The sequence below is a fragment of the Vombatus ursinus genome, unplaced genomic scaffold (genome assembly GCF_900497805.2).
Source record: "Vombatus ursinus unplaced genomic scaffold, bare-nosed wombat genome assembly UNPS02009173.1, whole genome shotgun sequence".
NCBI classification, from domain to species: domain Eukaryota; kingdom Metazoa; phylum Chordata; class Mammalia; order Diprotodontia; family Vombatidae; genus Vombatus; species Vombatus ursinus.
In genome coordinates, this window is record NW_020948951.1 from 3,497,373 (window position 1) to 3,639,823 (window position 142,451).

The 142,451-nt window shown below is 45.6% G+C and overlaps 5 protein-coding genes across 12 annotated transcripts in view; 2 read left to right on the forward strand and 3 right to left on the reverse strand.

Annotated features, from left to right (window-relative positions):
- Positions 1-5,287, reverse strand: part of ADGRE1 (adhesion G protein-coupled receptor E1) — a 57,641-nt gene extending 52,354 nt beyond the window's left edge. The window contains exon 1 of one of the 2 annotated variants that reach the window (XM_027851165.1): positions 5,193-5,287. In XM_027851165.1, coding sequence (XP_027706966.1) covers positions 5,193-5,223 — 31 coding nt within the window. In that variant the 5' untranslated portion in view covers positions 5,224-5,287. The remainder of the gene's footprint in view (positions 1-5,192) is intronic. The other variant, XM_027851164.1, reaches the window with a different exon arrangement.
- A 55,663-nt stretch (positions 5,288-60,950) lies between these two features.
- VAV1 (vav guanine nucleotide exchange factor 1) lies at positions 60,951-100,600 on the reverse strand. Its single transcript, XM_027850968.1, has 27 exons — positions 100,290-100,600; positions 87,763-87,879; positions 86,717-86,775; positions 86,301-86,369; positions 85,925-86,033; positions 85,729-85,824; positions 85,577-85,645; positions 81,455-81,558; positions 80,817-80,916; positions 74,746-74,841; positions 74,393-74,461; positions 73,908-73,994; positions 73,699-73,784; positions 72,750-72,882; positions 72,370-72,479; positions 71,858-71,959; positions 71,356-71,453; positions 71,108-71,130; positions 70,521-70,566; positions 70,183-70,319; positions 69,116-69,181; positions 68,898-68,929; positions 65,670-65,786; positions 64,119-64,206; positions 63,621-63,735; positions 62,176-62,330; positions 60,951-61,645 (listed from the first exon to the last, which is right to left on the reverse strand). The coding sequence occupies exons 1-27, from the start codon at positions 100,491-100,493 to the stop codon at positions 61,592-61,594; spliced, it is 2,541 nt and encodes an 846-aa protein (XP_027706769.1). The 5' UTR covers positions 100,494-100,600; the 3' UTR covers positions 60,951-61,591.
- A 1,444-nt stretch (positions 100,601-102,044) lies between these two features.
- On the forward strand, positions 102,045-108,580 carry SH2D3A (SH2 domain containing 3A). 6 transcript variants are annotated; one of them, XM_027850833.1, is made up of 12 exons: positions 102,045-102,137; positions 102,485-102,500; positions 103,242-103,284; positions 103,382-103,481; positions 103,925-104,325; positions 105,100-105,182; positions 105,303-105,928; positions 106,015-106,130; positions 106,737-106,914; positions 106,986-107,097; positions 107,300-107,485; positions 107,589-108,580. In XM_027850833.1, the coding sequence occupies exons 4-12, from the start codon at positions 103,401-103,403 to the stop codon at positions 107,747-107,749; spliced, it is 1,944 nt and encodes a 647-aa protein (XP_027706634.1). In that variant the 5' UTR covers positions 102,045-102,137; positions 102,485-102,500; positions 103,242-103,284; positions 103,382-103,400; the 3' UTR covers positions 107,750-108,580. The 6 variants fall into 6 exon arrangements, with proteins under 6 accessions (XP_027706634.1, XP_027706637.1, XP_027706635.1 ...); XM_027850836.1 differs by lacking the exon at positions 103,242-103,284; XM_027850834.1 differs by lacking the exon at positions 102,485-102,500.
- TRIP10 (thyroid hormone receptor interactor 10) lies at positions 108,556-119,813 on the reverse strand. Of its 2 annotated transcripts, XM_027850840.1 has the most exons (16): positions 119,740-119,813; positions 115,288-115,403; positions 114,968-115,024; positions 114,681-114,828; positions 114,442-114,504; positions 113,938-114,042; positions 113,726-113,854; positions 113,375-113,521; positions 112,789-112,983; positions 111,881-111,885; positions 111,504-111,663; positions 111,068-111,177; positions 110,443-110,575; positions 110,074-110,204; positions 109,553-109,674; positions 108,556-109,127 (listed from the first exon to the last, which is right to left on the reverse strand). In XM_027850840.1, the coding sequence occupies exons 1-16, from the start codon at positions 119,761-119,763 to the stop codon at positions 108,979-108,981; spliced, it is 1,794 nt and encodes a 597-aa protein (XP_027706641.1). In that variant the 5' UTR covers positions 119,764-119,813; the 3' UTR covers positions 108,556-108,978. The 2 variants fall into 2 exon arrangements, with proteins under 2 accessions (XP_027706641.1, XP_027706640.1); XM_027850839.1 differs by lacking the exons at positions 111,504-111,663; positions 111,881-111,885.
- A 19,845-nt stretch (positions 119,814-139,658) lies between these two features.
- GPR108 (G protein-coupled receptor 108) overlaps positions 139,659-142,451 on the forward strand; it is a 7,882-nt gene continuing 5,089 nt past the window's right edge. Inside the window, exons 1-4 of the mRNA XM_027851285.1 lie at positions 139,659-139,820; positions 141,493-141,612; positions 141,832-141,882; positions 142,276-142,358. Coding sequence (XP_027707086.1) covers positions 139,677-139,820; positions 141,493-141,612; positions 141,832-141,882; positions 142,276-142,358 — 398 coding nt within the window. The 5' untranslated portion in view covers positions 139,659-139,676. The remainder of the gene's footprint in view (positions 139,821-141,492; positions 141,613-141,831; positions 141,883-142,275; positions 142,359-142,451) is intronic.

Here is a 142,451-nt window from a genome sequence, read left to right on the forward strand (position 1 = left end):
GGATCTTCATGACTCCAAGTCCGACAGTCTAACCACAATAGTGCATAAAAATATCCCCCAAAAATATTTTAAAGAGAGAGATAAACAATGAAAAAAGAAAACGAGGTCCCTTTCAGATCTGAGATTCAAAGACTATGATATCAGAGACCATCATTAAAGCATTAAATTCACATAATCACAGAGCTGGAAAAGCTCACAAGCAATCTAATCCAATCCATAAGTGAACAATAATGTCATCTACAGAACAGACAGCAAATGGTTGTCAACTGGTAAGTCCCCCAGGGAGAGGGAGTCCGCTGCCTCCAGAGGCAGCCTATTACACTTTGGAGAACTCCAGTTGTTAAGATATTCACTTTTTTTTTCTTTTTATTAAGCCTAAATCTACCTCTTGGTACCTTCTCCCCACAGCCCTTCTTTCTATCCCTTGGGACCAAGTAGAGCCTGCCTTTCAAATACCTGGCTCCCTGAGCCTTCTCTTCTCTAAGCTAACCACTCCAAGTTCTTTCAACTGATCCTTATATGGAATGATATTGGGGCCCATTTCCATGGCAGCTGCCTTTCTCTGAATACTCTGCAGATTATCCGTGTCCTTCCAAAAATCTACCTCCCAGAACTGACTGCAATGCTCCAGGTATTGTTTGACCAAGGAAGACCCGTGGTACTTTCAGTAGCTAGGTGGAACCAGAGAGTGTTAGGCCTGGAGTCAGGAAGACTTGAGTTAAAATCTAGCCTCAAACACTCGCTAACTATGTAACCTTGGACAAGTCACTTAACCTCTCTTTGTCCCGGTTTCCTCAACAGTAAAATGAAGATAAAAATGGCACCTACCCACCAAGGTGAGAGGAGCAATTGAAATGTTTGGAAAACAGTTGGCACAATGCTTTTTCTATGCTTCGCATTGTTAAGCCCAAGTCGACCTTTAATAAATCCTTCCTTCCTTCCCTAGTCCTAGACCATGTGACTCTCTTAATGCAACCTAAAAATCACATTATCCCTTGACTAGTTCCATCTTCAGCTAGCTTTGGATGACTGCTGAGCCTGGTCTAGGGGGAAAAGAAGCTCATGAAAAGTGGGAGCTGGCCTAGACAGAAATAAAAAACCTCCTAACTTGGATTCAGAAGACCCGGGTTGAAACTTGGGCTTTGTTACTAACTATATGGTATGGTGGATAGAGTAGCAGGCCTAGAGTCAAGAAGAATTGAATTCAAATCTGGCTTTAGACACCTAATTAGCTATGTGGTGCTGGGCAAGTCACTTAACCCTGTTTGCCTCAGTTTCCACATTTGTAAAATGAGTTAGAGAAGGAAATGGCAAACCCCTCCAATGTCTTTGCCAAGAAAACCCCAAATGGGCTAACAAAGAAGATGAGATTGAAACAACTGAACAACAACAAACTAACTATATATGGCCTTAGACATCAACCTGGGTCTCCATCTTCTCATCTGTAAAATCAAGAGGTTTGGCCCAATGATCTCTAAGTCCATTCCTCTTCTAAATCCTGAGATCTTATACATTTTCATTGAATCAAAATACATCTAACTCCAACCAGACTTCATGTTTCACCTTGTTCTAATCCTTGACATTCAGTGCAATTAAAAAAGCCTTCCCTGGAAATCCCTGCCATCTAATGCCATCTGCATTAGATGGCAGAAATAACATTGGACTCACAGTCAGAAGACCTCAGCTTGAATCCTGGCTCTTTTCCTTACTAGCCTCATAACCTTGAGGGAATCCCTTTCCTTTTCTGGGCCTTAGGGAGTTGGCTAGCTCTGAAAGCCCATGGTTCAATGGCTCCCAGAAGATGTGACCATGCACAAGGGAATCAGCACCCCAGCAGGATGAGCATTCAGATCCCCTGCCTCCAGATCAGGGCCTTCTCTTTTGCTCTGAAGCCATCTACCTTCCCACCACCACCTTCGAAGTTCCCCACCATACTCTAACCAGGCATCAGAGTCACAGAATATCTGACCCAAAGAGACCATCTGGACCCCTTTGGATCACGCAACAAAGGAAGGTACAAACCATAGATTTCAATTGCCTGACCATTAGACCTAACCAAAAATGAAACGAACTGACTGCTTCAGAAGGTCATGAGATTCATGTAATCAGAGGCTAGATAGCCACAGAATTCCTGCTCAAAAATAGGTTGGACTAGATGCACTTTGAGGGCCATTCAAATTTAAAGTTCCTAATCCAATTCATTCTTCAATTGTAGGGGAGTCAAAATGGTGTAGGAGAAAGCATTCTGGCTGAGGAGTCAAAGGACCTAGATTCAAATTCTGCCTCTGATTCTTACTAGCTGTGTGACGTTGGATTAGTCATTTAACCAATCAATCAACAAGCATTTATCAAATGTTTACTATGCATGTGGCAATTGTTAAGTGCTGGAGATATGAAGACAAAAGTGAAAAAGAGCTTGCATTCTTTTTTTTTAAATAGTTTATTTTCAAGTTACAAACATCTGTTTTTTAAGTAACAAGTCTCTTTTTATTAATCTGTTCTTCCAACTACTCCCTCCTCATTAAGCAAATTTTAAAAATAAAAATAAATCCCTCAATACATAGCTGCATAGTCTGGCAAAACAAATCCCCACATAAACCATGTCTAAAAAACATATGTCTCTTTTGACATTATAAGTAAGGATTCTATATTATTATAAGAAAAGATTCTAATGAAAGCAATATAATCATTCAGTACATACAAAACATATACTAAATGTATACAGTTTATTTTGGGAGATGAAGCTTCTAGAAACTGGAGGAATCTGGAAAGGTGTCCAGAGGTGGAGAACCTGTGGCCCTCTAAGTCTTCAAGTGTGGCCCTTTGACTGAATCCAAACTTCACAGAACAAATCCCCTTAATTTGTTCTAGATTTATTCTGCAAAATTTGGACTCAGTCAAAAGGCCACACCCAAGGACCTAGAAGACCACATGTGGCCTCAAGGCCGTAGGTTCCCCACCCCTGTGTAGGTGACCTTTGAACTGAATCTAGAAAACAAACAGGGTTTCCAAGAGGTGGCAGAGAAGAGGGAATGTATTCCAGCATTGGTGTAGAGGCAATGCAAAGGCACAGAGATGAGAGATGGGTGTAAGGTTATCAACCAGTATGGCTGGATTTCAGAGGGCAAGAAGGGACTGGAAAGGTAAGAAAGGGCCAGGTGATGAATCAAATATCAAGTGATCCTTGGGGTAATAAGGAGCCAATGGAGTTTATTAAGCGATGTGGGGGGGGGGGGGGGGGGGCAGGATGAAGCCAGAGTGAAGGAAACTCTTTGGAGGCTTTTGGGAGGATGAAATGAAGTAGAGGCAAGCTTGAGGCAGGGAGACCAGATAAAAGACTTTTGCAAGAGTCTATTCCAGAGGTGATGAGGGCCTGAACTAAGGGGGTGGCTGTGTGAGAGGAGAGGACCAAGGGGATATATGTGAGAGATGCTATAATGAGAGAAACAATAAAGTTTAACAACAGACTGGATATGTGGGGTGAGAGAGAGTAAGGAGGATGATACCTGGGTTTGCAAACCTGGGCTACTGGGAAGATGGTAGTGACCTTGACAGTAATAGGTAAATTAGGGTGATGGGTTTGGGGAAAATATAATGAGTTCTGTTTTGGGCATGTTGAGTTTGAAAAATCTCTGAGAGATTCAGTTATTCAGTTGGAAATATTTAAAAGGTAATTTGCAATGCAAGACTGTCACTCAGGAGAGAGATTAGGGCTGGATATATAAATCTGGAAGTCATCTGAATAGAAATGTTAATTGAATCTATGGAAGAAAGGAAACAAGCATTTATTAAACACCTACTATGCACCAAGCACTGTACTAATTTATAAATAATTTCTCATTTGATCTTCACAGCAACCCTGGGATCCATACATACATATATGGAGATAGATATATATATATATATATATATATATATACACACACACACACACACATACATGCACATACATATATACACATGTATACATATGTATACATACATATCCCTATTTTTATAGTTTAGGAAGCTGAAGTTAAGTGACTTTACCCAGGGTCACACAGCTAGCAAGTACTTGAGGTTAGATTTTAACTCAGATCTTTCTGACTTTAAGTCCAGTGTTCTATCCACTGTGCCATCATGGGAGCTGATGAAGTCACCAAGAGATAAAATATAGAAAGAAAAGATAAAGATGGTTCAGGACAGATCTTTGGGGTTCATCCACCATTAGTGGATATTACATGAATGAAAAACTAGCAAAGGAATCTGAAATGGAAACATAAAGCAGATAGGAGAATAACCAGGAAAGAGTGATGTCCTAAAATCCCAGAGTGGAGAGAGGATCCAAGGAGAAATGGTCAACAGTATCAAATGATGCACAGAGTCCAAGGAAGAAGATTGGGAAGAAGCTATTAGATTTAATTAAGAAAATGTCAGCGGGGCAGCAAATCACTTAACCCTGATTGCCAAAAAGAGAGAGAGGAGAAAGAAAGGAGAGAGAGAGAGGGAGGGAGGGAAGGAGGGAGAATGAGAGAGCTGGAGAACTGGATTGAGAGAGGAGAGGAGAGGAGAGGAGAGGAGAGGAAAGGAGATGAGAGAGAAAGAGAGAGAGAGAGAGAGAGAGAGAGAGAGAGACAGAGACAGAGACAGAGAGAGAGAGAGAGACTGTTGTTTACTCCAGAGAGAACAATTTCAATTGAGTGATGAGGTCAGAAGACAAATTTCAAGGAGTTAAGAAGACAGAAAATGGAGGTACTAAATGTAGACAGCTTTTTTTCCAAAGAGTTTGGTTGAGAAAGGGAGGAGAGAATGGGATGGTGGTTAGTGGAACTGATAAGCTCTAGTGAAGATTTTTTAAGGATGGGAGAGACATGGGCATGTTTGTAGGTAACAGGGAAGGTACCAGTAGAGAGGAAAGAATGAAGATCCAAGAATGAGGAAGAAGATGATAGTGAGGACAATCTGGAGAAGACAGGAGGGGGTGGGATCAAAAGTGTACGTAGAGAAGTTGGCCCTGTTTATTCCTCTATAAAATGAAGGAATGTCCTTCCAACTCTGAATGTATAACCCTATGACCCTCTGTTACCAAGGCTGGGGAAACTCAGGCCCGGAGAAAGGAAAAGAGCTTTGTCCTAGGTCATATAGTGAATGAGTGGCTCATTCCTTAGCCCTGGGCCTGCCAGAACCAAGTCAGCAAGCTGACTCACACTCACCCAGAAGAAGAGCGATTCCTCTGCCTTGCATGGTGCTCGTGCCTCCCTGTCTTCAAAGAGGAACCTCTCCTTCTCTAGCCTGCTTTTGAGTGATAAGTGAGAGGGGGGAAAAGGGTTACCCAACTCTTGACGCCCAAGAAGGGCCTACTAGCGGAAGAGTCTTATTTTGCTGAGTGTTCATTCGTCTCTAAAAGTTTTCTATTGCAAAACAGTCATTTACAGTCAATTCTCTAATTTTCCTCCTTGAAAAAATGGCTGAAGGCCCAAGGGAAGTGGTTCTTTGAGCATAATGTGACTGCTGAGACAAAGTCTTCTTTGGTCTAAGGCACTAGAGCCCAGGTAAGAGAGTGTGGCTCTCTTGGGGCACTAGGGAGGTAAGCCTCTGAAATGCCACCCCACCCCCTGGTAATGGAAGTAGAGTGAGTTCTAATCCTACCTCTGTATCAAATTTGCTGTGAGCTTTCTTTTCTTCATTCATCTTCACAGACATTTATGAAACACTGACTACAAGCCCAATACCATGCTTGGCTCTTGGAATTTAGGTGCAAAGAGGCATGGTCCATGCTCTCAAAAAGCTTAAATTCTCACAGGAGACATCAGCCATGTTCACAAACATACACCTTGTCTTCCAGGGAATCTGGCCTACTAGCTGTTCCTCACACAAGGCACTCCACTTCCTGACTCTGGCCATTTTCTCTGGCTATCCCCCATGCCTGGAACGCTCTACCTCCTTGTCGCCTCCTGGCTTTCCTGCTTCTTTCAAGTCCTGGGAAAATCCCATCTTCTACAAGAAGCCTTTCCTTATCCCTCTTCATGTTAATGCCTTTCCTCCACTGATTATTTCCAATTCATCCTACATATGGCTTGTTTGGACATAATTGCTTCATGTTGTCTCACATTAGATGGTGAACTACTCGGGAACAGGGACAGTCTCTTACCTTTCTATCCCTAGAGTTCAGCACAGTTCCTGACTTATAGCAGGCGCTTAATAAATGTAGACTGACAGAGGGCCAGGCAAAATGGCCAAATACATAAAGCCAGCATAGTAAAGGAGGACATAGGGGAATTGTTCAAAGACCAGTTTGAATGGAATGTAGAATAAATTAAGGGGAAATAATAATAATAATAACATCAATTAGCATTTATAAGGCACTTTAAAGTTCACTTTACATATAGTATCTCATTTGATCCTTACAATAATTCTGTAAGGTAGGTGCTATTATTATCTCCATTTTACAGATGCAGAAACTGAGGCTTAGAAAGGTCAAATAACATCTCTAGGGTCACATTGCTAGTGTTTTAAGGCAGGATTTGAAATGAGGTCCAACATTCTATGCACTCTGTTAGTCTATAGAGTGAAATAAGGCTGGAGAAGGACCTCAAATGCCAAGCTAAATATTCTGTTTTTCATTCTAGAGACAAAAAATGGCCACTGAATATCATATTGTGTGTGGTTTGTCCTTCATTCTCAAAGAGAATCATGACATCAGGGAGATGATGGCATGATTTGCAACTGAATTTGATTTGAGTGAGGGAGAGCTGTGAAAAGTCACCAGTCTTACTTTCTCCTCCAGAGTCATCCGGGTCCAGTGGCCAGATATCAATCAGGACAACTGGAGATGGCCCATGAGGAAAACACAAAGATTCTATGTAGTAGATGAGAGGGCTTTTGTGTCAATAACATGGATGATGGGCAGGCAGAATGGGATCCCTGATTCCATTCTATAACCCTTATGGTATGGGGTGATGTCCTTTGATTCATGCATAAATTGGATTTAAGCGAAGCAGAGTTGCACAAAGTCGTCAGCCTCACTCTCTCCTCCAGAGTCATCACAATCCAGTGACAGGACAGAGTCAAGACAACTGGTGATAGCACGAGATGCAGTGGATGACCTTGGTGTCCTCAACATCTAACCAAGCTCTAAGTGCTCCACAGCGCCTGCTCCAGGTGCCTTCATGGCCATTAGAACAAATTGTTCTCATCCACCCTTTCCACCAGGGGAAGTCTTCACATGCTTAGGGCAGACACCCTGCTAACTCACCAATGGGTGTGAGACCCCATGGTTACCCTCGACCTGGTTTAACATGTCTGCCAAAATGGTTTACCAGGGTGTGGCCACCATGCATGCTGCAGCTTCTTGGAGCCACAGGTGAGAGTTAGGTGGAACAGGTAGGCACCAAAGATGGAAAGTAGGCCTGAAAAGGGCTAGGCAACCCTCACCCCAGAGTTATTAGTCCTCCCTGAACACACCCTACGCCCCATAACCCCTATACTTGCTTTAAGTACCAACAACTGCCCTGGTCAGACAGTCATTTAAATGTCCTATAGGCCCTGGGATCCTTTCAACATCCAGGTAGAGTCAACGTATAGAGAGTCTTAAATGCCAAGCTAAAGAGTATGGCCTGTATCATCCAGGGGCCATGAGGAGCAGAGCAGGCCATGATGCTATGATCCAAACCTAGGAGACAAAGTTAACTCCCCCATAGGTGGATTGGCCTGAAGTCCAGGGGTGGACTGCCCTCCTCTTGGGCTGTGGCTTCTCAGACTGATAGGACCTCCCTTGGGGCTGCTTTTACACAGAGGAACTCTGAGCAAGTGTTCATGAAAGTCTAAAGGAAACACTGTTCACTATGTACCTTTGCTTAGCAAAAATAATGGTTTAGGGTGGTTCAGGTGGTACAGTAGTGGTACAGTGGATAGATCATGGGCCATGGAGTCAGGAGGACCTGAATTCAAATCCAACATCACTTACTAGCTGTGTGACCCTTCCAAGTGACTTCACCCCAATTGCCTCCAAAATAGTAATAATAATAATAGTTTAACTGAACCCTTGGACTTAGAGTAGGCCATTGTGTCAGTTAAGGAACCTCTCAGGGACAGGGAGCTGCAAGAGGTTTTGAACAAAGAAGGATATGAGGAGAACTAAAGATTAGGAAGGTCATCCTAGCAGCCTGTTCAGAATGGATTGTAGCTGAGAGACTGGAGCGGGGAAAACCAAGGATGTTCAGCCTGAAGAAGAAATGGCTGGGGGCTGGGGAAGGGGTGATAGATCTTCAAGTAGTTCAAGGGCAAACATGTGGAAGAGAGATTAGATTTGTTCTGATTGGCGCCAGAGAGTGAGGGTACCTAGGAGCAGCGGAGTGGAAGCAAAGAGCCTAGAAGTTTAGCATAGAGGTCAAGAAAAACTTCCCAACCATTAGGGAAAATCCTAAGCATTACCAAGTGTGTAGTAGTCTGCCTAGGAAGGCAATGAACCTCTCCTCCATGACTTCATCTCACCCAAGGCTGGCTACAGGCTCACTCTATAGGAATTCATCATCTGGTACATGCTTGGTTTGTGGGCCATTTCCACTTTCAAGAGATAGAGAAAGCAATGAGGGAAAGCGCTTCTCTGGTCTTTTCCGACCATCAGCAATAGATTAGAGATGTGGAAGTAAAGACGTGCTGGGAGAGGAGTAGCTTCTCCTAGGACAAGGGAGAAGAGGAAACATGCAACAGTGATTGGTATGAACTTGAGATCAAGAAGCCCTGGGTTTGAATCCTATTTCAGAAACTGACTAGCTGTGTGACTGTAATCACCATCACCCCAGCCTCTACTTCCTCATCTATAAAATGGGGGTGATAATAATAGCAGCTACTTCACAGAACTGTGGGGATTAAACAAGATAATTTCTGAATAACCCTTCATAAATTTTAAAGCACTAAATAAATCTGAGCTGTTATGTGTTGTTATTGTTATTATGAAGACCTCAGGGTAGTTGTAAAAATAAAATGCTTTGTAAACTTTAAAGACTTACAAATGTGTTAATTATAATTATTATTTTATTTCAAAAAGCAGGTTTCTAAAAGTCCAGAGGAAAAGAAATATGTTTAAACTCTTCATAGAATGTCAGACTTGGTTGACATTATTTTTGGCTAGTTTTGCCCAAATATGGGAGTTTTTTTCTCTTTTTTATACTTTATTGTAAGGTGTGACTCTCTGGAAAGAGGGAAAGGGATATATTGGGAAATATAGGCAACAGAGATAGAAAATACATTGATAACAATTCTTAAAAATCAAGAGATAAGATGACACCACGAGCAGAGCTTTATCATTCAATTCAATCCAATAAACACTTATTAAATGCCTAGTATATACTTGTATAACTGGAGATACAAGTAAGAAAAAGAAAGACAGTCTTTATCTTTAAGAAGCTTACTATTTAGTGGGAGAAGAAAATACACAAAAAGAAGTTTTTAAAATGGCTCAAAAGATGTTGTTGTTGTTGTTCAGTCATTTTTCAGTCATGTCCCGACTCTTCATGACCCCATTTGGATTTTCTTGGCAAAGATACTGAAGTGGTTTGCCATTTCCTTCTCCAGCTCATTTTACAGTTGAAAAAACTGAGACAAGCAGGATTAAGTGACTTGCCCAGGGTCACACAGCTAGTAAGTGTCTGAAGCCAGATTTGAACTCACAAAAATGAGTCTTCCTGACTCAAGGACCCTGTCCACTGCACCACCTAGCTGCCCTAGAGGGCAATGCCCAAGAGAGATGGGAGTCTTAAAAATCGAGAGCATCTCTCCCTTCTCTGTGTAATACAACTATATATGATCCCAATGAGGAAGAAAAGAGAGAGGTATCTAAAGACATGGGTGTGTCTATACGGGTTGCTCTCTGAGCTCAGATTTTGAAAGAACATATATAAAAGATGGAGAAGGACCCATAGAAGAGGAGGAATACAAAAGAGTGCCATGATTCTATAAGACTAGTATCACCAAGGCCAAAGTTTAGGATGAACTGAAACTTGACAAAAATGCTAAGGACCAGAAAGAAGGTCTTGAGCTATTTTGGAGACAAGAAGAGGAACAGAAAAAAGGATAGGCTCTCTGCTGGAGGGTGATAGCATAATATTTATATACAACAGAGAGATAACAATTACACAATCCTGTTTTGGTTGCATGTTCTTTATCAAGGAAAATGATCTTGAGACTAGAAAGGGAAGAGTCAACATGGTGAAGGGAGTGTTAAGGTCAAAGTAGGGCAAGTATAAATCTGACCACATCATTCCCCTACTCAGTCAACTCCCCTGGGTCCCCAACACCTCCAGGATCAAATGCAAGCTCCTCTGTTTGGCTTTTAAAGCCTTTCGCAATATTATTAGGAAATGATGAAAGAAAAGAGTTCAGAAGAACCTGGCTAGATTTGTACGAACTTATGCAGAGAGAAAAGAAGTAGAAGGATGATTTCTGCAGTAACAGCTATACTGTAAAGGCAAAGAACTTTGAAAGAGTTAAGATCTCTGAGCGACATGATGATCAACCATAATTCCAGAGGACAGATGATAATTTGTGCCACCTACCAGAAGGAGGGGATGGATTCATGATGCAGAATAAGACAGATTTTGGGGCATAGCAAATGTGGAATTTATTTCACTTGAGTAGACACATTTGTTAGAAGGTTTGGTTTGTTTTTTTTTTTTTCCTTTTAAGTGAGGAAGAGGAATTTAGAGGAGAAAATAAATACTTGTTCATTTGAAAATAAAATAAATTTTTTAAAAATTTCAAAACCTAGCCCTAAACTACCATTTCATCCTTATCACACATTACTCTCCTCTACGCACTTACGGTTCAGCCAAATAGGCCTTCTTATGCTTTCAATTTTTGAAAATCTTTGAGAAAGGGTCAAGATTAAAATTTTTCTTCCCTTCATCACCGTGAAAGATGCTTAACCTAGTTTTCTTCTCATTTTTTATGATATGACCTTTTACATACAAATTGGGTATCAATTTTGAGTTTATTGTGGTTTAACTAGGTCCCAATTAGTGAGAATAATGAATCCCATGAAGTGTTCACATTTTTCTAATTCAAAGTGCATATTTCCATTGGGCTGGAACCAATTAACATATTTTACATAATTATAACTCTCAATAGTCCAAATTTGAATGCATGCTACCACTTCACAAGATTCATTATTCACACTGTTTATAGCATGAGATGTTGGCCTCATCCAGTTTTCCTTGACCTTCTTGTCAAATATGGAATTCTTCTCTCAGCAATTTAGGTTCTTGGGTTTATCAAATGCTGATTACTGTTTTTACCTGCTTTTTATTTCTTACTTTTAAATATTAAAGTCCTCATCTTTTTTCTGGGATTTTTAAACCAGTATCGAATAGTTTTGATAATTTTGCTGTTATTGTTCAGTTGTTTCAATCATGTCTGACTCTCTGTGACCTCATTTTGGGGTTTTCTTGGCAAAGGTGCTGGAATGATTTGCCATTTCTTTCTCCAGTTCATTTTACAAATGAGAAAACTGAGGTAAACAAGGTTAAGTAACTTGCCCAGAATCACATACTAGTAAGTGTCTGAAGCCAGATTTGAACTTAGGAAAAAGAGTTTTCCTATCCAGCTCTAGTACTCTATCCACTGTACCACTTAGGGGACCCCAGTTTTGATAATTATGGCCTTATAAAATAGTTTGAAGTCTGTTAATGATGCAGGAGCACAAAGTCCTTTTATTTGTATTTTTTCCTCATAATTTCCATGGAGACTAAACCTTTTTTATTTTAAGTAATACGTATTGTTATTATTTTGTCTAGTTTTAAAGAGTAGCTAGCTCCTTAGTCATTTGACTAACTTAGGTAGTATTTTCATTTTTCTTTTTTGGGTTATTATTTCTATTCTGCATACATGCAAGAAATTGTGACTCTGAGAGGTTAAGTGACTTCTCTACAGTCACAACAGCTAGTAATAATCAGACCCAGGATTTGTACCCAGGCCTCTAGAGGACACTACACACACCATACCATACTTTCTCTCTGTTTTTCCAGTTGGGTAGGGCCTACCAGAGTCTTCTGAGAGCCCAGGGTCACCTTTCCACCAAAAGGCAACATCAGAAGAACATTGGTGTAGAAATGCCAACTTAATCTACTAGCATTTATTAAGCACATACTCTATGCTAAGCATTGTGCTAGGCACTGGTAATAAGCATACAACATATGAAAAATCCTTACTGGCAAAGAGCTTACATTCTAATGGAAAAGATGACAAGTACATAGAAAACACATACAGCATAAGTAGAAAGTAAATAAATAACTACAAGGACACCTAGGTCACACAATGGATAGAGTGCCTGCCCTGGAGTCAGGACACCTGAGTTCAAATCCAGTTTCACACATATAGTAGTTGTGTGACCCTGGGCAAGTCACTTAACCCTGTTTGCCTCAGTTTCCTAATCTGTAAAAATGAGCTGGAGAAGGAAATGGCAAACCGCTCCAGAATCTCTGCCAAAAAACCCCAAATGGAGTCACATCAAGTTAGACAAAGACTCAACAACAACAAAATACAAATCAGTTAAGTACAAGGTAATTTGAGGAAGAAGCTACTAGGAGTTGGGGGGGGTCAGAAAAGTTTTCACATAGAAGGTGGAGCTTGAGCTTCATCTTAAAAAAAACCAGGGAGATTTTATGAAGTCCAGGTAAAGAGGGCATGCATGCCAGGCATAGGGGACAGACAGAGCGAAAGCAAAGAGGCAGGAGATAGGGTGTCAAGTGAATGCAGAGAAGGCCAGTCTGGCTGAGTTGCAGAGTGCAGTGGTTGGAGTAATACCCACTGAGCTTAGAAGAATAGGTTGGGACCAGGCTGTCTAGGGCTTTAAAAGCTAAGAGGTAATGGGGAGACACGGAAGCTGATTAGTCGGAGAATCACTGGGTCATTCATTTCATAGAAGGTCAATGTCTAGGTCACAGAGGTGGGGAACCTTCTGCCTCGAGGCCACCTGTGACCAAATCTGTCAAAGGGCAGCACTTGAGGACCTAGAGGGCCACACATGGCCTCAAGGCTGCAGGTAATAGGGAGGTAATAGTCCTTCTGTCTTCTCTATTCAAGGACACCTTGGGTGGCGTATTCCATTTGGGGAGTCATATTTCAATAGGGATTCTGGCAAGCTAAAGAACAACCAGGGGAGGGCCCCCCAGGATGGTGAGGATACTGGGGGCCCTGTCCTATATGAGAATCAGTTGAAGGAACTGGGGCTGTTTAGCCTGGAAAAGAGAAGACTTGGAGGAGGACAAGATAGCTGACTTAAAGTATCTAAATGGCTGTCATGGAGGTGGGGGGGGGGGGCGAGTATTAGCTTTCATCTGCTTAGTCCTAAGAGGCAAAACTGGGTACAGTTGGGTTCTGTCCTTCATTCTTGAAGAGGACCAAAATGACATCACTTATGTTAGAGTCAAGTTACGGTGTGTCTGACAGTGGCTGATCAGAGCAATATGAGCTCGAAATATTCTACCACAAGTTGGCCACAAAGAGTCCGTGTGAACCTTTGGGATAAATTCTCTTAATGTGCACATCTTGAGTTTCTTTCGAGCTACTTCAATTGTGCTTTGCTCGTAGAGCACAGTGGCCTCTCTGATGAGGGCACGCCATGCTGGGTAGTCCTGTGCCATTGCCTCCTTTGTAGTACAATCAATTCCAAAGATCTTAAGAGGACCTTGAGAAGGTCCTTGTAGCACTTCTTCTGACCACCATATGAGTGTTTGTTCTTTGTGAGTTCTCCGTAAAATAGTCTTTTAGGCAAGCATAGGTTTGGCATTCTAACAACATGGCCAGACCATCAGAGTTGCGCTCTAAACTGGGACCCATCCAACGAAGCAACAAAAGGCGTATTCCGAATCAGTACAAGAGCCTGGTATACAGAATCGGAAGAAGATGTCGGAATGGAAGTGAATTGCCCAGCAGGGGAGATATCACTTTCTGAGAGAAACAGAGGGGAATTCCCAGCACTATATAACTTGAACTATATTACATCTTTTCCAGCTCTGACTGTTGTGGCCTCCAGCACAGCCCCAGAGGAGGAAGGGGGAAAGGAGAGATTTCCCAGACAGGCAGTGAGGCTGTTTGGGGGAGATTTCTTGTTCTTGACCTCAGCAGCATCGCTGACCCTATGGGGAAGAGCTCCATTGGCAGCGGGGGAAGGAAATATCTGCCTTCCCTAAGGGGACTTCACCCTTCTCCTTCCCACAGTCCCTACTTCCTCTGAAAACCTCCCTCCACTGCAGAGGCAGCCCAGGCTTGGTTCAGCAGGATTACAAAATCCAGGCTCAGATACCACTTTACTGCCACCTGAGATTGAAAAGAGGTAGAGCTATCTCCTGTGCCTGTGACCTCTGGGCATTCTGCCACTCCCAGATCCGAGGATTCATAGGTGGAGAAATTCCTAAGCCCAACATTCAGGGCCACTTCTCCAGTTTCTATCTTACAGCAGGTAGGAACCTAAGAGGTCAAATCCAATCTCCTTATTTTACAACTGAGGAAACTAAAATCGAGCGAGATTAAGTGATTTGCCCAGGTCACACAGCTGAGCAGAATCTGAAGAAGAATTGGAATCCAAATCTTCCTGACTCGAACTCCACTGTTTTTATGCATTATACCACACGGCCTTTCTCCCTCCATCTCACAAAGGAGAATGGATGGGGACAGCCATGTGTCTGGTAAAAAAAAAATCTTTGTTCGGCAATCATAAAGCAAACCCAGGAAGAGAAAAATGTAAAGGACTTTTAGGCAAAAAGCCTGTTGAATGCAGCCAGGCAACGATTTCAAACTGCCCTCTGCTTTAATAGACAGCTTTGTGTAATAAGAGCAGGACAAGCCTGAGAGGTGCACATTTCTAGAAGGAGATGGGCAGGTGTTATCTTAGAGGCAAGATTACAATGCTGGTAGATGCACATTCCTAAAAGGGGGTCAAAGCTCATGTAGCTGCCCTTTCCTACTCTCAGATTGTCATGTAATGCTGTAGCCCCTTAAGAGAGCGATGGCATGTACAACCAGGAAAGGGGGAGAGGAAATCTTGGGTTCACTCAAATTAACTTGACAATAGTGGTGAAACTTTGTACAAATCAACTTCACATGTGGTATAAAGAGTACTGTCTCTGGAATCAGGGCATGTGAATTCAAATCCTGTCTCTGACACTAACTGAATTTGTGACCTTGGGCATATTCTCTTTGTATGTCTGTTTCTTCCATTATAAAATTGGGGAGGGGGGAGATTTCCTAAGACCCTGTGAATCCACAGAAGTTGGCCCATCTATGTCTGCTCAGTGGTCTTTAGTTCCTGCCACCTCACCAGAGCCAGGACTAGCGCCAAAACACCGCTCTCTAGCTACCCTCTTCCAGACCAATCCAGGCTGGAGACATCTTGTAGACCCCCACCAAAAATTCCATCACTTTAGGCAACTTTCTTCAGTCAGCAGTTAGCAGGAAAGTGCCCGTGCTGGGAGGCAAAAGACCGAGCCTTTTGTCAGCTTCTTCCACTGTCAAATTGGGTGACCCTGGTTGAGTTCCCTCTATGTGTCTCAGTTTTCCAATCTGTGAAATCAGGGATCTGTATTGCTTGATCTCCAAGGTCCCTTTTAGCCCTGACTTTATCCCTAACTGTATATTCTACTGTCAATTCACCAAAAAGTAATTATTCATATATTATATATTCATGTATATTACATATTAATTATTGTACTGTGTACAAGTCACTCCATCCTAGGGTCTCTTTCAGCTCTGACATTCTAAATTCTAAGGTCCTCTTCCTGCTCTGACATCCTATGTTTTGTGCTCAAAGAGCCTTCTTGGATATGACATTCTAAGTTCACTGAGCTAAAGTCTCTCAGAGTTCTGCCAGGGTATACTTTCAAATAATGAAACATGACATATTTAGATAAGTCTCTTTCTCCTCTCTGGGTCTCAGTTTCTTCCTGTGTTAAATGAAATGAGTTCTAACACTCAATTCAGGTGCATAGGCAGTAACTAGCTGGTTACTTTGGACAAATTCCTTTCTCTTTCTGGTCCTAAACTTCTTTGGTAAAATGAAATGAGTCCTGCTAGATGACCTTACTTAACTAGTCTACTAGTCTGTCCTAACATAAACATTTACTCAGAGACTGTGCCTTAGTTTTCTCTTCTGTAAAACAGGGCTGCTACATGGGCAGCTAGATGGTTCAGAGGGTAGAGTGCTAGGCCTGGAGTAAGGAAGACCTGAGTTCAAGTCCAGTCTCAGACACTTATTAGTTGACAATATTGATGTGTTATGGTTCACGGAGTCATAAAGAACCAAACACAAACGAACATCTGAGGAACTTGAGGGGATTAGGACAGCAAGTGGTTAGTTGTGGGAATTGAGTGAACCACACAGATTTTATCTTGTAACTCAATTCTGGAGTTAGCTCAGTTCCCTTTCTATTCAAGTATGAATCTAGTTCAATTTCTGTCTTGTGAGAAAATTTTATTCAATTGTAGTAATTGGAAGAAAACCCTATTACATTATTTGAACCTAGCCCTGCATGACTGGGAAGCTGAACCACCTCTCCCTGCTACTTAGAGACCCTTACCCAAGGACCTAGGTTATACTGACCAGAAACCCAGTTAGATCCAAAGACTGAAGGAAGGAGTTTTCTCACAATGGTATATCTCAAGCAGCTCATATGTCTCCTCTGAAAACTGATCTTGTACAGATCAATCAGTTATCATTTCCATGTTCCTTTGATCAAATACAGAGACTTAGGGGGAGTGGGAAACCTCTTCTTCTGAATTCAGAGAATTGCACCTGTTTACTCTCCCCCTCCCAACTTGGAAAGCCCCTAATCTTTCCTCCAGTTAGAAATCAGGTTACCTAATGTTGTATTGTTCCCTTTTAATTAATTGGTCTTATTTAAATGTTTTTAATGTCTAAAAGTCTGTCTCCCCCTGTATTGGGGTCCACCCCTAAGCTGAGGAAGGGGCCTGGTCCTGGTTTGTTGAACATGGCATGCGTTGCTTGAAAAATTGAGGAGCTCATAACATCAAACCTTTGTTTTTTCAGTCATTTCATCTTTCACCCACCACAGTTTTTGGAAGAGCCAGCTAGGTTGAGTCATAATACTGAACCTCACCACTGTGGCCACCCCCAGCTGACAACCTTTCAGAAAACCTCCCTAGAGATCTCCAGGTAACCTTCAATGAGAACCTTTTGTGAGGAAGACAGCCTCAGTAGGCAGGAGTCCTGCTCTCCATGTCTTTCTCTTCCAGCTACTATAAGGTTTAGGGTATAATTTTATTTTTAGGTTTTGAGGCTTAGAAATTTGCCCCAAGGATTGGGGAAGTTTAATTTTAGGAAAGATTTGGGCCCACCCCAAGGATTGGAGAGGTTTAGAAATTTGCCATAGGGATTGGGATGGTTTAGGATGTAGGTTAAATTAAGGTTTAGGTTTGCCCCCAGGAAAGGGGAGGTTTAGGAAGTTTGTCTCAGGGATAGGGGTGGTTCAGGTTTAGATTAAGTTTGCCTCAGGGTGTGGGGTGGTTTAGGATTAGGTTTTCCCCCAGGAGTGGAGAATTATGGGTTCCCATAGTAGCAAAATACCGAAGGATTCCCCCTTGGAAAAATTTATTTTGGTATGAGACCAGGGGAAGAGAATGCTGTTAAATTGACAGCCCCTTAGGAAAATTCTTGGACAGCAGAGTGGCACAGTGGATAAAGCAGCAGGTTTGGAGTCAAGAAGACCTGAGTTCAAATCCAGCCTCAGATACCTACTAGCTGTGCGACATGTTACTTAACTGGGTGGGCAAGTCACTTAACCCTTTTTGCCTTGATTCCTCATCTGTCAAATGAGCTGGAGAAGGAAATAGCTCCACTCCAGAATCTTTACCAAGAAAACATCAAATGGGGTCATGAAGACTCAGACACAACTGAAAAATGACTCAACGATATCAAACACAAAAAATTCTTATTGGTCTAGAAACAGGTGTAGATTCCCATACAGGAGTGGAGGGAGTGACAAAGAGATAGAGCTCTCAAATTATGCTAAAGTATATAAAAATTCAAACGGGTCCCAAAATTTGCCTGAAGAAGGGACCTTCAACTACTATAAGTTTTGGGAAATTGTGTGCAATAACCTTTTCTGCCTTAATCATTTTGTCTATGTTTTTGTGTCTTTGTAAAATATAGGATTTGGTCCTAGAGGTGAAAGGGAGCCAGTGGATTTTATTGAATGGGAGGTGGGATGAGGGATGATGTGGTCAGACCTGCACTTTAGGAAGATCAATTTGACAGCTGATGGAAGATGGACTGGAGTGGGCAGCAATGTGAGGCAGGGAAGATCAACAAGCAGGCTACTACAATAATCTAGGTGCAAGGTGATGAGGATCTACATCAGGGTGATGGCAACATCAGAAAAGAAAATGGGACATATGGAAAGGTATTATAAACAGAATTTGGCAACAGATTGGATACAGGGTAGGACTCTAGGAAAATGATGATGCTCTTGGTAATAGGGATGATAGGAAGAGGAGAAGATTTGGAGAGGGGGGAAGTTAATGAGTTCAGTTTTCAACAAGCTGAGTTTACTATGCCAATGGGACATATAGTTTAAGATGTCCAATAGGCATTTGAAGATGTGAAGCTGGAAGAAAGGTTAAGGTTGAATAAGGAAATTTAAGAACCAGCAGGACAGAGAATATAATCAAATCCATGAGAGCTCACCAATGAAATGACAGAAGGTGAGTGGTATGTGTCCTCTTCATTCTTTAGGATGCATGCCTTATTATTATAATTATTGGGATTTTAAAGTCTTTCAAATAGGTTTTTCTCTATAATGTTGTCATTGTATAAATTGTTCTCTCAGTTCTGCTTACTTCATTCTGATCACTTCCTAGAAGTCTTCCAGGTTCCATTGAAACTGTTCATTTCATCATTTCTATGGCACAATAATTTTCCATTATATTCATATACTGCAATTTGTCTGCCCACTACCCAATAAAAGGAAATCCCTTTAATTTCCATTTTTGGCCAAGAATATGAAAATATATATACATATATGTATACATATACATATACATATATATACATACATACACACGCATACATATGTATATATCTTTTTCCTCTTCCTTTGATTACTTTGGTATATAAACCAAGTAGTGGCATAGTTGAGTCAAAGTTTAGTTGACTTTAGGGGCATATTTCCAAAATTACTTTCCAGAATGTCAGGACCAATTCCCAGCTCTACCAAGAGTGCATTACATGTTCAGGCATTTCAGCTGTGTTCAACTCTTCATGACCCCACTTGGGGTTTTCTTTGCCAAGAAAAGATCTGGAGTGCTTTGCCATTTCCTTCTCCAACTCATTTTATAGATGAAGAAACTGAGGCAAACAAAGGTAAGTGACTTGCCCAGGATCACACAGCTAGTAAGTGTCTGAGGCCAGATTTGAACTCAGGAAGATGAGTCTTCCTTCCTGATTCCAAGCCCAGTACTCTATTCACTGCACCACCTAACTGGTCTAACAATGCATTAATTTACCTGTTTTCCTATAGTGCCTACAGCATTTGTCATTTTCCTCTTTTGTCATCTTTGCTAGTCTGATAGGCATGAGGTAGAACCTCAAAGTTGCTTTAATTTCTACTTCTCTATTTATTTAAAGCATTTTTTCATACAGTTGCTAATAGCTTGGATTTCTTTCTTTGAAAACTACTTGTTCATACCCTTTGATCATTTATCTATTAGGGAATGGCTCTTAATCATATATGTTTGAAATCAATTTCTTATGTGTCTTGGATATGAGAGTTTTATTACATTGGCTTCTGCAAAGTCTTTTCCCTTAGTTACCTCTTTCTCTTCTAACTACATTAGATTTGTTTGTGCAAATGGGAAAGCATTTCAGAAGCACTGTTAGCAGCAGAGACACATGAGCATTATTCTATTGTGTAATTTTCTAGCTTAGGAATGCCATGGAGACATCAATGTCCTAAACATTAGATCACAAGTGGTCTATTTCTTACATGAAGAGAATAAGGTCCTTTCTACTTAACCCAAAGAAGGACCCAACTCTTAGCCACAGCCCATGATAGCCTGCTACTGATAACCAAATGGGGAACTATGCCTTCTCTGACCCTCCTCAGTTATTTCCCAAGACTTGGGGGGAAAGCTCAGTGTGGTTCTTAATGTGCATCTACTAAATTACTCTTCATTGGGAATATGGACCAGACCTATGACTTTCTTGGCTTAATTTAATGTTGGTGAGGAAGCTCCCTGTGCCAAGGTATGTCTGTATCTTCCTCACAACTGGTGTTCTCAGAGAGTTGCACAGAGCACTGAGGGGTTAAGTGGCTTATCCCAGGGTCACACAACCAGCATCAGGTCTTCTTGAGGGGAGAGACTAACTCACCTTCGAATTTTTATCTAGATCTAGAATTGGAAGGTACCTCAAAGATCATCTAGTTTAACCCTTTCATTTTGCAAATGAGGAAACTGAGACCCAGGTTGAGATCACTCAAGTAATAGGCATCCGAGATGTTCTCTGACTCCATAGCCAGTGCTCTTTCTGTTGTGAAGGAATCTAAACATTCCTCACTTTCCCTCCCCCCACACTTTTCCTCTTTACCTTTCAATTCACTGCATCAAGGAGTAACTTGTTAAGTCTTGGCCCTTCTCTGAGTCTGTTTCTTCAAAGTGCTCCTGAAGTCACCATTTTTACTAAAAGGGTCAATTTATGTCAATACTGGTCATCTCTGTGTCCAGAAGACAATGACCACCAGATTGTCAAGAGAATGAAAAACTCTGTCAAGTGAACTCCAGTCAGAAGATCTAGGAGATGTGTAGCCTGGAGAAGAGAAGATTCAGGGAGGAGGGTATGATTACTGTCTTCACATATCCAAAGAGTCATAATGCCAAAGAAACTTATTCTGCCTGTCCCTACAAAGTAGACCTAAGAACAATGAGGAGCTCTTTCAGGGAGGCAGAATTGGGCTCTCTATTAAGCAGAATTTCCTAATGATCAAAGTTGTCAGCTATGTGACACAGTAGACAAATGGAGCACCAGCCCTGGAGTCAGGAGGACCTGAGTTCAAATCCAACCTCATTTATTAGCTGTGTGACCCTTGGCAAGTCACTTGACCCTGATTACCTCAAAAAAAAAATAATAATCAAAGCTGTCCGAAAGTGCAAAGGGTTTCCTGGTGAGGTAGTGAGCACCCTGTCACTAGAATTATTCAAACAAAGGAGAATAATCCCCTTTTGTCAAGAATGTTGTGAAAAGAGTCTTGCTTCAGTAGGAGCTTGAATTGAATACCCTGACTGTATCTTCCAGCTCTAAGATTCAATGATCCTCTAATTTTAATACATTCAACCAACCTACCATATCGCTAAATTGGCCAAACCACCTGATTGTCTGTGCCAATACAGCCAATGACAGTGTGGCACAGGAGGTAGCTCATATGGACTCCCTGAGAGCCAATCATTAAATTTCCGGTGTGATCATTTACATCTTGGAAATCAGCCAGTATGACAAAGCAAGGCTTGATTTACTGTTTTGTTGATGGTCTAGGCTTAAGTGATAGAGCAAATGTTAATAACGAAGATTAAATTTAAAAGTGTACCATTGGTATATAGTTCTGGGGGTTTTGGAGAGCTGGTTGTTAAACATTTACCAGCATACAAGTGGACTGTCCACTACTAAGTGCAGATGTGAAAACACAGGAAGAGCAGGTTAATGGACTCACCTTCCTCCTGTATGTACTTCCCTGCTCTTAGGTCATATCTAATTGCTCCTCCCTGAAAGAGTGCAAGAGGCTACCATCAGTACTTATGCATCTTAAAAGTTAAAGGATAGAACTCAAAATTTTTTTTAAAAATGTTAAAAATTGTTTTTACATGTAATTGGGGGAAATTTTTGTTTTTAGTGAGGTAATTGGGGTTAAAAGACTTACCCCGAGTCACACAGCTAGGAAGTATTATGTGTCTGAGGTCAGATTTGAACTCAGGTCCTCCTGACTCCAGGGCAGGTGCTCTATTCACTGCACCACCTAGCTACCCCTGAAAAATTTTTTTAAAGTTAAAGGAAATTCCACACAAGTGGTTTTGGCATGTAATTCATCCTAGAACTGCAGTATTCTTCCAGTACCTCATTGGGGGATGGTGGTGGTCCTGGATTCGTAAAGTCCAGACATCACAGGACATTACAGGGCCTGGGGAGTCTTCAGAGAGAGCCAGACAAAAAGACAGGGGCTCTGCCCCAAGACTCATGTTCCTCTACCTCACTCTCCCAGACCTGAGCCCAGTGTAGCCCCAGAGGCAAAATACCACTAACAATAAGATTTCTTTAAAAAAAATAGTATTTTATTTTTCCAATTTTCCAATGTAAAGACAGTTTTTAACATTCATTTTTTAAAAATTTTCACTTCCAAATTTTCTCCTTCCCTTCTTCCCCTCCCCCTCCCAAAAAAGGTAAGAATTTTAAATAGGTTATATATGTGCAATCATGTAAAACATATTTCCATATTAGTTATGTTGTGAGAGAAGAAGCAGACCAAAAGAAAAAAAAAACACAACAAAAGATAAAGAAAGTGAAAGTAGTTTGATTTGATCTGCATTCAGACTCCATCAGTTCTTTCTCTGGAGGTGGATAGCATTTTCCATCATGAGTCCTTTGGAAAACAACTGACTTTCAAGGAAAATGTCAGGAGCCCTGGACATTCTGGCACTATGCTTGTTTTCATCCACCAGATGGAATCCAGAAACCCTAACTGCCAGTCAATTAGAGAATCTCCTGACATCAAAAATAAAGATTTGTTTAGGAAAGAATGTATAATACACAACCATGAAAAAAAGCACTAAGGATAGAGAAGATTTGTTACAATGTAGATTTGTATTTTAACTCACAATTCATTTTGCTCCTGTTGGAGTGGTTGATTCAAATAAAAATGCTAAAATATTAAGTATATGGAAATGAAGGATGTATGGCATCACCAATGCATTAGACGAAATTGACCCTAGTCAGAAAAACTCTGAGAACAATATGCAGTGGATTAGATTATCTTGATCAAATGAGATAATATCTGTAAATAGCTTAGTGCAGTGCAAAGCATATAGTTGGTGCTTAATAAATACTTGTTCCCTTCCTCCTTGGTGGTTTGAGCAGGAACGTACCTCTAGCAGAAGCCAAAGGAAGAGCTTCTGACCTATCAGCCTCCAAAAAGGCTTTGGGTGAGTTAATTAAGCACTGTGTTCAGCAGCTCTTTGAACTAACAGATAATAAAGAAAGTAAAAGATTAGCTTATTTGTCCTATCAAGGTATCCATTGCATTCAGCCTTTCAATGAATAGATTATTGTTGGAGTCCAGGCTCCACGAGAAATCAAACTGGAAATTGTTGTTCAGTCATATCCAACTCTTCATGACCATTTGGGGTTTTCTTGACAAAGATACTGAAGTGGTTTGCCATTTCCTTTTCCAGCTCATTTTACAGATAAAGAAACTGAGGCAAACAGGGTTAAGTGACTTGCCCAGGGTCACACAGCTAGTAAGTGTCTGAGGCCAGATTTGAACAACTCAGATTTTCCTGACCCCAGGCCCAACACTCTATCCACTGTGCCAATGAGCTACCCAAAAATATGTGCGTGTGTGTCTATGTGTGTGTGTGTGCACAGAGAGAGACAGAGACAGATAAAGAAAGAGAGAGAGAATACAAAGGCACTTGTTGGTGTTTATTTGTGACATGAAGACATTTGGAAACACTGGGGACTCACTTATCTAAAAGCAAGCCTATGGTTCAACCTGATCAAATCTGACCTTAGATACTTACTAGCTATATGACATTGGGCAAGTTACTCGATCTCTATTTGCCTCATTTTCCTCAACTATAAAATGGGGATAATAATAGCACCTACTTCAAAGGGTGGTTGTGGGGCTCAAATGAGATAATATTTGTAAAGTGCTTAGTACAGCACTTGACACACAATAGACACTATATCAATGATAACTATCATTATTAAGTAAATGACATATATTCTGATACATAGATTTCAAGAGAGTAGGGGATTTGTCAATTACACACTTTAAGATAACACATAACAATAATAAAAAAAAACTGCCACAATGCAAGGCAAAATTATCTATTAAAAAGTGAAGGGAGTACTTTGATCTAGATGGATTTACAAGTGAATTCTATAAAACATTTGAACAGCAATTAATACCTAGGTGAGGATTGGCTAAGTGCTGTGTTTGGCATGTGTGATTACCCAAACAAGCAAAACTTTCTGTTCTTTACAGCCACCAACTCATTTCCTCTTTAACACTCCCTGCAGGTTCAAAAGGCACTCCAGGGACAGCTAGGTGGTGCAATGGATAGAGCACCAGCCCTGGAGTAAGGAGGACCTGAGTTCAAATCCGGCCTCAGATACATAACACTTACTAGCTGTATGACACTGGGCAAGTCACTTAACCCCATTGCCCAGCAAAACAAAACAAACAAACAAAAGGCACTCCAGAGTAAGCTCTGGGATATTACTAAAATTGCAGAAACTCTCTTTCTAATCAGTATATTCATTCCTATCCACCCCTCACCCCAGCTTGAGCTAGGGAAAATCTCTTCTCCTGTATTAGGGTACCTTCTCTCAATCTTAAATCATACACTTATAAATTTGGGGTAAACTCATGGTAAGTGGTCATGACTTTAATAGGAATTTAACAAAGCATAAAAACATAGACAAGTATGAAAGTATAGTGAGATGTGATATGACTAGTAGCTGAACTGGGAGTGGAATCACTCCCTCCCTTCCCCCACATACACTCCTCCTTCCCGCAGGTCAGAGAAAGAACTTGGAAGAAAATAGATGCAAGAAGAAAAGTGTGGTATGCTAGAGTGTAGTAGCTGCAACAAGCCCAAGTCTACTCTTTACCCCAGCTTTATCCACTGGTCTGTCTAACTGCATCTTTCCTCATTTGGTCATTTCTTTGTTTCTGCTCCTGGTCTAATCATTTGCACTGTTTCTTCCCTTCTGTTTTCCATGTCCCCAACCAGCTTAGCAGGAGGAGTGAGGACCAAGCCATAGCCAGTACTCTTTTTTCTCTGCATCTCAGCTGAGTGGCTTCTATCTTGTCCTGGGCGCCTTGACCAGCCCCTCCCCTTCTAGTTAGTATAGAAAGTTTATAAGTAGCCAGGATAAAGAAGGAATAGCAGGAAATAAGATTGCAAAGGGAAACCCGGAAGTCATGTGCAAACCACGCCAAAGATCAAAGGAGCATAATTTACAAATTGTATCATATGTTAAACAAAATCCACATTATGATAATAGGTGCTGAATCAAGAGAAACCATCTAGGCACTGTTTGTCAATGTTCTGGTTCTATGATACGTAAATTCCAGACAAAATCCAGACCTCCACAGCTCCAGACCAGCAAAACATCAAAAAGGGGCTAAGTAGTTTGAGATGATGACTAAAGTTTTACCAAGAACTTTGAGATGACCTAGATATGGTAATGATCTAACCCCAACTCAGCACAGATAATAGTTGGTCTGTTTCCCCAGAAAAATTCTATAAAAATGAGACCTCAAACTCCTGCCCCCCCAAACACTCTTCCATCATCATCGGATCCATGCTGCCTAGTGCTCCCAACTCTAATCCATGGTTACCTGAGTATTCTCTGCCTCCCCCCCCCCAACCTCTTCCTCATGCTGCCTGCCTCAATTCACCACCACCCCATCCCATGGCCCCAGGCTGTCTGCCTCTGTATCCCCTGTATCCACTTTTTGCCACTTGTCTCTGCATTTTCTGTGCTGCTCACCCTCATACCATTTGTGGTTATTAAAGTACGATTGCCACTCTGTTTCCCCTAGCAACTGTGGACTTTCCCATACTCAAAGAACAAGGCATGCTTGCCCCCATTTCATAATGTCATAAATTAGTTATCAATTCAGCCAGGCACCATGCTAAGAGCTGGGGATATAAAGAAAGGCTGAAGACAGTCCCACTCTCAAGGTGCTCACTCTAATAAGAGAGGCAACATGCAAACAACTATGTACAAATAAGCCATATAAATTGGAAATAAATAACAAAGGGAAAGTACCAGTGTTGATGGGGGATCAGGAAAGGGTTCCTACAGGATCAGCTCTCAGAAGCCAGCACACTGCTCCTATGGCTCCCCCTTACCCCCCTCTCTCAGCTGAGAACTTTACCTCATATTTTAGTGATAAAATTGAAGCTATTAACTGTAAGTTCTTTACTGTCCCTTCCTCCTCATCTCATATCACCCAGATGCCTTTCGCCACTCTCTACTCCTTTATCCCTATCTCACATAATGAGGAGTCTCCTTGTCAAGACAAACATCTCTGCATGCTCATGCAATTCCATTACATCCCATCTTCTCCAGAAGATTGCTTCCCCCACCCCCCCATCACTCCCCCCTCTCATTTATCTTCAATCATTCCCCATCTATTGGCTCTTTCCTTGCTGCCTACAAACATGCCCTTATCTCCCCCATCCTCAAAAAACTCTCAATCATCCACCCCCACTAGCTATCTCTCCATACTTCTCTTCCCTTTTTGGCTAAGTTCCTTGAGAAGGCTATTTACAATAAATGCCTCCACTTCCTTATTTCTCATTCTCTTCTTAACTCTTTATAGTCTAACTTCCAACCTCATCATTCAACCAAAACTGCTCTCTCCAAAGTTACTAATGATCTCTTAATTGCCCAATCTAATGGCCTTTTCTCAATCCTCATCCTTCTTGACCTCTCTGCAGACCAACACTGTTGATCACCCTCTTTACCTTGATACTTTCTTCTTTCTAGGATTTCATGACCCTACTTTCTTCTGGTTTTCCTCCTATCAGCCTCCTTTGGTGTATCTTTATCCAGGTCATCGCTATGAACCTTGAATGTCCCACAGGGCTCTGTACTGGGTCCTCTTCTCTTTTTCTTTTATACTCTTTCATTTGGTGATTTCATCAACTCTCATGGATTCAATTATCATCTCTATGCTAATGATTCATCCAGCCCTAATCTCTCTGCTGGCCTCCAGTCTCACATCTCCAACTGCCTATTGGACATCTCAAACTGGATATCCTGTAGACATATTAAACACAACATGTCCAAAACTAAACTCATTATCTTCCCTCAAATACTTTCCTATTTAGGGGACCACCATTTTCCCAGCCACCTAGGTGGCATCCTCAACTCCTCACTCTCTCAACTCTCATATCCAATATATCACCAAGTCCTGTAGACTTTACCTTCAGAAGAACTCTCACACACAACCCCTTCTCCCCTCTGACAATGCCACCATGCTCATGCAAAACTTCATCACCATACCTTGTTGGTGGGTCTTCCTGCTACAAGTCTCTCCCTACTTTAATCCATCCTTCACTCAGCTGTCAAGAGTGATCTTCCTAAAGCACAAGTCTGACCATTTCACCCCTGTTCCTACTCAATAAACTCCAGTGGTTTTCTATCACCTCCAAAATTAAATATAAAATCATGTTTGGAATTCAAAACCCTTCACAACCTACCTACATGCACACATACACCTTCCAAGTGTATATGTTAGACTACTTCCCTCCCATACACACACACACACACACACACACACACACACACACACACACACAGAGGTTCTGCCATTCCTTGAACATGACACTCAATCTCCCAATTCTGGGCATCTTCACTGGCTGTCCCCCATACCTGAAATCCTCTTCCTCTGCCCCTCTTCCTCTTGGCTTCCTTCAGGTCCCACCTTCTTCTGGAAACCTTTCCTCTATTTATTTATTCAGTATACAGCTTGTTTGTACAAAATTGTTTGCACGTTGTCTCCACCCATTAGATGTGAGCTCCTTAAGAACAGGGACTGGTTTTACAAATCCAGACAAGTCAACACACATTTGTTAAGTGCTTACTAAGCACGAGGCATTGTAATAATCATTGAAAATACAAATATAAGCTAAAGAAAGATAAGCCCTGTCCTCAAGGAGTTTACATTCTAATGGTGAAGACAATACATAAAAGAAAAAGAGGAGGAGGGGAGAAGTACCATTGAAGAGGCATGATGAAGTCCAGAGGAGTGTTCCTGGTGAGAAATGAAGAGATGATGTTCTTTGTATCCCCAATATTTAGCATAATGCCCAGCATATGCTAAATAGCATGAGTCTTTCCAGTTGTGTCTGACTCTTTGTGACTCCATTTGGAGTTTTCTTGGCAAAGATACTGGACTCCTTTGCTATGTCCTTCTCCAGTTCATTTGACAGATGAAGAAACTGAGGCAAACAGGGGTAAGTGACTTGCACAGGGTCACACAGTAAGTGTCTGAGGCTGGATTTTAACTCAAGTTTTTCTGACTCCTGGCCTGGCCCTCTATCTACTGCACCACCTCGATGTCCCATCTGGCACATAGTACAGCTTAATAAATGACTGACTCTCATGAAACTTCTGTATCATATGCATTTCCTGCAACGGATTAAATAATGGATTCCCCATACCTATTACCCATGCACAAGAGTTGAAGACCCTATCACCCACATTTAGGGAAGCCGAGACACACCTTGTTTTAATTTGTTTTTTCCTGAAGAGCTCCAATGGAGGCAGGAGTCAAAGGGAAGAAAGTATCCAATCCATGTGAGCACAGTCTCTGGAGGTCTCTAGACCACAGGCAGCACAAATAAATCTGCACAGATCATTATGAAATAATACAAAGTAAAAAAACAAAAACCAGAGATGAAAGAATGGAATATACATTAACTAGGACCATATAAGAGAAAAAGTGAATGAGAACAGCTAGGTAGGCAATCAATCAAGAAATAAGCATTTTACTAAGCACCTACTATGTGCCAGGCACTGCTAGGCAAGAAGGATACAAATACAAAAGTGAAATGGTAGCTGCCCTCAAGTAGCGTACATTCTACTAGGTATTCAACACATTCACAGATAAGTCTATACAGGTTATATACAAAATAAATACACATTCATTAAGGGGCAGGAGATCATTGACAGCTATGGAAATCAACAAAGGCTGTCCTTTGACCTGTGACCTGAAAGGACTTAAGAATTCCAAGAGACAGAGGTCTAGAGGGTGAGCATTCCTGGTAGAGTTCAGCCTGTGCAAATGCCGAGGAGATGGAATGCTGTGTACAAGGAAAAAAAGGTAGGCTGATATGGCTGAAATGTACATTATGTGTGGGGGATGGGGAAGTATGCAAAACCAGTTTAGACGAGTAGGTTGCAGCCAGACTATAATGGGTTTTAAATGCCAGACTCAGGACATTGCATTTTATCTTAGAGGTAATAGGTAGCCATTTGAAGCTTCCCAAGCAGGCAGCAAGTTGGTCAGACCTGCACTTTAGGGATATCAATTTGACAGCTATGTAGAGGATAGATTACAGAGGTTGAATGAGACCCCCTGGAAGCAGAGAGTGATCGAAAAATTATTCTGGTGCTTTATGGGTTGAAATTAATTCATTTAAATGTAAATAGTTACTAAGCAAACTTAGTTGGTTGTTTTGATGTTGAATGATTTTTTTCAATAAAATATTATGAAACTATAATATGAACAATAAAAAAACATAATTATGTAACAATCCCTCTTGCTCTTCCACTCAAGGGTTCGGTCCCCAGAGAGCAACTGCTATCTTGGCTTCTAGAGTAATCTTGGGGGTCTGTGTTTCCAACACTATAGCTCACAAGCCCCCATTAATGTGCTTCCCATTAATGATCAGTCAGTAGATAAAGTCAGCTTTTAATAAAGGCATTTACTAGGCTAGCATAGTAAGAAAGGTAGCTATAATATATTTCTCCCCCAAATCCACATAGCACCTCTGGGAAGATTGGATGCAGAATACAATGGTAATGAAGCACACATGTAGGGAATGTATGTGACCAAGGCACTCACAGCCATGGCACTGAAGGGCCCTCATGTCCTTTCCTTCTCCACAGAGTCCTTAAGCAGCTCTCCTATTGGGTGCAGCGTCTCTGCAGTGAATGGACTGCTAAGCTTGGTTCCCAGCTCTGCTTCTCCTCCTAGCTCAACTCTCTGTTGAGCTTGGGTTACTATGGCTAGCTTTTTCTTGAGCTCACAGGTGGCTCTCTCCTCTGTTGCCAGGGGTCCTCATTCCTCAAAGCCCTTTCTCCCTCAAACGACTGCTCTTCTATGTCCTCCTTTGTCTAGAATGTCTGCTCTCTCAATTTGGCCTCAACTCTCTCAAACCCATGAACTCTGGAACTGCTAGATGAGGTTTCTCTCTGGACAAATTGCTATTGGACATCATGGCCAATGGGAGGGCAGAGAAGAGACAAATCCCCTTCTTCCTTCTACAGGGGTCTTCTCCACAAAGCACTTTGGACTCCCTCAAAGTCTGCAACCGTTCCTGGGGCTTAGATATGTAAAGCTCTAAAAAGGTGTGTCAAATTTTTGTTCATCTAATCATTAGTTCCCTTTAATTCACTTGTGGGACCTGTTCACACTTAATAAAGGGATTAAGAGAGCTGCACCTTGTTAACACATTAATGCCCCATTACCTCTACTATTATATCAACTTGAAAACCAAGAGCTAGCCCCATTTCTGTAGCCCAGGAAAAAAATCTGATTTCTTTTTGCTACCTCTCTGGATCCTCTCCATGAACCTGGAATAATTCAGATGGATAAAAGACAAAGCAAAATCCTGAGATCTGCCACTAGAAATGAAATTTCTTTCTATGACAGATAGAGGAGATGCAAGAAGTAGAAATGCTCCAGGGCTGCAAAAGAAACACCTCTCTTTGACCAGGAGCAATGCAACATTGAACTTGAACTCTCTCAATCTCTTTCCCATTTGGACTTCCAATTGTGAGGCAGAGGACTCAGGAGCCCCCAAGTGCAAACCAAGAAAATATTTTCATCTACCTCAAAGATCTGGGAAGAAATGGGAGTGATAGAGACAAGTTTTATTTTGTATTTAAATTCTATGTCATTAAAGGTCAAGCACATTCCACCAAGTTGTGTAGATCCTTAAATACTAAATAGAAAAATACATATGTACATGCTCCTAGATGTCACAGGGAGCCATTGGAGTTCAGTCAGTAGGAAAGTCACTTGATCCAACATGCATTTTCTTTGTTGTTTCTATTTATTTATTTTGAACATACTTTTCTTTTTAAATTTTGAGTTCCATATTCTCTCCCTCCTCATCCCCTCCCTCACCCATTGAGAAGCAAACAATATATCAACTCCACATGTGAAATCATGCAAAATATATTTCCATATTAGTCACATCGCAACAAAAAAGCAAAAAAAAAAGGTTTTTTTAAAGAGAGAAAATTATAGTTCAGCTTACACTCAGAGTTCATCATTTGTCTCTCTGGAGATGAATAACATTTTTTCATTCTGAGTCTTTGAGATTGTCTTGGATCATTGTATTGCTCAGAATACTAAGTCTTTCACAGCTGATCATCATTATAACATTGCTGTTCCTGTGCACAATGGTCTCCTGGTTCTTCTCACTTCACTCTACATCAGTTCATATAGATCTTGCCATGTTTCTTCTGAAACCACCTCCTTATCATTTCTTATAACACAATAGCATTCCATCATAATCATACGCCATAACTTGTTCAGCATTGATGAGTATTCCCTTACTTTCCAATTCTATGCCACCACTAAAAAAAAAGCTGCTATAAAAATTTGTGTACATCTAGATCCTTTTCCTTTTTTTTGCTCTCTTTGGGGTACTGACTAATAGTGTTATTGCTGGAACAAAAGGCATGCACAGTTTTATAGCCCTTTGGGCATAGGTCCATATTATTCTCCAGAATGGGTGGACCACTTCACAACTCTACCAACAGGGCAATAGTGTCCCCAATCTTTTGTTTTGTTTTTGCTACCTCTCTGGATTTTCTTTTTGAACCTGGAATAACTCAGATCAGCAAAAGATAAAGCAAAATCCTGAGATCCACCACCAGAAATGGAGTTTATTTCTATGAGAGACAGAGGAGACACAGGAAGTAGAAATGCTCCAAGGTTGCAAAATTTTTCCACATCCCCTCCAACATTTATGATTTTTTCCATTTCTGTTATGTTGGCTGATTTGATAGGTGTGAGGTGGTGCCTCAGAGATATTTTAATTTGCGTTTCTCTAATCAATAATGATTTAGAGTGTTTTTCAATATGACTCTAGATAGCTTTGATTTCATCTCCTGAAAACTGCCTTTTCATATCCTTTGACCCTTCATCAATTTGAGAATGGCTCTTATTTTTATAAATTTGACTCAGTTCCCCATATATTTGAGAAATGAGGCCTTTATCAAAGAAACTTGCTATAAAAATTTTTGATATTATTCCATTGTCCAGAAAAATGTAGTTTCCCTGATTATCTAGCAAAATGTAGTTTCCCTGATTATCTCTTTCAATTGGGCCTATTTTTGTCTTCGCTTTGTCTGAGATCTGTCTGAGATCACAATTGCCCCACTTTCCCTCTTCAGTTCAGCTGAAACATGATACTTGAAACTCTGTTGCAACTCATCATTTCAACTTTTCAGAAAGACATGTGACTTTCTGTCCCAAGATTGTCTCTTGTACACAACATACTGTTGGATTGTGTTCAATCTTCACTTTAGAAAATCACTCCAATAAGCGTGTGGAGAACGGATCAGAGAAGGGCAGGGCTTGAGGGGCAGGGGCCAGTGAGGAGGCTCTTGGTAAGAGACGAGAACTTCTCCACGTTGTCTAAAGAAAGTGGTGACTGTATTGTTGTAGAAAAGGGGACATACAAGAAATATGCTCTGGAAGTAGAAACGCCAAGATTTGGCAACTTTATGGCTATGTGGAATAGAAGAGAAGGAAGGGGAGTTAAGGATGAACTGAGGTCACCAGCTTGAGTGACTGAGGGGTTGGTAGTGCTGTCTCTCAGAGAAGAGACCTTAGACAGTAAAATATTCCATGTGGTAGAAGTGATGAGCCAAAAATACAGAGAGTAAATTTCATATTTTCGTATTTGACAAATATTTTATCTCCTAGACCTGTATGGAACCCAGGACAAGGGGTTCAAAAAAAAAAACTGCTTCCAAGTTAAGTACTAGGTAGTTGTTGACGTTGCTGTTTGTCCTTTGTTGCAGAAGAGGATCATGACATCAGGAAGGTAATGCCATGACTTGCAAGAAAATTGGATTTAAGTGAGGGAGGGCTGTGGAAGTCACCAGCCTCACTGTCTCCTCCAGAGCCATCTGGGTCCAGTGGCAAGATATGGATCAGGATGACTGGAGCTGGCCCCCACTAAACAGCAATGCAATGACAGAGGGAGTAGCCCAGGTGTTTATTGGCTAAAGCACACTTTAGTGGCCAGAGGGGTCACTGAAGCCTCTCAAAAAATGGCATAGTTGTTCAGTTGTTTCAGTCATGTCAGACACTTCATGACACCATTTGGGATTTTCTTGGCAGAGATACTGGAGTGATTTGCCATAGCCTTCTCCAGCTCATTTTACAGAGGAGGAAACTGCAGCAAACTGAGTTAAGTGACTTGCCCAGGGACACACAGTTAGTGAGTGTCTGAAGCCAGATTTGAACTCAGGAAGATGAGTCTTCCTGACTCCAGGCCTGGCATCTATGCACTATGGCACCACCTAGCTGCCCAAGTGATGCAGTAACTATTGTGACTGAAAGGTTACCTGGTAGTTAGTTGATTTTATTCCATTTGAGCTAATTCGAGCTTTTTGTTTGGCTCTTTACAGATGTAACAGACAGTACAAACAAGCCAATGCCCCACACCACAAGTAGTTTACTTACCCGATGGACATATCACACTTTCAATGGAAAACACTTGAAGCTTTCACAATGAGTACAAGATAAAATAAAGATATTCCTCTCCCCACTATCATTTGGCATAGTGCTGGAAATACTAGTATAGCAAAAAGACAAGAGAGAGAAATTAAAGTTATAAATAACAATTAAGATGGGACTAAATTATCTTATTTATAGAAGGCAGGTTAGTTTACTTAGAAAAGTCCAAATAATCAACAAAGAAACTGAGACAATTAATGACTTTTGGAAGTTCACAGGATACAAAATAAATGAATAGAAATGAATAGCATTTCTATATAATGCTTTAAAAAGAAAATGAGGAAGAAACAATGGAAAGAGAAATTCCGTTAAAAAGTACTACAAAATGTGTAAACCGTTTGGCATTTAACCTACTGTTCCTTAGTGGGTTAAATTACAACTACAAAACACTCTTTATAGAAGCAAAGAAAGATTTAAATTATTGGAGAGATATCCATTGCTCGTGATTGGAATGAACTATTATAATTAAAATGATACTACTCAAATTAGTTTACATATTTAGCACTCTACTCATCCAATTATCAAGGGACTATTTTATGGAACTAGACAAAATAATATTAAAATTCATTTGGAGAAAGAAAAGGTCTCAAGGGAAAGAAAAAAAGTAGGAATGAAAAAAGCCTAGCCTTCAGCTTTCAAATTATATCACATAGCGATAATCACCAAAACTGTTTGGCACTAGTTAAAAAATATAAAAATAGAACAGTGGAACAAACTAGATAAATAAAACTCAGAGGCAAGAAAAGAGAGCAAAACCAGAACAAAAGGTCTTCTATATAGGACAATATTCATAGCACCACTTCTTGTGGAAGCAAAGAACTGGAAACAAAATAGATTGGGGAATAGCCAAATTGCGATACATGAATAGAATGTTACTGCATTCTAAGAAATAATGAATGTGAATTCAGAAATGCATGAGAAAACATTAATGAACTGATGCAAAGTGAAGTAAACAGAAACAGGAAAACTCTACACATGACCACAACACTATAAATAGGACCCCCAAAACCCTGAATACTGTGTAATTATAATAACCAAGCTTAGCCCTCGAGAAGAGTTGAGAAAATGTGCTTCTCTCTCTTCCATAGAAACAATAAATAATGATAGCCAATATTTATATAGAGGCACCTAGTGGCTCAGTGGATAGAGCACTGGGCCTGGAGTCAGGAAAACCTGAATTCAAATCCAGCCTCAGACAGCTGTGTGATCCTGGGCAAGTCATTTAACCTCTGACTGCCTGACAAAATGGATCCACTGGTAAAGAAAATGGCAAACCACTCCAGTATCTTTGCCCAGAAAACCCCAAATGGGTCATGAAGGGTCAGACATTACTGGACAATAACAAAAAAAAATGTATATAGCACTTACTATGTGCCAGGTCCTTTGCCATTTGATTTTCACAACAATCCTGGGAGGTAGGTACTGATATTATCCCCATTTTACAGATGATGAAACTGAATCAAATAGAGATTTTTTTTAAAAAATGTGACTTGCCCAGGGTCACATAGCCAGTGTCTGAGGCTGAATTTGAACTCAGATCTTCCTGACTCTGGTTTCAGGGCTCCAAGTCCTATGTCATCTAGCTGTCCCAGTAATTGAAAGATCCCCGGGCTGGAACTTAAGTAAAGCATCACCTCTATGAGTCTGAACCACAAGGGACAGTGAATGCCACATTTTGCATATATGGTCAGACAGAATTAATGTGTTGGTTGGTTTGGTTGAATTATTTTTTTGCTCTTTCTTTTTAAAGCTTTGTCAGAAGGGACAGTTCACTGAGAGGAGGAAGAGGAGGAGAAGGACTCCATTTGGAAATGAAAGTGATATAAAAACAAAAGCTCTTGATAAAATGAGCTTTGCTTCATAAAACAAAAGTAAATTGCACATCCAGAAGCAAAATCAAAAGAAAATGAGTGCAGCATTTAAAGTCCTAAATGGGGGAGTCCTGGACCTCCCATGAAGGTGAAAATTTTCACTTCACCCCGCATGTGGGGAACTTAAAGCTCTATCAGGGACTGAGTGGTCATTGGAGCACCATGAGTCAGGTGATTTACAGCTCAGCCCCTCCGGCATCTCACCTGTATTACTGCTGTAGCCTCCTGTTTGGTCTTCCTGCCTGCAGTCTCTCTCCATTCCAATCAAACTTTCATGCAGCCGCCAGACTGGCTCCTCTCCTGCCACCCTGGGAATCCCTGGTTTCCTTCAAGACCCAACTCAAACAAGACGTGTTACCTGAAGTCTTTCTTGCTCCTCTGAGCCACGAGTGCCCCCCCTCCCAAACTACCTTGTATTCATTTTGCATTTATCCTATATCTGTGTACATTAACATGCATCCAAATGGTCTCTGTTCTTAGAATGTCAATCCCCTCAAGTCAGGGGTGGTTTCACTTTTGCATATCCATTGCTTAGCACAATGTAGGTGCTTAATAAAATGCTTGATTATTACTGGAATATCCTTATGTCTATCTAGATTTTAGATAAAAACTCAGGATTTGGAGGGGGAGGGTCATCTAGGGCATTTGCACATCTGCCTCAAGCCCATTTGCTTGACTTCATTCACAACTTAAGTGTAGAGTACCATCTGGTGACTCACCCAGCTATGGCACTCCAAGGGGCCACACAGCCATAATGGTGAAATACTGAGTATGGAGGGGGCAGCAAGGAAAGAGAGGAAAGAGACATAAGTGCTTCCATTTCAAAGGAAGGATAAATGGTAGGGGAGTATATTAGGAAATGATTGTGGTATAAAAAATGAAAGGAATTAATAAAACTTTTTTAAAAAAAGAAATATTCTATGTTCTAATGTACCTTTCAGCTTTAACATTCTGGTTTTTTTTAAAGGTCTCCCCCAGTTTGGGTATTCTGTGTTCTAATTCAACTCCATAAGTATTTATTAAGTACATACTATGGTGCCAGACGTCATTCTAGACCCTAGAGGTGCAAAGATAAAAACAAGATCTTTCCTGCTCTCAAGGAACTTAACATTATGTGGAAAAACAGCATATACAAAGATAGGTGAATGTAAAATACATGGGAAAGAAAAATTAAGTCATTTGGAAAGGCTTCTTACTGGAGGCCGCACTTGAGCTGAACGAATGATGCCTTCAGCCACCTAGGAGCTTGCTTTATGTGATTTGTAAGAGGCGAGGCAGGCCTAATTACTCTAGATGTTGTATCTGTACTAGCCACCAGATGGCACTCCAAGGTCTGAGCTACCAGCTCAAGTAATGTCACAGGCTTGGATGGCAGGACCTAGACGTAGTACGTGCCTTTGCAAACGTGTGGACTGGATTCAGCTGGGCCTTTTAGTGCCTCCGCCCATGTTTCTATCTAGGGATTGGAATAACTAGAAAAATTCAAATCTAGCATGACTTGGCTGATATCCAGTGGTGTGCTGGTGTTGTTTGTCATAGGTTTTCAAAGAGGACCAGTGAGACCATGGCGTGATGTCTTCAGTTGGATTGAAGTGAGGCAGAGTTGCACAAAATCATCAGCCTCACTCTCTCTTCCAGAGTCATCAAAGTCCAGTACCAAGACAAAAGTCAGGATGACTGGTAATGGCCTGGGATGCAGAGGATGACGTTGATGTCTGACCTTGGTGTCTGACCAAGCTCTAATCACTCCAGCTCCTGCTTCAGTTGCCTGCCTGCCTTTGGAACAAATCATTCTCATCTACCCATTCCCCCAGGGAATATAGACTTCCCTCTAATTCACTGAAGAGTTTGAAGCCTGTTGGTTACCCTCAACCTGGTTTAGCCAGTCTGCTGAGATGGTTTTACTGGGGTGTGGTCAATGCACATACTACAGCTTCTCAGAGCCACAGGTGAGAGTTGGGTGACTGTTGACACTAAAGGTGGATGAGCAACCTTGAAAAAGGCTTAGCAAGACCTCACACTAAAGGTGCTCACCCTCTCTGAACACCCCATACACCATGCTAGTAAATGTTTAACAACCAGCTCTCCAGAAGGGGGGGAGACTATCCATATGACAAACTTTTACATTTAATCTACATTATTAACATTTTCTACATCTCTTTCTTGAGATTAGACAATCATCAAAACAGTAAAGGAAGCCCTGATTTGTAGTGTTTGCCGATTTACAATTGAGTTGTTTACACTGAAAATTTAACAATCAGCTCTATTCAAGCTGATTCTCATACACCCTTGTCCTCATTCCAATGAGATTCTAATCACTTTTCTGATTTCATGGGAAACCAAAATTAGAGTATGTCTTACTAAAGGAAAATACACATTAACAACCAAGTCCAGAGTGAGAAGTCCAGAACACAATTTCACCACTACTCTGGAATCTCTCTGACTTCTGCCCCATGTCCCAGGAAGCTCATTATTGGAAAACCTTGTGACCCTGCAAGATCCTATCAGCCTAGGTACTCATCACCACCCTATGATTAGAGGGTGGAGCCATGACCTCTAAACTTCCATTTAAGGAGGGAGCCCAGCTCAGACCATTTCATTTCTCACCTGATTGAGACCTGACCCAGGGTCATTTCTGGGGCATTTCTTCTTCCTCCCACACATCCTTTTTGGCTTCCTTTAATATACTGTCTTGCCCATTCTATGGTAAGCCCATCAAGAGCAGGAATTGTCTTTCTTTTTTCGTGTCTGTATCCTGAGTGTTTCTAAGGTGGCACAGTGGATAAAGTGCCAGGCCTGGAGTCAGGAAGACTCATTACCCTGCCTTCAAATCTGGCCTCAGACACTTACTAACTGTGTGACCCTGAGCAAGTACTTAACCCTGTTTGCCTCAGTTTCCTCCTCTGTAAAATAAGCTGGAGAAGAAAATGGCAATCCACCTTGGTATGTTTGCCAAGAAAACTCCAAATGGGGTCACAAAGAGTAGGACACAACTGAAAAGAATAAACAATAACAACCCCTAGGGCTTAGCACAATGCCTGACACATAGTAGGTGCTTAACGAATGTTTATTGACTATTGACGATAGAGATACTCCTGAGCAGAATCTGAAATCTCCACTTCCCCACCCATTCTTGTGTTTATGTTTTGGGCTTTTTGTTTGTTTGTTTATTTTATTTTGTTGTTTTTCACCGATGTGCCCATGAACCATATTGGCAAGAGATCAAGCATTTGTTCTCAATGAGGATAGATACACACAAGGAAGTTTTCAAGTTGGCTCACCGCATTGATTTCCCACTCTCTGGCTGGTCCTATAACCACTGCCTCCTTCTCGAGCTAGCTCTGCAATGCCCTCCCCCGGGGCTTCAGCTAGGCAAAGCCCTACCAGATACCTCCTAGGCTGGCCACGAGGCTGGGGGGAGAGGGGGACAGGGGCCCCGGGATCCAGGATCATCCCTTGGTATCCTCTCTTTGTCTCTGATATATTTCTCCTATGTTTTCCTCAGACAATTTCCATAAAGAAGAGTGATTCTTTTCAAATGTCTGTGAGACATTAGAATAACAGTAAGCAATTGCTTTTACATGAAATAACCAGGGCAATTCACCTTCCTTTTCTCCAACCTCAGGGATGACATGAAAATGCAGAGGAAAAGAAAAACTGACCAATCAGAGGTTATAGGCCCTAGAGATTCCAAAAAATAAATATGAAGAGAGAGTGTGTTCTAGCTATGAGGGAACAAATTGTGCAAAGTTACAAGAGTCCAGAGATGGAATGTGTCTGAAACATGTAGTATATGGGGGGGGGGGGGGGGGGGGGGTAATGTGTGAAATATGTCTGGAAAAATGAACGGGAAACAGAAAAGACTGTAATTTGTCCTGTAGGCAATAGAGAGCCACTAAAATTTCTATGAGGAGGGGAGTGATGCAATGAGTGCTCTAAGGCTATCAATCTGATAGCTGTATAGAATATAAACGGGAGAGGGAGATGTGGATACTGAGATCAGCTCAGATGATATGAATTGAATGAGGGAACGAAGGGCTGGGGTTCTAGCTCCTAGGCAGGAGACATTGAGGCAAAGGAGCAAAAGCAGAAGACCTGATTTCAAATCCTGGTTCTCTTATTTACTATCTTTGTTACCTTAGACAAGACATTTGACCTTTCTGGTCCTCAGTTTACCCATCTGTAAGATAAGGGCTTTGGACTCGATCTGTGGTTCATGATATTTTCGAGTATAGGGACCCCCTTCAGATGTGTTTCAGTTACAAGGGTGATTTCAATGTGGAGTTTAAGTAGGAAAGGGCTGTATTGGGAAATTACTTTGGTGTAAAGCAAAAGACATTAATAAAACTTTTAAAAAGAAAAAAACTTTATTTGTTCTAAGGTCCCTTCTATCTCTAATGGTTTATGTTCTCTCTTCTAAGGGTCTTTTCAGCTCCTATAATCTGTGAAAACACCCAATTGAAACCATTCATACAAAGGTGTGAACATATCTACAATTTCTCCTTCTAGGGGATATTTGCATTTTTTTTTAAAAGGAGTTTGATGGGCAGCTAGGTAGCACAACTGACTGTGCTTGACCCTGGAGGCAGAGAACATGAGTTCAAATCCAGTCTCAGACCAGACACTCAACACTTTCTAGCTGTGTGACCCTTGGCAAGTCATTTAACCCCAATTGCCTTGCCAAAACTAAAAAAGGAGTTTAAAGACACTGCTTAACCCAAAGGAGTAGTAAAGCCCAGTGTCATTTCAGCCAAGAGTTTTTCAGCAAAAGATTTTTCCAGAACCCCTTAAATCGTTGCTATTGTCTATCTCTAGGATTTTTGTTGTTGTTGAGTCATTTCAGTCATGTTTGACTCATCATGACCCCATTTGGAGTTTTTTTGGCAAAGATACTGGAGTGGTTTGCTGTTTCCTTCTCTAGCTCATTTTACAGATGAGGAAACTGAAGCAAATGGTGAAATGACTTGCCCAGGGTCCCACAATTAGTAAGTGTCTGAGGCCAGATTTGAATTCAGGAAGATGAGTCTTCCTGATTCCAAGCCCAGTGATCCATCCACTGAACCACCTAGGTGCCATCTATCTCCAGGATACATCCCTTCTCTCTTCAATGAGTCCAGTACATGGTTCACAGTCTCTTTCCTCCCCAAGTCCTGCCCTCATACTAAGGGACTTCAACATACATATTGATACTGCTACAAACACTCTAACCTCCCAGTTCCCCAACCTACTCATTTCCCATGACTTATTCTTCCACCTCCCCTCAGCCACTTACAGAGATAGTCATATTCTTGATCTTGCCTAACCCACGAATTCTCTACTCCCATGTTCTTGAACTCTAAATTCCCTTATCAGACCACAATCTGTTACCATTCCCCCTTTCCCTCTGCTTTGCACCCCAGATCCTGTTCTTCACCCATGCTGTGTAACCTCTAATTCCTTCACCCCCTCAGTTCTTTCCTAGACCTTACCACTAGCTACACTCTCCTCTATTCCCCAGCTTGACCCCTTGGTGAATGATTTAACTCTAAACTATCCTATTCTGAGTTCCTTGCCCCCGTACTGGATCACTGATCTTCCCCTGCCAAGCCTCAGTCCTAAATCACTCCCACCATCTATTGTCTCCAAAAATGTGCTGAACGAAACTGGAGAAAATCAGGAAATGGTGCTGATTATGTCATGTAACTTCAACTGAGCCCTCACTACTGCAAGGCAATCTTTTTACACTTTGCAATTAACTCACTAATCAACTCAGCAAAGTGATTCTTCCAAATCTCATCTGTCCTCAAACCTCCCATGACTCTCCCTCCTCCCACCTTCTCTCAGCTGAGAACCTTGCCTCATATTTTTACTGAAAAAAATTGAGGGTATGGCTATATATATTTATAATGAGTTTTGTTTTTCTTGACTTCTCAATGGATAGAGGAGAGAATTCAGAAATGAAAATGTAATAAAATTGAATTTTTTAAAAAAAGAAAAAAATTGAGGTCACTCACTAAGTTTCCTCTTCTCCCCTCTTTCAATCTCATATCATTCAGTTGTCCTCTTCTCCTTCACCCTTGTTTTACATGGAGAGGCTCGCCAAGGCTTCCCTCCCAGCATCCCTACTCTCTCACTCATCTTCTGTATTTCTCTATCTATTGGATGCTTCCCTACTACTTACAAGTATGCCTATTTCTCCCCCATCCTCAAAAAAAAGAAAAAAAAACCTCTCACTTGATCCTCCATCCCTGATAGCTCTCTTCCTTTTTGTAGCTAAAGCCCTTGAGAAAGCTTCCTACAATCAATGCCTCAACCTCCTTTCCTCTCACTCTCTTCTTAACTCTCTATACTCTGGCTTTCAACCAAAACTGCTCTCTCCAAGTTACCAATGATCTTTTAGTTGCCAAACCCAGTATCCTTCTCTTAATCCTCATTCTTCTTAATCTCTTTACAATCTCTGACACTGTTGATCACCCTCTTTTCCTTAATATTCTCTCCTCCTTGGATACCACTCTTTCCTGGTTCTCTTCCTATCTACTTGATTACTCCTTCTCTGTCATCTTTGCTGGGACTTCATCTAGGTTATGCCCACTAGCCATGGTTGTCCCAACCTAAGATGGCTCAGGGATATCCTTTTGTTTATTCCAGTTACAGACTAGGTTTTGACTATGATGTTTCTTCTTATGGGTTCCCAGGGCCATAGAATTTAGAGCTACAAAAAACCTTCAGGGTCATCTGGTCCAATGGTTCCCAGTCTATGGATCACAGACTTCCATGGGGGTCATAGGCTATTACAATGGGCCCATGAATCCATATGCACATCTATAACTAAGTAACAGAGATGCAGGTGGCATAGTGCAAAAAAAGAAAAAATTTGACTCTGGAGTCAAAGGACCCAGCCTCATGTGACCCTAGCCAAGTCATTTTACCTCTCTGGGCCTCAGTTTCCTCAACTATACAATGAGGAAGTTGGACTAGATGACCTCTAAGGTCCTTGTCAGTTTAAGATCTATTATCCTAAACATACCTTTTGTAGACTAAATAAATGTCTCACACATGTATGGTTTTTTCCAAATGACATAGGTGTGGTTGTCACATATATATATATATAGATATATATATACACACATATATATGTACATACACATATATATGTATGCATATATATGCATTTAAAAGCATTACTGAATTCACAATAGCTTAGTATGCTCATATATGCTCTCAAGCAATAAATTCTAATAGTACAACTACCATTAAAGTGAGATCTGGGCATATTTCTGACATCTTTAAAAAGGGGTCCTTTTTAAAGGGTTGCCAATAGGAAAGTAGCCTCAGAGAAGTCAATTAGTCACACAACTACTAAATAACAGAACCAAGATTTGAAACTCCAAATATAATACCTCTTACCACTCAATCATGTCCTCTCCTGCCCAGGAGTAAGAGTTGACAGGAAATACCCATTCATACATTTATTCATTCAAATAATTTATTAGACAACCACCAGATAAGACCCAGTCTTTAATTTTAGTATACTTTGTTTTACATCTGTCTGACAGGTCAAATCAACAAGGATTTATTAAGCAACATTGCTCTAAGCACTGGGCATACACATACAAGCAAAAAGAAAGGCAGTTCCTACCCCAGAGGAGCTTATATTCTAACAGGGAAGACAAAAGGAAACCAAAAAATTGGGGGTTGGAAAGAGATGGGAGACAAAGGTACCCAAGAAAATGGTGGAGCAAGAAATACAAAGAGTAAGGAGTGGAGCCCAGAGAGGAATGAGGAAGTAACATGGCTGGCCTGGGCCTTTCCTTACAACAGAAGTTCTGACACACTTTTTTTTTTTCCTGGAACATTTATCATGCAATTTGTATTATTTTTTGTGGGGGCGGGGCTAGGCAATGGGTTTAAATTGCCCAGGGTCACACAGCTAGTAAGTGTCAAGTGTCTGAGGCCGGATATAAACTCAGGTCCTCCTGACTCCAGGGCCGGTACTCTATAATTTGTATTATTTTTTTAAAATCAATATTATAATTTTTTTGTGCAGTTTTCAAAGTTTAGATAAAACCCTAACCACATGGAACTTAAGGTCCAATAACCTCACCGATGGTTCTGCATGTGGTAGATACTTAATAAATGTTTGTGAATGAATGAATGAAGACAAGAAGAAAAAAATGGATCCTGACCTCAAGGAGGCTAATAGTCTGCTTCTATTGTTGTTGTTCATTCCCATCCACTTGTCATGACTCCATTTGGGGTTTTCTTGCCAAAGATACTGGAGTGGTTTGCCATTTCCCTCTCTAGCTCATTTTACAGATGAGTAAACTGAGGCAAACAAAGTTAAGTGACTTGCCCAGTGTCACATAGCTAGTAAGTGTCTGAGGCCAGATTTGAACTCAGGAAGATGAGTCTTCCTGACTCCAGACCTAGCTGCTCTATCCACTGTACTGCCTAGCTGCCCTAACAGCCTGCTAGAGGAGCCAATTAACATACCAAGGGCTAGATTGTATGACTCTTCTCCTAATGGCCAAAGTGTGCTAGGAAGGGAGAGTTCTTTGTAGGTTGGAGTAAACATGGAAGACTTCCAGGGTAAGAGAGACTGGATCTTAGCCCTAAAGGCTGAAGAGCAATTATTTGGGGGAGGAAGGAGAGGACTCAGTTCTCCAAACAGGACAGAAACTCCTTTGTCACCATAAATCAGAACACCTTCCTCTTCCAGTAACCCCAAGCAAAAATTTCAAAAACCACATATCTATTTTTAAACTAACTCAGGATATGGCTCCTCCCTCCATGAAGTGAGCTATACATTAACAACCTATCCCATGGCCAAAAATCCATCTCCTTCCTCTTGCCTGTCATGACACATGGCTTTTCTACCCTAAATACAAAGCTCAAGACCGACCTCCTCCAGAGGAACCTTCGCCATTACCTGGGTCTGCTTCCTAACCTGCCTGGTACCTATTTTGAAAGAGGTTGGCTCTAGAGAAGTTAATTTGAGAAATATCAAGTAAGACCAATGGATTGTAAGTTCAATGAGAGTCAACAATGTGATAAGGTAGTAAAAAATGGTAATTTAAGCTTAGGTTTCATTAAGAGCCATATTATTATGTGGACCAGAAAAATCTAACTTGTACTATGCCCTGGTCAGATCACATGTGAAGTATTGTATGCCCAGGGCCACTGGGGAAGGACATTGATAAAAGCATTCAGAAAAGGGTGACAAAGATAGTCACCTGAATCCATGCCTGAAATTCACGCCATAGTCAGTGCTATTAAAGGAACTGGGGATGTTTAGCCTATAAAAGAGAATCTTGAGATTGGGGTGGGGGTGGGGAGAATGGCAATTATCTTCAAATAGGTGAAGAACTGCCACCTAGAGGAGGGATAAAAGTTCCATTTGGTCAGTCATCAGACATTTGTTGTTGTTCAGTCAGATCCAACTCTTTGTGACCCCATTTGGGGTTTTCTTGGCAAAGATACTGGAGTGGTTTGCCATTTCCTTCTCCAGTTCATTTTATAGATGAGGAAACTGAGGCAAACAGTGACTTGCCCAGGGTCACACAGCTTAGTAAGAGTCTGAGAAGTTGGATTTGAACTTGAGAAGATGAGTCTTCTTGACTCCTGGCCCTGGGATCTATCCACTGCACCACATTTATTAAGTGCCTACCATACATTCCAAGCTTCGGAGACAGTTGGAGAAAATATCTGGAGCTAAGAATTGGGAGCAGTAGGAAGAAGCTGCAAAGAGACAGAGTTAGGCTTGGGAAAAACTGCCTATAATCAGAACTATCCACAGGAGGGATGGGCAGCTGCAGGCGTTAGTGGGTGCCCTTTCACTACATGATCATTTGGTGTATTACAGAAATGTCTTGTTCAGGTACAGACTAGACTAAACCCTCTCTAAGATGCTTTTCAATGCCAGAAGCCTCTGAGTCTAGGGGCTTCTATATTTCCCTCTGTCTGTTTTAGCCTCTGCTGTTGCCTCCTGAATGAGCAACTGGATTATAACAGGAGAGGGGACCCAGAAAAGTTTGCAGTGTGGGAACCCTCCTTGCTAAAGGATCAATGCCATACAGGATCAATGCCATAGAAATATCAGCTTGAAACAATTGTGTCTCCCATGCAAAGCTGATCATGGTGTGAATCCCCACAAGCCAACATTCTTGTTGATCCCCAGAAGTATGGCCCTGTGGGATTGTGCACATGAAGGGAGATGTGACTTTGGATGGGGAGAGAGATTCCCGAGAAACAAGAAGGGAGAGAGAGACAAGAGACAAAGAGAGGTGAGGGATGACTTTTGAATGCTAAGCAGGAGCTGCAACTCTCCCCTACCCCAGAGCAACAAAGTGGGGAAGGGCTGATATTCCAACTCAATTGATTCTCAAGTGGACTCAGGGTGAAATAGGTGTGCCTCTCTGTCCTCACCTCACCCCTTCTCCACTCCCCGCTACATTTGAGCTGAGATTTCATTTCACTCCTGGGCATTTTCTAGCACCTAAATTAATCTATACAACTTTCCACCAATTACTTAAAACTATCAAAAAAAAAACTATTGTGGATAGTGAGTGAACATTTTTATCAAATGAACCAGTAAAGCACTAATAGGAAAGGTGATTCTGGAAGATCACTGTAGGAACTCACATACTATACTCACACCTGGGAAGTGCTGTGAGTCCCTGGGGCCCCTGCCTCTGATCAGATGGTGGAGGGCTCCTTCCAGAACTTCCATTTACAGAAGAAGCCCAAGTCAGCCATCTCTTCATTTCCCACCAAGCTGCACTTCTCTGGGTTTCTTCTCTCCCCCCATTTCAGCTTCCTTTTATGCATCGCCTTCTCTGTTAGAATGTAAGCTCACAAGGGGCGGGGACTATCTTTCTTTTTACTTGTATTTTAGAACAATGTTTCCAGAAGTTAGCACAGTTCCTGACACATAGTAAACGCTTAATGAATGCTTGGTGACTGATTTTTGCCAGATTTCGTGGCCCATTGTTACAAATGTTTCTCCTCTTGAAATATGTCTCAGAGTAGATACTTCAGGGTGTTCTATTTCTGCAAGTACTGAGTGGTCCTAAACATTTGAACTAAATCAACTCAAACAAACTGAGAATTTAGAGATAGCCTGGCAAGTCTTCAGCTTTTCCCTAGGGCCCTGGGCTCTGTGTGCCATTCTAGGGGAATGGAGTCATGCCTATTCAGCCAAAGTCATAACTCTCTTTGGCTTACATTGCTGACTTTCCAATTTGCTGGCCCTTACCCTCTCCTCTGCATGGTGCTCCCTTACTTTGGGCATAGACACACTCAAACACCATTTTGGAGGAGGACTGGTAGAGGGCTGCCATTAAGCATTCTAGATTTCAAGGACAGCAAAGGGTGTAGAAATGTCAATTCAGCTCACTCATCTCACTACATCTTGCTGATCCTATAAAGGCTTGTACCCGACTTCTGGCCACCCACCAGCTAAATTCAGCTTTAACACAGGTCAACAGGCTGACACTGGGAAGTCTGAGCTATCTGCCAGGACACTAGCCCCTGCTCTGTGTCTCTTTACAAGGAAAGTAGCAACTAGGTGACCAACTGGATAGAGCTGGAGTCTATTCATATCCCTCCTGAGACACTAGTTATTTGAACCTTGGCAATCATTTAACTTCTATGCCTCAGTTTCCTCCTTGGTAAAATAGGGATAATAATAGCACTTATCTCCCAGAGTTGTTGTAAGGATAAAATGAGATAATAGTTGTGAAGTGCTTTCTAAACCTTAAAGCACTATGTAAATGCTAGCTATTATTATTTTTATTATTATCTATGCCACCAGCCAGTTCTGTGTAGGGCCTTTTGAAGAGTTCCATAGCACATGGCTTTTAGTAACAGTCCTTTCCAATGGGGTCTTGATTTTATATGCTATACTTCCATCTCTTTGGCACATAAAATCGGGAAAATTCAGAGAAAATCAGGTTCAGGATTTGAAGCAGGGATGTAAACAGGGATGTTTAGTTATGCCCCTTACTACCTCCTGCAACCACAGGCGAAACATTTAACTTCTGGAGCCTTGGTTTTTATATCTATAAAATAAGAGGGTTGAATTAGAACCCCTCAAAGGCCCCTTTCTGGCTCTAAATCTATACTTCTGTGATCTCATTGCTGTGGAGGAAATTGCAGAGTTGAGACAAAAGTAAGGGCATTGCTTGGGAGGTGAGAAAATGAAATGAGAGATCGTTCTGGTAATTTTTTTGAAAGGAAGTGGGGTATAGCAGGACAGACCAGACTTGGAGGCAAAGGACTTGACTTCAAACCCCAGTTCTGTTGTTTACTGGGAGCATGACCCTGAACAAGCCCCGGTTTGGGACCATTATCACCCACAAAATAGGTAATAATTATCAATAGTCAAAAAGCATTTATTAAGGGGAGGGTTAGAAGGTAGGGTGGATTGGGGGAGGCAGTAATCAGAAGCAAAACACTTGAGGATAGACAGGGAGAGATTAGGATGAACAGGAGGAAACTACAGATATAGATAAAATACAGATAAACAGAGGGAAATACATAGTAACCATGACTGAAAAATTTTTACAGCAAGTATCTCTGATAAATGCCGCTTTTTTCAGATATATAGAGAACTGAGTCAAATTTATAAAAGTGATAGCTATTCCCCAATTAGTAAGTGGTCAAACGATAGAAACAGGTAGTTTTCAGATGAAGAAATTAGAGCTATCTATTGTCGTATGAAAAAAATGCTCTAAATCATTCTTGATTAGAGAAATGTAAATTAAAAGAACTTTGAAGTACCACCCCACCCCTATCAGATTGGCTAATGTGACAGATAAGAAAAATGACAAATTTTTGAGGGGGTGTGGGAAAATTGAGACACTAATAATGCTATTGGTAGAGTTGTGAACTGATTCAATCATTCTGGAGAGCAATTTGGAACTATGCCAAAAAGGCTATAAAACTTCATATCTTTGACCCAGCAATATCACCACCAGGTCTCTATACCAAAGAGATAGAAAACAAAAAGGAAAAGGATCTATATGCACAAAAATATTTATAGCAGTTCTTTTAGTGATAGCAAAGAATTGGAAATTGAAGGGATGCCCATCAATTGGGGGAATGACTGGACATTTTGTGGTTTATGATTGTTGTATATGATTGTGATGGAATACTATTGTGCTATAAGAAATGGTGAGCAGGATGCTCTCAGAAAAACCTGGAAAGACTTACATGAACTGATGCAAAGTGAAATGAGCAGAACCAGGAGAAGAGTATATACAGTAACAGCAATATTGTGCTGCAAATGACTTAGCTATTCTCAGCAACATAATGATCCTAGATAATGCCTAAGGATTTATGATGAAAAATGCTATGAATCTCCAGAGAACGAACTGATGGAGTTTGAATGCAGATCAAAGCATGCTTTTTTGTTTTTTGCTTTCTGTATTTTTCTTGGCTTGTTTTTTTTTTGGTCTGCATTTTCTTTTGCAACATGACTAATATGGAAATATGTTTTACATGACTGCACATGTATAACCTATGTCAAATTGCTTGCCTTCTCAATGAGGGGGGAGGGGAAGGAGGGAGAAGAGAATTGGGAACTCAAAATTTTATGAAACAATTGTTAAAAATTGTTTTTATGTGTAATTGGGGGGGGAAATAATTTTTTAAAAAGGATTCTATGTGGAATCCAGCAAAAATATACACTATACTTAAGGACTTGAGGACTTCTCCTCTTAAAAGACATCTAGGAGCTGTGAATTATTCCATTTGCCACATGTCCACAAAACTTGAGCCCACTTTCCCTGGAATTTGTATGTACTATTGAAAGAGTGTGTCACAGATGTTTTGGGGGGAAAGGGGACATTTTGTACCAAGTTCTCTTACTTTACTACCTTAGTAAAATATCCCTTTCAAAACAAACACCTACTATGTGCCAGGCCCTCAGCAAAGCACTGGGAAAACAGAGGAAAAAAAGCAAAAACCAATCCTTGCCCTCAGGAAGCCCACAGTCTAATGGAGGTAATAGTTATTCCAATGATAGTTATGACAATAACTTCACAGGCTGTTGTAAGGAAAATGATTTATAAAGCTCTTTATAAACATGCTCTGCTGTTATTAAACCAAAGCTATAGGCAAAAATCTGCTGAAAAGCTGGTACAGAGTCCAGCTAGCTATATAGCAGGCATGTGTATGGGGTCAAGGAGGGAGGAGGGGGTTCAGCTTCCCACATACCAGGAGATGGCTTGATTCCAGTGAAAGTCAAATATCAGACACGATCTTAATGTACCTTACTAATCATTTAATCTCTGAGAAGACAGAGGAAGTAATGAGGAGAACCACGTTCCTGGGCTGAAATCTGACCCACAAGGAGGAAATGGTTGTCTGTAAAAGTAGGGGAAATGCTGGCAGAAAGTGATAGTCTTGTCATAGCAATCACACCAGCCAGAGAGGAGTAAGTCAGGTGTGTCCCTTAGACAGAAGGAGAACTGATTTTTTTTTTAAATTCAGAGGGGGGAAAGGGTAGAATCCCATGACCTGAGAGTCTAAAAGGAAAGGAGGATAGGAGGTTCTCAAATATAAAAATATCCCGATGAGGAAGGGTGATGTAGCTCTTTGATGTGTTCAGATATTTAAAGGGCACATTTGAAGGATAACAGGAAGGACACACAACCAAATATTAATGCAAAAGTGCAGCAGAGCACTGAAGAAGTCAGGAAAACAAAACAGACAACACAAAAAAATACTGAACAGGGATAAAGACTAGTCCCGAAATTTCATTGGTATATGGAACTTCCAGGTAAAGAAACTCCCTCTACTTCCTCTGCAGGTTGTTACTTCCTCTGCAATTTATAATATTAAGGTACTGGGAAATGGAGGGATTTGCCCAGAGTCATACAGCCTATACACACAGTGTGTATTATAGGCAGGACTTGAACTCAGATCTCTCGGGTTTCAAAATTGACCCTACCCATGATGCCTCACTGCCCCTCAGTAATATGAGGCCAGAAGAGTTAGACCTGGATTTCACTGGTATATGGAACTCCCAGGTGAGTATATTCCCTCCACCCAAGCAGGTCAGCACTTTCTTAGCCACTTATAGAGAATTACTTAGAATATTGAAACCTAGAATCACATAGCTAGCATATGTCAGAGTTGGAACTGGAACCCAGACTAGAAGCAGGGATCTGCCCACCAGGCCACTGGTGCTCAAAATAGAAAATAAAAAAGAAATTATTTCTACTACCCTGCTGAAACCGTGTAAATTAACCAGAAAGAATTATGACCCCCACAAAATATTAGAATTTGATTGAGATAATGGGGAACCCAGAGTGAAGGGTATTTTTCTAGCTATGTAAGCAACTTACCCCTTTAACATAATATTAACTCCTAATACTGACTCCAATGCTCACCTCATGGCGTCCCCAACCCTAGCAAGGTGAATAGAATGGCTTCTTGCCGCACTGACCCTCTTCCTAGATGTCCCCCCTAAGCTTTGACCAACTGCTCAGGGACAGTCTTCCTCTGAAATATTACGCCCTACCTCACTAATAAGGTACAGATAATACAGGCCCTGAAGGCTCCCCAAACTGATTAGGGCTGTATGCATCCAGGCTTCCTTGGCTCCCCAAGTAAACATGCCTTGAACTAGAGCGTGATTTATAGGGAAGCCTCCTCTATTTCTCTGGGCCTCAGACAGACCTCCTCCCCATAGCTGGCTGTGGCCAACGTAGTGAAGTCTGCTTATCATCAAGGTCCCTTAACAAAAGCACTAGTCCTTATGAGCTCTTTCGGAGCTCTCCAGCTTTCCCCTCCAAATTCATCTCAGAGCTCTCTTGCCTTGTTTACACCCCAGATTGGTAACATTGCCACACCAGATGATGAGGGGATGGATTTAAAATATAGTGAGCAGGCCTATACCCCCAAAAGATCAAAGAAATAGGAGAAGAACCTATAGCTACAAAAAGGTTTCCAGTTATGCCAAAGAACTGAAAACTAAGGCAGTGCCTCTTAAATGGGGAATAACTGAACAAATTCCAGTATATGAATGTAATAGAGTACTATAGTACCATAAGAAATGATGAAGGGGACAGCTTCAAAGAAACCTGGGAAGACTTATATGAACTGATACAAAGTAAAATGAGCAGAACCAGGAGAACAATTTATACAATACCATTTGTAAAAGCAAATGACTTTGCAACACTTAAAAACTATGATCAATACAATGATCAACTATGCTACTTACCTCCTGAGGGAGTGGTGATTAACACAGGGAACAGATTAAGACATCCTTTTTGCATGTGACCAATCCTGGAATTTGTTTTACTTGACTAAATATATTTGTTACAGAGTTTTTTTTTCTTCCCTCTACCCCCACAGGGTAGGGGGAGATGAGAAAGAAAGAAAATAGATTTTTGCTCACTGGAAAAAAGTTAATTTAATTTAAAAAAATGACAAGCCCTTAAGTAAGTTTTGGGGAGCCTTCAGGGCCTGTATTATCTGTTCCTTATTAGTGAGGAGGGGCATAATATTTCAGAGGAAGACTGTCCCTAGCAGTTTGTCAAAGCTTAAGGGGGACATCTAGGAAGAGGATCAGCATGCCAAAAAGTCATTCCATTCATCTTGCTAGGCTTGGGGACGCCATGAGGTGACCATTGGAGTCGGTATTAGAAGTTAATATTACAGTAAAGGGGTAAGTTGCTTACATAGCTAGAAAGACTCCCTTCACTCTGAGTTCCCCCATAGCCATATGGGTTTAGGGCTCCCTAAACCCATAGCTAGGAAAATTCTTCCTGGTCTGTATCCGACTTCTTTTTCCCATCTTTTAGGGAACCACCTAGTTGGACTAACGTATCCATCAGACTCGTCTGGTATCTGGTATGGAGGAGATATTATATCTGCTAGTCCTTAAACACTTTGCTTACCCACTGCTTAAACATTTCCAATAATGCTACTTCCTCCTACTTGAAGATGGTTTTTATCTTGTGAAACTATTTGATACAAATGGAGAGAGTCCAGAGAAAAAGACTAGTCTATGATGTGTTTCTGGGGAAAGTTGAATCAATGTCAGCGAGTTTTTAGGATTCTCTAGTCATTGGTATTTTTCATAAAATAGAGTGGCTACTAGGGTGAGTTTAACCTAGTTTCCCTACCACTATGTCTCTTGTTCCCCTTGTCTATTTGAAGAAACAGACCTTAATTTACCTCATCCTGGAGATATTAAGGTCCAAAATAAGTTTTTGTCCATGGGCTGACAGTTAAACTGAGAGACCCAGGGGAGGCAGTAGAGGACAAGGAAGTTTAATTGAGAGAACAGTTCAAAAGAAAGGAATTGGTTAAACAACTAGGTGGGGCGGTAGATAGAACCCGACTCAAAGTCAGAAAGTTTCAGTTCAAATCTTGCCTTCACTTATGTCACTTAACCTCTGTCTGCTGTGTTGGCCTTCCTTACAGGGGAAGAGTTTACTAATCATGGCATGTCTAGTAGGTGGAGAACTGAGATTAATGAAGAGAAGAGAAGAAAAAAGCCAGAGTTGATGAGTCGCTAAAGTTGAAAGCAGTTCCTGGCAGAGAACAGACCTCACAGAAAGCAGAATAATTACATCAGTAGCAGACAAAGCCTCACCAGCTTTGCCGAGTTTGCAGCCCTACATGTATGCGTCTTGGTCATGTATTTCCCTCACATGTGGATGGCCACATGTTCCCCATGTGTATGTCCCACACATTCCTATAAAGGTCCGTTCTTCCCACCAAATACACATTTATTTGTGAGAAAGTAAAGTTATGGTTTATGGGGCAGAGAAGGGAAATGTTTTGGAGTTACTTTATTTATACTATCATTTAATTATGATGGTTTTTTTTTAACGAGCTAAGTGTGTTTTGGTAAAAAACATAAAACACATTAGTGGGGGCTCATGAGCCATGGTTTGGAAAAGATTCTGATCCACAAAGCACTTTAAACTTGGGGAAGCTAACTAGAGACCCAGAGTGAATGGAACTCTTTGGGTTCCATAAGTAAATGACTCCTTTGTCATATTACCAATATCAAGGCTTCTACCTCTTGTTTCTGGCATAGGTACCCCTGAAAGTTAAGAACTGGCTTAAAATACTGGCAATTATTCATCTGAGGAAGTACCAAATTCAGAGAGCTCTTGTCCATCTATAATTTTCCGATAAAAAAAAAATCTATTGCAAAAGTCCCAGGCTGGGTCGTAAATGCTACTTTACGCTGACCTCAAAAACCCAAGTTCTGTTTCTGCTACCCCTGGGATATGAGTAAGAATTCCATGCTGGAGCCCAGCAATAACAAAGCCACCAGAGCTGGAACAACCAGGGAAGGGAGACTCTATGATGCAGATGAGACAGCCAGGGTCTCCGGGGGTCTTGGACAAGGTGATACTTAACAAAATAGGGAAGGTTGCAGAAGAGGATAGCTAGCCCTCCACCACACATACATAATAAAGGAAGGAATGTGGCTAGGCAAGAAAACAATCCTTAAACCCTGTGGATTTAGCATTTTTCTTATGCATTTCCCCATCCCATCCATTTGCATGGAAGGCCAAAACTATCTTGGAGCCTAAAAACCAGGGGTCCCTGAACCACAAAAGCTTTGACAATTTCCTAGACAGGTAGCCTCTATACTCCATGTTTCCTGGGAGCCATTGAGCAATTAGAGGTTAAACAGAAGAATGGCATGGAATTACTGACCCTAAGTCAACAAGGTCTCTGACAGAGAGCCTGCCCTTAGTAAGCCAGAAGTGCAGCCTTAGACATAGATCTAAGTCTCTAGGCAATAGTTGTCTGAGATGGTTCTATGTTTTGAAGAGTTTGTCACCTGTGGAGAGTAATCTTTTTCTGAAGAGGAAATGCACATTCTGGGCAAGACTTGGAAAAAAGCCATAGAGGGCTTTTTTTTTCTTCCTCTAGTCCATTGGCTGGGTATATAAATATTCTACCCTTCCTAAAAGAACTGTAGCAAAGCAAAAATGAAAAATGAAAAAACTCAGAGCTTTAAGCCCCCTTCCAAAAAATTTATGTCAGTGCCTACTCCTTGTTTTACGGAGCAAATATTTCCATTAAGAACCTCAGCTGAAGTCAGAAGCTGGAGGGAGACAAATGTGTTATAATTGTATGCTCTAGAAGTGCACAACGTTGGCTGCGCAACTGGCAGAGTAACATCAAGCAGTCTCCTCAAAAAGGCTACCAGAGAGTGCCACACCATCCGTGGAGCAACAGCCTTGCGACTGGCAGAGGCTACATGCCCATTAGAGAGGCAGCTAGCTGAAAAACTGAAGAAGGCCCAAAGGAGCAGCATGATGATAGGATCAAAAAATATGGCAGGCCCTATAGCACTGTGGGTAAGAGTTGCTCTTCCATTCATCAATTAAGCAATCAGCAAGTATTTATTAAATACCTGCTGTAGAATAGGCACCATGTGCTCTAGCCACATGCCTTTTCACATTGCATTTGCCCACTCTTTCTTGTGATAGTATATTTGTGGGAGAGTGTGCCACAGTTTAATGGGGTAGGGGAGAATGTCCTATTGATGCTTTTCTTACTATACTACTTCATTAAATGCCTTTGCTTTAAACTAATTTATCTACTACCTGACCCATAAAAGTAAACATATTGATGGGGGCTCATGAGCTATGGTTCTGAGTTGGTGGAACACATAGACTACCTTGAACCTCTGTAGCCTTATCTGAAAGACTTGCATGTGAGAGGAGGGTGCCCCCCAGATGTTTCATTATCAAGAACTCAGCTGATACTGACCTTGTTGCATAGAATCATCATCACTAAACCCTTCAGCTCCTCTGGCTCTAAAGAGGATTCTGCCTTAAGCTTTAGTGCAAATCTGCTTGGAGTCAGCCCCAAAGACTGCTAGGTGACACTGTGATGGTCTTGGAGTCAGGAAGACCTGAGTTCAAATCTTACCTCAGACTCTTACTAGCTGTTTGATCCTGGGCAAGTCACATAACTGCTGCCTGCCTCAGTTTCCTCATCTGTAAAATTGAGATAATTAATAGTACCTACCTCCTGGGATGGTTGTGAAGAAAAAGTGAGATATTTGTAAAGTTCTTTGCAAACCTGAAAGCTGTAGAAATATGAGCTATCATTCTTGCCTTTTTTCCTTTCCAGACCAGTTTTTCATCAATATCTCCCAGGTGATGAAACTCCCTCTACCAATGCAAATCAACAACTGTACTGCAATTTATAATCTCAAAATTGCCTGGGGAGGGTAATTAATTTACTTGCCCAGAATCACAGAGCCAGTATGTGTCAGAAGTGGGACTTTAACCCTGGGAGTCATCCTGACTCCCAAGCCACCTTCTATCACTCTGTCATGTTGCCTCTCCTTCATTTCCTTCTCAGTTACCTCTGTTCCCACAAAGCCCCCAGCCACCTGACACTCCCTGGCCCCTGAAGCAGCTCCCCAGCTATAGAGATCTACCACATTTGATAACTAGTTTCCAATGCCCCTTCCCCTGCCCCTGCCATCACATCTGGGGAGCAGGATTCTAGAACCACCCACTTCCCTCTTTCCCTTCTTTCTCCTGCCTCCACAACTGCAGACTACAAGACTGTTTCCTCCTTCCACACCCACCCCAGAGAGAAGAGAATGTATAAATGTAGAAATCGCATGGCCAGGCAGGGTTGTTAGAAGTCTACTTAAAAGATGTCTACTTGGTCTCAGACTTAGTGGCACCTGAGCTTGCTCCCTGAATGTTTCTCTCTGGTTACAGCTCCCTAGTCCTAGCTTGGCTCATCAAGAGTACCCCTAGGCAGGGGCATCTAGTTACCTCCTGGCCACAGATCAGAATGGAGTCTGCAGTGGAGTGCAGAATTGGAATTGGGGCCAGAATACTTGGATTTGAATCCTGATTATGATGCTTATTACTGTGTGACCTTGGGCAAGTCACTTAATTACTCTGGGTCTCAGTTTCCTGATTTGTATAATGAAGGGGCTTCACTAGAGGATCTTTAAGGAACCTTCCATCTCTGAAGCCAATGATGCCATGACCCTAGGGAAGACCCACTATGGCGCAGTGGAAAAAATGCTGGATTTGGAGACAGAGGCCCTGGGGTTGAATTCTGGCTCTGTTACCTCTCTATGAATGTCATTTTCCTTCTATGTAAAATGAAAAGCATTGGAATAGATGCCTTTCCAGGTCTCTTCCAGTTCTAAATCTTTGGCTTCCGAGATTACCCAGAGATGTGACCCCTGGCCATGCCGGATCAAACTGGTTATCTGTCCTTTAATACCTAGCTCCCTATCAGCCAATTAAGTTTTCCTAAGGCATAGATGGTTTTGGAAAGACTTGGGTTTGAATCTAGCCTCAGATATTTACTAGTCATGTGACCTCGTGTGAGTCACTTAGCCCTTCTCTTGACTCAGTTTCCTCATTTGTAATAGTACCTTCTTTACAGAGTTGTTATGATCAAGTGAGTTAACATCTGCAAACCACTTTACAAACCTTAAAACATTTCATAAGTGCAGCTGTAATTTTTAATATAACAATGGTTAGTCCATCAGCCCATATTACCAGGAAATCACTCCGTTCCCTCCTCATCACCAAGGGATCAAAAGAGAAATATAGATGGGTAAGTAGGATAGGGTTCCTAAACCCTAAAACAAAAGCAAAAAAAAAAAAAAAAAAACTAAAAACAAAAACAAAAAAAAAAGGCCAGAATAACTAGACCTAACAAGCAGGTGCCAAAGTTCACCAAAAAAATCCAACCCTTTTTCTTATAGCACCCAAGACCATGGGCAGTATGACCTGCAAGTAATACTTAGCCGAGATCAGCCACAACACAAAGGAGGAGACGTACACGGAGAGAAAAACCACCCAGGAACATCACACTAGAACAACAACTCTGCTCCATCTTGAAGAGCATACATCAGTATGCTCTTCCTCTTCCTCTTCCTCCTTTTCTCTTGTGAGAATCAAGTCTGCCACTACAGTCAACTGCACCATCCAAGTCTAAACAGGTCACAAACACTAACATCCTGCCAGTTTGGAGGAGCTGGTGCCCTCACTAGGGCTCATGGTAGCAACTACTACCTTCTTAACCTCATAGCTCAACTTCCCTGCCTTCCTTATTGTGGCAAGCAAGGGAGATAGCAGTTCACTGTTCTCTGCCCAAGTGAGCCCGGACCTGGAGCATTGTGTCTAATTCCAGGTGCCACACTTAAAGCAGGATATTGACAAAAATCTAATGAGTACAAAGGTGGGTAAGCTGACATAAGTGAAGTGTCTGGAAACCCAACCCTATTAGGTTCAGTTGCAAGATCTGGAACATTTTAGCCTGAAGAAGAATAAGTCTTAGGGCATGAATGCTCTGTTTAAACTATATCAACTATATAGGAAGAGGGAAGAAGGGGGAGTAGACATTCTGCTTGGCCCCTGAGGCAAAACTAAAAGCCAGGGACAAAATAGGAAGGTAGATATTGGCTCAATAGGAACAAGAACTATTTAATAATTTGAGTGTTCCAACAATAGAACAAGCTGCCTTGGTAATGAACTTAATGCTATCCACCTCCAGAGAAAGAACTGATGGCATCAGAATACAGATAGAAACGTACTTCTTTTTTACTTTCTTTATTATTCTTGTTTTTTTAAATCTGTGTTTTATTTTGCAATATGGCTAATGTTGAAATGCTTTGCATGACTGCACTTGTATAATCTACATCGAATTGCTTGCATTCTTTTAAGGACAGGGAAAGGAGAGAATTTGGAACTCAAATTTAAAAAAAACCAAATGTTAGAATTTTTTGTTTACATGTAATTGAGGGGGAAAAATCAAAACATTTTAAAAATTTAAAAAAAAATAAAATTAAAACCAAATGTAAAAAAAAAGAGAGAGGCAATGAGTTCCCTCATTGAAAATATCCAAAAATTCATAGAAGTTAAGAATTAAAAGTGAATTTAGGAACCATCTAGAATGACTTGGGTGTGGCCTTTTGACCGAGTCCAAGTTTTACAGAACAAATTCTTCTATTAAGGGGATTTGTTCTGTGAAGTTTGGATTCAGTCAAAGGGCTGCACTTGAGGACTTAGAGGGCCACATGTGGCCTCAAGGTCGCAGGTTCCCCACCCCTGATCTAGACCAACCACCAACACAAATTTTAAAAATCACTTCCTCCTGGGGCAGCTAGGTGGCACAGTGGATAGAGCTCCAGCAGGAGGACCTGAGTTCAAATTTGGCCTCAGACACTTGACACTTACTAGCTGTGTGTCTCTGGGCAAGTCACTTAACCCCAATTGCCTCACCAAAATAAAATAAAACAAAAAATGGAATATGAAATCACTTCCTTCTTGCAAATTCTGAGGCCTTCTAGGAGCCTTAGTTTCCTCGTCAGTGAAATAACGGCATTTTACCATGAACATGTTATGGTTCTATGGCATACCCTACAAATTAAATTACCAAAAGTCAGTACATGTGCCCTGTATAATCAGGAGCTCAGCCAATCCAACAATGACAGGACAGAAGTGCGAGCAATCAGCCCACAAGATGGCAGCAGACAGCCCTGCCAGGCAGAAATCTGTTAGAAATCCCCCATTATGAACAGGTCATAGGATTTCATGTCATACATAGGTTTAGAACTGAAAGGGCTTTACAAAGTCATTTAGTCCACGTCCCTGTAGGACTGCAGGGACTAATGGCCCCTGAAGACTAATCCCTCCTCTATTCTCTGCCCCTCTCCAGTCTGTCTTTCATAGACCTCTTTTTTTTAAACACTATCACATTATTCTGTGCTCAAAATCTTTGTTACTCCCTGTTGCTTCTCGACTAAAGTCCACAATCCTTAGCCTGGCATTCAAGGTTCTCTCCACTACCCTACCACCTAGTTTGGTTTCATGCTACTCTATAGGCCATCCCAATTAGACTACTCCTCATGCCTGCAACACTCCTTGCCTTCCCTACCACCATGACTTTGCTCTAGCTGTTTCCTCCTCCTCGTTACAAGTTGTAAACCCTTGAAAACTCAGCATCAGAATTTTCTCCATGAGCTTTTCCTGATCCCTCCAGGGCATAGATGACTTCTCCTATCTTGGACCCAACATGGCACTCTGTATTTCGCTGTGCACCTGTCTAATGTACTTTTTAAAGTATTATCATGCATCACACCATTTTACATCCACATTGCACCATCCCATCCCCCATCCCTCCTACACACAAACTATAAACTCCAGGAGCACAGGGGTCGTGTCTTATCTCAACTTTTCATCTTTCCCCAGACTGAGTACAATATATGAGGGATCTAATAAACGATGGTTGAATTAAACTGAATTGAATGTCCAGGACTGGAGACTGAGACCCAAGGTCATGCAAATGCTTCCTGTGATTTAAACCTCCTAAATTAATCTATGCCTCGCTCCATGCAGTGCCCCCCAATCCCTGCCATTCACCACAAAAGCACCAGTTCCTGTGGATAATGGAAAGAGCCCAGGGAACCAGGAGATTGAGGTTCTACACCTGGCTCAGTCACTAACTAGTTGTGTGACTTTGAGCTGTTTGTTTACCGATTTAGAGCTGGAAGAGGACTTCTAGCCCAACCCTTTCCTTTTGCAGATAAGAAACTGAGTCCCAGCCAAAGTCACAGAGGTAATAAGCATCGGGACTGAGATTGGAACCCAAACCCTGTGTCCTCAAATCTACCACAATGTCTTTTCCACTAAACCCCGATGTTCCCTAGTGAGAGGTCAGGCTGTTTCATCTCTGACTTTCTGTGATTGAAGGTCTTGGACCAGGTATAAAGAAAGTTCAGTCTGGAGAGAAAGGGAAAGACCAGGGACAGCAATCACCCCCAGCCCCAAGAAGAATGCCTCTCCTGTGTCCAAATTAGGGCTATTTTCTTCACTTTTTGAAGTGAAGCCACCAACCATCCCTCTGGGTCCACCAGGGGCTATAGCCCAAGAAATCAGTAAAACTGTGTACAGCTGTGGGGGGTGGGCCTTCAGTGTCTGCTTCTCTCTGCCTGAAGTACAGAGTACTAGAGCAGGAAAGACGCCTTCAGGATCCAACTGGCTCACTTTACAAAGGAGGGAACTGAGGCCCTGAGAAGGAAGTGACTTACCCAGGATCATGCAGGGATCTTAGTGGCAGACCTGGAGTTACAGACCAAATGCTCTAATTCCACCACACCACCTGCTCATCTAGCCTTATCCCTCTGGTTTTCCAGGTAAGGAAAGGAAGGCTCTTAAAATGAAATAAGTTGGCCAAGTTCATACAGTTAGTAAATGGATTCGAGATGATTTTCTGGGTCCAAATCTAGTGTTCTTTCCACATCGCACCAACAAATGTTCTCTCATTTTACAGGTGGGGAAACTGAGTCCCAAAGAAGGGAAGCAACTTATGTAAAGTCTTTATTTGTAGATATGTTACATGTGTGATTCCGTATGTCTGAACATATCTCTGCATGTCTGGGATTTTGTGTCTCTGTGTCAACATGTGACTGTGACTATGAATGGGGATGTGTGCGTGTGTGTGTATGTGTGTATGTGTGTGTGACCAAGAGTATGTGTGTATGCACCCACATGTGGTGATGGGGGAGGGAGGAATGATAGCATGGAGCAGGAAGTGGTAAGGCTGACAGAGAGATAGAGCAGCACCCCCTCCAACTTGGGGACTACCTAGCTTCTGCTGGGCAGGACCCAACCCGAGCTCATCTCTCCTCTCACCTCCTCGCCATCACTGAAGCTCCCTTTCTTCTTTCTGGCCCCCTCAGAGCTAGGCTGGCAGGCTCCTTACGGGCAAGGAGCCCCCCAGCCCCAGGACAGACTACCCCCCTATCTTCTTCTTTTATCTCTTTATTTAAATTGGTTTCCTTCAACCAAGGAGGAAACCAGAATTTCATAAATTAACAGTCCCAGGGCCTGGGTCTGAGACCAGCTGAGAGCCCTCCTAGGGACCCCGAGGGGTCCCCCTCAGGCTGGTCTCAGGGGTCCCCGCTTCAGGCAGCGCCTCAACTCTGTAGAAACCAGGCTCCCAGCCTCAGCAGTACTCAGAATAGTCCTCCTCCACGTAGTTGGATGGAAACCAGCCGATCTAAAAGGCAGCAGGAAGAGAGAGGGTAAGATTAGAGTTGGCCATGGGCCCTCTTGGATGTGTCTGGCCAGCTCTGCTGGGAAGCTTCTTCTATGGCATTGGAAGGAGGGCGGGTGTGGAGCCACTGTTGGCCTGTCTCCAGAAGTTCCCCATGGCCTACAGCAAGGTTTCTTAACCTGGGGTTTGTGAACTTGGGTTTTTAAAAAATGCTGATAACTTTTTTTTGGGTCTAATTGGTTCTCTTTGCAATCATACACATTAAATAAAATACACAAAATGCATTTGAAAACATTCTTCTGAGAAGGGACTCCATAGGTCCATGACATAAAAAAGGTGAAGAACACCTAGTCTGTGGAGTGAAGCCTGGACCCCCAACTCCTCAGCTTAACATATGAGGCCTCTACAGTCCGGCCTCAGCCTCCTTCCCCATCCCACACCCCCCCCCCCCCCCCCTGGCCCCCTTCTTTACCTCTGCCCCTGCCTCCCCTGCCTCCCCTGCCCTCCCCGGCCTCAGCCCAAGCGCAGCTCACCCGGCCATAGATCTCCCCTCGCCACCAGCCCTGATGTCCCTTCTTGCTGATAATCTTAATGATGTCACCCTCTTTGAGGGACAGCTCCGTGCGGTCCCGGGCACAGAAGTCGTAGCGGGCTTTGGCTGACCCAAAGTATCTGCTGCTCCCTGCAGCTGAAGACAAAAGCCATCTCACAGCCTGCTTGGTACCTCAATGCCAGAGGCCCAGACGAAGCAGCTGGCATGGCCGAGCAAGTGGGGTGAGGGTGAGGGGTGAAGGGGGAAATGTGGACAGCAGTTGGCGCCCCCAGAAGAGCCACTCTTGGATGAAGATGCTGCCCAGGGAGACAAGCTCTTCAGAACGTGTCTGCCTGTCCTCCTAAGGCTACCCAGCCATTGCTGACTCCATCTGGCCTTCCTTTATAGCTGGGGACCGCAGAGCTGGACTCTGGCCCCAGGAGGATGCCCTCTGTCAAGGCCAACAGGACTTACCTCCAATCACACACGTAAGCCCGGGTCTCAGAGATGTAAGGAATCTCCAAGACCTTGCCTGAGCCCAGGAATCGTGCCTGGGAAGAGCTAAATCACTCAGCTCTGCACTCCTGGGGAACACGTGGTCTCATCTTCACCCCAGGCAGTTTTTGCCCTGCCGCCTCACACATCTCCCCTCCCCACCGCACACACACACTTTCCCCCCTGGCCTCTTACTGTCCCTCTTCTCTGTATTCCCTCCTCACACTTCCTTAGCCACTACCACCCATGTATGTAGTCTCCCCCTATCAGAAATGGAAGCTCCCTGAGGGCAAGGGTCATCTTGGTTATGTACCAGCGTTCCCCCACTGCTTAGCACTGTGCCTGGCACATAGTAAGCGCTTAATGAATGCCTATTCACCACTCCTTCCTGGAGTCAGGGCGTGTGTGTCTGACATGTGCGTATTGGGGGGGAGGGATAGATTTAGTACGTGTGTTCTTTCAACATGTGACTATAATTGCATATGAGTGTACGAGAGAGAGATAGTGTGACAAAGAGACAGAGAGATGCAAAGGAAAAAGAGAGATAAACAGAGAGACAGAGCATGGAAGAGTAGGTGTGCATGGACCTACTCTCCTTTGTGTATTGACTCTCCCCCCTCCCAACAATGGAAGCTCTTGAGGGCAGACCCTGAATTGAGTTGTATTTGTGGCCATAGCATTTAGCTTGGTGCATAGCAAGAACTTATTAAATGCTTTTTCATTCATTCATTTCTCTGGGCTCCAAGTTACAAACTCATAAAAAGTAAAGCTGAAAGGAACCTTAGAAATCAAATGACCAACTTCCAGATTGCTTTCCAGATTCCAGTTTTACAGATAGGGAAACTGAGGCCCAGAAAGGTTAAATGACTTGACTAAGATCGTAAAGAATTGGTAACAGAGTAAGATTTGAACATAGGACTCGAGACTCCAAACTTCCCCTTGAGAGCCTACCTGGGGCTTTGGCAATGGCCCTCCTCTCTGGCTCCTTAAAGGGGAACTGCAACATGGTGTCAAGAGACTTGAAGCAATCCTTCAAGGAGTTTTGCTGGTAAAATTCCACCAGCTCCTGGGAGGGAAACATAGTGACCAGTTTGGAATCCTTGGCCTGGGAGTTACTCAGGAAACATCACCAAATTGTGCCTGACTCTAAGCTAGGGAAAGTCATCCAGGCCCCTGGGAGCCCTGAGACTAGGAGGGAAGACTATAGTCTCTGGGAGGAGCCTTATGAAATACACATACACACACACACACCCCTTCACACCCTCCCAGGTATACATGCACCCATGACCACATGCACACACACACACACACACACACACACACACACACACACGCCCCTTCACATCCTCCCAGGTACACTTGCACCCATGACCACATGCACACACACATACGGTCCAACCTCACAGACTCCTTTCCCATGCATCCACACCCAACCCACAGGATCCTCACCACGAGCCCCCTGAACGCCTTCTTCTCCGTGATACGGTACAGCCCCTCAGCCGTCATGATCTTAATGTGCTTCACTTCCACATTGAACCTGTCCAGACACACAGACACAGAGAGAAATGCCAACCAGGCCTTTTTCTGTGAACCCGGGCAGAGCGCCATCTTCCTCCCCACACTTATGACCCACCATGAGACAAACAGGGAACATTTGGGCTCCGGGGCATCTGGCCCATCCTTGGAAGCAGGATTGGCAACCTATCAGACAGGAGCATCCACAGGCCATGCAGCCTTGGCCCCCATCAAAGAGCAGGGCACTCAGTTCCCTGGCACTGACCCAGAGCTTCTTTCAACAGACACCATCTGGGGCTCTATTCTACCAAGGCTGGGCTGGTGCAAGCTTTGGGGCATCACAGAAAAAAGCCCTGGACTAAAGGTCAAGAAATGATCCGGCCAGTTTCTGGGGGTAGCCGTGCTACCTGCATCAGCCATGCAACCCAGTGCTGCATTTAAGAGAGGCCCAGTATCCAAAACAAGGAAGGCAACAGTCCCTCGGTCATCTGCCTGGGCAGACCCTGTCTGACAGGCTGGGATTGGTTCTGGGAGCACATTTTAGAGAAACTGAGGCACAGAGGAGGACAGAGGAGGGTAACCAGAATAATAACAGCTAACATTGATATAACACCTATGTGCCAGGCACTGTGCTAAGAGTTTTACGATTATTATAGTATCTGATCTTCACAACCACCCTCAGAGATAGGTGCCATTATTATCCCCATTTTACAGATGAGGAAACCAAGGCAGATAGAAGTCAAGTCACCTGCCCAGACTCACGCAGTTAGTAAGTATCTGAGGCTGGGGACCACCGGGTTATATAAGAATCAAGTGATGGATCAGAGGAGACTTAGCAGGGAAAAGAGACAACTTCATGGGGATGGGACAGCTGTCCAAGTCTTTGAAGGGCCGTCACAGAGAAGAGGGGTTTTATTAGTTCTGCTTGGCCCCCCCAAGGGCAGAATTAGGTCCAGAGGGTAAAGCTTGCAGAGGCTGATAGAGATTTGATGTACAGATTTTCCTTGTAATTAGAATGGGTTGCCTAGGCAGGGAAGGGGAGGCCTTCAAGTGGACACTGAATGGCGTCTTGTCCTGGATGTTATAGGAGGAGTCTCTGGGTATACACTGGGAGCCAAGATGGCGGAGTAAAAAGGTAGTCACTCTGGGTATACATTGGACTAGATCCCCTTTAAGGTCCATTCCAACTCAGCAGCAAGAAGGACACAGTAGAGCCCGGGGTTGGAAGTCCAGACACCAGATTCAAATCCCAGCTCTGATACTGCCCATGTGACCTTGGACAGGTCCCTTGGCCTTGTGTCTCAGGTTCCTCTCTATAAAATGGTGGAGGGTTGGGAGGAATTAACCAGCCTCCAAGGTCCTTTCCCTCTCTGGGCCTGTGATCCCTTTGTTCTGAGCACCTATGGGGGGAGTAGGCAGGAGGGCAGGGATAGGTATGTATCTCCCACTTTCGATCTGGAGGAACCCAGGACAGGGGCAAGTTACTTGATACTGATGGCAAACTCCGCGCTGTCCTTCACCCTCTGCCGCACCAGAAAGGTCCCATCAGAACGATTGGTGAGGATGTTCTCAGCCCCAGCACGCTCCATGGGGCCCGCATACCTGCCAGACAGATGACCACAAAGGAAGGGGGTGACTGCAGGCCAGTCCGGGCCAACGGTGCCTCAAAGCAGACCATCCCAACTTGGTGTGATGAGAGGCACCGGGATGGCCTCAACAGCACCCAGGTACCTCTCCCCACCCACCCCCCTGGTCCCTCTCCCCCTAGCCAACCACAGCTGCAGAAACCCTTCATTAGAATTCCTCCTTTTGGGTTAAGCAGGGCCCTCCCAAGGCTCCTTTAATAATGCAGCCAAGGAGATGAGGTGAGGCGGAGAAAAGGTATTAGAGAAGGTCCAAGAAGTCCCCAGCAGGGTTGGAATTTGAACTTGGGGTCTCCTGACCCTAAATACAATGTTCTCTCCTTTCGACCACCACAGGAACATTAACCCCACCCCCACTCCATTAGTCCCATAATAATAACAGACATTCTGCATGGTGCCTTAAGGTTTGCTAAGTGTTTTAAATCCATTCTCTTATTCACCTCTCTCCTATAGGTGTTATTATGATCCCCATTTTACAGATGAAGAAACAGAGGCACAGAGAGGTTAAGTGACCTAGCCAGGGTCACAAAGCTAATAAGCAGCAAAAGCATTTTGGGGGGAAGCCAGATCTTCTTAACTCCAAGTCCAGCCCCCTAACCACTGGGCTAGCCACCCCACAGGGGGCTACATAGTACTTGGTACATATAGGCATAGACAGACCTTAATTTAAACAAGTCCTCTATGCTTCCAACAATGTTGTTGTCATTGTTGAGTTGTTTCAGTTGTGTCCAACTCTCCATGACCTCATTTGAGGTTTTCTTGGCAAAGATGCTGGAATGGTTTGCCATTTCCTTCTCCAGCTCATTTTACAAATGAGGAAACTGAGGCAAACAGGGTTAAGTGACTTGCCCAAGGTCACACAGCCAGTATGTCTAAGGTCTTCCTGACACCAGGCCCGGAGGGCACTCTATCTACTGTGCCACTGAGCTGCCCCTTCCAACAAAGTGTTCATCAAATTTGTATAAACCGAGTCAGTGAGGCACCGTGGAAAGGGGAAGGAGATTTGGAGCAGACGACCTAGCTTCTCATTTCAGCTCCAGCATTTGGTCTTTGTGACCTTGGGCAAGTCACAACTCCTAGGCCTCAATTCCCTCATCTGTATAAGGGGAGGTTAGGATTCAGTGACCTTTAAGATGTCTTCCAGGTCTAAATCTCTGAGCTTCTGAGTCACAATTTTAACGCCCTTGGATAGCCGATGAGTCTTGTCCCCACACCCCTCCTAGCAAGACTGCGGGCTCCCCCAGGACTGGGCCAGACCCATCTCTCTTGGCCAAGCACAGCCCAGCACAACGGCCTTCTCCCAGGGGTGTGCTGAGGGCTGTAGTCCAGGATCAGATAATGGAAAAGAAAGTGCTCAGTGAGAGCAGAGGAGAGGCTATTATTGTGGTGATGTTTTTTAATCTGACTATGTCTCTACTTCTGTGTCTTGTATGAAGTAAGAGACTGAAGAAAAGCCAGACTCCACCTCATCGTGGCGGTGAAAAGCATGGAAGATTGGGAGTCAGAGGACCTGGCAGGATGGTAAAGGCAATATGGCACACTGGCTGTTCCTGGGCTGAGGGCCAGGGAGACCAGGGTTCAGATCTGGTCTCAGACACTTACTAGCTGTGTGACCTTGGGCAAAATACTGGTATCTCTCTGGGTACTAATTTGCTCATCTATAAAATGGAAATAATAATACCGTAGAAACTATCTCACAGGGTTATGGTAAGAATCAAATAAGATAATGGATGTAAAAAAAACTTTACAAGCTTTAAAATCATGTGTAAATGTCAGTTAGTAATCACTATTATCCCACTTCTTCCATGTATGACCTTAAACAGCTCACTTCACCTCAGTTTGCTTATCTGTAAAATGGGGTTAGACTGGTTGAAAGGATGGAAAATCACTTATTAAGCACCCATACGATATACCAGGTTCTGTGAGGACCTTCAATGTCCCTTTCGTCTCTATGATTCCATAATAATCCCAATGTTGTTACATCTATATGGTACTTTAAGATCCCTGGGAAGCCCACCTCCTACAAGAAGCCTTCCCTAACCCCTCTTAATTCCAGCACCTTTCCACTTTTAATTATTTCCAATATATCTATATGTACCTTGCTTTGTAAATATTTGTTTGCGTGCATCTCCTCCATTTGATTGTAAGCTCCTTGAAGGCAGGGACTGACTTTTGCCACCTTTTATGTCCCTAGTGCTTAGCACAGAGCCTGGCACACAGTAGGTGTTGAAGATTAACTAATAGATAAGTTTTCTCCTCACTGTGTCCTGAACCGAATCACCATATTGCTTCCAGGCCACCTCCACACCACCCTGCACTTTTCACCTCCCATGTACGTGTTATCTTCCCCCATAAAAATCTAAGTTCCTTGAGGGCAGGGACCATCTTTCTTTCTGCCTGTATTTGTGTCCCTACCCCTGGCTTAGCCCAAAGCCTGGTACATGTTGTTACTGTTCATTTGTTTCAGTTGTGTCCAACTGTTCATGACCCCATTTGGGGTTTTCTTGGCAAAGATACTGAAGTGGTTTGCCATTTTCTTCTCCAGCTCATTTTTATAGATGAGGAAACTGAGGCAAACAGGGTTAAATGACTTGCCCAGGGTCACACAGCTAGTTAGCATCTGAGGCTAGATTTGAATTCAGGTCTTCCTGACTCCAGGCCAAGAGCGGTCTATCCATTGCATCACCTAGCTGCCTTGTGGCATATAGTAAGCACTAACTGAATACTTTAACTAATGATCTTAAGGTTTACAAAGAGCTTTACATATATTATCTCATTTGCTCCTCACAGCAACCTTGTGAGGCAACTCTATTATTAGCCCCATTTTATAGATGAGGAAATTAAGGGATGGTGAGGTTAAGTGACTTGCTTAAGTCACGTAGCCAATAAGGGCCTGAGGCAAGATTTGACCTTGGGTCACCCTGACACCCAATCCAGTGTTCTATATACAATGCTGAATCTTGTGGCCCTGCCCCTGCCCTCTCACACCATGTCCTGACACCTTGGCCTGAAGATATCAGAACACCACCTGACGAAAAGGAGTTCCCTTCTACCCTCTACCCAGACTTACCAGAGATGGACAGACAGGTCCTGTGGGGGGCCCTAGGAGACACACAGAAGAGACAGTAGGGTCAGACAGAAGTCTCCAAGACCACAGAAGCCTCAGCTCCCGACCTCCTGCCCCGGGGAACCTTAGGATAGCCACACACCAACCCTGGGACAGCCTCCCGTGGGGACTCCCCCTCCCTGGCCCAGCTGGAGCTGGACAGGGGCCCAGGCCACACTCACGTGAACATAGGGCTTGACTTTCTTGCAAGGAAACCATCCTGTCTCATTGGTAGCCGTGTTCTTGCCCTGAGCATCAGGGGAGAGGGGTGACATTGAGAAAGAGGTATTGGGGGGAAGAGGGGAGCAGAGAGAGTGTGCCTAGCTGCTCCTCCATCCAGCTGCCTGTCAGTCTTCTCTTCTACCCCCTTCTCTACATGTCCACCCGAAATCTCTCTATGCATGGGCTGACCTTTGTTTTGCAAAGAACATTTTTTCAGTTCTGGCCTTTTATGGTCATCCTAATATTTGATGCCCCAGACATGCTGACTCCAATCTTTCCATGCCATTATGGTTTATGGAGCATTTTCATCACACCCACTTTGGGGCAGAGTGAAGCAAATATTTTTGCTCCATTTTACAGATGGGAAAACTGAGGGTCAAAGAAGAGAACAGATTTTCCCATGGTCCCACAGCTATTAAGTATGTGCTGGCACTGCCACTCTCATCAGCCTGAGTCTGCTGAAAAGTGGGTGAAGCTCCTTGGCTGCCCATGGTCCTCCTCCTGAGGCCCAGCTGGGCTCCTAGCCCTCTTCTTCTCCCACCCCAGCTGTCATTCCAATTCAGAAAAAAACATTTTTCTGGCAGTAGTCTAGGGTTAAAGGGACCTCTGGAGCCCATAACTGAGGAGATCTTACATATCCAGGGAGAAGACAGAGTGATGGGCACAGAGCAAAATAACTTGACTTCCTATATCCCCTTCCTGATTCTCTCCTAAAGATTTACCCCACCTTCTATACTCTCCTAGTCCCTCCCAAGAAGGAAGGAAATAAGCATTTGTTAAGCACCTACTGTGTGCCAGACACCACTAAGTGCTTTACAAATATTATCTCTTTTGATCTTTACAGCAACCCTGAGAGGTACTATTATGGTCCCCATTTTACAGATGAGGAAACTGAGGCAGACAGTGGTTAAATGACTTGTCCAGGGTCACACAGCTAGTAAACATCTGAGGTCAGATTTGAATTCAGGTCTTCCTGACTCCAGGCCCATTGGTCTATCCAGTCCGAGGGCCCTTTCCCAGCCCTCACCTGCCACCAGTTCTGCTCAGCCTCTGCCTTGGTCAGCTCCACAATGTCTCCTGGGTTCAGCCTCAAGAAAGGGCCAAAGGCTACAGGGGGTGGAGGCAGTCCGTAATACTCCTGGCACACCTCCATCTTGGGCAAGCCTGAGGAGCACGGTGGGAAGAGGGAGAGCAAAGTGCAGGTAGTCAGGGCTCAGCCTCCAGACGGCTGGGGAGCCTGGGGGCAGCATGGTCAGGCTACTCCTGGAAGGAGGACGTGGAAGGCCTCCGGGGCATTTCCTTCCTCTCCCAGGCACCACCCAGCCCCGGCTGGGCCCAGACGGGACTCCTCCCAGAGGGACTCACCCAGCTCATTCTTCCTCTTGTCCTGTGCCAATCGGCTTGTCTTGTGCTAAGAAGAGAAGGCAGGAGGGTGGACCCTAACTCCTGCCATCCCTGCCCCCCATCCCACCTTCCTCTTCTATGTATCCAGGAAAAGTAGGGAGGAAAAGAGCACCAGGATAGTTATCCCCAATTTACATAGAGGGAAACTGAGGCCCACAGAAGTTAAGGGGCTTGCTCAGTGTCACATAGCTAGGAAATGTTGGAGGCAGGATTTAAATACAGGCCTTCCAGCTCTAACTCTATGACCCTATTCATTCCAAATCCTGCTCTCTTTTCCAAATTGTACCAGCTGTTCTACAGTCCCCAAGCCCCCCCCCAAAATCCCAAGCCTCAGCCCCAAGTTGGCCGGCCCCCTGTTTCCCACTTCCCTGGCTCTAGCTTCTGACCAGAGGTTCTAGGTCTACTCTCCTGATCCAGAGCCCACCATGCCCAGAACTGGAGGACCAGACCCGTGGGTTCCAATCCTGGCCTTGACTTCATTCTCTTACCCCCAAGACCACCCTCAGGCCTGACCCTGCTACCACCCTGGGAATGGGGACCTGCCTTACCTTTCTCATGGTAGTTGCATGATCTATGAGGAAAGAAGAAAAGGGGACCATTCTGATGCCAGAGACCCTGGGGGAAAAGGGGAAGCATATCCCCCCCACACACACAAACACACACTCTCTCTCCCCCAAATGCCAGAGTCAAGCAGCCTAAAGCTCCACACACACACTTACCATAGCACCCCATAGTTACCCCTGCTGTGACCTAGCCCCCAATAACTGTATCCCCAGCACAACCACTCCCCAGTTACCTGAGCTATGTCGGCCACAGGGAGGCACCCTCCCCAGACACTCCTTGTGAGCAGGTGCACGGCAGCGGTGGCAGCGGTATCCCTGGTAGAAGGTGCCCCTGGGGGTAGGGTTGGGAGTACATTAATGAGTACAGACCTGCCTGCCCCTGAATCCCTCAATCTCCCACCTGTGGGAGTAGGAGAAGGGGTGCCCAGAGTGTCAGAATTAGAATGGACCTCTCCAGCTCACTCACATTATAAATGGGTAAACTGAGGACAGAGGAATCAAGAGCCTTCCTCCAGATCAGTGATAGAACAAGGGATTTGGTCTCTTAACTCTGAGCCCTAGGTCTTTTATCATGTACTGTCATCCGCACCTCCAGTCCTTAGAAACCTAAGCAATGGGGCCCACCAGCCAGGATTTGGGGCCATGGTTCCTTGGTGAAAGACAATATGCAACCGAGAACTGGGGCCTCAGATCGCCCGACCCACACCAGTCCCCCCAGGCAGCATCAGCCCCCACCTCAGCAGCATCTGGCAGGCTTTGCAAGAGGCTGTCTCCTCGAAGGAGAACATCTGGAAGTCGTGGCCATTGGCAGTGGCATTCTCAGGGTAAATGTTAGATCTGGACACAGTGGAAGAGAAAGGGTCAGGTCTGGCCCAGGGAGGGAGGGGGAAGGGAAGGGCAAAGGAGAGCTGGACTCATGGAGACCCTCTCCCCACCCCAGTCACTCTCAGAGCTAACTAATCTCTCAGAGAACATCTAGTCCAAGAAGGCCCAGAGAGAAGCAACCTGGCTGAAGTCACACAGAGTCAGGGGCAGAGCTAGGAGTGGAAACTATATCTTGTGATCACCCCTACCCCACCATTCCCTGCATTCAATACCCTTCCCTCTCCACTCCATTCTCTGCCTCTCTGGGACCTTGCTAGGTTCCTGTTTGGGAGGGTAACCCAACTGTAATCTGGAAGCCTGGGTTGGAATGGGAGCTAAGGTTAAGGCCAGGTTTGGGGGCGGGGGCTGGGGCCAGTCCTCACAGGGCCATCTCAAACTGCTCCATCCACTTCTTCTTCAGTTCTCTTGTCTTAAAGAAGAGCTCGTAGCCCTGGGTGCCCTGGTCCTCGATCAGGAGAAACATGTGGGTCCACTGGGGAGGCCAGGGGGAGGTGGTCAGGGGGAGCTCTGGAGCTCTGGCTCCTGCGCCCCTCTCCCACCCAAGGGGAGCCCCCAGCTCTTCAGACACACAGACACAGAGGCCCAGTCACCCATGTACATGAAGGAGGAAGGTGGTGGGGCTTCCACCTCTGGCTGAGGGGTGACCTTCGGGTCTCCTCTGGCCAATGCCCCACCTCACGCCCCACCTCACCCCCCACCGGGCAGACAAGGCCAGGAGCCCGGGCATCCTCAGACAAGGTACCTTTTTGTTGTCTCGTTCTCCAGAGGAGTCATCTCGGACCTGGTAGCTGGGCAGGTTCACAAAGTCCTTTAGGTCATAGATGTCTCCTCGCCTTTTACAGATGAGCAGGGCTTTGTCCAGGAGGAAAGCATACCTGGAGAAGGGGACAGGAGGAGCCCTGATCCCTGAAAGGATCCAGGGAGCCAGGCCCCAAGGCGGAGGTGCATCTGGGCTTTTCCCAAAGGTAGCGTTCCCCATTCTTCCTCCAGCCTCACCTTCATTCATTCATTTATTCATTCACTCATTTAACTAGTTTCCAATACACACCTACTATGTGCCAGGCGGTGAACGTACAAGACAAAAATTAAACATTTCCTGCCCTTAAGGAGCCTCCATTCACTCCACTGTGGGAAAACTACGGGAACACAAGTTGGGTAGCTATTGTCCTTTGTTCTCGAAGAGGACCAAAACGACATCACTATGTTAGAGTCAAGTTTCAGTGCATCCGACTGTGGCTGATCAGACCAATAGGAGTTCGGCATGTTCCACCACAGAAGGTCAGGCACAAATAGTCCACGTGAAGATTTGGTTGGGGTGGATTCTCTAAATCTGCGCATCTTGTGTTTCTGAACCCAAGTAAGTACATAGAAAATACATTTAGACTATCAACAAGCTAATTTGGGGGCCAGGGAGGGGACACTAGCAATGGGGGAGGGGAGGGGCAAGAATAGACCTCTAGTACAAGAGTTCTTCACCTGGCGTCTATAGGCTCCAAGGGCTCCATGGATAGATCTCAAGGGGCCCATGGACTTGGATTGGAAAAAAAAATACATCTTTATTTAACTAGGGTGGGTTTCCTTTGTAATCCTGTGAAATGCCTAAGGGGTCCATTATTAACCCCTGCTCTAATAAGAGATGGTGCCTGGGGGCCTGGGAGGAGGCTGGGCACTCTAAGGGGCAGAGTTGGTACCTGTCAATCTTGGATCTCCTCTCAGATGTGGCAATCTTGAGCTCCCCATCGATCTTGGGCCGTCCATAGGGTGCCAGGTTCTTGGTCTAGGGATGGAAGAGGGAAAGAGGGCAAGGGCTAGCACTGGGGACAACAGAATCCTCTTGCCCACCTCCCCAGGCCAGTTCCTCACTGGGGTGCCCCACTCTGTCCAGAGCCCCAGGCCTCACCAAGTTCTCAATGGAGAGCTGGAAGTTGGTGATCTGCTTCAGCGTCTCATTGTCTCTCTTGACCTCATTCACACACTGGGCCAAATCCTGGGGACAATGAAGACAGAGCAGCCCTGAGCCAGGTGTGGGCAGTAGGGGTCCTCGAGGGGAGGAGGGGGGAGACCCCAGACCCCAAAAGACCCCAGAACTGAGAACTAGAAGGGGCCTTTGGACAATTATCTAATTCGAGTCCTTCATTTCATAGAAGTAGAAACTGAGGCCAAGAGAGGAAAGTGACTTGACTAAGGTCACGCAGGCAGGAAGTATCAGAATCCATGTTCATGTTCTCACTCAGGTCCTCCAACTATGAATCTATCACCATTTTGTCTACACCAGGAGCTGCCTACCATCTGTGTCTTCTGTCTGTGTGCTTCTCAAGCCTCCCCCCAATGCCAGGAGCTGTCCCTGGTCTGCTGTAGCTACACACACACACTCATTCTCCTCACCCTCATGGCATCCAGTGCCAGCCGCATGTTCTCCTTCTCTGTGGCATCTGTTGTATGCTTCACCAGCTCCTAGGCAAGGCCAAAGTTTCAGAAGTAAGAAAAGGCTATACCTACCCCAAATTCTCCCACAACTCCCCCAAGTCCCCTACACCTTTCCCTAAGGAAATTGACTCACACCAGGTAAAGTGGGACAATTTCTCTTAAACTGTTTTTTGCACACCCTCTCCCTGCCCAAGTCAGTCACTCGGTTGCCCTGAGCCACCCAACCCCATTTTGGCTGAGGTTGCTATGACATCCCTCCCCCTCCCCCAACAGGGGCCACCCCCATGGAGTTGGGAAGCTAGAGAGCTCACCTGAAGGAGGAGATGGTATTTTAGCACCCGCTGCATGGGCACCATGAGCAGATCTCTCAGGGTGAACCGCCCATTGTTCGCTCTCTGGGAACATTCCTGGAGGGGAGAAGCCAGGGAACCAGGTCAGGGGAGCTCACGTCTCACTGTGTCTAAGCATCCTCTGAGAAAGAAGTCAAGCCCTTGAGAGGCTAAGAGGCAAAAAGATGCGTGCTTCTGGAAAGCAGCAAGTTCAGCCTGGGAAGCCACTAACGAAACAGACCATGTAGGCTAGAGGAGAAAGTGCACTGGGCCGTCAGGGGACTGAGAGACAAATCCCAGCTCTAATTCCTGAGAGGTATCCTGGCACAGCAGACAATGCCGGTCTTGCAGGTTCACGGCAGTGCCGGAGCCAAATCGGATCCATGCCCATCGGGAAAAAGATCTTTTGACTCAGCATTTACATCTGTGAAATTCCACAAATACCATGAGTCAGGGCCTGATTTATCAATCAATTCTTGATCGTCTAGACCACTGCTATTGAACCGGGGCCACAGAACCATGTGTAAAGACCCCTGGGGGCAGCATTGATTTAGAAAACTGTATATTAACATTATAGTAATTTTGTTACATTATTTCCCAATTACATTTGACTGGTGCAGCCGCACTGGGAGGTAGCCCACAGGCAATGTGTTTGACACCTCTGGTCTAGATTTAAAGGGAGGGGAAAAGTGAATAATGCAGAATGAACTGGTTGGTGGGGGTTTTGCTTGATGATGATGATGTTTGTTTTGTTTTGTTGGAGAGCAGGTTGCTGACTGTCCACCAGCACACTGCTGCTGCCTGACTGCAAATACACTGACACCAGCTGTGTGACCATAGGCAAGCCACGGCTTCATCTCTCTGAGCCTCAGTTTTCTCATATGTAACATAAGGAGGCTAAGAATAATGCCTGTATACCTACCACTAGTTTCAGTGAGATAATGTATGTAGAAAAGGATATAGTTTGTCAGTTATTATTCCAGCTGTGTGAACTTAGACCTTCCCCTGAACTCAGTTCCCCTATCTGGAAAATGGAGATAATGATACCTGGCTTCCTCATGGTCTATTGTGAGGACCATACTTGTAAACTTGAGAGAACTGGAGAAGTGAGGAATGATGACAATTATCACCTACGTGCTGTCTAGTACAAAGAGCACAGGCTGAGAGGGAGCTGGGGAGCTCCGTTATTTACTAACCTGATGAACTTGGGCAAGTTATTTAGCTTCTTTGGGCCTCATTTTCCCTATCTGTAAACTGAAGGGTTTGGAACTAGATGGTCCCTCCCCATTCCAAATCCTATGATTTGTCATTTGTAGAACTTCACAATTTTCCAAAGGCAACTAAGTCCCTTCTGCTGCTTTTCCTGTTCAAATCTGGTGCCAGCTTATTGTCTAATTCAGTTGTCTAAAATATATATTATATATATGCATGTATATATGTGTATGCATACTTATATGTGTGATTGACTATATGAGCATATATATACAACTATACTGATAAATGACTTCTATAGATTTTCTGACCAACTGTACATCAATCTGTCAGTCAACAAGCATTGTTGTTTACTATTTGCCAGGCATTGTGCTATGCAGTGCTGATACAAAGAGAAGCAAAAACCATCCCGTCCCTCTTCATCCATTTAGTCTTTCCAGGGGGATAGTTAGAACAGACTCTTTTGAATGATGATGGATCTCATCCAGAAGGCTTAATGCAATTAGCACGTCGTCCATAAACGGTAGCATCTGCAGTCCGACATCCTACAGGGGAGCCCCTCTTCAACTTCAGCTGCATCTCTTCTATGGCAGTAGCAAGTAGATCTTCCACTTTTAGGTGTCGCCTTATCCCAATGACCACAAGTTGGTCAAACAAGGTAATCTATTGTCATATCTTTAAAGGAATCTTGTATCATGTTGACGGATGCATAGGAGACACTTTGTTGGAGGAGAGAGCTTAAGTTAGCATTTTACTTCACCAAATCAAGCACTTTGTCATAGTCAACAAACAATATGGGAGATCTCTATCTTTCACTTAATTGCATGATGAGAAAAATGTGGTCTGTGGTGGAATTTTGCTTACAAAAGTTTACCTGTTCCCTTCTAATAACTTTTTCAAGGATATCCTCAATGCACACACATATCCATATATGTGTGTGTGTGTATATATATACATGTGTGTGTATATATGTAATATATGTATGTGTAAATGTGTGTGTATGTAATACATATGTGCATGCAAAATGTGTGTGTATGTAATATATGTGTGGAAAAATAGGCTTCAGTAGTTTATTATTCTATACATCATCTTTTTTTTTAATAGTAATAAGGTCTGAGTTGTTGTTTGTCTCTACACCATTGGTATCTTCACCTCCTTCAGAAACCTAAATTAATTAATCCCTGGATGTCCCCGTAATTATACCACCTCCAGCTCGGACGTCCTCTGGGAATACTTGTTCTAGTCCAGCTGATTTGCACATCTTTGTTTTCCTTAGTGAAATTTCTTCCTTCTCTTTAATCATTTCTGGTAGTGTAATGCCAGAGTCATAGTTCTACTGTCTTTAATGGTAAAGAGCTTCATTTTGTTTTGTTTTTTTAAAGCCCTCTTTAGATCTTTTCCTTCTTTCATTTGTGTTGTCTTCTTTCCAGATTCATTTTCGGGATGACTTTGCTTAGTTGAGTCTCTTGTTAAACTTTCTTTAAATTGACTTTTCCCCTCCACTTCCCTCCTTCTGTCCTGAGCCTTCTCTCTAGGTGTTCTCATTATGGATTCAACTATCATCTCTATACAAATTTTTCCAAGATATACATCACCAGTCCTCATCTCTTTACTTGAACTCCAGTGCTACATCTCCAGCTGCTTGCTGGACATCACTACCTCAGAATTCATTATCATTCCCCTAAAACTTCCACTCCTCCTACTATCTCAGTTTCTATCAAAGTACCACCATGCTTTCAGTCACCAGGTTTACAACTTAGGTGTCATCTTCAACTCTTCACTATCACTCACTCCCCCCACTTCCATATATCCAATCTGTCGTCAAGTTGTAACAGTTCCACTTCCTCAACATCTCTTTCCTCTACCCCTTTTCTCTTCTCTCTATTCACACTAAATCACACTAGTGTGAGCTCTCATCATGTTTCCCTTGGACTATTATACTGACCTCCTTACTGGTCACCCTTTACCCAGGCTTTCCTCTCTTTAACCAATCCTCTACACAGCTGCCAAATTGATATTTAAAGTCCTATATAAACTGAAGTGACTTATCAGTGAATATTTTATATGCCCCCAGTAGGATGTAAGCTCATTACAAGTAGAGATCATTTCATTCTTTGTACTTGTAACCCCAGCACCTATCACAGGGCCTGGAACCCAGTAGGCACTTAATAAATACTTGTTGGATTAAGAAAACTGGTTCTCAGGGGACGGAGCCAAGATGGCAGAGTGAAAGCAGTGACTTGCTTGAGCTCTCCCCCAAACCCCTCCAAATACCTATAAAAAATGGCTCTAAATAAATTCTAAAGCAGCAGAACCCACAAAAAGACAGAGTGAAATAAATACTTGTTGATCAATTGTTTCTAATTTTTTAGGCACTGTTCACAATCAACTATGATCTTTCTCTGTAAGATTCTGCAAATCAGTTTATATCCTAAAGTGGCGTAGCCCACAGATGCCCTATCTTTCTTCTTAACAAATTAGTCATGTTTGCTAAGGCATTTTTTAGACCCCTTTGGTCTCTTTTTTGGTCTCTGATTGATACCAGCTAGTCGTCTATACAAAATTATCGTAGTTTGTGTCTAGGTCCTTTCTTCCACCCATATCCCACTGATATCATTGATCATTTGTCCTATGTAATGTGAAAACAAAAGGCATCAATAAGAATATTTTTTAAAAGACTTGTTTGGCCATATCAGGTTTGAGTCGTTTTAATTGTACAACACATCTTTTCCTCACTGCTTCCTTCTAGCTCTGTATGATTTTTGATCTTTGCTCTAACAAGTTGATGGCCTGACCATACACAGACAGCTCCTCATATCAGCAATGAGTCATTTCTCTCCATTAAATAAAAGAAATTTCCAAGGGAGGGAGGGAGAAAAAAATTTGGAACTCAAAATCTTATAAAAGTGAATGTTGAAAACTATCTTTACATGTAATTGGAAAAAAAATAAATACTATTAAGTGGAAAAATAAATAAAATAAAATAAATAAAATACCCTTTTCTGAGATGCTACTTAGTCTCTTCCATGGCCAAAGTCTTTTGATTCTTTTCCAAAAGAAAGTATTTATGATGCATAGATGTGAGATTTCTATGTAGCTCATCTGGCATTGGTCTTTCTCATTCCTTACTCCTGAACCACATTTTCCTTTTTTTTTTCTTTAGTCAATTGGGGTCAAGTGACTTGCCTAGGGTCTCACAGCTAGTGTCAAGTGTCTGAGGCCAGATTTGAATTCAGGTCCTCCTGACTCCAGGTCTAGTGGTCTATCAACTGCACCACCTAGCTGCCCCTGAACCACATTTTCCATCATAGTTTTCACCATCCTCATCTACTTCTGTCTTTGCATTGAAGTTCCCAAGTACCAAAGTACATGTTGATTTAATTTAGAAAGTTCTATTAGGTTCTTCATAGAATTTCTCTATCTCTTCATTCTCAACATCAGATGTTGGTACAGAAGCTCCAGTTGTTTTGATGGTGGTTCTTTTTGCAAATTCTTATCATGATCGGTGCAATACCAGATAGCTAAATGTCCCACAAAATGATGCTTCTCATTTCCTTCCGACACATGGTTAAAACCAACTCCACTAGCTCCTTTATTTGCCTATCTTAAAAAAAAAAAACCCAAAAACGCATGAGCCATCATTTGATCTAGAGGCACTTCCTTCTTTCTTCTGGTTTTCTCTTGGATAAGTGTGTCAAGATGGATATGATCCATTACCCGTCAGTAGTATGTCCCCTTGTTAATTATTAGACAAGGATCTCACTTTCATTGTACCACTGGCTAAGGGAAAAGTTGATTCAGGGTATTATAAACTTCAATTCTTGCCACCTCTGCTGCCTTTCTTGATTCATTGCCACTGAGACTGCAGAAGCAGGCGACAAACGCAGGCCATTTTGCATTTTTGTTCCATGGGTGGCCAGGACCAAAGAATTCATCCTCAGTTGTCCTGTTTCTCCAGCTTCTTCTAGGCCCATCTTCAGCAAGCAGACATAGTCTGAGGTCACACTCATAGCCTATCCTGAGTAATAGAACCTGACGGAACTTATGCTTTGCTGGCATAACCTGGAAGACGCCCAAGTCACCTTCATAGATTGAGGCATCAGAGGGAGACTTTGAGAAATGGACTTATTCCAGGGGGTTGGGGTAAAAGGCCCCACTCATTTAATACTAATATAGTCTTCTGGTATTCTTGTACAGCTGAGACACGGAACATTACAGTCTCTGAAGAACTGAACATGAGTACCATCACCCAGAGGACAATGGACAGGCACATGGTGGGTGTGGGCAAAGTATAATACACTCCCAGAGAATTATGAAAGAAGAATTGGTAACAGGAGTCATCAAAGAAATACATGAGTGAAAAAAGGAAGATAGAAGTGAGAGTGAGGGAGAATGCAGTTCTGAATTTGGAGTCAAAGGAGCTGAGTTCAAAATCTGCCTCTTCTACTTATTCCCCATATGATCATGGGCAAGTCACTGAACCGATTTGGATCTGTTTCTTACCTACCAAACTTGGGGTTGGATACCCCATGTGCCCCCTTGGTATCCTCTTAATGGCAAGGGAAATCAAGAAAGGGTTCTAGACCTTTGAATAGTCCTCCTGTGGTGGGCCACAGGAAGGGAGGAAACATGTGAACAGGTATAGATGGGTTGCAATCTGCATCATGGGAGAGAATACCATACCGATGAAAACACAGAGCCATGTAGGTATTTTCAGCTGTTGTTGCTGTTATGACTATTATTACATGGCGTACACCTCAGCTTGAACTCATGAGACAAGCACTGGTTGTTCTTTGATCCTACCAATGCCTTCTTCCCCACTCCACTCCAGGCCCACCAACCTCCAACTTCATCTGCACGTCCTCCCGCATGCTGGCCACTCGGTCCAGGTGCTTGCTGGCTGACTCCACCTGGCTACAGTAACGGCCATACACAAGGAACCTGCAGTGGGGGAAAACCAGGGCTGTGCTGGTAAATGTTTAACAACCAGCTCTCTAGAGGAGTGGAACTGTGTCCACAACATGTTTTAAAGTTTAATCCGTATTACTAACATTTTATCCATCACTTTCTTAAATCTAGACAATTAACAAAACAATAAATTAAGCCCTCATTTGTAATGTTGGTCAATTTTCAATGTAAAAGCTTACACTGAAAGTATAACAATCAGCTCTCAAGAGCTGAATTGGCCCTAACACACCCCTGAGAACCCAAGGGAATTTCAGTATCTCTGCCTGGGCCTCCCTTCCCCTAACCCCAGAGGGCCATTCAGTCTTGGTGTACCCCCATTTGACTGTGGAGGAAGTCGAAGCCCGGGGGAGTGATTTACCCAAAGCCACACGGCCAATCAGTGGTTGAGTCAGGACTGGAACCCAGCTCTACAGCCCCCCAGGGGCTGGTGGGTATGGGGCCCTGGAGGCCACATAGCATCTGCTTGGGCAGCAGGAGTTCATTTAACCTCCCCTCCCCCTTCCAGCCTCACCTTTCCTTATAGTTGATGAACACCTGATAAAGGTCTGGGGCACCACTGGCTGCAAGTGCTTCCTTCAGGTCCCTCAGGAAGCTGCAATGGACACTGAGAAGGTCCTGAGCAGGAAATAGAGAATCAAAGAATCTCAGAGGTAATAGGGACCAAACACAAGGCATGTGGCACCAGATTAAAATGTAATTGAGAAATATTTAACAAAATAAATAAAAATGTAATTAAACAAATAACATTCCATTTGAAAACTAAGTCCATACATGGCTGGCAGGGATCCTTATGCATGGATTGGTGGCCTCCATTTCTATTTGAGTTTGCCACCTGGCTCTGGTCCAACTCACACAGGAGGAAGAATCTCCTCCTAACATTCCTTGCAGTGGATCATCCCCGCTCCTTCTGAAGACTCCCACGTATGGAGGCACCTCCTACCTTCCACTTTGAAAGAGTTCTGACTGTTAGGAATTTGGGGTTTTTCCCCTACATCAGACCTTAATCGATCTCTGGGCAGCTTCCACCCATTGCATCTAGTTCTGCTCTTTGGGGCCAAGCATAACTAAGAACATCAGCAGTCAACATCTCATTTTCATAAAGCACTCCGAGGTCAGGGAGAGCTTGACCTCCTCCACAACAGCCTTCAAATGCCTGAAGACAGCTATTCTGTGTCTCCCTCCCCACAGTCTCCACTCTTCTCTTCTCCAGGATAAATATCTTGGAGAGCACACTGAATTTGGACTCAGAGGGGTGAGAGAACCAGGGTTCACACCTGCCCCCTACTCCCGTATGACCACAAAGCATTTACCCTGCCCAGTCCCAAGTTTTGCATCTACAAAATGAAGGATTTGAACTAAATGACCTCCCCTTCCAACCCCAAATCAATGATGACCTTACAGTATCCATTTCCTCAATTCGCCCTAAATGGCCTGGTGTCCCGACGTGGCCTTCCTCTGGATTTATTCCGGCTTGTTAGTATCTCTCCTAAAATGAGGCACCCAGAATGGTATTCCAGTATTCCAGATGTGATGTGATCAGACCAAGGCACAGCAGAGTAGGACCAACATCCTCCTTCTTCTGGACACTGTGCCTCTCTTATTGCAAGCAAATATAATACCCGTTTTAGGGGGCACCATGTTGATTTGTATTGAGCTTGCCATTCACTAAAACACCCAAGTCCTTTTCACATAAACTGTACTTGAGCAATTTGCTTTTTGAACCCCAGCTAGAGAACTTTACATTTATCTTCTTTAAATGTCAACAAACAGATGTGGGGATGGGTAAGGGATAGGGGGCTGATCTTGAGGTATGAGGGCTCGCTTAGGAACAGGTAAAATACAGTACAGAAAAGATCACTAAAGGTAGTTAGGTGGCCCAGTGGATAGAGCCCTTCACTTGGAGTCTGGAAGACCTGAGTTCAAATTTGGCCTCAGTCACTTACTAGCTGTTTAACCTTGGGCAAGTTACTTAACTGCTGTTTGCCTCAGTTTCATCATCTATAAAATGGGAGTAATAAGAGTACCTACTACCTCCCAGGGTTGTCATCAGGATCAAATGAGATAATATTTGTAAAATGCTTAGCACAAAATGCTTATTAAATCTAAATCTAAAATCATCAGCAACCTTCCATCCCATAAGGCTCAGACCAATAGTTACTTTGAAGTGACACCCCTCAAAAGGAACCTACATACACACGTACACACACACACACACAGAGTCATGCACACAGACACACACCACATACATAGATGACCAAGTCATAGGTTCCCTGGCTCACCATCAGTAGCCTTACTATTAAAAAATTTCTGTGTCCCTCTGAGGTCTGGTTCTGAGCCCAGAGCATCCTTTCTCCAGCCCTAAGGACAACCTAACCCACAGGTGGGAAGCCTTCGGCCTCCAAGCCACATGTGGCCCTCTAGGTCCTCAAGTGCCGCCCTTTGACTGAATCCAAACCTCACAGAACAAATCCCTGTAATAAAAGGACTTGTTCTGTAAAACTTGGACTCAGTCAAAAGGACCTAGAAGGTGCCACATGGCCTCAAAGCCACAGGTTCCCCACCCCTGAACTTAGCCCTTTAGAGAAGGAACCAGAGGCAGAAACAAGATAACTAACCGTCCTTTTCTGTTCTCATCCTCCTCTTGGGTCTCTCTGCAGTTCTGCTCCAATCTTCTCTATCCCTTTTGCTTGGCTTGCGTGTTCCCAGCCCCCAGGTCTTCCCCATCTCTTGAGTGCTCATTCCTCCCCTTCCTTCCCCTTCCTTCTTGGGCTCTCTTCTCTCCCTTCTGCTACTCACTCTGCCCTCCTCCTCTCATTTGTTTCCTAGGCCCCGTTCAGTAACTCTACACAAACGATTCCCACATCTCAATCTCCACCCCAGCCTCCACCTGAACTCTAGCCTTCCGTTTTCACCAACCTGCTAGACCCATCCATCCAGACGGGACCATCAGATCGTGTATTTAGAATTAAAATGGGTCTTCAATGTCATCTAGTCCAATCCCCTCATTTTACAGATGGAGAAACTAAGGCCCAGAGAAGTCAGGCGACTTGCCAAGGTCACACAGGCAGTTAGTGGAAGAGCAGAGATTTGAACCCAGATTCTCTGACTTTTAATCCAGCAGTCTTTCCACTATGCCACACTGGTATCCAGACATTTCACACTTGACATGTCCAAAACTGAACCTATCATCTTCTCCTTTACATCCTCCCCTCTCCTTTTGACTCCCTTAATTCTGTTGAAGGAACCACCAGACTGCCAATCACTCAGGCTAAAAGCCTCAGGGTCATCTGTGACTCTTCCCTAGCCTTCAATCCCCACATCCAAACAGGACAGTCCCTGGGTCCCATTGAGTCTAACTCCTCTTCTCTGCTATCTGCTCCCTGCCACCATTCCCACCATAACTACTCTGATGATTGCCTCTTCCTTGGACCATTCCAATAGCCTCCTAACTGGCCTCTCTGCTTCTAGCCTCCCACTTCTCTTAGCCATCCTCCACACAGCTGCCAGAACAGACCCAGCGGCAACTATACCACACAAGAACTTCTAGGTTCTTCTAACCTCTCTTACATACATCACACTCCATCAGAACTTCATTCCTTTCCACTCCCAATCTCATCGTCTCCTCTCCCATCTCCCTGACTTTACTCATGCCGCTCCCCAGGCCTAGAACGACGCCCTTCCCATCACTTTCTGCTGAAGAGCCTTCTTTCCTTCAAGGCTAGCCCAAGTACCAACTTCTCCTTGAAGCCTCCCCTGACCCTCCAACTCCTACAAGTGAAAGCCATCCCTCCCTCCTCATTTCTCATAACATTTTATTTAACTCCTCCTTGGCACCCACATCACAACTATTTATGTGGCTGACTCTCTCCACTCCCCTGCTGCCCCTATTAACTTGTAGTAAATTCCTCCAGAACTCAGTCTGTGTCATAATGATCCGGTGCTGAACCCAGGGCCTTGCATACAGTAGGTGCTTAATAACTGCTTGTTAAATAATAATAATAAGTGACATTAATGCAGCGTGTTAATGTTGTATAATCTGAGATTATATCCAATGTATCCTGTACATATGCTCTTTATATATAGTTGTTTGCATGTTGTCTCTCTGCCCTCATAAGACTGTCAGCAATCTGAGAGCAGACACTGTCTTCTGCCTTTCTTTAGCACAATGTCTGGCACATAGTAGGGTTTTTTTTTTTTTTGAGGCAGTCAGGGTTAAGTGACTTGCACAGGGTCACACAGCTAGTAAGTATCTGAGGCCAGATCTTAACTCAGGTCCTTCTAACTCCAGGGCTGGTGTTCTACCCACTATGCCACTTAGCTGCCCCCACATAGTAGCTATTTAATAAATTTTGGTTTGACCCTGTGAGGTAGATATTACAGGTATTATATTGAACAGATTGCTAAGTGAGGTTCAGAGACCCTAAGTGACTTGCCCAGGGTCATACAGCCTGTTAGTGTCCATCAGAGACAGAATTTGAACCTGGGTCTTCCTGACTCTGATATTCTGGACACTCTACCATGCTGAATGAAGGGTAGAAGGAGTGAATAAGTGAATGGATGAAGGAAATGGGCCAGAAAAGTTGGAGTGGGGAGAGCCCTGGTAAGACTTCAGACAAGGGCTGGTTAAGCTCACCTCCAGGTTGATGAAGATGATCTCAATGTCTTCTGATCTTAGGAACCGTTGCAGCGGCTTCAGGAAGTGCTGGAGGTTGGAGAAGAGACAGCAGTGAGCTAGAAGAAGAGGAAAGGGTCTCCGAGCCAGGCCACCCCAGGCCAGGAGCCCACCTGCTGGATAGAGCTGAGTGTGTCGGTATATTTCTCTTCTGTCTGCTGGATCTCCCGGAGACAACAGATCTTCTTGTCTAGCTCGGTCATCTTTGGCTGAGAAAGACAGGAGGTGCACATTTTGGAGGTCCTTTCAGGGGTCATTCATTAGTCCCTTCCCATACCCGGGACAGAGTACCACACACCCCTAACTTACCAGCATGGGTGTGGGTTCTGTCCGCATGAGGTCTTCATAGATCTCATCTCCCTCTTCCTCCTCATTCTCCACACAGTCGTACAGGTCCTCATCTTCCTCCACGGTGTCACTTAGGGGAAGGCATGCTCATCATACATAATACCCCTCTCCTCTGGTGCCCAAAGCCTAGGGACTACAGTGGCCTACCAAATCACCACTTCTTGGAAGCCTTCCTTGATTACCAACAGCTCTATCTATGCCTTCCTACTGTGGCCTCTCTGAGGCTAAAGCTATCCCTATTCTCCCTCTTTTTGTCAAGGAATAGTGAGAAGGCTAGTCTCTAGCTGCTGGAAAAGCTCCCCGGTTTCTGATCCATCTCTCAGCGGGGGTCACTCACTCGATCTGATCCGACAGTCCACTGTAGATGTCCTCATCCCCAAGGTTGTCTTCATTTGTGGGGAAGGGCCTAGGGAGGAGAGAGGCAGAGCTAGGAAGAGAAGGCTGTGGTACATTCCTTGAGCAGTGAGCTGATGTTCTGTCCCCATCCCAGGGACTTCTGCATGTTCTGGCTACATTATCATCATTATTCACATTTATCTGCATCATAAGGTGTGGTTAAAAAAAAAAAAGAAACACCCCAAAACAAACAAACAAAAAACAAAACCTGTATATGCATTAGTCTCCACTACAGGAGGGCAGCCAGAGGGCCAAAATTGGAGGGTCTAGGTGATGGGAGGGAGGGGGGGCAAGAGGAGGGGGTTAGAAACACAGGGCCTGAGGCTACCATGTGCAAGAAAAAATGATTGAACTCACATGATCCCCTTGTTCTGGGCAATTGTTGTCCATGACAGAGCTGACAAGGTGTAGATGACCTGGACATGGGGAAAAAACTCAGAAATGGGTATCAAGATAAGCCCAGCCAGATAACCACCCCTAGCATGAGCACCATGAATTCTGATAAACACTTAAGCCTGGGCTCCCCTAGAACCTTAGTTTCAACTGTCCAGTATTCTGATCTTTCTAGATCCCAGAATTTGCTAGAGTTGTAGATTTCTAAGAGTCTAGGATCCTGGGGTTTTAAAACTCTATGAAACTGGGAAATCCAGGATTTCTAGGTTCTAAGGCCTCAGGACTCCTAGAGTCCCCAAGCCAGTTATTCATTAACTTTTCACCAGTAGACATAGTTGCAAAAACCCTGGAGCCATATAATTTGCATCTCCACTCCTAAGGTCCAGCATTCCTGTGCAAGGAGTACCAGTGCCCACCTTTTCTCTCTTCCTCCTTTCCTGACAAGTCCTGAAGACCCTCACTCAAAGACCTCCCGCCCAAGCCCTGTCTAACTGAATCCCTCTCTCTCAAACCCACCCCTCCAAGTCTCTGATGCCTCCTTTACCAAGAGTTGCTTTTACCAGATCCTTCCAATTCATTTAATCAGTGACTTCTTTTTCTCCCACTTCCCACTTCTCCTCAACTAAATTAAGGATCTCTGTTTTCTCTTTCCTATGTAAATCCCCACCATGCCTCAGACCAGGCTTTCTCCACTCATACATAGTAAGTGGACTTGAAATTTATGCAATTCAACTTCTCTACTCAGCCATCCTGCTCCTTTGGCCACTCTCCACCCCGTACACATATACATTGGTCAGTTTCTTTCAAACTTTGGGACGGTGAAATTTCACTTGGAGGAGGTGGGGAGCGGTCAACATCAGTGATTTTAGATGGGTTCTGATATCCCTTCTAGCTCTAAATCCTGGGTACTAGTACCCAAGCTTCCAATTGGCTCATCCCTCTTGGTCCTAGAGAAAGGACTGTGGGGCCCAAGGTCAGGACAGGAAGGGTCAGATGTTCAAAGGACTGACCTTCCCAAAGTCCTGCACATCAAAAAGGTCAAAGACCTCAAACAGCTGGCTTCTGTGAAGGCCAAACTTCTCACAGCAGGCCAACAGGAAGGTGCGAATGTTCTTGAGGCAAAGGAACTGGAAGAGAGAGAGAATAGTAAAGCGGATGGGTGGAAACAGGCCCTGAGCGCCACACCACCCCCCACCCTTTCCATCCCACCCAAAGCTTAGTAACAAGGCTCCTTCCCTAGCACTGGGGCAGCAAGATCTTGGCCCATATGCACAATATTCACAACAGTGTTTTAAACTATGGCAAAGAACTGGAAGCAAAGCTGGTGCCCATCAGTTGGGGAAAGGCTAAGCAAATTCTAGCATCTGAATGAAACAGAGTATCATTGTGCTCTAAGAAACAACGGAAAGGTGAGATGCAGAGGAACCTAGGAAGACACTATGGAATGTCACCAAGAAGTGAGCAGAACCAAGATAATTCATACAATGACTGCAGTAATGCAAAGGTGTAGAGCACCAACCCTGAATTCAGGAGGACCTGACTTCAAATCTGGTCTTAGACCAGATTCTTGACACTTACTAGCTGTGTGACCCTGAGCGAGTCACTTAACCCTAATTGCCTCACCAAAAAAAATAATAATAATAATGCAAAGGTAGACAAAAAATTTTATTTTTGAAACTCCAGAACTGGGACCATGCAATGCTCAAAGAAGGCTCATGCAAGGACCCATGGAGGAAGCATGCACCATCTCTTGATAGAAAGGTGATGGGGGGGTTAGAGGGACAGAAAAGGGCAGACATTTTTGGTCAATGTGGGGGCTTGTTTTGCATGAGCGTATTTATTTGTTATGAGGGAGAACATCGAAAGGGTTGGGGGGAGGTGGAGCTGGTAGTTAGCGACAATGATGCACAAAAAAAGAAGAAATGAAAGGACAATGAAACAAAAATGTTCCAAAGAAAGCAGAAGGAGGTAGACAAGCATGGCAGTTTTGTTATTATTGTGCTCAACTTAATAACAATAATAAGAGCTAGCATTTATTGTTTTTCTATGTGCCAGGCATTGTGCTAAGTCAGTTACAAATACGATCTCATTTGATCCTCAAAACAACCCATAGAGGTAGGTGCTTTTACTATCCCCATTTTACAGTTGAAGAAACTGAGATAAAGGAAGGTTAAAATGACTTTTCCAAGAATCACACGGCTATTAGGTGTCTGAGGCTGAATTTGAACTCAGGTCTTCCCGAATCCAGTCCCAACATTCTATCCATTGGACCACCTAGCTGACTGATATAGGCCTTAACATATGCTTTCTTTAAAAAACAGACAATGGGGCAGAGCACCGGCCCTGAAGTCAGGAGGACCTGAGTTCAAATCCGGCCTCAGACCAAACACTTGACATTTACTAGCTGTGTGACCTTGGGCAAGTCACTTAACCCCAATTGCCTAGGGAAAAAAAAAAGAACAAAATAAAAAACACACAATGTAGCACAGATAGGTTCACATACAGCCCTCTTTTCTGTTCTGAATATCTAAAGATATTTAAAAAGATAAAAATTATCTTTTTAAAATTGTTTTTTATCTTGTATCATAGAAGATAAAAAACAATTTTAAAAAGATAATTTTTAAAATAATATTTCAGGGGAAAAGGCTCCACGGATCAAGGGTCTCAGGTGGTGACCTTTTAAGAACTCTGGCTGGCCAGCTCTCAAGCACCTCTGAATCATCCTTGACTCTTCCCTCCCTCCCAAATCCGGACAGTTGCCAAATTCTGCCTCCCTAGCATCTCTCACCTCTCTGTGTAAAGCCCTCGTTCCCTCTCACTTGGACTATGGTGACAGCCTCCTCATCAGACTTCTCACTTCCAATTGCTTCTTAAAACACAAGTCTGGGGGAAGCTAGGTAGTGCAGTGGATAGAGCTCCGTCCTCGGAGTCAGGAGGAACTGAGTTCAAATCTGGCCTCAGACACCTGACACTTAGCTGTGTGACCCTGGGCAACTCACTTAACCCTGATTGCCTCACCAAAAAGCAAAAAAACAAAAACAAAAAAAAACAAAGCAAACAAAAAAAAAAAACCAAACCCATAAATCTGACCACGTCATTGCCCTGATCAAGAAATTTCAGTACCTCCCTATTTCCTGTGGAATCAAATACAGATTCCTGTTTGGCATTTGAAGCTCTTCACAACCTAAATCCAACGTACCTTTCCTAATTTATTTATATTACTCTTCACTCACTTGACCATGAAACATTCCATCTCCTTTCACCTGGCCACCTTCCCTCCTTCCCTTCCCTTTGTCTCTTTAAAGCTCCACACATTTGCCACCACCTCCGTGCCCTTCCTGATCATCCCCCAGGAAGGGGGAGCACCCCCATTGTATTTTTTAATGTATTTAGAGGAGAGGCAATATGATCTGTTCACTATCAGAGCGGTCTGCTTCATTAATGCTTTTCCCTTTCCTTTCTTAAGTCTAAATGATTACAGCAAGCCCTGATTTTTATCATTTTTAGATTTCCAAAAATGATCCCTCTTGTGGGGTGGGTTGGAATTGGCTTCAGTACGTCCCCAACCTTCTGCCACACCCTGGTCTGGGGAGGGGGGCTCAGATGACTAATGTGACATTAAAGGCTTGAAACAATTGTCCCCTCCCTGGGAGTTCTCTTACCAATGATGTAGGAAAAAAACGGGTATGTTTATATGTCTTTGTGTTATTTCTGCAGATACAGTCTGAGCTTCTGGAGGTCAAAGACTGTTTCTTTTTTGAGCCTGTAACCTCAGAGCCACAGTGCATTTAGAGGCTGGCCTGGAGTCAAGAAGACTTGAGTCCAAATCCAGCCTGAGCTGTGTGGCCCTGGGAAAGTCCCTAAACCTCTCATTGCCTCAGGTTTCTCATCTGTAAAAATGGGGATAATAAAAGAGTCTATTTCACAGGGTTGTTGTGAGGGGAGGATAATATTTATAAAGCACCTGGAACATAGTAGACACTGTATAATGTTAGTTATTATTATTAGGTTCTTATCAGGAGGGAGAGCAGAAGGAAGACTAGGTCTACCCATCTCACCCGGGCTTGAAGCGAAGTGGCCACTCACAGTGCAGTGTCACCCCTGACCAGAACAGGAACCTGGGCAGGGCAGCCCCTCCTTAGACAGCCTGGTAGTCCCGATTCCCAGGGACTCCCCATATTGGTACCATTCTTAGCATGGACATCGGGTCACCTTTAGCCCTGTTATATCTCAGAACTCCCTAACTCAAGTGATCCACCAGCCTCAGCCTCCCAAATCGTAGGGATTAGAGGAAGAGAGGAGAGGACAGGAGAGGAGAGGGGGAGGAAAGAGGAGAGGAGGAGAGGGGAGGAGAGGGAGAGAGGGGAGGGGGAGGGAAGAGGAGAGGACAGGAGAAGAGAGGGGAGGGGAGGAGAGGAGGAGAGGAGAGAGAAGGACAGGAGAGGGGAGGACAGGAGAGGAGAGGGGAGAGGACAGAGGATTGAGGAGAAGAGAGGAGGAGAGGGAATGGGGAAGTTCCTCCTTGACCTCTGGAAGATCAGCTGATGGTCAAAGGCCTAGTGATGGTTGTCCTTAGCCCTATGACCAGGGAACTATGACCCATGGCCCAAGTCCCAGGGCTCCGGGAGGGCAGCGGCAGGGACCTGGGTTAGACAGCAGAGAGGACATTCTCACTAACTCTACCAGGGTAAGGTGGGAGGAACCTCAGAACCCAGATCCCACAAGGGGGTGAAAGAGGAAAAACCATCTTCCTATCCGGGCCCAGCTGCCTACTCCAGGCAGGCTTCAGCTCTGGGCTGTGGAAAGAGGAGACCTGACCGGGAGAATGTGGCTCAAACCTAGGGGGATTGGGGGGGAGGGTGCCCATTCACTCCCCACCAACCACCGCCCTTGGGAACAAGGCCGGAAACAGGAAATGACAGCCCAGAATAGGCCCTGCCTAGGGGGGGAGGCCCCTTTCCGCCTCCAAACCCCCTGCAGCTGCTGTCTCCCTCTGAAGCCACAGACAGAGCCTGACCAGAGAGCTCATGTGTGCTGTGCATCATGCTAGCCTCAGTCCTGGATGCCACGCTCTAAATCTGCAGTGCCATGGTCCTACATTCTTTCACCTCACTAACTCGTGTTTCAGCAAAATTAGCCCCTTAAAGAATCCTAGAATCTCTGAGCTCTCAAGGACCCCAGGGATCCCAGGTCCAACCTTCTTCCCCAATGCAGGAATCCCCCCTACAGCCTTCCTGGATGGGAAGCATCCACCTTCTGCTTGGACACCTCCCATGTTGGGGATCTCATTAACTCCAAAGGCAGTTCCATCCATCTTAACTACTGATGATATTATGATAATAATATTAGTATAGCACGTACATCACAATAACTTTGTATGAGTATTGGTATCCCTGTTTTGCATATGGGGAAACTGAGGCTCAACAAAGCCTTGTCCTAAATCAATTCAGTTCAATCAGATGAGGTAATAGGTATTGTTGTAGGTACTGGGAATAGATTTCACAAAAATGTAGTTACTGACTGAAAGCTTACGTTCTACTAGGATTGGATCCTGACCAATAAATACAAAAATATAGAGAAAATAATTTCAGTGGTGCAGCAAAGAATGAAGTTGGCTCCAAAGAAGGGCTATGAGAAGGTATTTCCTTATACTCCTTTGCAGAGGTGGGGGGTTCATGGATGCATGAGAATATATATAAAGAGTCAGATTTTTTTTTTTGGTGTATCAATTGGTTTTCTTGTTTTTTCCCTCTTCTTTCTTTTTTCTCTTTTAAACTAAATTCTTTGTTATACACGATGGCTCTCTGAGAGGTGGAGAGAAAGGGGATATGAGGGACAATTTAGGTGATGTAAAAAATGAAAGACATCAATAAAAATTTATTTTTAAAAAAACAAAATCATTTCAGAAGGGAAAGATTAATAACAATTGGAAGGCTCAGAGTCACAGAGTTAGAAAATAGCAGGGGCAGCTAGGTGGCACAGTGGATAGAGCACTGGCCCTGGAGTCAGGAGGACCTGCATTCAAATCCAGCCTCAGACACATAACACTCACTAGCTGTGTGACCCTGGGCAAGTCACTTAACCCCATTACCTAGCCAAAAAAAAAAAAAAAAAAGAAAAGAAAAGAAAATAGCAGTCACTAAATCTCCTTATTCCAGGTCCAAGGATCCTTTCACTAGACCAGATTGCCTCCCTACAGAGAGATATTCCTAAAGTTCAGGTCTTCTCAAGAAGTTTCAACACCTCCCTATTGCCTTCAGGATAAAATGCTAACTCCTCTCTCCAACAGTTAGAGCCCTTTGTAATCTGGCTCCAGTCAATTTTTCGTGGCTAATTCTATGCATGGTATAGTTTAGGTTCTCCAAGCATGGTCCAGGGATCTCTAGGGGCCATTTCAGATGGTCCAAAACAATTTTCATAAAAATACTAAGATGGTTTTTAATTTATTAAAATACTCTCCCTTATCCAATACTTATCTGTGTGAGGCCAGATTTTCTACATTTACCTCAACCAAAACAACATATTGCAACAGATTGAATGCAGAAGCAGAGGTAAGAATCCAGTTTTTTTTTTCTATTTTCAGACATTAAAGAGATTTGCAAAAATATGTCAAATGATGCCACTCTTCTTCCGAAGGCAGCTAGTGGGTACAGCAGATGAAGGGCTAGAACTGGGGTCAGGAAGACCTGAGTTCAGGTATGGCCTCATAATAGACATTTACTAGCTGTGTGACCCTGATTGAGTCATTTAACCTCTGCCTGCCTCAGTTTCCTCATCTGTAAAATGAGAATAATAATAGCACCTACCTCCCAAGGTTGTTGTGAGATCAAATGAGATATTTGTAAAAAGTGCTTAGTACAACACCTGGCACGTAGTAGGCACTATAAAAGTCTGTGCTCCCTTTCTCCCTAGTATTTTTTGTTTTAGAAAATACAGTTATATTTTCATTAAGAAGATGTTATTTCTGTTGATGTATAATGGGTTCATCATTGCTATTTTAAATGAGCTAATAAATAAATATTTAATTGATCAGCTTTATTTCTTAATACAGCAAATATTAATAGACATAACCCACAACATAAACAAAAGTTCTTTAATCATTTAATTTACTAGTTTTTAAAAGTCTAAAAGGATCCTGAGATCAAAAAGTTTGAAAACCATTTGGTCTAGGAGAAAAAGTACTATCTCAGGAGTCAGATCCTTTCTCTCGGGCCTTGGGCATGTGACTTCATCTCCCTGGGTTTGATTTTCTAGATTATAAATTGAGAAAGACTGGACTTTCACCAGACAAACTCTGAGGTCCCTCCCAGCTCTGAAACAGCATACCATGATCCTACATTACCGTCCCTCTTAAACATTCCATTCCAGCCAAACTGTCCACTTGATTCCCCCATTTGTGATCTCTCCATCTTTCCTACCTTTGCCCAGGCCATGCCCCAAGTCTAGAATGTTCTCCCCTTGGGTTTAGCTCCAGTACCACATCCTGCAAGAGACTTTTCTTAATCCACCAGCGCTTCTTCTCCGACTCTTCAATTCCTTTGTAGCTACACATCTGTGAACACGCTGATTTCCTCAACCCCAATGAAACATGACTTCCACTCACAAAAATAAAAAAAAAAGATGGGGGAGCAGCTAGGTGGCTCGGTGGATAGAGAACTGGCCCTGGAGTTGGGAGGCCCTGAGTTCAATTGCGGCCTCAGACACATAACACGTACTAGCTGTATGACTCTGGACAAGTCACTTAATCCCAATTACCTCGAGAAGAAAAAAACAAAACAAAAAAAATGAGCTCCATGAAGGCAGACAGAGATTATATTGGTTTTATCTTTGAATCCAAAGACACCAAGCACCCTGCCTAGAAAACAGTAGGAGTTTAATAAATGAAATGTTTTTAGGAAACTCTTTTAGCTAGCCAGTGAAAATCTATCTACCTCCTCCAATTTTTCCTCACTGACTCTCATTGTCTCTTCAGCACAAAGCAGAATAAATAATCTTCCCCAGTCCAGGACAGGACCGGTGAGGGGACACAAATTTCTCTCTCTCCTGGTAGTTTTTCAGAAATTTAAAGATCTTCAGCCATTCACCCTCTAATATTTCAACAGGCCAACTCTCTTATCCACAGAGTTAGCTTTTCCTCCCAACTTGCTGAGATCTACAAATTTGAGAAGCCGTCCTTCTAGGCCTTGTGCCTTCACTGATTCCAAAAACAAGAGCAAACCACACCACTGACCAGCACAGGTCAAAGGCAGACAAGTAGCTGTGGTTCAGTGTGGAAAACACATGATTCAGAGTCAGGAGACCTGGACTTGTATTGCATCTCTACCACTTCCTAGCTGTGTAATCTTGGGCAAGTGACATGATCTTCCTGTGCCTCAGTTTCCCCATCTTTCTTCAAGAGGGCGATAATAATGCCTGAACTATCAATCTCACAAAGTTATTGTTACATAGAGCATTTTGCCAACTAGAAAGGCCAATTAGAATCATAATCATCATCCTCCCTGGGACACAACCATGAGAGACCTCCCTCCTGGAAACTGCCCCTCCTGGAGTCCAGTTCTTCAATCAGTTCCAAATTCAACTATCTGTATCTCTCTATCCATCTGACCAGGAATATCATGAGGTACTCTGCAATGCTTTGCTTGAAATCTAGGAAAACTATGTCTATGGCATTCCCCTGTTCTGTCAGTCTAGTACTCTCTTCCAGTCAATAAAACAAAGAACAAACTAACAAACTAAAAAAGGTTTGGCTGTTCTGCCATGAGATCTTAGTGAACCCACAGCAGCTCCTAATGATCACTTCTTTCTTTTCAAAGTGCCTACAGGTAATAATCCTTGGAATCAGAGGACCTGGGTTTGAATTTTGGCTCTGTTGCCCACTCTATATGTGAGTTTAAACAAGTCAATTTATCTCTCGGCCTCAGTTTTGACATTTGTGAAATTAGGAGACTGGTTTATATGATCTCTAAGGGTCCCTTCCAGATCTAAATCCTGTGCTTGCATTAAATACTTCCTCAGAGCTTCAGCACTGAGACTCACATCCCTAATCTGCCATCCCCCTCATTTAGTCTTGCTGAGAATTCAGATGGTTGACACTCCCCCCACCCAACCCTGCCTCACTGCTCTGTTTTCCTGGGTGTGAACATTAGCTACACTGACCATATCTTAGGCCAGTGGTTCTCATCCTTTTTTTTCTCCCCTCACAGCACAGTATTCTTCTCTTACAGCAATCAAGGTATATTGAATGAGCAAGTTAGCAACAAAGAAATCTTCCCAGGCAGCTGAGTCTCCAGACCCATTGTCTAGGCCTTGGGATTCCACCACCACTACTTTCCCTCTTTCATCTCTTCATCCTCTTCTTCACTTCCCCAGGGAAGGAGGTGAGTTTGTGCAGGATAATGGCACTACTGTGACCCTCCCAAGGTCAAGGCAAGAAGTGGGGGGGAGGGGCTTGGGATTTCAAGATACACCCAGAGAAACTCAAGGCACACCTTTGAGAACCACTGCCTTTGCAGCAATAGGGGAATGTTCCTGGCTATATGACTTCAGAAAATTTACTTTATTTCTCCAAGCCTCAGCTGTTTCATCTATAAAATGGCATAATTTTTTAAAATGGCGTAATAATACCTCTACAACTACCCTCATGGGGTTATTGCAGGGAAAGTGCATTGTAAACCCTAACATGCTATAGGAAAGAAAGTTGCTTTCATTACTCTGGTGCTGGTGGGGCCTCTTTGGAACCATCTTGGTCCTCCTCCATTCACCAGAAGATGACATGGGTCAGGGTCCATCTGGCACAGAATCTCCTCCTGACTTCCCCATCTCTGTCATACAAATTCATCTTCCCTGGTCACAGGTTGAAACTATAGATCAAATCATAGGATTTAGAGCTAGAAAGGACCAGTGAGATAATTAAACCAAAAGGGTCCTATAATGGGAGGCAGGACTTGAACCCATATCTTCAAACTCTACATTAGCACTGTTACCACTGGATCCTGCTGCTGCCCTGAAGCAGCCTCTTCCTCTTTCCCCCCAAACCGTATCTCTTGAATCACTCCCCTCTTCTCCACACTCACTGCCTCCCCTCTAATCCAGGCCCTCATTACTTCTACCCCAGACTATTATAACAACCGCCTAAGGGTCTGTCCTCTCTCCCTTCTTGTCTCCACTGCAATAATCACAGTTAACATTTATTTAACACTTTAAGGTTTGCAAAGCACTTTCTGTATATTAATTCATTTGATCCTTACAAACAGCTCTGAGGAAGGTGGTTTTATTGTCCCCATTACCGGGGCACAGTGGCTAAAGCAACTCGTTCAGGATCACACAGCTAGTGTCTGAGATGAGATCTGAATTCAGGCCTTCGTGCCTCCAGCTCCTGGACTCTATCCACTGCACCACCCAGCTGCCTGTATAAGCAAGCAATCACCTTTCTAAGGTCTGAGAGACCACATTCGATCATACCATTCCGGGAAACCTTTCAGACCTGTTCAGTCCCAGTCAAGCTCTGCCTCCCGAGTCCCTCCACCTTTGACTGCATGGGTCCCTCATACTGATCCCATCTCTTCCCAGGCCAAGTATCACTGGGAAACCCAAGGGCAGATCCCAGGCCTCCCATCTTCTCCCTAAAGAGTACCCTGCCCAGGGCACTCTCAAGGATATGGTGAAGAAGGTCTTGGCCTCACCAAGGGCACCCAGAAGGTCTGCTGACTGGAGGCACCATGGAAAGGTAGCATGCTACTAGATCTGGAGACAGAGGACCCAGATTCAAATCCCAACTCCGCCATTTACTGATGGGCAAAGGCCCGTGGTTGAATTGCTCTCGGCCCCAGTTTTATTACATATAAATGGAAGAGCTGAACGAGGTGATCTCTAGCTCTGAATCTATGGTGGCTGAAGCTTGGCTTGGCTCAAGCCTCTCCACTCCCCGTCTTCTGCCCTTCTGGACCCTGGTCCCCACAGATAGACCAGAGCTGGGGGAGGGGACGGTTGGAAGCTGAAAAGAAGTTCTTTTCCCATCCGGCTTAGACAAAAGGAGTTGTATGCAAATGATACGCAAATGAATGCAAATCAGCACCTGCCCAGTCTCTCTACAGCACACCCCAGGCATCCCGGGGGGGGGGGGGGGGGGGGGGGGGGGAAGGGAGAGGGGAAGAGGCTGTTGCCAGAAATCTAGCCCCTACCTCTGATACTCCAAGGAAATTGGGGGAGAGAACAAAAAGGCACCTGAGACATCATCTAACATCCAATCCCTTCCCTTATGGAGACCCAGAGAGGGCAAATAATTTCCCCAGGATCACACAATTCAAAGCCACATCTTCTAGTTCAACACCCAATGAATGGTCTTCTCAAGGCCCTGAGTGTCCAGAGTGAGACTAGAGGAGGAAGAACAGAGAGAAGAGGAAGGACAGAGGAACTAGCAACCATCCTGTCCCAGACTAACCCATCACCAAGCCTGGGAAAACCCCATCGACCCTCAAGGCTCATCTCTGGTCTCACTCTCTTGATCATTCACTTCCTTTTTTTCACTCAGCCAGCACTTCATCTCCTTCTCCAGGAAGCCCGTCCAGATGACTCCCTCGGCACCTCTTTTTCCCACCACCACTGTTGGGGTCATTCTAACTTCTCTTCCTGTGTCTTCCTCCCCATCCCCCACCCTCAGAGTTTGGAACCCTGGAAGATAAGGCCTACATGGAGATAGGGCCCATGTCTTCTTGGTAAGACCTAACTTATGGGGAACTCAGCACCTGCAGCTCCCTCTGGGAAGAAGCCGTAATGTAACCTCCTCACTTCTGGAGACTACTGTCCTCCCCTAGAGAAGCCAGACTGCCTTCCCTCACCAGCAGGAGGGGTAAAAAGCAGTGGGGTCCTCATAAAAGCCAAGGGGAAGTAGCCTGAGGAGCCCAGAGGAAGGGGAGGGGGCTCACAGAATCATAGAATCTGAGGGTTGGAAGGGAGTTCGGCAGCCCTACTGTCCAACCCCCACACAAAGGAGATCCCCATTAAAATAAACAATAGCCTCCATTCGTTTGAAGAGCTCAAAGGAGAAGGAACCCACTATTTCTTGAGGCATCCATTCCACTTGGGGACAATTCTTGTTGTTAGGAAGTTGTTTGTTTATTTTTTCTGAGATCAAACCCTAAAGTCTCTTTGTTACTTGTACTCATTGCTTTTGGGTTACTCGCTAGCCCCAAAGGCCCTCAGGGTAGAGTAGGAAACTTAAAGCAACCTGGGAGTTAGGCCTCAACCCTAAGGCTAAGACCTCAGGAGAAAACTCAGGTGTCCAGGCTCCCATCCTCCCTTCTTGGGAGCCAAGAGTGGGCCGAGCAAATGAGGCACATCTGATCCCTTCACCCCCCCAGAGGGGCCCTTCCTTAAACTCAGAGCCTTCCTGGAGGCTGGGGCAGGAAGCTGCTGGGGAGAAAGGGGAAGAGGAAGGAAGAGTCTGGGGCAGCCTGGGAAAGAAGGGGCCCAAGGGAAAAGGCGGACAGAACTGGGGGAGAGCCTTGTAGGGACAACAAAAGTCCTGGGGATACAATGACCTCCTTCCTGGGCCTAAGCCCAATCACCTGATCTGGGAAGGACCACAGGCAGGCTTCTGGGGGATTAAGTGTATATGCAGGGATGGGGTGGGGGTGGCAGGGACCCAGGGATAAGGGTCCTGAGTAAACCCAATGAGGATGCCCCTGTAGGGAAGGGGAACTGCAGCCTCCTATGCCGTCCCCCACTTGCCAAGTGGGGTTCATCACCCTCCATCCCCACCCTCAGTTCCGCTAACCTTAACTGTGGGGGCTTCAACCCCATGAGCCTCCACCCAGAATCCCCAACTATGGGGGATTCCAACCTATACAGATTAGTAGTTCTAATAGAATTCAGAGCTGTAGGGGACCATGCAGGCCATTGAACACCTTACAGGTGGAAACTAAGATCCAGAGAGGGAAATGGCTTGCCCAAGGTCATACAGTTAGTAAATGGCCAAGCTGGGATTTGAACTCAGGACTTCTGGTTCCAAATTCAGCAATCTGAAACCCTTTGGTCGATAACACTATCCCTCCCCATCCCCAGTACCCCTTTCCTCTCAAGCCTCCCCCCATGTATACCACAACGATTTCCATCCCATCCTCCAACTCTTCCCCTTACTATAGGGTCTTCAATACCCTATGTGACCCCAACCAAACCTCTAGGTCCCTCTCCCCAATCCAAACACCACCACCTCCCCCCACCCCAGACATGGAGACTTCAGCTCTGAGTGGGGCTAAATCAAGTTATGCCCTTCAGGATATTTCATTGGAGGAAAGAGACTTTAAGGCCATAGGTCCTGTAGCTTGGAACTCCAGTCCTAGCTGGGCTACGAATCCTGATTAGGGCATACCCAGGCCCAGCCATGACCTGAAGTTTCTGAGACTGTAAACGTCCAGCTAGACGCTGCCCTAGCCTAGGGTACAAGCCTAGCATCTTTGAGTCCCCAGCTCTCTCTGGCCTGGATCCTCAGGTTCCTTTGTGCTGACTGGGGGCCCCCAGCATAGTGGTCAGAACTCACCTGGGACATTTGGGGGCGCAGGTTGATCTCTCGAAGGTTGACCGCATGGGGCAGTAGATTGTTGAGCAGCTGACATAGGAGGACGCCATCACGGAGGGCCTGAGCAAGCTCACAGACCTGGGCCCCTTCCCACGTCACTCGGTGGTTGGGGGGCAGCACCCGACACTGGATAAGCCAGTGGGCACACTGGCGCCACAACTCCATGGTGGCCCCCCCAACCTGGCCCAGGCAGACCCCAAGGCCCAGCCTGCCAGTCTCACCGCCACTGTTGCCGACGCCACTCACTCTCTGAGGCCTAGAGTACCACTTCCTCTTCTCTGCCAGTTACAAAGATGTTAACTCCTGGAGGAGGGGCCTGGGGGCATGAAGGGGGGGGAGCACCCCCAGAGGAGAAGGAGGAGCCCTGAGCACCTGGTCACTCCATCCCTTGTCCTTCAAGCCTCAGTTCCAGTCTCACCTCCTCCAGGAAGCCTGGAAAAAATGGAACGGGACACCAAAGTCAGCAGCCTGGGCCCCAGCCCTACCTCTGCCCCTCTGATCTTGGCCTAGTCTCTTCTCAGCCTCAATTACCTCATCTATTTAAATGATTGAGATGGAAAAATCTTCCTGGTTCTATTCTGGTCTTCTTCCTGGGTGTCAGCACAGAGATTCTGACAAGGGCAGAGCTTCCCAACCCTGGTTCCCCAATCAGTCCTGTTCAGAGTAGGGGGAAATGACTCAAATGGTCTCTTAAGGGTCCTCCCTCCTACCCTTAAGAAGCTACAGAGAAGAGCCTTCCACCCTCAGTGCAGGACTCCAGGACTGAGGAACGAAGGGGTGCTGGGGGTGGGAAGAGAGGAGTTGGGAAGGTCAGTCTCCCTTCCCCTTCCCCTTCCCCGTCATTATTTAGGGGCTTTGAGAAGGACCAAGGCCCCATGGGAAGCCTGGCTAGGAGAGACGTTGGATTCGAGGGGCCCTCAGAAGCCTCCCCAGTTGAGTCTACCCATTTCCATTTCCTTCTTCTGTCCTCCTCACTCCTGTCTCTGGGCATGATATCAAACATTGCAGATATATGCAAAGAGACAACAGCCTCTGAGACTCTGGGTCTTTGGCAGAGACTTAGTTTGGGCTCAAGGCACTAGGGTTGGGAGAAAGAAGGGATGTGAGGGAATCAGGGCTCAGCGCTACCTGGGGAGCTGGAAGTAAGATCATCATAGGATTTAGAGCTGAAAGGACCTTAGAAATCATGCCCAACCTCTTCATTTTCAGATAGGGAAACTGAGGCCAAAGGAAGTTTCCCTTTTCTCTTTGCATCTCCAAGGCCTAGCACAGTGTCTGATACACAGTAGGCATTTAGTACATGCTTCTGATCGACTCATTAAGTAACTTCCTGAAGCCCGCTCAGAGGTAGAATTGAAATCGAGCGCCCAGCTTCTGATTTCAAATAGGGTGTTTATTCCTCCACACATCGCGCAGCTGCTTTGACGCCTGCTCACCAACCCGACGCCGCTTTGGAGAAGTCGAGGCATTCCCCTGGGATCCTTTCCCTGACACATCCCTCCCCCTATAGCCCGGAAAAAAGTTTCAGCACCAGAAAAAGGTAGAGGGGGTTGGGATGGGAAAGGAAGGGCTGAGGGTGATTGTAGTAAACCCAGCTCAGGGCTCCGCCCCTCCGAGGCCTCTCGCTATTTGGAGGAAATTGAGGGGGCGTGGCGAGGTGATTACGGGCAGGAGCCAGCGCTGTCCTAGGGGGCGGGGTCGGGTTGGGGCGGTGAGTCAGGCCGGCGCAGGTGCAGTCCTGAGCAGTGCTGCAGGGAGGCGCTGAGCCTCGGAGTTGTTGCGGCAGCTACTGCCTTAAGCCCCTTCCAGGTGAGTTCCTAGGGTTCTGGGCAGAGGCTGGGGAGGGGGTGGGGGTTGCTGAAGGTCCTCGACTTTGTACCTGCAAGTCGAGGTGGGTGGGGGATCGGGATCACCTACTTCCGGAGACACCCTGGACCTTACCCCGAGTAAATAGGAAATCCTCTACTCATCCACCCCTCCCTCCCCACATCCGCACCCTGGATGTTTCCGTAGGTTGGGGGTGGGGGGGGATGGCAAGGTTTGGGTCTTGGATTAGGAGAAAGGACTTGGAACTGAGTCCCTTCTCCCTTTTCTGTCCCCCCGGAACTTCCTTCTGCTTCTCTCCACCACCCCCTCCTCCATCCCCCTTGACTCAGGCCGCAGGAATCCCAGGTACAGCCACAACCCCAACTCCACGCCCTAAGGTCCCGAATTCTCCCTACCCATCAGGCACAGTAGAAACACTAGGGAAACCGTCTCCAGTTGCTCCCTTCCCTTCATTTCCTCTCCCACATTGTACCCTGCCCTCCAACATTATTGATTGGGAGTTTAGTCCTAAGTTCTGTCTAACATCAGCATAACTCTATGTGACCCTAGACAAATAACAACCCGTCTCTGAGCCTTAGTAGATAAGGAAGGAAACAAATATGTATTAAGCCACCTACTATGTGCCAGGCACTATGCTAAGTAAGCTCTTTGAATCCTCACAATTCTGAGAGGGATGTTCTATTATCCCCACTTTACAGCTGAGGAAACTGAGGCCCACAGAGGTTAAGTGAATTGCTTAGGGTCACGCTGCCAGGAAGTGTCTGAGGCTGAATTTGAACTCACGTCTTCCTGACTCAATATCTGGCACCTAGACTAGGTTACCTCCTCTTAAGGTTCCTCTGGATTCTGACATTCAATGTTCCATGTCCTAATGCCCCGTTCCAGTTCTGACCTTCCATGTCGTAAGGTCTCATCATGCCTTTACTGCCCCTTAAGGGTATTAATTGCAGGGAAATGACTTTGTAAACCTTTGGGCTTTGTATACACGTGGCATTGTTATTTTCTAAAGGCCTTTGCAGCTCTACAATGTTTTGGTTGTTCCTCATGCTTCCTTCACAACATGGCCTGGTTGTTGTTTTTTTATAGATGGAGGAACTGGGACTCTTAGAAGGGAAGAGACTTACCCAAGGTATCCCAGCCAAGTTAGGGGCAGAGCCAACACTAGAATCTGGGTCTCCTGGCTCCCAGTCCAGATGATCCCCATCCCCTGTTCTATGTTTTCCAAGTGGGGCCCAGGAGCTGCCAATGGAAAAGGGAGAAGAGCCTCTGGACCCTGAGAAAGAGTTGTTTGACCAGCTGTGGTACCATGGAGAACTGTCCCAAAAGGTAACCCCGAGCACCCCCTGGTGGAGACTCCTGGCTGAGGGTATTGTACTCCTGGTACCTGGTGCTCTGGCCTAACTTCCCATAGGCTGTCTCCCTTAGGAGAGCCAGACCTGAAGGAGAAGGGATTCACCAGACATCTGACCTCCCAACGTGAGGTCTCCTTCCCCTCCTGAATTTCAGGAACCTGACATCCCAATGCCCCCTCTCCCTACCCTACTACCTCTGCTCCTCCTTCCAAAAATGAGGAGCCCCTGCCCATTCACTCGAGCCTCTCGAGACTTCAGACATCTGGGCCTACCAGTCATTGCCATCTATGCTCTCTGTCTCCTGTCTCTGGGATCTTTAGACACCTGAATTCCCGGCCACCATCCCATAGGACGCTCTGAGGCTTGAGCTTCATTCCCCTGCCAATCTTGCCTTTTCCATCCTTATTCCATCCCTAGGAAGCAGAGGCCCTGCTGCTGACGGACGGGGACTTCCTGGCATGGGCCTCCACTTCCACCTCAGTCTTGGGCTCGGGCCCCTTGATGCTGTCCTGCTGCCGGGGTGGCCGACCCCTCCACTTTGAGGTGGTGCGTATTCAGCTGCGCCCACGCCCTGGCAGGCCTCATGCCCTCTTCCAGCTGGAGGATGAGCGCTTCCCCAGCCTGCCCGCCCTAGTGAATTGTTACGTGACTACGCAGCGCCCGTTGTCCCAGGCCTCAGGGGCTGTGGCTTCTCACCCCGTAGCCCGGTGTGGACCTCCGCGTCCTACGACCTTTGGCAAACCCTACCACCATCGGCGGAGCCTGAGTGGGGATGACTGCAGTAATGGTGTTCACCCGGTCCATAAAGGGCTGCTCAGGTACGGGGAGATGTGGTGATACTGGGGCCGAGGGATGAGGAAGAGGAGTCAGTGAAGAGCATTAGTCATGGCGCTTGTCCCCTTCCCTTCACTGTGGCCATTGCTCAAAGAACTCCTAGAAGAGAAGAGGGATCCCCATCCTTGAGATGGGATTTGGTGGTCCTTAAGGAGACAAGAGCTTGGGGATCATATTGCCTCTACCCACCAGGAAAGGGAAAGAGGAAACAGAATGGGAGGGAGAGACAGGCAGCAGCGTACAGTAGAAAGAGCCCTGGGCTGAGTGAAGAGACCTAGGTTCAAGCTCAGTTCTGCCATCTGGGACAAGTCACCTCATTTCTCTAAGCACTGGTTCCTTCATCTGTAGCATAAGATGTTTTATATTTCCTGCCTCATGGAATTGTAAGGAATATACCCGGTGAGCCTTAATGAACCACAGGAGTATGAGCTGTAAAATTCATTCAGACAGACACAAAGTGAGCTGGGGGAGTGGGCCTAAGGGTTCCCTGCCTCCAGAGACAGCAACACCCTATCTCATGGTCCCATTTCCCACTTCCATACCTTTGCCTTACACAGCTCTCCCCAGTCTCCAAATGTACGTCCTTCTCACTGTACCTTGTATACTCCCTGGTTCTCTTTAAAGCTCAGCTCCCGTAGGGGAAGCTTTTCCTTTGAATGTGACGATTGATTCCTTTGTAACTAGCTAGCATCTAGCCCAGTTCCTTGGGCAAAGTAGGCACTTTTCATTAATGTTTCTTGAATTAAATTGGTCACTAGGTCCAAGGAGCTCAGTGGTAGCCAGCCAGCCAGCCTAGACATCCTGGGCCACAAGGGAGGCCCCAAGGGTAGCAAAGGACCAGGTAAGTTGGGGAAACTGAGGAACATCTACATTAAGTTCCCTCTTCTCTCTGCCCTTCTGGCTTCTTCCCCATCTCTGCCTTTTCTTCAAGTCTGTCCCCTTGTATCTCTCTGGCTCTCAGGTTCCCCAGATGACCCCCAGATGGCCAAAGTGATACCTCCTGCTTCCCCCCTTTTTCGAACTGGCAGTGACCCCATATTGCGTAGGGCGCAACTCGGCATGGGCATCCCACTATGGGGTTCAGACGGGCAACTGCATCCCAAGGTGCCACCCAAACCTCCACGAGCACCTTCTGTAATGTTGCCACCCACCTCCTGTGAACTGATGCCCCAGGAGATCGTCCAAGGGAAGGAAAGGCATGGGGAAGAAGCTGGGACCGGGGAGGAGGCCGGGCCTGGACCCAGAGACAGACAGGAGATGGAGTACAAGACAGAGGCCTTGCCTGGGGAAGAAGCTGTACAAAGAGATGAGCAGAAGAACCTCCATGGACACCAGGCCCACCTCAGCAACCAAGAAGGTCCACAGGAGACCCCTTGGTGGGAAGAGGGGGAGCAAGAAGAGGCTGAAGATTTTGTGAGGCCCCAAGGAGGAATTCCTCCTGCCCTCCAGCCCCAAGCCTTCTCTTCCTGCTTGCTGGGCCCTGAGAACCGGCCCTTGGAGCCCAGCGCCCTGAGGACCCTTCGTGCCCTGTTTCTGCAGCATGATGTGGGCACTGTAGCCCGACACCTGCTTCTCACCAACTGCCAGGTCAGCAGGCCCAGAATCTGGCAGCATCATGACCAGAGATGTCCCAAAGGCAGCTTTTGCTGGGCTCACCACCTCTTTCCTCCCAGGCAGCCCAGGTCCTGGGTGTGACTCAAACTCAGCGCCAGGCAATGGGCGTCCACTCAGGTCTGGAGCTCCTCACATTGCCTCATGGTCACCAACTTCGGCTTAACCTATTGGAGAGGTGAGCCCCATGCTCCAGCCCTAACCCTGCCCCTATCTCCCCCAGGGGAACATCAGAGGATAACCATGCCACCCTCACAGCCATTCAAACTACCCTCTCTTTCCCTCCAACCCTGCCCCAGAGTTATAACTGAGACAATAAGGATTCTGCCCCAGGATGCTAAAATTTAAAGGGGATACTGATGGCACTATTCTTTCAGCATAGAAAAAATCTGAAGAGCTCAGAGGGGCTCTTCGCAACATAGGTGGCAAGAATTAGTTAAAATAGGAAACTGCCCATGCAAAAACAAGACAGCAGTGTCATGTGGGTTTTATTTTATAATGGTGACTTACACATACATTCATATACCCCACTGGCCCTGTCACCAAATTCATCTGAGTGTGGTTCCCATGGCTTGACCTGCACAAAAGTTGCTAGTTCTGCCTTCCAAACTTTTGTAGCTTCCTACACCTTCTCTCTTAACTCCCTGCCAGGGTCTCCCCGTTCCCACCCTCATTCCCCCATAGTCCCTTTAACCTCATTGCTCCTCAGACCTGCCACAACCCTGCCCCATACTCCAACCCCCTTTTCTTCTCACTGACCCTGCAAACTGCCCCCCCTCCCCAGGCACGAGGCCTTGGCCCTGGCCGCGGCCATAGCTGTGGTGGGATGCTCAGGGCCGGTGGCAGAAAGGGTGGCCACCTTGCTTGGCCTCATCCAGCTGGCACTAGCCCTTCGGGCTCCCGGGGGTACAGGAGATCTGTTCGCTCTTTCTTCAGTAATGACTGCCTTGCAGCTGCCCCAGGTAAGGTGAAGGATGGGGAAGGGACCTGGAGTCAGATGGGCTCAGGGGCTAAGCATGCCAGCTCTCCCCAGATCACACGGCTAGAACAGACGTGGCGTCTCCTCCGGCAGAACCACACAGAGGCTGCGCTGGCCTTCGAGAAGGAGCTAAAGCCCTTTGTCCGAGCCCTGGATGAAGGAGCTGGTAAGTGGAGGCTTAAACCTTTGCCTGGCGGCATTTTAGAACTGGAAGCAGGGAACTGGGGTCATCTAGACCCTTGTGATACAGATGAAGTAATTGAGGCCCAGGGAAGATGAGTGACTTGCCCAATGTCCTACAGCTAGTAAAAGCTGGAGCTGAGATTTAAACCCAGGAGATCCCGGTAGCTCCCTTCTTCTCATCACAGGAATTGGCCAGCCAGGGGAGGTGGCCCTGCCTCACATAGTGCCCGTGGCCCAGCTGCTGGAGGGAGTCCAGCTATGGGGGTCTGACGAGGAGAGCTGTGAACGGCTACTTTGGACGCTGCAGGGAGCCCGAACCATGGCCAACAATGCCTCCCACTACTGTGAGGCAGCCAGGGCCAGACTAAAGGGTAAGCTCTGTCTTCCCCACCCCCAAAGGAGTCACCCCTCCCTCTTCTCCCCACCCCCAATCTCCTGGCCTTACCCTGGGCTCATTCCCTTTCCCCCACCCAGGTTTCCAGCCCACCCCAGAACTGTGCGAAGCCTTCCAGACTGAGTTTGCCCTGAGGCTCCTCTGGGGCAGCCGGGGTGCCGGAGCTGGACAGGCTGAACGTCACAAGAAGTTTCACCTTGTCCTCAGTGCCCTCTCCAGGAGGCTGGAGCCTGAGGGCTGAGGTCGCCTGAGCAGTAAAGATTCATCTTAGCTGGCCAGGACTCCCCACAGTCCTCTGGCCCCGAGCCTCCTAGGGGCCTGGCTCTCAGGCACAGCAGTGTTTGCATCCGTTCCCCAGGCTGACTGCTACCAAGCCCAGCTCCAACCTTGCCCCACTGCACCCACACCTAGAGAAGTGAGACCCTCTAGAGCAAGGGGGAGGCAGGTACAGCTGAGCCCTCAAACCCAGTTTCTCTTCCTCCTCTCCTTTGCTGGGACCAGGAAGTGCTGCTGGCCTCTCTCTTCTCCTGCCCTTCTAGAACCCAGAAGGCTTCCAGGGAAAAGGAACTCACTACCTCACAGAAGCTGTTTCTCCCAGCAAGCTGAAATCTGCTGCTTTGGAACATCCTCCCACCCCTCCGAGCTCTTCACTCGAGCAAATCTAGTGTTTCTTCCACAGTGGGAATGGGCCATGGCTAGGAAGCCCACCCCCCTCCTCCTGTCCCCTCTTAGATAAGCTCCTTTATGCAGAGAAGGAAGGTGGGAAGTCGCCATAGCCCTTTGCACAAGTCATAGGGCTCAGATCAGTAGAGAAGCTGGCTGGCTCTCCCCAGAAGGCCCAGGCTTAGATGGAGAGCATGAAGCTACATTCCAGTGCCACAGATTCATTGGCTAGGCAGCTGGGAGGTGCCCACCTCCCACTGTTCTTCACACTATTCTGTAGTGCTTCTCCAACAAGTGGGTGAGGTCCCTGGGCAAGGGCACAGCAGGCTAGGGGAAGAGTCCAGTGACATAGGCCGCCCACCGAGTCCTAAATAAAGCTCCAAGTCAGGGGCTGCACACAGTTCATTTATACAAGTTTTTGTTTTGTTGTTTTTTAAAAAAAAAAAAAACTGCACTTGCCAGAGCACAAGTATTTACATCGAGTGTAGGAGGCACAATGGGGCTGGGCCTGGCAGCAGAGGTTACACAGGCCGCAGCTAGAACTCTGGGCTGAGGAGCATGTGGGGAGCAGAAGCCCAGGCCACCCCAGGAATAAAGTGCATATATGGTGTGGAGTGAGGGGCAGCCAGGCCCAGCCCCACTCCTGGCCCCCTGGGCAGGGTCCTAAAGCAGCAACAGCCGGGCCTTAGGAGGAAAGAAGGGGGCAGGACAGACTCTCCATTCAGCGGGACTGTCCACCTGCCCGGAGGGAGGGCAAGGGGGCACCCCTTTCAGGGATCTACCCACCCCTGGGGATGGCAAAGGGATTCAGCTGGGTGTGACTCGAAGGTAGGAGGTAGGCACGTAGCCCTCACCCCCCTGTTTCCGCCGGACCCTCGTCCACCCATCGCCTTTATCCTCCTCCATTAGGCACAGATCCTCGCCTTCATCCATGGAGATGGTGCCCTCACTGGACCCTAATGGGGGTAATGGGATATATGAGCAAGACTACCCCAGACATTGTCAGAGTTACCTGTACTGACTCAAAGCTTCCCCCATGGCTGGCCAATCAGAGGGCCACAGAATTTAGAACTGGAAGGGACCTTAAGAGTGCCTGTTCAGCGTCACGCCAGGACCAAGCGGCAGAAGCCAGATTGTACACCCCGATACTCTGACCCCAAAGCCAGGGCTCCCTTCGTGCCAGCAGGCATGCAACCTGAACCCTAATGAAAACGCCCGAGGCTGGTCTCCTGAGAGAGAGGGTGTCCTCTGGCACAGGGTGCCTTCTGTCTAATGAAGAAGTAGCCCTGAGGTGTTGGGCTTTGCTATAGAATATGCCTCAAGTAGGGCTCAGCTGCAGCCTGGCCAACAAGTAACTGACAATTCCCTGCTTCCTTCTCACCTTCAAACTGGTAGACAGCAACACAGTGACCAATAGGGAAAGCGGGTTCCTCCTCAAAGTCCTCCTCAAACTCGGTATAGATGGAAGTATCCGTCCCCTCATCTGAGGGGGGAGCCTCTGGGCTGGGGCCAAGGAGTTAGAAGTGAACGTTCATACCCTGCCCCTCTGCCCAACGTCCTTCTTTGGGTCCCTCTTCTACCTTAGCCACTGATGACTCACTCCCCACCAGGGCCTACCCCCACTACCCCCACTTGGAGCCCCCTCTCTATTCTTGCCTCCCTGGCCATTTACCCAGGGTGTGCCTCTCTCTGTCTGTGTATGTGTGTCTGTCTCTCTCCCCATCTCTTTCTCTCTCTCTTTTCCCCTGGGGTTCTTCTCTATCCTCCCACCCATCTTCCCCATCCTGTCCCTCCACCTAGGGCCCTTCTCCAACAGAGCAGCTGCACACATGCAAACACACACACACACACACACACACACACACACACACACACTCCCCTCAGCCCCCTGAGGGCCCTCACCTCTCCTTCTCAGAAGAACAGTTGTTTGTATCTGGGGGAGCCCCAGTGGGGGGTTCTGGGGGATGACTATGCCGTCCCAGGCTGTCACCGCGGTTACCCAGAACTCTGTTCTCTGCCTCAGCCAGCCACGTCTAAGAGCAAGGCAATCAGTGTTTGGGAGGGCCTGGTTGGCCGTATCCCCCTAGTGCCTCATCTCCCACCACCCTCCAAAGGCAGACAGGACAGGAAGGTTTCCTAAGGTCGCTTCACTGCTTGCCTAGGCCATGATGGGAAACAGCTGGAGCCACCACCCCTCCCCCCTCCCCCCACCCTCCCACCCCCAGTGACTCAGCTGGGCTGGCTGCCAGGTCCTAGACCAGAGGAGCTCACCTCATACTTCTGGATCTCCAGCTTTAGTCGCTCAATATTGCCCAGGGTCTCTGAGATGCGGGGCTCCAGGCTGGCAGGGTCACCCATCTGTGGCGTCTTCTCATAAACATCCTTCATCTTCTTTAAGGCCTCCCTAGAGAGGGAGGGAAGGAGGTTCCTCAGTCTGCCCAGCTCCCTCCCCTCTCCGGCAGCCAGAATCCCAACAATACAAGGGTCCCTGGAGGACTTCTGGTCCAGCCCAAGCCTGAGCAGGCCATCCCAACAAGTGGCTAGGGGCCTCAAGGCCCCCAGGGATGGGGAATTCCCTCCCTCTATGAGGCAGCTCAACTGTACAATTCTAATTGAGTAAATCCTACATAAAACGGCCACTTGGCAACATGCCCCACCCCTCCAAGCTCTCCCATCTCGGCCAAGCAGAGCAAGGCTAATCTCTCACACAACACCCAAAGAGAACAGTTGTGCCCAAAGGAAAGGCTGCTGGGTGGGCAGGACCAGAGTCGAGCTGACCTCTGCTCTTAGCATGACCTTGGCAGGCCACTGAACTGCCCTGAGCCTCCGTTCCTGGATCTTCTAGAGGACCAGTGGTCCCAACGCCCCTGTACCCTGTATTTGCCCCACTGTTCACCTCTGATCTATCTCCTTCTGTAGCTCCCGTCCTCGGTCTTCCAATTGCTGTTTCAACTTTTTTCTTCGCTGCTCAGGGGGCAGGTGGCTGAAATCCTCAGTGGCCACTGTCTAAGAAAAAAGAGGGAAGGAGGTTCAATCTTCCCCCAGTTTCAATATCCCCACAGGGTGCTAGGAAGCCTGAGTCTCCTCCCTGTCTCCAGCCCAGCAGCCCAAGGAGCAATGCCAGGTGGCAGGTGTGGAAGTACCTGCCACCCAGTCCCTCGACCCAAAGTGGGAAGTGGGGAAAGAAGGGTGAAAGGGAGAGGAGGCAGGTGATCAGGGTAGAGCTGCCTGGTGCCCAGCTTGTCTTGACCCACCCCTTCCCTTGCCAGTGGGGGGGGATCATCACCTCAGCACCCCCGAGGCCCCTCCCCAGGGGCCAAGGGCCCACTTACCCCTCGACTTCGGAGACTGCGGAAGGAGGCTATCCGGGGCTTGACTGACTTACTGATCTCACTCAGTAAGGCCAGGGGGTCCCGGCCGAAGCGAGGGGATGGGGGTCCATTAGCGTACGCCGAGGGAGGGGGTCCCCCCAGGGGGGACAGGGGTGGGGGGGGGTAGCTACAGGCAGGGGCGAGGGATGGGGGATGGGGTGGGGGTGGTCAAGAGCAGGGATGGATGGACAGACAGACACACAAAAAAGGAAAAAAGGAAACACAAAATGGAGAAAAAAACGGTAAGAAAACTGGGACACACATACACACAGGGACACATGCACATTCCAGAGAGCAACACAAAATACAAAGCAAAGGGTGGGGGATGAGAAGGGAGACAAGGCTGTGAGCTCCCAGGAGGACCAGAACACCCTCCACTGTTTACTAAGCCTCAGTTCACCAAGCAAGGAATTCTGGCTCCCCTTCCCCCAAAGACCCTTCTTTCCCTTACTCAGGCCCCTACATCTCAAGCCTTGTCTTCCCTAGTCAACACATGCAGGAGAAGCAGATCCAGGACAGGCAAAAGGTGGCAGGTCAAAGATGAAAGCCCATGGGATCACAGGTCACCCTCAGTATCTGGGAAGCACTCACTAGTGGCCTGGGGCTAAGGTCATAGAGGCAGGAGAACCTGAGAGGCAGCATTGGGGAGCCCAGGGTGAGCACTGAGGGAGTGGGTCAGCGTGAAAAGAAAGTTTGGCCTCAAACTGCCCCACCTACCACCCGCCCCCGCAAGATGAGGCCGTATCCCCAAGACGCAGAGAGGGAAGAGTGGAATGAACAGCTTCCCCTAATAGCCACTTCCCCTGCCCACCCCCCCCCCACACACACTCACTCTCTCTCTCTCTCTCTCTCTCTCATTCTCTGACCCCAAACTCACTGAGAGCCAGCTGCATGCAGAGCAGGAAGCCCCACATTAAACCTTCAAGCTGAGAACCCTCCTCAGCCCCCCTGCCCCTGCCCTGAAGCTCCGGGCCCCAGGGGACTAGGTTCTCAATCCCAGCTGGGACGAGAGCCAAGAGGAAGATTCCAGCCCAGGACTCAGCGTTCTGGCCCGTGGTTCCCTGGGGCTTCAGGGGTGAGGGGGTGGAGGGGGACTGACTCAACGGGGCCCCACCCACACCCCCCCAATCATTCGTGTCTCTGGCTCGCTGGCCAGTGACACCCCTCCCCATCCAGGGGAAGGGGTCAGAATGGAGCATGCCCACACACAAACCACCCAGCTAACCCCGGCCTCCCTGACCCTTACCTTATTCTTCTTCCCGAAGGGCCAGCGCTTGGGGCGGTTCCTGACTGGGCCTCGTGGGTCAGGGCGCCCATCAGGGGGTACTCCCAGGCTGCTGTCTGATGGGGCCCGGGTCATGGGCTGGCTGAAGTCCTCAAACTCGACATCACCAGGGCGAGTGAAGCCAGATTTATGCAGGCCAATGAGCACCTGGGAATCCTGGACGCAGGCAGAGGAGATGGGGGTTGAGGGGAGGTGGAGTGTTCCAGGCCCCGACTCATCTGGCTACCAGCCCCAGCTCTCAAAGACTATTACAGCAGAAACAGGCTAGAGGCTAGAGGCTAGAGGGTTTCTGAGCTGGAGGCGACCTGAGCAAATATGTAAGTCCATCAATCTGACTACAGATGGAGAAACTGAGGCCTAGGGCAAGGAGGGACCTAGTGCAGGGTCACTTAGGGGGTCAGTGGAAGAGCAGGACTCAGCTCCAGGTCTTAGTCCCCCTGAGCTATCGCCCTGCCCTCCCATCCCTGGGACCACGTCCCGATGCCATCCCTGACACGGCAAGCTTCCTTCCTTCCCACCCCCAGCGCCCCTGGGGCCCAGCACCCACATTCTTGGGGTCCACAGCGGCGGCAGCCACCTTCATGCCCTCCAGGCATTTTCCAATGATGGGCATAACCTGGAGTTCTGTCTCCGACAGAAGCCCGTAACTAGCACCGAGCCGGGCTGTCCGCCGCTCGTCCATGTCCTGTAGCTTCTGGGGAGGCACAAGGAATTGAGGGAGAAGGGGCTGAGAGGTGGGAAGACCAGAGATGGAGAAGTGGGGTCTGAGGGAATCTGGGGAGACAATGAAGGGCCTAGGTCAGCTTGGGGGGTGTGGGGGGATGGCAGAGAAAGGAAGAGATGAGTATGGGGAGGAGCCCAAAGGGACCCCGGGCCAGCGGAGGGCCTGGCTGCTCACATCAAAGATCTGAGGCATCTCAGTGAAGTAGAAATGGGCCTGGTCACGGTTGAAGCGTTGTAGCTGGGCAGCGTATTCGTTCTTGCTCTCCTCGGCCATGTGGCTGCGCACGTGGGCCTGCTGCTTCGCCTGGGGGAGGTCGCTTAGGTCACAGCCCGGGCCGTGGCCTCGCGGGCCCCACCTCCACTCCCCGAGTCCCACAGCCCTCCCACCTTCTCCACATCGGCCTTGGTGGCATTGATGTCCTGGTCCAGCCGCTCGGCCGTCTGAGCTGCCTTCTCCGCCTCCCGACAGTCTCGTTCAAACTTGCGTTTGCTCTGAGGAATGTGACAATGACAATGAAGTCACCTACAGGCAAGCCCTCGCCCTCACATTCCCTGGCTTCAGGGGGGGAGGGGAACTAACTGTTCCCATTTGCAGAGGGAGAAACTGAGTGCCAATAAGGTGAAAGGTCTTATCTCCTCATGGTCAAACAAGTGAGTTAGTAATAAAGCTGGGATTAGAAACCCAAGTCCCTGGCCCCTACGCTGATTTTTCCCACTGAATGTTGCCAGGCCTTAAGTGGGGGCATTAGAGGTGGTCAGCTCCCCATAACTAGGAGCCCACCCCCATTGCTGGCCCTGCTGGCCCATAGCTGAGAGTATGTAGGACCTCCAGCTTTGCAGTTCTGTTCATTCCTCTGCCCTCTCTCGTCTTTTCCCTGTCTTAGCACTCACATTCTCCAGCTGCTTCAGTCCATTTTCCAGCTGCTGCTGTGCCCGGCGGCCCTCCTGGAAATGCTGCAAGATTAGGGGGAGTGCTTAGAAATGAGGGTCCTGGGGACTCAGCTGGGGCCCAGCTGCCTGAGAGAAACTGAGGCAGGAACAGCTAGGGCCCAAGTTGTCTTGGTCAAGGGAAATGGGGTCAGGGGTCTTGCTGGTGGGGGGATTTGCTGGGAATGCCCAGGGACCCTCACCATCTTCCGCTCCTGCTTGATGTCCTGTGAATACTTGGCCAGCTCCAGACACACCTGCACGGTCAGATTCTCAGCCACCAGCTCCCGCTGGCCGGCAAAGTCATTGAGCTCTTGTAAAACTTGCATGAAGGACTGTTGCTGACTGAACCTGAGGTGGGGACAGGGTCAGGGTTGGGGGAGAGGAGGGGAAGAGAACTTAGCACTGATTGACTTCTGCATCCAGGCTCCCATGCAGGAGAGGAGAAGGGCATCAACTCCACCACCCCAGCCACAACCCCCCTCCTCACTTGGACTCTGGGTCATCCTTTGTCGATCTCTTGGGCAGGTATTTTTTCACTAGGCTCCTGTCAGGGAGATGGGTAGGAGAGAGAGGAAAAGAACCATTGAGTCTAAGCTCCGCCCCCACCCCCTAACAAGGATCCCAGGAAGGCTTGTCCCAGAATCCCCCCCAGCATCCAAGTGCTGACATCCCCCCATACAGCTTCTTTTCTCCAGATGGAGCCTCCCATAACCTCCCCTGAGCCTTGCAGCTCTTAAGTTAGCCAGCTTGGGGTCCCCAAGCTCTGAGCCCTGCAATTGTGAGCTACAACCCCACTCCAAGGCCTACCTGAGCTGCTTGGCATAGCTCTGTTCCACCTCTGTTCGCTCCTTCACAAACTTCACATATTTGTCTAACAGGTCCAGGCCCCATTGTGTATGGCGTTCGATCACCTCAAACTGGTCCTAAAGGGGAACAGGAAATGTGGGAAGGGGGGAGGAGACTTTGAACAAGTCCCTTCCCCTCTCTGGGCTTCAGTTTCCTTCTCTATAAAGGAGGGATCTAGTGTCCCTTCCAGTACCAGCTTTCTTCAATTCTAATACCTCAGAATGGTCTGGGGAGACCAGGCTCCCAGCTCCAATCTTGGCCCCAGCCCCCCATGGGTGTAGCCAACAAAGCCCCACCCCTGAAAGACTGGACTGGGAGTGGCCAGGAAAATAGCTCTAACCCTTCTGGAGGAGAGGCCTCCGAAGAGAGAAGCCCAGGGCAGCAGGAGATGTCCCCCCCATCAGTGTCTCTGAGCCAGAAGGGGTGAGGTTGGTGGGAGTCCAAGGGGCCAAATCCCCACCTAGCATCTAGATACCAGGGTTTGTCAGTGCAGGGCTGGAAGAGAAGGGGGGGGGGGGCACGACAGCCTCATAGAATCCTTGCTCGTCTCCCCAGGGACAAAATTAGCCTGGAACCTGCCTGGTCCCTTGCCCTTACCCCCAAGGCCCCAGCTCCAGCCAGGTTACCCCACACACACCCCTAATCCCCCTCCATTCCGGAAAATCCGGCTGGGCGGGCAGGAGTGGGTGAGTCAGGCACTACAGAAAGACAGAGAGAGGGGGGCAGCGTTACTGGCAGGCAAGGGGCGGGCACTGCCCCATGGGCCAATAGTACTTAACCCCCCAGCCCCCAGGGCTTGGGATCAGGGGTTCCTGAATTCTCTTTTCTCTAGGAGCACCCAGGAATTTACAGCTTAGGTAGGTCCCAGCTGTTTGGCCCATGTGGAACAGCAAGGATCAGAAGACGTGTCCACAGTTTAGAATCTTGATTCTATTATTCCCTGTCTGACCTTGGGCATGTCACTTAATTTCTGTAAGTCTCAGTCTCCCCATAAAGGGGTTTCTACTTTAAAACCTTCCCCCATTACCTGGGTTAGGGGTCTTGAGGAAGACAAAAGGAAATGTCACCACTGCCCTCTCCCCAGATAAAGAAAATTACATGCTCTTTCTTTCTCTCTCTTCCCTTCCCTTCATTCCTCCCTCCCTCCCCCTCAAGAGTTTCAGGGGAAACCCAATCCCGAGCCCCACTCATTGACTCAATTCCCCCAAGTCACAAAACAGTCTCCACGAAGTCCCAAGATTTCTGGGCCTTCCTTTTCCTTCCCTAGCCCAGGCCGCATCATACAACATCAAAGTACCTTCTCCTGCCCATCTTCACTCAGCTTGACCACCCCATCCCCCAGCAGCACTCAGCTGTTCCATTAGGCAGCCCCTCACTGTAGGTGAAGTTCAAGGAGCTAATTGGGTTCTATTCCCGGTTCTGCCATTTCCTGGCTCTGTGACCTTGGTTAAGTTCCTGGCTTTCTCAGGACCTCAGTTTCCTCATCTGTAAGATGAGAAGGTCAGACTAGATGGTGTCTAAGATCTCTCGGTTTTGACATTCTTAACACTCCCTTCTTAACCTGTCTCCCTGCCCTTCCTCAGCTGAGTCAGGCTGCAGAAAGTGGCAAAAAATTGGGGTGGCATTTGTACTGAGGTTCTTCCTCCCAGGTGGAGTACCCCCTACCTTCCTGTGGGGCAGAGCTCCAGACTAGGAGATCCCCCTCCCACTCCCCAGCTCCAGTCCTTGGTGATTTGACTTGACCTCTCTGCCATCTTGCCTGGGGATTCCTGGGGATTTCTAGAGGGACCTGGATTTTCCAGGCCCCTGGGGGTGGGAACTCCCAGCAGCCAAGGGAGGGGGATGGGGATGAAGAGGTAGAGAAAGAGGAGTTAAGACTTCTCCCAGACCACAACTCTTCACACCTCCCATGGCTAACTGGGCTCCTTCCCAGAGTCCTCAGCCTCTCTGGCCCCTCCCCCTTCATGAAAGAAGACCCTGGAGTGTAAAAGAAGGCAGGAAGACCCTCCTCCCACTATTGAAGCCATTTAGCCTTCCAACAGTCACCCCCCCAACCCACCACCCACAGGGATTTTCAGACTCAGCCCAGTCCTTTAGAGCCCAGTAAATGGATTAAGCCCAGCCAGGAAGAGGGAGGAGCCCAGGAACCAGGCCCCCATCCTCTAAAAGAGAACAAGGGAGGGAAAGATGTGTCTCCAGGTCACTGGAAGAAGTGTCAGGGCTTTCTTGGGACAATGTGGCTGAAGAAAGAGTTGGGACACCATGATTGGAGACAAGGTGGAAATCCTGGGTCCTGACAACCACCTGGTGGATGTCTGCTTACCACTCCACCCCACCCCCCAGCTATGTACTGAACCAGCTGCCCCTGGGCAAAGACCCAGAGACCCAGTAAGATAAGAAGAGGCCTGACCTGGTCAGGGAGCTCAAAATAGGTGACCTATTCCAGCTTTCCACACACGCCCCTTTCATCTGGCAAGACAAACTTAATTCCCAGGGAATGACCCTCATTCCAGAGCCCCCAGTACAGCCTGGGCCTCAGTTCATCCTCCTCCTATCTAGCTCAGGCCCAAAAGTGAGGGTGGAGAAACTGAGACCAGGAAGGGTCCAGACCCACCAAAAATCAAGCCTTTCTCCAAGGGAAGGCTTCAGCAGCTTAGACAACTTGCTGCTGGCCAGGGCCCCTGACTGAACCCTGAGGCCAGGGTCCATGAAGTCAGTAGTCCCCCTCCCCACTCCCATTCCCCCCACAAGCACACTATCTATCCCAGGAGCTCCCAAAGCCAGAGGGTCAAGGAGGGCAGGGGGAGAGCCAGAGCCAGAGCTAGGGGTTGGAGGGGTGGGGAGGAATCTTCCTTCCAGACCAAGATTAGGAGCCCTCCCAGAGGTCCAAGCTGAACAGAGCCAAACTATGAGACATCCATCGAGGACAAACTGGTTTGCCAGGGAGAGGGAGAGAGACAGAGGGCCAGAGGGCCAGGGGTAAGGAAAACAAAACAGGGGAGAGGAGGGCCTGAGGCCCAGCCAGGGGAAGGGACCCAGGCAGCCTAAGGACTGGGCCTTTTGGGGGTGGGGTGGGGGGAGGGCTGGGATCCCTGGCCCAGGCATTAGGCTGGGAAGGAAATCCACTTCCTGTTGGGGGGGGTGGGAGGGGGAGGAGAGCAAGGGATGTAAACACAGTAGCTCAAGCCAAGGGAGGGGTAACTAGTGACAGCCCCCCACACTCTACCCACCAAAAATCAAGAGTCAGCTGCTGAGTGGCCTGTCCTAACCACTGGAAAACCCTTTGGTTCTCCAGGACCACTGGTCACCCTCCACCAAGTTTAGCCAGGCCTGGCCTCCTCAGGGCTATGAAAAGTGGAGTATATGTAGGGGAAGGAGAGAGAGATCCCCATAGGACTCCAAAGAGTCCAACCTCCATGCTCAGACCCAGAAATACATGGCCTCTTGGACATTGGGATCCTGTGTGGGTGGGGCAAGAGGGGCATGGTCCGACTGGCAAAGGGCCCTTTGGAAATTCGGCATAAATAACTTCGTTTGAGGTCAGCTAGGTGAGGAGGGGGGAAAGGGGAGTTCCTTGCCCCAGCTCTCTCTGTCACCCTTACAACCCTATAGTTCAAAAGGGGAGAGGGCAGCGAGGCCGATGACAAAAGGCAGGACTCGAAGCCCAGTGGGGAGGAAGGCAAGTGGGAGAAACTGGGGAGGGATGGGAAGGGGGACAAGAGGAGAAGAATACTGGGACGGCGAAACTGAGGAAAGGAGACAAACGGGAGAGGGAACATGAGAAAGAAAGAGGCAACTGTAAGAGAAAAGTAGGTGCTTAGAAGGGCTGAGAGAGGACAGGGAAAGAAGCACCCGGGGTGAGGGGTAGCAGAGACCTGTAAGAGGGTCTGGGGAAGGGACTGGGAGGGTAGAAGAGAACGAATGAGAAGCAGAAGGCGAACTAGGAGAAAACTGGGAATAGAGGGGGACTGAAAGACGGGCAGGAGAAATCACAGTGAGGGGCACAAGGGCAGCCGTGAGAGAAGAGAAACTGAAATCGCAGGGGTGAGAGCTGCATAGGGAGTTGAGGGGAAAGGGGAGTGGGAAAGAAATGAGTGGAGGGCACTGGAACAGACGAGAGAAAACGGAGAGGGGCGAACCAGGAGAGAATTGAGGGGGACCTGGAAGAGAAACGTGGTGGGAAACGGGAAAGAAATGGAGGAGAAATGAGAGGGGGCCGGCGGGAGAGTTGGGAGAGGGGGCCCGGGAGAGAACTAACCGGGAGGGGGAATAGGAGAGAAGGGGGCCAGAACTGAACCGGTACAGGGGCAAAGGGAGAAAACTGGGAGGGGGGCACTGGGACAGAGGAGGGGCCCCCAAGGAGACCAGGAGGGGGCTGATGGAAGAAAGGAGGGGGGGCAGGACCAGACTCACCCACAGCTCCGTGCCCCAATCCATGCTGCTCCCGCCGCCAGCCCCGAGACACTGCCCCAGCCCCGCGCGGCCAGGCCCGGCCCGGCCCGGCCCGGCCCCGCCCTCCGTCTCCAGGCCCCTCCCCTGGCCCTTCTAGGCACGCCCACAAAACGCTGACCACGCCTCCTACCTCCCTAGAGTCACCGAACCCGGGAATGGAAAGTCGGGGAGAGGTGGGGCCGCGAGTGGGAGTGGAGCGGCATTCACCCCACCCCCTTTTAAAGACCTAGGACTCTTTCTAAAGCCCCGGAGCTACCTTCTGCTACTTAACCCATTCATTATCCAGCTCCTACTGATTTCCTGGGACCTCCCACCCCCTCACTCCCGCTCTCTCCCTCCCCCCCAATCTCTTAAAGGGCGAGACGCTATTTATATTAAGAAGCCAACCCTTCGCCAAATTCCTTCCCTGCTTAAAGGGACATGGCCAGAATCCCCTCCCCTGCTCCCCAGACCAGACCACACAGAAGAGGAGCCAGGAGGCTGAGGTCACTCGGTTATTTTGAGTACATGGCCAGTTTCCAGACAGCTACCTTGTCGCCACTAATGGTCTCCGGCCACAAGGACAGAGCGTGTGCAGAGGGAGGCGGCGGGAAATGAGAAAAGGGGGGAATGGAGCCGCTTCGATCCTACCCCAAGCTGACCTCTTCCAAGGCCACCTTGCGGTCAGCTCCATTAGTGACTCCTCCCCCACCCCCCAAAAAAACCCGCTGCTTTCTGGGCCGGGTTTGCCTAAACCCCAAGGCCCCCAGCTCCTCTGCATCGGAAATGCAGAGACAGATCGACCTTGGCTTTTGGAGCGGTCCCCAGCCCCACGGCCTTAGCAGCTCTCTCATCCCACTAGCCTAACTTGGTTTAACACCATCCCATTTCCTGGGATTCAGGCAGGCCTAATTACCACCTGATTCACTTCCACCTGGATCAGCCCCAGCCCCCTTCCCCCGCCCCCTCCCCAACGACACCCTGCCCTGAGGGACTGGGAAGTTACTCTCACCTCCATCCCAGGCCTGGAGACCTCCACGTTAGACGCCATAAAAGTCAGTTCCCACCTTGTAAAACTCTTTGAGGCGCTGGGATGAAAAGACAAGGATGGGGCGAAAGGTCCCAACCTGCCCCCTTCTTCCTTCTCCCTTAGCCTATTGCCTGGACTGGTTTTATTCTTTGTCTGTAGCCTTTAGAGCTGCCTGGGCAGGGGTCCAGGTCTCCCTGCTTCCCAGCCACTTTGGGGTCCTAGCTGGAGCCAAAAAGATTCTTTCTCTCAGACTACCCTCAAGACCCTGTAAGTTGTTCCTTTAAAGGAGTTAAGTGTTTGCATCTTCTGGGGGGGGGGGCGGTGCGGGGAGAGACAGGGATCTAGATTGAGGTGTCTACACTCTGGGGAGCCCACACTCCAAAGTTGCTAAGGGCAGACCTGGAAACCTTAAGGCTCAGTCACTGCTGTGACGTGTGCCCCACCTACTGGCCATTCCCGCCACAGGAAACTTGCACCATGCCTAAATAGAGTCAAATCCTCCCCTAAATCACTATAGTGTCCTCACCTGGAAGCTAAAGCAATGTAATCCACAGACTACCTCTGTAAGTTGTACCTATCACCTTAGCCTAGCGCATATCCCAGAGTGCAGCAAGTCTTGCCTCTGAAGAGACAGAAATATTCATCTCTCATTTGCCTCTTTTCCTCAGTTTCCCCCTCCCAGGGAATGATAGGGGATAGAGACTGGACCTGTGGTTTTACTGGTACTGGGAACTAGTGAAATGTGGAAATTATCTCTGCCATTTCGAGTCAGCACCTTCTTTGCACCTCAGAGTCCAGAGCTGCACAATACAGGAAAAGATTAAGTGATTTGTCCAGGATTACAAAGTCTGAATGTGTCAGAGTAGAAACTTGAACTCAAGTTGTCCTGGCTTGAGGCTAGCCCTTTCTCCACCATACCGGGATCCAATAAATCCACTAAACATTTATTATGTACCCACCATGTGCCAGGCATTGTGCTAAGTGTACCTAGGGAATAAATGAATGAAATATCAACCAATCAACTGACAAGCATTTCTTTTTTTTTAATTTATTTATTTTTTATTAATTTATTTTGATTTATCAATAATCACTTCCATATGCTTTTGAGTTTAAAATTTTCCTCCCCCTTCCTCCCCACCACCCTCCCCAAGATGGTGCACTATCTGATATAGGCTATACATTTACATTCATATTAAACATATTTTCACATTAGTGATGTTGTAAGTAGAAATTAAAACCAATAGGAGGAACCATCAGAAAGAGGAAACAAAACTCAACAGAAGAGAAAAAAAATAACAATTCGGCTTCCATAGTTCTTTCTTTGGGTGTGGATAGCATTTTCCATCACAAGGCCTCTGGAGATGTCTTAGATCCTTGTATTGCCAGGAAGGGTTAAGTTTATCAATATTAGTCATCACACAATGTGGCCGTTATTGTGTACAACATTCGCTTGGTTCTGCTCACTTCACTCAGCATCAGACCATACAAGTCTTTCCAGGTTTTGCTGAAGTCAGCCTGTTCATCATTTCTTATAGCACAGTAGTATTCCATCACATTTATATACCACAACTTGCTCAGCCATTCCCCAATTGATGGGCATCCTCTCAATTTCCAATTCTTTGCCACCACAAAAAGAGCTGCTATGAATATTTTTGTACATGTAGGTCCTTTTCCCATTTGTGTGATCTCTGGGATATAGCCCTAGAAGTGCTATTGCTGGGTCAAAGGGTGTGCACATTTTTATAGCCCTTTGGGCATAGTTCCAAATTGCTCTCCAAAATGGTTGGATCATTTCACAACTCCACCAATAATGCATTAGTGTTCCAATTTTCCCACATCTTCTCCAACGTTTATCATTTTCCTGTTTTGTCATGTTGGCCATTCTGATAGGTGTGATGTGGTACCTACAAGCATTTCTTAAATAACTGCTATGTATAAGGTGAATGTTTATTTCACACTTACTTTGTACCAAGCACTATACTAAATTCTGGGGATACGAAACCAAAAGGGAAATAGTCCCTTCTCTCAAAGATCTCACATTCTAATAAAGGGAACTAACAAACAAAGGGGAGGCCAAGGCTGGGGGTTTTGGTTTGGAGAGTTACAGGGATGTTACAAGGTTCAAGGGACAGAGGGAGTTGAAGCTTGTCAAAAGTCTACCTCCACAACATCTCTGCATCTGTCCCCATATCTTCACTCACTCGACTTCTCCCCTAATTCTGGCCCTCACCATCCCAGGGAGGTAGATTGACTCATTCTTTCCAATAGCAGTGTTGATCTGATTATAGTCCCAGAGTTAGAGGGGCAGGGCCATGCCAGAGGTTTGGAGGCAGCTGGTGAGAGAATGGTGGGGGAGTGGAGCTGGCCTGATTTAGTGGGCCGAAGTGAGGACCTCACCAATCAGGATCTCAGGGGCCTGAGTTGAAAGGGTTAAGTGTTCCAGGACATGGTTTCTGGCCCAGGGAGCTGGGGAAGCTGTTGTTTCATCAAGATTCTACCTCCATCATGCCTAATTTGGGGATCTGCTCTGCTTAAGTACACATGTGTGTATGCAATGGATTTTGTTTTTCTTGCTTTCTTAATGGGGGGGAGGGAGAGAATTCAAAACTGGAAAGAAAACAAATGAATTATAAATAAATGTAAAAATTTTTTAAAGATTCTGTCTCCATAACAACTTTGCATCAATATCTCCGTTGCATCCACTTCAGGGCCCTCATTTCCTCTCTCCTGGACTATTGCTTTCTAATTGGTCTCTCTCTTTTCAGTCTCACCCATCTCTAATTCATTAATCTAATAGTTGCAAAATTGATATCCTTAAAACACTAGAGGGAAAGCAGTGGATCAGGATAATCCTACTCAATTGAGTCTCGATGATCCACATGATGAAATCATAAGATGTAAGTACTAGGCCTGGAGTCAGAAAGACAGGAATTCAAATGTGACCTCAGACACCACCTATTTGACCCTGGCAGGTCACTTATCTTCTATTTGCCTCAACTGTAAAATGGGGATGATTAAAGCACCTACTTCCCAGTGTTGTTTCAACGATCAAATGAGATATTTTGTAGAGCTTAGCACGATGCCTGGCACATAGCAGGCACTTAGTAAATACTTGTTTCCTTCTTTTCCTCCTTTCCTCCTTTTCTTCCTTCTCTCCGTCTCTCTGTCCGTCCTTCCTTCCTTCCTTCCTGCAACAAATGGGGAGATAGAATTTCTTTCTCATCCTTCCCCACCTCCCATTGGCAGTGGCACCTTGTGGCTGAAGCACATAGCAGGGGACAGCCATGGTATGAAGTGGAGTTGAGTTATCTGAGAAGAACTAAACCGAGGATCCTGCTTGTGAGGGAGCAGGCCCCTGAGCTGACTCGTGCTGGTCCTAAACTGTGGGCTCCAGCTCTTTCTGAGAGTACCCTAGGCCTCGATGTCAAATGGAGACCAAAGCTGAAGACATCAGAAGCCTTGGACTTGCCTTGCCTGAGTGCCATGCACCCAATCCCACAGCAATGTCAAGGAGCCCAGCAGAGATGGAGCAGGACAAGGAGAAGTCCAGAAGACACTCGACGGTCACGGTAGCCTGCAGCTACCGTTCCTTCCAGGTTTGTCACCATGCTTGGGCATGCTCTGTGCAAACACTCTTCCTGATCCTGCTGGGTGGGCTGGTGACAGAGTACACCCAAAGTTTATGAAGGAGACGTGTTTCTGCTTTTCTTAAGTCTGCTATTTCGTTTTGCTGTGAGCTAATTGTATCTTTGGGCTGACTTCTGCAAGGTAAACACATCATGCACCATAGCAGCAGGAGCTCAGATTCACCGAGTACCTTGAACCTGGGCTAGTCACTTGGTTATTTAGTATTTTCTGCCTCCTGGATTTACTCTGTATAATTTTATATGTAATCCTGGTTTTCCCAAGTGTTTTCCGTTTCATCTGGAAAAAGTGCCACAGGAACAGAAGGGTCGGATTGGGGAGCAATGACAAGGAAATGTCATCAATTGTCAAATTGAGCAAGGTATTTCAAACCCCTTACCTATGGTGGGTGCATCTACCCACTACACATTGTATACGCTGTGTATTTCTTTCTTCTGTATCTACGTTGTATCTTCCCAATAGGATATAACATCTTTCAAGGCAGGGGCTTTTTTCTGTCATCTCCATAGACCCAGCACATCATATAGCGTGCTGCACAGAGTACACACCTGATGTTTGCTGAATATAATTGAATTGAAGAGACTAAGCAGGATGAGGTGATGGCAGGACTGGAGGATGTAGCATGTGTTGTCAGGGCTGAGAGCGGAAGGACTGGGGGAGGGAGTCCAGAGGTACTGACTTTATATACTGAATGGATTGAAGGGGCATGAGATTTGTGGGAGATGGGGGGACGGTGGGTTGAGGGAAGTGAAAAAAACAGTGAAAGGGCTGAGGATTCCGAGGGGCAGGGGGTACAGAGGGGTCTGTTGGAGCCTGAACGAACCAAAGGAACAGAGTGATAGAGAGATAAATCATCAGCACAGAAATACCCATCGAACCTCTGGGAGCTAATTAGATTAACAAGAACAGACACTGAGAAAAGAGAAGGCGGCTCAGGACAGAGACTGGAGGCAGCACCTATAGTTAGCGCCAAGGGCATGGATAGCGGGTCCAGCAAAGGAGAATGGGAAGAAAGAGAATGAGGAAAGAACCGTGTCATGAGAGCCAAGAGAAGAGGAACTGATGAGGAAGAGCAGGTGGCCAACGGTATCCAAGGCTACAGAGAGGTCAAAAAGGACTCGCCCTGAGGAAAAGTCTTTACATTTAGCAACAGACAGGGGGATAGGTTGGGATCAGAGATCCAGAGCCAGAAGGCATTTCTGAAGCCATCTAGTCCAGGAGTGGGGAACCTTCGGCCTCAAGGCTACACGTGGCCCTCTAGGTCCTGAAGTGCAGCCCTTTCACTGAATCCAAACTTCGTACAAAAAAGCTCCTTTAAAAAAAGAAAAGAGGGGCAGCTAGGTGGCACAGTGGATAGAGCACCGGCCCTGAAGTCAGGAGGACCTGAGTTCAAATCTGGCCTCAGACCAAACACTTAACCCTTACTAGCTGTGTGGCCTTGGGCAAGTCACTTAACCCCAATTGCCTTAATAAAAATAAAAAATAAAAAATAATTTGTTCTGTAAAACTTGGACTCAGTCAAAAGGCTGCACCCAAGAATCTAGAAGGCCACCCACCCCTCATTCTAGTCCAACACGCTCAGTTTACATACAAGGAAGCTGAGGTCCAGGAAAATTAGATGACTTGTCTAAAGTAACAAGCATTAGACACAGGATTTAGACCTAGTTCCTCTGATTCCAAAGCCAGTGCTCTGTGGAGTGGAGCTCTGGACCACATCATTCTCTCTTCTCTGAACTCCTAAGGTACTAATGGAGTGAGGACTGAGGGGCTGAAAGGGATGGAAAGGTAGCTAAGGGCACCAAGGTGGCTACGTACATGTTGTGTCACCTGACTCTACATCATTTTGCTTCTCTCTAGGATGAGGGGCTTGCCCTAGATGATCAACACCCTAGGGTGCCCTCCAGTCAAATGAAATAGTGCACATGTCTAATGCTTTGTAAGCTTTCAACAATATATAAATGTGATTTTGTACAATGTTTATTATTAGCATACCTGGGACACCTACCATCTCACAAATAGGTCCATTCAGAAAAACTACAAGGTATTCTGAGGACCCATACTAGTCAGAACTACCTCACAAATCCTCATTGATGTGTTTACTTTTACTAGTCAGCTAGCAGACACAATTAGTTGAGGGGGAAATTGCATTCAATGCTGTAAGAAAAATAGCAGCAGAACATTTCACCTATAGACCTAGAACATTTGTTTTGTTATTGTTTGGTTGTTTCCCTCATCTCTGACTCTTTGTGACCCCATTTTGGGGTTTTCTTGGCAAAGATACTAGAGTGGTTGGCCATTTCCTTCTCCCACTCATTTTACAGATGAGGAAACTGAGGCAAACAGGGTTAATGTGACTTGTCCAGGGTCACACAGCTAATAAGTGTCTGAGGCCAGGTTTGAACTCAGGAAGATGAGTCTTCCTGATTTACAAGCCCAGTGCTCTATCCATTTCTCCACTTAGATGCCCAGACCTGGGACACACTCTCCCACAAATAAACATACCAATAAGAGTTTAAATTCTAATTGGAGACAACACAGGTAGAAGAGTGCTGGTGAGGGAGGGGTGCTTTGGTTGGAAAGTTGGAAAGTTGGTATGTAACCATATGGTTAGTAGAACTATAAGGGAGTAGATTGACATACCCTTTCCAGGTGAAATTACAGAGTTGATTTGATTATGGATCTATAATTGGAAAGTGGGAAGGCTGTGGCAGAGGGTACAAGCATATTTGGTTGTTATCCTTGGTTCTGGAAGAGGACCAAAATGACATCACTATGTTAGAGTCAAGTTACAATGCATCCGACTGTGGCTGTGTCAGACCAATAGGAGCTTGGAATGCTCTACCAAGGGTCGGGCACAAATAGTCCGTGTGAACATTTGGGGTGGATTCTCTAAATTTGTGCATCCTACCTTTTCTTTGAGCTGTTTCAATTCTGCGTTGCTCATAGAGCACAGTACCTTCTCTGGTGAGGGCATGCCATGCTAAGCGGTCCTGTGCCAGGGTCTCCCGTGTCACACAATCAATTCCAAAGTTCTTAAGAGAGACCTTGAGAGTGTCCTTGTATCCTACTCAACATTAAAGTCACCCAGAATTATAAGCTTGTCCTCTTTTGGGACATTGATGATAAGGGTCTCCAAGTCTTCATAAAAATCTTTGACCTCATCAGGGTTCTTCATGATGGAAGCATAGGCACTGATGTTGGTAGTGTGATGTTTTCCTGCAAGAGGCAATCACATTGTCATGAGCCTGTCATTCACTCATTTTGGTAGGCATACAACCTTGTTGACTAGATTAGTTTTAATTGCAAAACCTATGCCAGTTTCATGGTGCTCCCCTTCATTGAGGCCACTCCAGAAAAACGTGTATCCAGCTCCAACTTCAGTAAGCTGGCCTTCAATTGCCAGCCTTGTTTCACTCAGGGCTGCTATTTGGATGCAATACCTGCTGATTTCTCTTGCAATAAGACCTATTTGTCTTTCAGACCTACTGGATTTTTTGTGTTGTCTATAAGTAGGTACACATTCCATGGACCAATGTTGAGTGAAAGCATCTTTGCAGATGTTTTTGTACATTTTTTTTTTTGAGTTTTGACCACAGAGTGGGAGTTCTCACCTGCCGTGGTAATCAGGCCAGGGTAGGGTAAGCAGACAATTCTTATGGCACCTTTTCTAGCCCCTTCCTCACACCAGGAGGTGAGCAGTGCGATCCTTAAAAGGCTGTTCAGAGACCCAGGAGGCTGCTGAATCCCACTGCTGCTTCCAGTGAGAAACAACCCCAAGGCCTGGGCTGCCTTTGTGCAGGATTGTGACTACAGCTCCCAGTGTATCCATACCTGCTGCTTCATCACTTGCCTGTCGCCATAGGACTTTGAGATAGGTAAAATGGTAAAATGGTATGGGTCATGTCTTTTGATTTGTGTATAAATTGGATTTAAGTGAGGCAGAGTTGCACAAAATCATCCTTACTCTCTCCTCCAGAGTCATCACATCCAGTGGCAGGGCAGAGTCAAGACAACTAGTGATGGCTCAAGATGCAGTGGATGACCTTGGTGTCCTCAACGTCTAACCAAGCCCTAAGTGTTCCACAGCTCCTGCTTCAGGGGCCTTCACGGCCTTTGGAACAAATTGTTCTCATCCGCCCATTCCACCAGAGGAAGTCTTCACATGCTTGGGATAGACACCCCCCTAACTCACCAACAGGTTTGAGACCTCTTGGTTACCTGGTTTAGCTTGTCTGCTGAAATGGTTTACTGGGGTGTGGCCACTGTGCATGCTACAGCTTCTTAGAGCCACAGGTGAGAGTTGGGTGGAAGAGGTGGGCACCAAAGGTGGAAAGCAGCCCTGAAAAGGGCTAGGCAACCCTCACACCAGAGGTACTAGTCTTCCCTGAACACACCCTACACCCCACAAGCATGTGGTAGCACAGTGGCTGGTAAGAAGTCTGAGAGCCAATTTGTGTTGTAAAAACAAAGAAATAAAATTATGACAGTATCCTGGTCCGAAGTCCTTGGCATCATTTGAATCAAAGATCTACTCAGTCTTCCTTAAACACAAGATTTCATTTTAGGGATGATTCAATTTCCTAAAACTAGAATCACTAGAGACTATATGGGACTGGCCAATAAGCCCAGTCCTTATGAGTCTGGCTAGAGTATACCAGTGTGCTCAGCTGATGAAATTTCCCACCTGGAAGAGGCTGGGAAGCCTGTCTCCAAGGGAATCCTAATGATATGCAATAGAAATGCCTGGGAGGGACTCTGGAGCATGCTTAGACATTTTTGTAACTGGTTCCGGTCTGCTAACTATGGGGTTAGGAGAAGTCTCTTTGCCTGCAATTTGCTTTCAACACCCCAACCCCTCAGAGGTAGTCCTATAATCCTGAGGGGAGATTCAATGTCCTGACTCTCTGATTGGGAGCCCAGAGAGTGCTTGATACAGAGTTTGTCTTGTTTTTGAGAACCAAACTGAGAATGGACACATCTTTGTTTAATCCAATTAAGAAAGATCTTCTTTTGCCCACCTTTGAACAGAATGGAAGGGGAAATAATTGTCCTTCAGTTGTGTGAGTCCACTCTTTGGGACCTCATTTGGAATTTTCTTGGCAAAGATGCTGGAGTGGTTTGCCATTTCCTTCTCCAGTTCATTTTACAGATGAGGAAACTGAGGTGAACAGTTCACAGGGTGAAGTGACTTGTCTGGGGTCACATGACTGGTAAGTGTCTGAGGCCAGATTTGAACTCAGGAAGACAAGCCTTCCTGACTTCAGGCCCAGGGGAGGAGTTGGTTTCAGGAAGATAGTTTCCCCAAGAGTGCCTCAGGCATTAACATTTCTATTGTTCTGTTTGGCAAATCACAAACCCTTAACTTAAACGATGCATCTCAGTTTTGATTTTGCCAGAAAATTTTGCCAGATATTTTATCTTCCGTTTCTCAATATAAGTTAGAAGATCCTTGAGGAAGAGTAGGAATTCTGATTAGTAGAGAGAATTCTGCCTATGTGAACATTTTTCCAAACAGAAATACTCACATATTAATTGTGTCTGAGAGAGTTTGGCTTAAAATGCAGAATATAGAATTTGTCTTCTATATAGAAACCACATGTGCATAACTTTAACATAGAAACAAATATACATAAGCATCAAAACAATTTGAAAAATAGAGAACTGGAGACATGCAATAATAATTGACATTAAGTATAGTCATTTCTCAACATATGCAATCACAGGGAACCAGAAAGGAAGTCCCCGGAAGTGCTGCCCCTGAGGGCATGATATTTGCCAGACTTGTCACAGAGATCCATGATGAAATGGACATTGGGAATGGCTTCTTAAATCACAAGGGGACAAGGGCGGCTAGGTGGCACAGTGGATAAAGCTCTGGCCTTGCAGTCAGGAGGACCTGAGTTCAAATCTAACCTCAGACACTTGACATTTACTAGCAGTGTGACCCTAGGCAAGTCACTTAACCCCCATTGCCTCACGAGAAAGGAAAAAAAAAAGCCAGGAGACTTACTGTTTGTTAATATCCATGTCCACTATTGTTCTCCTTTGGCTTTTAATTTTTTTAAATTAACTTACTTAATTTTTAAAAAGTAATTAATTTATTTTTAGTTTTCAACATTCACTTTGTAGAAAATGTGGTTGGGAATGTTGCTTCTGCATATCACTCATCAGGGTGATGAATGTATTGACAGGTAGACTTGCATAACACAAATGTGGGGAATGGGAGTTGTAATTAGGGGCGGATACTCACGTGGGGAAATCAGGCGCTCCGGATAGGCTGTAAACCCTGCATTACCCAGCCAATGGGGAAACAGGGGAGGGAACTGCGATTTGGGACTAGGGATAAAAAGCTTTGCTCTGGCTTCTGTAAGATGTGCCGACACCTGGGACACCAGGCGTTGCCAGGATGTTGATAAAAAGTTGTTTGTTTTGAGTTTTTTTTTCCTGGTTTTTTTCAAGAACCAATAGCTTCTTGAAACTTTTGTTGCTTACTGTGTTCCCAGGGCAGGGCTGCTGGGACTTTAACCCGCTGGAAAGGAAGAGAATCCTAGCCCCCTCAAAGTTCTCTCCCATCTCTGGGCCTCTTCAGATCCAGAAAGGGCTTCAAACCAGGGCATCTAGGCTGAGTTCTGTGAATAACTTAACTGGTGGGGGGACAGCTATTTGGTGATGGGATCAGTTCACTTGCTTACTGAGGATTTTTTTTCCCCCAGGGAAAGGAAAGTGATACAGATTAGTGGGCAGGAGCTCATTCAGGGAGCTTGGGACAAGGAGGGGTGGGTTGCAGGACAGCCTACCTCTGGGTTGGTTCACCAAGATCCTTCCCCAGTGCCCACCGTAGCAGTGGCTTCATGTGTCAGTATTATGACCCTGGGCATCTGCCTGGCTCAGGGCTGGGCAAGAGGTGCAGCTCCAGGTCAGAGGGTGAGGTATCAGTCTGTCATGTCAGGTGTTGCATATGAAATCTTGAATTGTACACGTAGTTTCTAGTGGAGAAATCAAGGCTGTGATGATTTTGTTTTTAGTATAAAGAAATGTGATTCTGTTTATAACTCATCATAGAGACATTTTGGTGGGAGGAAAGGGGAATAGTCTGACTGCTAACAAGGGAAACACCAAAGATCAATGTCATTAAAATGATGGCTACCCTCCAAAAAAAAAAAAAGAAAAGAAAAGAAACTTTTGTTGCTTACAATTTCCATATGATTTTGAGTTCCAAATTTTCTTCCCCTTTCTCCCGTCCCCCCATCCATGCAATGTAATATAGGCTTTACATATACATTCATATTAAACATATTTTCACATTAGTCACGTAAAGAATTAGAACCAATGGGAGGAACCACAAGAAAGAAGAAACAAAAAAAAAAAAAAACAGAGAGAGCAAATAGCATGCTTCAATCTGCATTCAAACTCCATAGTTTTTTTTTCTGGATGTGGATAGCATTTTCCATCGTGAGTCTTTTGGAGTTGTCTTAGATCATTGTATTGCTGAGAAGAGCTAAGTCTGTCAAAGTTGGTCATTGCCCATTGTGGCTGTTACTGTGTATAATGTTCTCCTGGTTCTGCTCACTTCAGTAAGCATCAGTTCATATAAGCCTTTCCAGGTTTTTCTGAAGTCTGCTTGCTCATCATTTCTTAGAGCACATTCCATTACATTCATATACCACAACTTGTTCAGCCATTCCCCAATTGATGGGCATCCTCTCAGTTTCCAATTCTTGGCCACCACAAAAAGAAATGCTATAAATATTTTTGTACATGTGGGTCCTTTTCCCATTTTTATGATCTTTTGGGATACAGCCCTAGAAGTGCTATTGCTGGGTCAAAGGGTATGCACATTTTTATAGCCCTTTGGGCATAGTTCCAAACTGCTCCCCTTGATTTTCATTTTCTGTATCTGTATACTAAGTTCTCTCAGTTCTCTTGATGTTGTATGATTTCCCCCTCTGGATTAGTCCCTGATTTTAAACATTTTTGCTATGGCTTGTACTGTGCTTGGCTAATGGTTCTGAGCTCACTGTAATCAGAACTATCCTGTATCACATACCCCTCCCCCATGTAAATTGCCAGAGGTCTCTTGTTAGCTTTCTGTCTGTTAACCTTTATCCTGTGAAATGTTTCTTTCTCTTAGCCTTTGGAGACCCTTACTGGGTAGTATCCATGGTAATGTTTTACCACGTGTACTCTCTGAATACCCAGGGGTCATCTTTGATCAACAGGGGTGAAAGTTAAGGGCACCCTGAACTTGTCTTTTTGAGCTGCCATATTTTCCAGACACACTGGACCCAGAGTAAGCAGAAAGCCATGAATGTGTCAAGGACAAAACTCCCCTGGCCCCAGCTGACATAATTTGTTGTTTGCACCCCATACTGGACTCCCCGTGTGTCCTTGGGAGTCAAGACAGGCACCAGTCAGTCTGGACCAGATTGAGAAACTGTTTTGTGCCACTGAGACACTCTTGATGAGCACACCATACCAACTTCATGGTCTGGCACAGGGGTGGGGAACCTGTGGTCTGGTGGCCACATGTGGCCCTCTAGGTCCTCAAGTGTGGCCCTTTGACTGGAACCAAACTTTACAGAACAAATCCCCTTAATAAAAGGACTTACTCCGTAAAACTTGGACTCGGTCAGAAGCTGCATCAAAGGACTTAGAAGGCCATATGTGGCCTCCAGGCCGCAGGTTCCCCACCCCTGGTTCAGCAGTTCCCAAGGGAAAAGAATGCTGCTTTTACCATTACCTTTCTCCTCCCTTTTGAGAGGAAATTAGTCCTTTTCCCACCCCTAAGATTTCCCTTTTCCCCTATAACTTAAATAACAAGGCTTTCCCTGTGCCTCTGACCTCCTTGGTACAAGGAGTTCCCATATGCATGTGCCTTTCTCTTATAAGAAATCCACTTGCAACATGTCTCATGGATTTATGATATTGTTTTTGGCTAACAAGAGAAAGGCTAGGGGCAAGGAGGTGGCGAAGTGGATAGAGCTCAGGCCTTGGAGTCAGGAGGACCTGAGTTCAAATCTGGCCTCAGATACTCAATATTTCCTAGCTGTGTGACCTTGGGCAAGTCACTTAACCCCGATTGCGTCACCAAAAACAAAAAAAAAAGAGAGAGAAAGGCTAGAAGTGTTTCCAATAATATAGGGGGTAGGGTATGCTGGTAAATGTTTAACAACTGGCTCCCTAGAGGGAAAAACCTGTACCCATGACACGGTTTTAAATTTAATCCGCATCACTCACATTTTCTCCATCACTTTCTCAAGTCAAGGCAATCAACGAAATAATCAGTCAAGGCCTGATTTGTGGCATTGGCCAAATTTCTGAGGTATAAATGCTCACACAGTTCCATGTGCTGAGGCTAGCACATCCTTGGTGGGTAAGCAAGTATGGACATCATCACCATTACTATCTAACATACAGCTAGAAAGTCTAGCTGTAGCAATAAGAAAGAAAAAGAAACCAATGGAATAAAAATAGGTAGAGAGGAAACAAAAACCATCACTTTCTGTAGATAATATAATTTGTCTAGAGAACCCTAAAAAGTCAGCTAAACGACTGAAATAACTTCAGCAAAGTTGTAGCATATAAAATAAATCCCCATAAATCATCAGCATTTCTGTATATTACCAATGAAATTCAGTGGAAGAGGTAGAAAGAAAAATTCCTTTCTAAATAATTACAAGGAGGTATCAAATTTTGGGGATCCCATTTACCAACACATACCCAAGAACTATTCGAATACAACTACAAAATATTCTTTATGGAAATAAATACAGACCTAAATAATTGGAGGAATATCATTTTTTCATGGGTAATCCATGTCAATATAACTAAAGTGACCACACTACTTAATTTATTTAGTGCTGTACCACTTAAACTACCAAAGCATTGCCTGATAAAGCTAGAAAAAAATAATAGCAAAATTCACCTGGAAGAACGAAAAATCAAGAATTCCAAGGAAAATAATGAATTATAGTGAGGAGACATCCTTTGAACCAGAGACCCCATTAGTGGGCTTATACCCCAAGGAAACCATTGATAAGAAAAAAGTCCCCATGTACATGAAAATATTTATAGCAGCGCTTTTTATGATAGCTAAAAATTGGAAACAAAGCAGATGACCATCGACTGGGGGATGGCTAAACAAATTGTGGCACATGAGTGTAATTAGATACCACTGAGCTATAAGAAATGAAGTATGTGATGAATACAGAGAAGCATGGAAAGATCTATATGAACTGATGCTGAGTGAAGTAAGCAGTGTCAAGAAAACAATATACACAGTGAAGACAACGTAGGTAGAAAGAACAATGACATACCAAATGTTGTAAGATAAGGCCTAGTGGCCTTGAGACTGCCATGACAGTCCCCTCTTAAGAGAGGCTAGTTCATAAACTCTATGCATAGAAACCATTGCTATAAGGTTAGGTCATGGAAAAATATTGACAGTAATATTTTAAGGTTAATACATCTGTGTGTCCAAAAATAATAGACTTGCCAATTACCAGTTTGTTTTACCCACTTATATACCTCAAAATGTCCTTACCCTGAACCTCAACATGAAAATAGGCCAGCTCCAGGTGGCTAGCAACATCAAGGTTTAAGGATCCCACTCTTACAAGGGTACTTCGGAGTATATCTCCCCTCCCTGGGAGTTTGGTGCTCCCATGGGACTAAGCCTTTCCACCTAAATGCACCACTTGAATGGACCCATGACCCTGTGCTCCCCAATGCAGTGCCACACTTATGAGAGTTTTATTGTGTTAATATGTACACATCTGACTTGCATATTGGATCCCCTTCTCCCTCCTCTCCCACTCTTCCTTATTATTTATCAATAAAACTTCAGTATCAAAGTGGCCCCCATTGCTATGACATATTGCCAGCAACCAAACCCATTAAGGGACCTCTTTTCCCTAATGTCTATAGCTGGCCCATGGGCCTTTCTTTAGATATAAACTTGGACCTGGAACAGGGACTTTCCCTTCTGACAATTACACCTCTGGTAGGGGCTTGTGTTCTAGTGACCCTGGCCCTAGACAGCAACGATCAAAAGAAACCTCTGTCTTCCCAAGAGGGACTCCCTAAAGCCGGAAGATTGTCACAAGACACCAAAATATCCAAAGTAAATGTAACAAAATTATAAAGACCAAGTGGGCCTCAAATGAAGAGATATGAGAAGACACCCCCAACATACCCCTTTATGAAGGTTGGAGGTCCACAGGTGTGTCACACTGCACATTATTTCAGACTTTTCCAATGTATTGATCAGTTGTGGTGATTTTTTTCCCTCTCTAAAAGAATATTGTCTGCCATAGGGGATGGCTCTCTGGGAAGGGAAAAGTGAAGGATACATGGGATACTATGGTGATGCAAGAAACAGAAAGATAGCAATAAAAATTTATTTTATTTTTGTTTTTGCTTAGACAATCAGGGTTAAGTGACTTGCCCAGGGTCACACAGTTGGTAAGTGTCAAGTGTCTGAAGCCAAATTTGAACTCAGGTCCTCTTGACTCCAGTGCTCTATCCACTGAGCAAAAACTTATTAAAATAAAAAGAGAGAGAGAGAGAAATATAGCAGAGAAGAAGACAGTCCAGCAGCACCTTTTCTCAAACTATATACTTCAAGCAATAATCAATATAATTTGGTACTGGTTAAAAAACTGATAGATTGATAGATTATTCAGTCAAACTAATTAAGTATACAACATACAAAAGGAATCAAAGAATTGCATAGTGTTTGATAAACCCAAAACCAATGAGTTTCAAAGGTTTTCTGTTATTTGCACTTTCCAACTAGGCAGCATAAATCTGTAGTACTTTTCTTCTTATACATCAAACATAGGCTTCACATTTCTTAATAACATCTACTGTCTGGGAACAGTAAAAACAATTTCTTCCTAGCTCAGGGGTTCTCTCTTGACCCAAATGTCTGAAGTCACCATATAATGTGTTTGTATCCATAGATCAATATGCCTTGGAAAGCACCAACTACTTCTTGGTACCAGACATGGGATAAGTTAATGCCACTTCTGACGTGGCCTCAATAGTAAGGGATGGCACTTGAGGCCATTAGATTCAAATCTCAGTTTCTTGGTGTCTATCACTTCTGCAAACCTTCATCATCCACTTGTTTCAGGCACTAGTCATCTCGGGAGAAAAAGGAACAAGTTAAATTTTCAAGAAGGGACGGATGACAACTCACCGACCTATAGTTTGACCACTACCAACACGGAAGCTGCCTGCCAGAGAAGTGTTCAGCGGACCAAGGTTGTTAAGACATACTGCTGCAAAACTACTGGGTAGAGATCCCAATATTCCTGTTGGACAGCAGCCAACTCTCCGGGCATCCCAAACAGTCTTCACCCCTTTCCTGGACATCACCACAACCTCAGTGGCCTCTGACCTCTGCAAGAGAACATCTATATTCATGTTCTTGCCCAGGGGACAGCACAGGCCAAATTCTTGTCAATTAGTGCTGCTACCTATCTCTGGCAGGCAGCGTCCAACTTGGTACTGGTCAAAATATAAGTCAGAGAGGCACAGAAGAGAAAGAAAGTCAAAAAGAATCACAGACAAGAAGGGCAGCTTTGAAAATCGCATGCTAAACTTATGATAATATGATAGATGCATGACATGATATATGATAAATGATGATAATATGCTATATGTAAACATATACACGTATGTGATCATATGCTATATATATTTTTAAGAAAGCTATATTATACATAAGAGATACACTTCCATGTACAATCCTCTTTTGGTTTTACTATTTAAATGAAAATGTCCATCCTATTTGGTGTTTGTTAAGAATTTAAGAAAATTCTGAAACATGGAATCCTGCTGTGCAGTGAGAAATGATAAGCTGGTTAATTTTAGAAAAACATGGAAAGATTTGCATGAAATAATGAAGAGTGAAATGAGCAGAACCAAGAGAATGTTGTAACAGCAATATTGTTTGAAGAATAACTGAATGTAGTATATGAGTAGTATAAACACTCAAATCAACTCCACAGGACCCATGAAAGAAGATACTATTTGCCTCCAAAGAAAGAACTGATAAATAGAAGTATGCATAGTATAGTTTTATTCATACACAAACATATACACACATATGTGTGTATATGTCAAATAGTGGCCTTCTCTAGTTTAGAGTGGGGAGGATGGAGGGAGACAGTTTGGAACTTAAAATGTAACAAAAAAAAAAATTAGTGGCAGCTAGGTGGCAAAGTGGATAGAGCTCTGGCCTTGGAGTCAAGAGGAACTGAGTTCAAATCCGACCTCAAATATTTGACACTTACTAATTGCGTGACCCTGGGCAAGTCACTTAACCCCAATTGCCTCTCCAAAAAAAAAAATAATTAAATATAAAACAAATTATAAAGCAAAATTTGGGGTCAGAGGATTGCTGTCTAACCATACTTGAAATTTAGCTCCATACACACGGACTATCCGTGGCAGCCTCCTTCAAAGCCAACAACTCAGTTTATGCATGGGACAGAGTCTCACTGTCAAGTCCTCTCCCTGTCTCGGCACAGGATTGTACTAAAGACATCCAGGATAGCATCTGTATGCAGGACAGAGGGTTTGCACAAATCTGCCCAGTCCAACACTGCAGCCCATGTAAGGCCATTGACTAAGTCTTTAAAAGCCTTTTCATCTTTACCAGTCCAACAGTCTCCAAATAGATTCACACCTTCGGTGATTTAGCAGCAGCAGCATAATTCCTTACAAATTTGCTGTAACATCCAAATTCTAGAAAAATCCTTAAGCCTGGAAGGCAAGGCCAGGACTTGGGAGGCAGCAGCTTCCTCCACCAGAGAAGTCTTCAAGCAAAGGCTAGAAAACCTTTCTTGTCAACCGTGTTTCAGAGGGAATCCCTTTTTAGTTACTCCAGTGTTCTATGGGGAGTCGGGGGGAACGAGGGGATGGGAAGATGATGAGAGAATGATAAACTATATTTGGTTTGAAATCAGATGTTGTTGTTGTTTGGTTGTTTCAGTTGTGTCTGATTCTTTGGGACCCCATTTTGGGGTTTTCTTGGCAAAGATACTGCAGTGGTTTGCCGTTTCCTTCTCCAGTTCATTTTACAGATGAGGAAACTGAGGCAAACAGGTTAAGTAACAACACTGCTAGTAAGTGTCGGAGGCCAGATTTGAACTCAAGAAGATGAGTCTTCCTACCTCCAGGCCTAGCACTCTACCCACTGCCCCTTGAAATTAGATGAGGTAGGTTCAAATTCTCTTTCTCCTAGTTATTGGCTAGACCTGGGTTCAAATCCTGTTTCTGCTTAATAAGCTGCTAGATGGCACAGTGAGTGGAGCTCAGGACCCGGAAATCAGTGCAATTCAATAAGCATGTATTAAGTACCTACTAAGTGCCAAGGACTGCCGAAAATGGTTTAATTCTGCCTCAAATACTTACTAGCTTTGTGACCCTGGACAAGTCACTTTACTTCTATTTCCTCATCTGTAATATAGTAATAATAACAGCACCAGTCGTCGGGATGGTAGGAGATAACATTTGTAAGGTGCTTTGCAAACTTTACAACGCTCCTAAATTCTGTCTATTATCAGCTGTGTGACCTTGGAGACCCTTGTGACACTTAACCTCTCTGCAAAATGAGAGACTAGGAGATGCTCCCTGAGGCGCCCACTTACCAGCCCTAACAGTTAGAACTGGGGACGAAGAGGGACTACGGGAAGGCGAGGGCCCAAGCCAGATCAGGCCCACAGGGCTGGGTGTGCCTGGACCTCAACCTCGGTCCCCAAACCGAAGGAAGGAATAAACATTCCTACATGCGCCACCTGGTTTGCCTCCCTGTGCATTATGGGAAATGTAGTCTCATCACCTCCCAAGTCTTTCTCGGGTACTGTCATCTGAGATGCTGCATTCTGGGAATTGTAGTCCTGGCTCTTTCTGTCAGTTGGAGTGATCGGGGATTTCTTCCGTACCCTACCGAATCGGACACATTGCAATTGGCTCATCCGCTTATCTGTCAGGCACACCCGATGGAATCTCGCCTCCTATTGGGCAGAACTAAGGGGTCGGATGAGCGTGTTCAGCTCTTCGATTTGCTTTGGTTGCTGTCCGTCAGGTGCCAAGTTGTAGAGATCCTGGATGCGAATTGGCTCTTTCATCACCCCTAGGAAGCAGGGTTTGCCCTCGCGCGCTGCGATTGGCTGCGTTGGGGGCGGATCGTAGAGTGCCGGGGGCGTTGTCGGAGGCGGTGGCGGCTCCAGCGATGGCCGAGGACCGGAGGAGGGGGCTCGGCGGTGGGACCCGAGCAGAGCGGGTGCTGCCGCCGCTGCCGCTACCGCTACCGCTGCTGTTGGGACTGCTGCTGCTGGACGGCTGCTCGGGAAGGATCCACCAGCTGGTGCTGACGGTGAGGTCGTGGGCGATGCAGGGAGCTGTGGGGGTGAAGATTTTCCTGGGGCCTCCCCCGAGTCTAGTGGACTCCTCCAACCCCCCTCCTTTTCTCCCAGTGGAGCGGTCCAGCTCCCCCACCCCCTCGCCATCCCCCCCCACCTCCTGTCCTAATGGATTCGTCTGTCCAGAACCCCCGAGGTCGACCCCTTTCCCGCCCAGATGGGACCGTCCGCCTTCCTCCTCCTCTTCCCAGCTCCTCGTTTCCCCCGCCAATTTCCTGGTTTTCCCCGGGTGGGGTTGTTTCCTCCTTTTGGCTCCTCCTCCCTCGTGCGTGTACCGTCCTCACCTCCCCCCACCCCTAGCATACAAAACACGAATTACTCTGCTTAGTGGGGATGGATAAGACCACCCTCAGTGAAGGAGTCAGTGATCTAGGGCTTTCTAGTCGTGGCACTTTGAGCCAACCTCTTTCCCTTTCTGGGGGTTGCCTCATCTGTAAAATAGGCACAGTGACATGCCGGGCTGTGATGAAGAAGAAAGGAACTTTGTGATCTTTCCTTGGGGGGTGGGGGAGGCGTCGGGGCTCGAGATTTCATCCTCATTCTAAGCAACCCCGGGGGGAAATTCCCGCCCTAGATGCAGATACCCCCCAGTCCTTGGTTTAGAGATGTGTGCCTGAGGACACAGAAATGTTGCGTCTTACCCGCGATGTCTCATAGCTAGCGCTTGTAAGAGGTGGGAAGGTCTTCGTATGTCCACTTCGGGCCATCCACTGCACTAAAAGCCCTAGAAATGTGTGCTGCTGATATTATCTCATAGCGCTTAGTTGGAGGGGGCAGGGTAGAGTGGGATGGAATGAGATCCTTGGGTTGATCCACCAGGGGTTCTTAACTTGGAGTTTGTAAACTTGTTTTCCTAAATATTTTGATAATTATTTCAATAAATTGGTTTCTTTTGTAAGCCTTTGTATTTTATTTTATGCATTTAAAATCATGATCTTGAGAAGGGGTCCTGAAAGCCAAAGAGGGTCCATGTCAGGGTTTAAGAACTCCTGAGCTAGTCCAATCTCCTACCTAATGCATAGAAGTCTTGGATGGATATCTCTACATGGCTCTCTGGATGGGAAAGCCCAGCGTATTTGCATTGTGTTAGTTCTGAGTTGAGGGAGGGAGAGAACTAGGGGGAAGGGTGGGTTGAGGAAAGGGAATCTGGTGTTTGCTGTGGTCATCCTCGACCCAGTAAACAGCGCCTCACCGGGCCCCCTGGAAGGAAGTTCGAACCGATATACAAGGTGTGAACCCAGGAAGGCAAGATGAGGGAAGGCTGTTCTTGTGGAGTTGATTGAATTGGGACCTTTGGCCTGTGTTTGGGCCCCAAGTGTCCAGTGGTCTAGCCCAGTCTGCCCTCCCTTCTTTCCTCTCTGCCCCTGTGAAGAGTACCCATTCAATTCTGGTTCTAGGTGTTGGTCTAGGACAGGGGTGGGGAACCCCTCCAGGTCCTCAGGTAGCAGCCCTTTGACTGAATTCAAACTTCACAGAGCAAATCCCCTTAATAAAAGAATTTGTTCTGAGATTGGGTCCATCAGATGAGAGGGAGGTTTGTATCAGGGGACATATATTGAGCCTTTGGGGTACTCTTGGCTCTGGCCACCGTCCCTCTGGTGGCTGGACAGTCGGGCTCTCTCTTAGGGGGAAAAACGGGCTGACATCCAGCTGAACAGCTTTGGCTTCTTCACCAATGGCTCCTTGGAAGTGGAACTCAGCCTGCTTCGGCTCCGTCTGGGGAGCCAGGAAGAGCAGTCCCAGTTGGTGAGAACAGAGACTTTTGGGGAGGAGAAAGCCTGGAGCCCAGAGAGGCTCCAGGGCCTCGGAGCTGGGGGTGGAAGGTACCCTGCTTACATCAGAAAGAAGGGCCGGATGAAGCTGGATTTGAAGGAAAGAGGAGGGAGGGACCTAAATCTGGGAGGCTCTTGGAGGGAAGCATCCCCTCTGGGGTCCCCAAAGGAGGCTCTTTTCTTTTTACTCTAGGTGGGCTTTAGCCTATCCCGAGCTCGAACGGGCAGTATTAGATCCTATTCGGTGAGTCTCTGTCTGATGGTCTGAGGAGGGGTGGCCCAGGCCAGGGGAGCGTCTGAGTTCTCTATATTTAATGTACAACCTGCCAGTGTTTCTTTCCCGCCATCTAAATGAGTTGATTATTATCACTGGGGGAAGGGGCCCTTTGCCAGTATTTCTCCCTTCCAGGTGTTTGTCTTTGCCTCTGCCGCTCACTGTCTCTGTCATGTCTTCCTCCTCCCCAGAGCCCTCCCTGACTAGTGATAGGGAAGGGGGGGGGGGAGAGAGAGAGAGAGAGAGAGAGAGAGAGAGAGAGAGAGAGTGTGTGTGTGTGTGTGTGTGTGTGTGTGTGTGTGTGTGTGTGTGTGTGTGTGTCTCTCGCTTCCTACCCATCCTGCTTCTCTCCTCCCTTTCCAGGCCCCAGAACCCCATACCTGTGCCCTCAAACACAATGGGAGCACCCTGATGGCCACATTCCTCATTGACCTCAAGGGAAAACAGTGAGTTTTATTATATTTGGAACTAGAAGTTCAAAGATTGGATATTTGGTGGGGTTGGGGGGGTGGGGTGGCCAAGAAGGACCTTGGAAATTA

Coding starts and splice junctions, on each gene's coding strand:
- VAV1 (XM_027850968.1), bottom strand. CDS start 100,493: ATGGAGTTGTGGCGCCAGTGTGCCCACTGGCTTATCCAGTGTCGGGTG. Junction 81,559..85,576: donor TCATCTTCATCAACCTGGAG/GTGAGCTTAACC, acceptor TTTCCTGCTCAG/GACCTTCTCAGTGTCCATTG. Junction 69,182..70,182: donor CTGAGCAGAACTGGTGGCAG/GTGAGGGCTGGG, acceptor CCTGATGCTCAG/GGCAAGAACACGGCTACCAA.
- SH2D3A (XM_027850833.1), top strand. CDS start 103,401: ATGGAAAAGGGAGAAGAGCCTCTGGACCCTGAGAAAGAGTTGTTTGAC. Junction 106,131..106,736: donor CGGCTTAACCTATTGGAGAG/GTGAGCCCCATG, acceptor CCCCCTCCCCAG/GCACGAGGCCTTGGCCCTGG. Junction 106,915..106,985: donor CTGCCTTGCAGCTGCCCCAG/GTAAGGTGAAGG, acceptor AGCTCTCCCCAG/ATCACACGGCTAGAACAGAC.
- TRIP10 (XM_027850840.1), bottom strand. CDS start 119,763: ATGGATTGGGGCACGGAGCTGTGG. Junction 114,829..114,967: donor AAGGATGACCCAGAGTCCAA/GTGAGGAGGGGG, acceptor TCCCCACCTCAG/GTTCAGTCAGCAACAGTCCT. Junction 109,128..109,552: donor TGCTGTCTACCAGTTTGAAG/GTGAGAAGGAAG, acceptor TACCCCCATTAG/GGTCCAGTGAGGGCACCATC.